This window comes from Ornithorhynchus anatinus, chromosome 1 (assembly GCF_004115215.2).
Source record: "Ornithorhynchus anatinus isolate Pmale09 chromosome 1, mOrnAna1.pri.v4, whole genome shotgun sequence".
NCBI classification, from domain to species: Eukaryota; Metazoa; Chordata; class Mammalia; order Monotremata; family Ornithorhynchidae; genus Ornithorhynchus; species Ornithorhynchus anatinus.
In genome coordinates this window covers 23855952-23977206 of record NC_041728.1, presented here as the reverse complement: position 1 = coordinate 23977206, position 121255 = coordinate 23855952, and the positions used below count along the sequence as shown (strand labels likewise).

The window sequence follows — 121255 nt, the reverse complement described above, 5'->3', positions numbered from 1 at the left end:
CCATTTTACAGATGAGGAAACTGAGGCACAGATAAGTTAAATAATTTGCCCTAAGTTACACACCAGGCAACTGCAAAATAGGCAATTAGAAAACCAAGATTAGAACCTAGATCCTCTGATTCTGAGGCCTGTGCTCTAGAGAAAGAGTGAAAGTGTATATGTTTGTGTGTGTAAGAAGAAGGACCTTATTGTCATTTGTATTTCATGGTTGCTTTGCTGCTTTTTTATGGGAGATCACTGTCGGAGAAGCTTGCAATTCATAAGACAGATCCTGCTGGATGGAAAAATAAACCCTAGCGTGGCTCACTGGAAAGAGCACGGGCTTTGGAGTCAGAGGTCATGGGTTCGAACCCCGGCTCTACCACTTGTCAGCTGTGTGACTTTGGGCAAGTCACTTAACTTCTCGGTGCCTCAGTTACCTCATCTGTAAAATGGGGATTAAGACTGTGAGCCCCACGTGGGACAACCTGATTCCCCTGTGTCTACCCCAGCGCTTAGAACAGTGCTCGGCACATAGTAAGCGCTTAACAAATACCAACATTATTATTACATCTCTGATGTAATGTTTGCTGAATATGAGTGTTGGGGAACCCTGGTGGCCTGGGAGACCTTCAGGATGTACTTGGAAAGCAAGGAAAAGGAGGTCAAAAAGTTCATCAGTGATGGTATATAATTTCTTTCTCTCTGCGAAATTAAATTTTAGTTGCTTAAATGTCTGCTCTCCTCTAGTCTCCCCAGGGACTTAAAATTCATTGTTAAGTGTCTCATTTTTTTAACCATGGCACACCTTTTGGAGTAGGATTAAAGAATAAGGGCCTTTGCTTTTCATTTTTCTTGATTACAATCATTCTCTTCCTTTTAACTTTGAATAGTTCTTAGTTCAAATATTTCCTTCAAGCCAGCTGACTCTGGCTGCTAACCATATCACAGTTCAGAGTGACCAGCTTGGTATGAATTATAACCATTCAAGATTAATCCATCAGTCATATTTATTGAGCACTTACCGGGGGAGTAAAATATAACAGATAAGATCATTTAAGAGGGCTCCCTCAAAAATATCCATATAGACTGTAGCACTTTTTAAAGGGGGTAGTAATGGGCTACTGCGTTCACTGAATGAAAGTAAATATCCTCAAGGTTTTATACTTCCAATTTCCATTTCAGCACTTCTGCATCCCCTAAGCACTTGTGAACTCACAACCTCCTGTAGCACTTAGATACATGTCTTACATACCCTATACCTTAAGCTCAAATTCTTTTCTTTCCACCTCCTTTCCCTCTTCCTCCTCCTCCTCTTCCTCCTCCCCTCTGTAAATTACTTCAGTGTCTGTTGTTTACCTACTCTAGTGTATTCTCCCAAGTGCTTAGAACAGTGCTCTGCACACAGTAGGCATGCAGTAAATTCCCCTGATTAACTCATCAAGCTTAAACAAGTAAATCACTCTGAGGAGTACATGATACAGGTGCATCTTTGTTAAAGTTTGTTTGATTCGTGTACAGGAGTCTCTGGGCACCTTTCTTTGAGCATACTCGACCCAAACTGCTTTAAGGCACATTTGTTTTCTTGGAGGATTTTGCCAAATAGCAGGGCAGCTGGCTCAGTGGAAAGAGCCCGGGCTTGGGAGTCAGAGGTCATGGGTTCAAATCCCAGCTCAGTGGCTTGTCAGCTGTGTGACTTTGGTCACTTAACTACTCTGTGGCTCAGTTACCTCATCTGTAAAATGGGGATTAAGACTGTGAGCCCCATATGGGACAACCTGATCACCTTGTATCCTCCCCAGTGCTTAGAACAGTGCTTGGCACATAGTAGGTGCTTAACAAATGCCATCATTATTATTATTATTAAAAACAGCAGTCCTCTGGGGAATCACTCCTCCAGGAGAGTGGCAAGGAAGAGATGTGACTTTCTCTGAGTTTTTTTGTGTTTTGGGGTTTTTTTTGGTAATTTAAAATTCAAAGTGAATTATTTGGGATTTTCCTGGCTGATGAGTTTCTTTTGAGGTTTGGGGTTGCTATTCCATAATGAAAATATGAATTAAAATGAAATTTAGAAATAAATCACAGAACACCAGTCCCCATCCTCTGAATTCACTGCCACCAGACAGCATGCAGGTCACTGATCCCTGGACAACCATTTCCCAGGATATTTTTGGCTGATTTTACGTATTTCCCACATTTTAATTATTTTAGGAATGCATTGGTGAATCCACCATATCCATTAATCTATATTAATATAATAGTAAGATAATTATATCACTCTCATCCTTTAGCTCCCCATTAATTGTTGTGTTGGTCAAAAAATCCTGACCAATCAAGGTATTTATATTGGTATTTACTGAGCATTTACTGTATGCAGAGCATTGCACTAAGTGCTCAGAAAAGTACAAGACACAGAGTTGCAACCTCCTGCAAGGAGCTTCCGGTTTACAAGGGGAGATAGACATTAAAATAGATTAGGGATAGGAAAAATAGTAGAGTATGAGAATATTTACATAAGTATGTTGAGGCTAGGGTGATTTTAAAAGTGACCAACCTGTTTATCTTATATCTGCCTCAGCGCTTAGTAATAATAATAATGATGATGCGCTTACTATGTGCCAAGCACTGTTCTATGTGCAAGAGTGCTTGGCACACAGTAAGCACTTAACAAATACCACCGTTATTAGTATTATTATCAAAATGGAGGTAATGAAGCTCTTACCTAATGAAGATTTGCATTGCAAGCTCATTCAAATATTCCAACTTTGGAAAATATTAACTAAAAAAGACAGGTTTTTCCAGAAACTGAACACCACCAGTTCATATTTATAAAGCTTTTTCTCCTGCATATTGGAGGGAAAAACGTAAGTCTATATAATGGGAAAGCAACTAAGATAAAACAAATTAAACAAAATTAATGTTAGCAGTAAATGTAAACCAGTTATTTCTAACAAATAATAGTCAATTAGTCAAATTGTCAATTTTTGTATCTCTGTGATCCTAGAAAACAGCCAATTGTAATAAAATGGAAAAAATTCCAAACACAAATCTTGCATGTAAATTTAAATTTTGAAATTGATGTAAATTACATTTATCAGCCACCTTTAAGTCCTTACATATTTATTTATACCCTCACTTGATGTCATACAAATGTACATGTGTATGCTCAACTGTGATTACCCCATTTAATATTTTTTATTTTTCTCCGCATTAAAGTGTAAAATTTTTGTGCACAGGGAATGTGTCTCATGGTTCTGTTGTACTTTGTCAAGAGCATTCAGTAGATATCTTTACTACTTCTACCCACCTTCCTCCTAAAGTTGTGGACTTAATAGCTATTGAGGTTGGACTTGACTTATTTTGTGTAAATTTAAAGTTCTGGAACCGAATATATGTTAAAAGGTACCCACCATAGTACTTAAGTATTTAGTCCTGTCCCCAGCCTTTTTGAACATATATATTTTTATGTTTTTGTACAATCCATTTATTCAGCTATTCCATCTAGATGGATTTGATTTGTCATATCCGTTTCCTGCTCCCACTATTTGTAAATATTTTTTGTCTTGCTTGTCCACTCTATTAGATTGTAAATGCCTTGGGAATGGGAAGCATGTCTTATTTTGTGCTTAGTACAGGGCTTAGCATTCAATAGGAATTCAGTAAATATTACTGATGGATAGATTGTTTAATTGAGGTATGCAAAATACAGAAACCCTATTCCGGGAATCTGGGTGTCCATTATTCCTCCAAGATTATTGAGTTACCATTGTAGCCTAAATACAAATATTTTGATCCCAAACTTCTGTTTATCAGGCTCCAAATTAGAATGAGTAAACCTGACTTTTGAAAATGCATCCAGTGCAAAAGAATGATGGAAATGTTTTATTTTTTAAATACTCTCTAGGTCTATGGAAAAAAAAAAGAAAATTGGGCTATTATTCCAGATCTACAGGGATGGTGCAGGAATATATTCGCCTGCCTGGGTGAATCAGGGAGGCCCAGAGGTGGTGGAGAGCCGTGCTGTTGCAGTCAACCTCGGCACAGTCCAGTGGTGTCCAGTGGTTTTTTTTCTCCCAGTTTGGTCTGGCGCAATTCCACAAAACGGTGAGCTGGGGAAGGGGAAGCCCTGGGATGAGGGATAAATGGGATCAGGGGCCGAGGGATTTGATGTGCTCACTGCCTTTAAAGGGGCAGCATGTGTAAATTGCTTACAATCTAGTATCTCATTACCATCCCATGAGCAGCATGCCCATTGCAGGGCTAGGTGTGGGCCAGGGGTTGGCCTAGCCTAGGAAATGGGGTTCCCTGGCAAGGACCTGAGGTTGAGGGTGTCTCCTCACCTCCCTTTGATCTGTGGCCATGGCTGCAGTCCCGTCTCCATTTTCCCCCTTGGCCGAGGGGTCCCCTGCTCCTTTGCCCCACTGTGGCCATAGGCAAGGTTGTGGTGGCTCCTCCCGCTCAGTGACTGTGGCATCTTTCCTCCCCCGTGGCTGAGGAAGAGGAGGAGGAGGAGGAGGCCTCCCTTTCCCTGTGGGCGAGGTATCTCTCTTACCCCCATGGCTGAGGAGAAGGAGGAGGTCTTTCTCCTCCCTTGTGGGTAAAAGGAGGAGGAGGGGGCATCTCTCTTCCCCCGTGACTGAGGAAGAAGCCTTTCCCCTCCCCTGTGGCTGTTAGAGGAGGAGGAGGAGGTCTCCCTTTCCCTGTGGCTGAAGCATCTCTCTTCTCCCGTGGATGAGGAGGCCTTTCCCCCTCCCTTGTGGCCGAGGAAGAGGAGGAGGAGGCATCTCTCTCTCTTAACCCGTGGCTGAGGAGGAGGAGGGCTTTCCCTTCCCTTGTGGCTAAGAAGAAGGAGGCATCTCTCTCTTCCCCCTTGGCTGAGAAGGAGGAGGCCTTTCTCCTCCCTTGTGGCTGAGGAAGAGGAGGAGGAGGAGGCATCTCTCTTCCCCCGTGGCTGAGAAGGAGGAGGAGTCCTTTCCCCTCCCTTGTGGCTAAGAGGAGGAGGAGGAGGCATCTCTCTTCCCCCGTGGAGGAGGAGGAGGAGGAGTCCTCCTTTTCCCTGTGGCCGAAGTATCTCTCTTTCCCCTTGGAGGGGAGGAGGAGGTCTTTCCCCTCCCTTGTGGCTGAGGAAGAGGAGGAGGCATCTCTCTTCCCCCGCGGCAGAGGAGGAGACCTTCCTTTTCCTGTGGCCGAAGCATCCCTCTTCCCCTGTGGCTGAGAAGGCCTTTCCCCTCTCCTGTGGCGGAGAAGGAGGAGACCTCCCTTTCCCCGTGGCTGGGGAGGGGGAGGAGAGGGAGGCCTTTCTCCTCCCTTGTGGCTGCGGAGGAGGAGACCTCTCTTTCCCTGTGGCCAAAGCATCCTTCTTCCCCCGTGTCTGGGGAGGAGGAGGCCTTTCCCCTCCCTTGTGGCTGAGGAGGAGGAGGCATCTCTCTTCCCCCGTGGCTGAGGAGGAGGAGGAGGAGACCTCCCTTTCCCTGTGGCCGAAGCATCGCTCTTTCCCCGTGGCTGAGGAGGAAGAGGAAGCGGCCTTTCTCCTCTCTTGTGGCAGAGGAGGAGGAGGAGGAGGCATCTCTCTTCCCCCGTGGCGGAGAAGGAGGAGGAGATCTCCCTTTCCCAGTGGCTGAGGAGGAGACCTCCCTTTCCCTGTGGCCGAAGCATCTCTCCTCTCCCGTGGCTGAGGAGGAGGTGGCCTTTGCCCCTCCCTCCCCCTGTGTCAGAAGAGGAGGAGGAGGCGAAGGTATCATCTCCCTTTCCCCGTGTCCAATGCGGAGGCCATCTCTCCTCCCCCGGGGCTGAGGCAGAGGTGTCCTCCCTCCCCCGGTGTCTGCGGAGCAGGAGGCATCATCTGCCTTTGGCGGAGGCCATCTCTGGTCCTCCCCTCGGCCGGTGTGTGAGGACAAGGGGCTCCCCGGCCCCGCGGCGGAGGGAGGAGCGGCCCGAGGGACGGCTTTAAAGGCTGGAGGCGGTGCACAGCGGCTGCGTCAACGGCGAGTGGTGGGGACCGGCCGATCGACCGACCGACCGACCGAGCGAGCCGGCTTGGGGCGCCCCTCGGGCCTCTCCGCCGCGGGGGAGGACGGCAGGGAAGGAGCCGAAAGCCCCGCCGTGCCGCCTCCATTCATCCCCGCCGGCTCCGCCTCCCTCCTGCGGCTCGGAGGGGCCCGGCCGAGGTGAGTGTCCAACCGCCCGGGCCCGCCGCCCGCCCACCAGGCCCAGCCCCCGCCTCGGGCTGGGGAGGCCCGAAGCCTCCCCTCACCTGCAGCCCGGGAAGGCAAGGATTTAAGAAAGGAGGACCCAGGGGGTGCGGGGTGTGTATGTGGTGTTTGTGGGGGGGTGTCGTGTATGTGTGGTGTGTGTGGGGGGTGTGTTTGTGGTGTGTGGGGGGGCCCGCCTCCCCCCCAGGTACGAGGAGCTCCATTTTCGCTCCACCATTTTGTGTGAGGGAATTTCCTCTCCGTGTCGCCCCTGTAGTCTTTCCCCCCCCACCACTGAATTCCTCATCATTCATTCAGTAGTATTTATTGAGCGCGGAGTAGGTGCGGGGCACTGGGCTAAGCGCTTGGACCGGACAATTCGGCAACAGAGACCAGCCCTGCCCATTGACTGGCTCCGGGTGACCCCCATTTTCATTCATTCGTTCGATAGTATTTATTGAGCGCTGACTAGGTGAGGAGCGCTGGGCTAAGCGTTTGGAATGGACAGTTCGGCAACAGGGACCAGCCCTGTCCATTGACGGGCGACCCCCGTTTTCATTCATTAATTCATTGAACAGTATTTATTGAGCCCTTACTATGTGCAGAGCACTGGACTGCGCTTGGAATGGGCAATTTGGCAACAGAGAGAGACCAGCCCTGCCCATTGACGGGCTCCAGGCGACCCCCATTTTCATTCATTTATTCAATAGTATTTATTGAGGTACTACTAGGTGCTGAGCACTGGACTTTGGCAACAGAGAGAGACCATCCCTGCCCAATGACGGGCTCTGGGTGACCCCCATTTTCATTCATTCAATAGTATTTATTGAGTGCTGACTGGGTGCGGAGCACTAGCCTAAGCGCTTGGTCTGGACAATTCGGCAACAGAGACCATCCCTGCCCAACGATGGGCTCCGCGTGACCTCCATTTTCATTAATTAATTCATTCAACAGTATTTATTAAGCCCTTACTATGTGCAGAGCACTGGCCTAAGCGCTTGGAATGGACAATTTGGCAACAGAGAGAGACCATCCCTGCCCATTGACGGGCTCCGGGCGACCCCCATTTTCATTCATTAATTCATTCAACAGTATTTATTGAGTCTTTACTAGGTGCAGAGCACTGGACTAAGTGCTTGGAATGGGCAATTCGGCAACAGAGAGAGACTATCCCTGCCCAACGGGCTCTGGGTGACCCCCATTTTCATTCATTCAATAGTATTTATTGAGCCCTTATGTGCAGAGCACTGGACTAAGCAATTGGAATGGACACTTTGGCAGCAGAGAGAGACCATCCCTGCCCATTGACGGGCTCACAGTCTAATTGGGGGAGACGGACAAAAACAAGACAACATAATCACGATAAATAGAATCAAGGGGATGTACACCTCATTAACAATAAATAGGGTAATAAAAATATATACAAATGAGCACGGTGTTGGGGGGAGGAGCAGAGGGAAAGGGGGCTTAGCTGAGGGGAGGTGAAGAGGGAGCAGAGGGAAAAGAGGAGGCTCAGTCTGGGAAGGCCTCTTGGAGGAGGTGAACTCTCAGTAGGCCTTTGAAGAGGGGAAGAGAGTTAGTTTGGCGGAGGTGAGACCAATCGCCCCCCCAGAGCAGCCGTCTCTACTGCAAACAATAGCCCTCGCCACAGTCGGGGGTGGCCACTTGGAACCCTCCTTCACCTTGGGACACCGGTTGGAGGAACGGGGGTCACCAGGTCCAGGGGCTTAAGTCCACCTCAGCTTCGGGGTGAGAGAGGAATGGAGGGGATCATAATAATAATGGTGGTGTTTGTTAAGCGCTTACTTTGTGCCAAGCACTCTTCCCAGCACTGGAGGAGACACAAAGTCATCAGGTTGTCCCCCGTGGGGCATCCGGTCTTCATCTCCATTTTACAGGTGAGGTCACTGAGGCCCAGAGAAGTGAAGTGACTTGCTCAAAGTCACCCAGCTGATGATGATGGCATTTAAGCACTTACTATGTGCCAAGCACTATTCCAAGCACTGGGGGAGACACGAGATCATCAGATTGTCCCCCATGGGGTTCCAGCCTTCATCCCCATTTTACAGATGAGGTCACTGAGCCCCAGAGAAGTGAATGACTTGCCCAAAGTCACACAGCTGTCAAGTGGCGGAGCCGGGATTAGAACGCACGACCTCTGACTCCCAAGCCTATGCTCTTTCCACTAAGCCGCACTGCTTCTCTACTGTTGTCACCGATCACTTTGTCCCTGTTCCCTACCAGGGCCCAAATTAGCCCCTCTCAACAGCTTTCCGAGGGGGAAGGAGGTGAACTAAAACTTGTGCACCCAGATGAAGAGGTGGGCACCCCGTTCAGTTCAAAAAATGGGGCCGTGGATGGACTGAGCTCCCCAAAGATTTGGGAGCGAGGCCTATGTTCTAGTCTTTTTCCCCCTTCTGAATTTCCCCAGCACCAGAAAGAAGGATGGGAATAGATGGATTTTTTTCTTTTTAATATGGTAGTTAAGGGCTTAACAGCGGTGCCAGACACTACGAAACGCTGGGATAGATACGAACTATTGAGTTTGGATAGAGTCCACTTGGGGCTCACAGCTTTAACCCTCAATTTACAGATGAGGTACCTGAGGCCCAGAGAAGTGAAGTGACTTGCCCAAAGTTCCACAGTAGACCAGTGTCAAAGTCAGGATTAGAACCCAAGTCCTCTGACTTCTAGGACCTGTTTCCCTGGCCTTTTCCCATTCCTACATCCTTTCTCAAGACACGGAGATTGAGTCATTCAAGGGAATAAAACCATAGGGCCCCATGTCAAGGGACCAACTCTCCTTAAGGACAATTTAGATATGCAGTTCAAACTCTGAACTCAGATTCCCAAAGACTCTCGAGTCCAGTGGGATTCTGAAAACTTAGTTACTCTTGTTCATAGTTGACATTCTTAATTTGCTTAACACTCCCACCCCCTCTCAAATTTTCTCAGGCACTGAATGAATTAGACACTTTTGGTAAATTACGTTATCCTTATGTGTTACATATAGAACTTTTTAAGTCTGGAATGAGGAAAGTGTTGCATCCCTGCAGAGTGAGTTTATGGGGAGAGCCTCAACAATGAATCCAAATTAATTTATAAATGTGGTTGACATCATCTGTTATGGTTCCAGCAACTTCAGCTGCTCTGCTTGGGAAGGATATTACAGAATATTCTTTCCTGATAGTCCAAAAACAAAGTTGTGGTTGGGTTCTGTACAGTTGATGGAGCCATTAACAATAAAGAAAAGTTCTACTGTGAAAAGGCCAGAGTCTAATTATAAAGGAAAGTAATTCGGTAGAACTTTTTTTATGGTAACTTTTTAGTGGTCATGTCATAAGGTGTTCATTTTAACTCCTGGTGATGGGGAGTAGCATGGCGTAGTGGGAAGAGCTTGGCCTTGTGAGTCAGGGGTCATGGATTCTAATCCTGACTCCACCACTTGTGTGCTGTGTTACCTTGAGCAAGTTACTTAACTTCTCTGGGCCTCAATTTTGCAGATTAAATATTTCTTCTCCCTCCCCCTTAAGCTGTAAATTCTATGTGGCGCTTGGCACGTAGGAACTGCTTAACACATTATTATTATTATTATTATTATGTTGAGGTGGAGGAAAGAGTCGGAGCTTTGTCACTGTTCTTTCATATAAAGAGGTATAATGAGACTTCTTACCATGGAGTATTTAGTTCTTCAAGTATGACAGCGAAGTTTAATGCTTCTGTGATTCCATATATGGAACATGTAAGATCCTGTCTGTACTTTCCAAAATGTAGTCCCAATGGGAACTTAATAAATGCCAATACTACTGTTCAATAGTGATGATAAAGAGTAAAAATAATCATAAATAGTATTTCCCCCCCACCCCATTAAATACTAAAAATGCAAAAAACATTGACTAGCAGGTTTGCCTGCAGTGGAAAGTGCAGGAATTTTTTTTTTTTTAAATTGCACTTTTTCATCTTGGGGCAGCCCAGGACCCGTCTCGGGAAGCTAGGTTGGTTTCTGGGACCAACCTCATCAATGGTTGAGGTTGGCCCCAGAAACAAACCTTGTGTCACTTGAAGGAGAAGGTCAGGTTCCTTAAACTTGAATTATTTGGAAGAAACCTAGCTTATTAAGGATCATTTGGACTGGGAATGGCCAAAGGCTGTTTTTCCATCCTATTTCAAGAACCTGTGGGTGAGGTGCCGTCTTTTCAGGCATTTCTCCATGATGCCTTTGAAGCCTTGTCCAGTTGTTCCATCTCCTCGCATCCTTTATGTGTGTAGTAGTAAGGGGTTAACTTTAATTGGTGTGAAACCGTATTCTATGAATTATAGTAAGAGAGAGTGTTAGTTTTTTTCTACCTCTGCTAAAAGTGAAGATTGTTTGCCTCAAAGGGACAGGGACTGTGTCTGACCTCATAATCTTGTATCTACCCCAGTGCTTAGTATGTAGTGCAGTGCTTTGTACATAGTAAGTGATATTATTGGGGAAATTATTTCGGGCCCCATTTTTGATCGCCATTAGATTTATACCTCTGTGCTTAAAAAATTCTGATGCTGAACTCTTTAAACTCAGTGTTCATTGTTCCTGGTTTGATGGAAACCTTCGTAGACTTTATCACAGGTTAGAATGTAATTCCCCTAAGTTGGGTGATTTTGAAAAGCAGCAGTTTAATATTGTATTTTGGGCATTAAAAATGGTTTTTAATTCAGTTTGACATTTTGACATTTAGTAATGTTTTAAGTGATTTAAATGCCTTCTATATTTAGAGGAATCTGCATGTACTTAAGCTAGAAAAGTTTGAAATTGGTGCTTTTCTAAAATAGACAATCTCTTTCTAGCCTAGGGAGTTGGTGGATAAACACTTGGATTATGTATTCCTTGTTAATTGAAATGTAAGATTCTTTTTTGTTTCCAAGTTTACCAAATCATGTACAGCAAAATCTAGAGATGTTTTGTGTTTAGGGAATTTTGATAGGGTTAGAAAGCTCACTGTAGAATTCCAAAAAGCCCAAAGGTTTGTCAGGTAGGCTAGCACTCTTTAAGAGACTCAGCCTCACATTGGTTTGGTTAGTGAATGGAAACCTACTCTAGTCTTTAAATTACTCATTGGCAAGGAACATTTCTGCCAACTCTTTCGTATTGTACTCTGCACACAGTAAGTGCTCAATGAATGATGGGAAAGCAAATTAATTTCAAATTGAGTTCCCAAACTGCCAATTAACATCATTTTAATTGAAAGCCTTGGAAACAAGAGTATTTCCAAGAAAGAAAGTCTATAAATTTAGTGCTACCTGGAGGAGATCTTTGCCATTATCCTTAAAGATTCTGAAAATGGACAGAAAAGATTCCTGGTAGATACAGTTCCAGGATGAAGTGATTTCTCCTTTTCAACTTGAATCATATGAGTAGGTTTTTAGATTTTAGGTACCTTCAGAACAAAGATTGTGTCATTTTTTTTTTTTTTTTTTGGTTCCTTCTAGACTGTAAACTCGTTATGGGCAGGGAATGTGTCTGCTAATTCTGTTGTACTCTTCCAAGTCTTTAGTACAGTGTTTTGCTCATAGTAAGCACTTGATAACTACCATTGATTGATGTGATTGTTCCCCAATTTCTAGTTAAGGGCTCTGCCCATAGAACATAGTCTTGTTGATCAACTTTACTTTGAGGATTATTCTTCAGTATTATGTGTTTTCAGGTCTGTATTCTTATAACATTAAGGTTGCATTTTGTGAAAATTCGAGCTGGAGGACTCACTAGTTATGTCACACACATGTGCCTAGTCATTTTCTCCAAAAATGCAGCACACTGATCCCAACCAGGTTTGCCTTGTCGGAAGATGTTTTGCTAATTCCTTAAGCCCATTCTTATCAAAATGCTTGTTGAAAATCCCAATTATGGGAAAACTTAGTGCAGTTCCTGATTTAGCCTAGAACCATCAGTTCAGAGGTTTGAACTGTAGGTAGTAAATTCATGGTATAAATTGGTCTCTGGCTAAATTAAGAAATATATATCAGAATTAATATGGCTTGATTACTGGTCTCTTGGTATTTTATAAGTAGTCACATATTTTTGACTTGCGTGTTTTTGGTTTTCATCTCTGGAAAAAAGATTAGCTAAAGGTTACATCCCTGTGTCAATGATCAGTAGTATTTGAGCACCTACTGTGTGCAGAGTACTTTAATAAGGTTCAGGTGAGTTCAGCGAAGATTACTACTCATGTTCTCTGTCCTCATGAAGCTTACAATGTAATGGAGAGCTATTCTTCAGTGCATGGGGGAAATATTTTACTTCAGAATTGTTTCATACTAACATTTTACTGACCATTAGTCATCTTGAAGGGGTGAACTTTTTTTATGAAATATAACTTGTGTGAAGAGAGAGATACTTTTGGGTTTTAACCCAAAAACCCTGGTATTCTTGACATGAGGTGAAGCCATAAGAAAATGGAGAAAGTTGCCACTGAAGGTGACCATTAGAGAAGCAGCTTGACCTTGTAGAAAGAGGCTTGGGAGTCAGAGAACCTGGGTTCTAGTCCCGACTCTGCCACTTGACATCTCTGTGACCTTGGACAAGTAACAACTTCTCTGTGTCTTAGTTTATCTTGTATCCACCTTAGTGCTTGGCACAGAGTAAATAATAATTATCTACCATAGGGCACCAAACTGAACTTTTAGCAAGACCAGGAAAAAGTTCTAAAGGCAAAATTCCCAAACCTCTGAGAAAAGCTGTAGTTTTTAGGGGAAAGCTGTTGGTGAACTTGGAAGTTGTCAACAATCTACTTAGGCTATAGCAGGGCTGGGAGAAAATTGCTGACATTTGTAGATCTTCTGTAGCCAATTTGATAGAGATCACTACGAACACCTAGATCTGCCAGAGCAAAGAAAAAGGCAATAATTAAGAGACAATAGAGGAAGTTCAGGCAAAGGGAATGAAATTATCAATGAGGTCAAAGTGTATTTGTTAGGATAATGAATTTGTCAGGCCCTAGATGAGAGCAGATCATTAGGAGACAGCAAACTACTTGAGCGGAGAATAAATAGTTGTTTGTGGCAGTCTTTATAGGGAATTAGGAAGTGAAAATGGAATTTCTTGCCACAAGACTGTACAGCCTGAAAATATCAAGAGGTTCAGAAGGAGTTCGGATGAATTCGTGGAAGAGTGATCAATTATAGATTCCTAGAAGAGTAGTTTGGGATGCAAAAGAAAAATATTAGGGGTTTTTGGACATTTCATCCCTGAATATTACGATGTTTAGGAAGGTGACCGTTGTACAGTTCAAAGAAACCTTTAGCCTTAGTGGAGTCGAGATACTAGACTCAGTGGACCATTCACCTGACACAGTCCTTGATTTAAGGTTTTTTGAATTGAGGTTAGATTTCTTAGATTTTTGAATTTATTGATTGAGTCTTGACCTGTGACTCCTCTACCTTAATAATAATAATAATTAATAAAACCAACAAGATGTTTCATGAAATGTAAGAACTGACAGCTTGGAAGGAGGATTGGGTGAACGGGAGTATAAGAAATATACTGGGCTAGAGTGAATATAGTGGGCTAGAGTATATTAGGAGATAAGAAGAGACAGCATGGGAATGAGGTAAGGTTATTTTAATACACACCTATTGATCTTTTTTTAATTAGTGTTGGCGTACCTACAGTTGTGCCGGGCACTATTTTAAGTGCTTGGGAAAGTTCAATAGGATTAGAAGACAATTCCTGGACTAAAGGAGCTTTTATTCTAGTGGGAGAAGTAGACACTAAACAATTTATAGGTAGTAGAGAGAAGAAAAATAGAAATGTAGATGAGTTAATGCTTAAATAGCAGGTTATGTAAGTTGATTTGTTCAGCAGTGGTATAGGAGTTTGTAATTTGGCACAGGAGTGTTAGAGGTAGTAGTTGGGGGATTTCTGTTGTGTATATGTTGATAAAAGGGATGCCCTGAGTTATTTCTTGGTAATTATATCAGGGATTTTTTTTTTTTGGTTTGGCAGTGTTCTCAAATTGAATACACTTGAAATAATTATTTGGTACTTTGTTATAATGTTAAGCAATTATGTGCCAAACACTGTAGTAAGCACTGGAGTAGTTACAAGATAATCAGGTTTGATACAGTCTGTGTCCCACTTAGGACTCATGGTCTAAGGGGCGGGGAGACCAAGCATTTATCCCCATTTTACAGATGAAGTAACCGGAAAACAAGACAAATTAAGTAACTTACCCCAAGTTCACAAAGCAGAAGTTGGCAGAGCCAGGATTAGAACCCAGGTCTCCTGACTCTCAGGATTGTGCTTTTTCCACTACGTTCATGCTACTGATTTTTTTTTTAATGCATAACAGCTGAGTGCATAAAATTGGAAATTTTGTATGTAAAAAAGATTGAACATTGGGTAGCTACAAGGATTAAGAAAGTGAAATATTTCAGTATTGAAGGAAAGATTCTTGTTGAGCCATCTAAAATGCAAGGGCTGGGATTATCTCTGAGGTATTTGATGGTTCTGATTTTGTCTTCCTGTGAGCAGCCTTGGACAGTGTAAGCTGCTTGTACCAGATTACAAATGTATTTGGTGAAGAAATCTAGGTCATGGAGTAGCCACTGATATTTCTAGATCAGAGATTTTTCTACTTCATCAGTTTAAAACTGTATGTGCTAGGAGCAGATGAGTGTACTATAAACAATTAGACACCTTTTCCCACCACTGCCTCATATTTGTATAATCCTAGAAATATTTTTAGATTTAAGAGGTCGATTTCTACAAGAGTGTGTGATCTGCTTAGGGACAGTCAAATAAAGAAGTAGTGTCTGTTTTTGGATTCATTAGTTTTTTGGTGGTTTTTTTTGCAGTAGTAGTAACATTTATTGAGCATCCAGTGGGCGTGGTGCACTGTACTAGGTACTTGGGAAGTACAGAAAAAAAAGTAACATGTTTCTCTCCACTTGAAGTTTATATTCCAGTGGAAGAGATGAGCAAAAATATTTACAGTTAGTAATCAAAATAAATGAGTACAGATGCATATATAAATGCTGAGGAGAGTATTGCTGATGAGCATGAAATTACAGCTCTCCATGAACTTGAAGATTTGTATTACCTGAAAAGTAAATTTTGTTCCCGCCTATGATACTTTTTTAAAAAGGTGTGATAACTTTCTGTTTTACTTATTTGGATCTTTTTTCCTTTTGATTCACTTTATTCCGATCTTTTACTATCCTGGAATTTAAGTCAGTGATTTCAAGTGGAAGTTTGTAATGGAAAATCCTCAATCATTCCTGTTTGGTTTTTTGTTTTATGATTAGTATAATTTTATAGCTACAGTAGTCAAAAGTTTTCCCAGGGGTTTAAAGTATATAAAGTAGATAGCTAGCATCTAAGCCACTTTGCAGTTTTCTTCCCACAACTCCCACACTGCCTCAGATCACCCATCCACCTAAATTTCCCCTCATTAAATTTCATTTCATTCATTCATTGTCATATTTATTGAGCACTTACCGTGTGTGTAGCCAAGCGTTTGGGAAGTACAAATCAGCAGTCAATAGAGACAATCCCTGCCCACATTAGGCTCACAGTCTGGAAGATTTGGTCTTGGGATTTGCGTTTGGTCTCCTTGTGGCTCCACTGTGAGAAGTTTGAGCAGTAGAACTAAATTCTCTGGTGTGCACCTTGTTCTAGTCCAAAGGTTGTGTGGTCTCTTACCTCTGTCTGACTGGAGATGCAGATGGGAGGGAATGGATATATTCTTCCAGAGTGAAAGAGGGGAAAGCTTCTCAGAGCCTGCTCTAAGGGAAAGGTCCCAATAATAATGCAAACATTGACAATAGGGTGAGGCAAGACAGGAGATTTACATGCCTCAAAGTCCTGAAATTAGAAGGGGAAAAATATGTCTTTCTCTAAATTACCAAGTTATGAAGGAACCCACTCTGGCTGGATGTGTTCCATGTCAGCTGGAATCCAGGACTTCCAAACTATACATCCTGTGATGACATTTCTTCTTGGAAGCATTTCATTTCTTGTGATTACCTCTTTTCAATTGTATTGATTGAGCGCTTATTGTGTGCAGAGCACTGTACCTAAATGCGTGGGAGAATACAGTATAACAGAGTTGGTAGACATGATGTTCTCTGCCCAGAAGCAACTTACAATCTAGAGGGGGAGACAGACATTAAATTATTGATGTGTATATACATGAGGGTAGGCGAATAAAGAATACAAATTCAAGTGCAAGGACAGTGCAGAAGGTAGAGGGAACGGGAGAAATTAGGACTTAAGAAAGGCGTCCTGGAGGAGATGTGATTTCAATAAGATTTAGAAGGTTGGGTTAGTGAGGATCTATCATAAAGACTGTGAGCTCGTTGTGGGCACGAATGTGTCTGTTACATTGTACTCCCCCAACTGCTAAGTACAGTGCTTTGCACAAAGTAAGTGCTCAATAAATACGATTGAATAAGTTAAGAATACAAAGGAGGAGTGAGTTCCAGACCAGAGACAGGATGTGGGCAAGGTGTCGGTGCTGAGATAGACAGGATCGAGGTGTGGTGAGTAGGTTGGCATTAGAGGAGTCTGAAGTAGGGAACCAGCAAAGATCTATATATCTCTGTAATGATAGCTTTATATCCCTCACCTGTACTTCAGCCCTTCCATGCCCCGTATATACTTAAGTTCCCCCAACCCTAAAGGCATTTATATTTATATCTTACATAATTAACTTCTTCCCTCCTATGTATAACTTAAGTTTCTGACTCTTTCCCCCTCAGGTAGGTTTTTAAACTCCTTGAGGGCAGGGATTGTATCTTTTTGCTCCCAAGCACTTAGAATTTGTATGCCATGCACTGTATTTTACTAAATGCTATTGATTTATTGATCAAACGAAACTTTCTGATGTCTAGATGCCCTGTGAATTTTTGGTTTAAGAAAAACAACAAAAAACCTGTAAAAAGAGCCAATGAATAATGAAAGGCCAATATTTGAGACTAATATTGATTATGTAGGCCAGTAGAAAATGGAATTGGGAAACTATTATTTGATTTACAGACCTGATCGTTTTAAACAGGATACATGGTAGTAATTTTACAAAGCTGTATCTAACCAAAACTTAATAACAAACACTGCTTATTGAAAAATAACCTTAATAACTATAAAACTTTGACTTTTTACTGGCATTAGACCTGAAGGGACCTGGACAATTGGGCGTTATTAACAGCTCTGGTTGTCCTAAAAATATAATCCAAGCATGAGCTGGGGATTGTATTTTTCAAGTCTTGGTAGTGTAAAGTTTTTTATTATACCTATTTGAAGCAAATCAAGGAGAGTGTTGTCTGCTGTTGGGGAATCAAGCAATGGCATTTATTGAACACTTGCTTTTTTATGGTATTTGTTAAGCACTTGTGTGCCAGGCACCATTCTAAATCTTGGGCACAGTCCATATCCCACATGGGGCTCACAGTCTTAATCCCCATTTTACAGCTGAGGTAACTGAAGCCTAGAGAAGTTGTTACTTGCCCAAGTGGCGGAGCTGGGATGAAAGTCCAGGTCCTTGTGACTCCCAGGATCTATCCATTTGACAACATTTCTTAATGTCTCTCTCCCCTTCAAGACTGTAAACTCATTATGGGCAGGAAACATGTCTGCTAAATCTTTTGTATCGTATCCTCCCAAGTGCTTAGTACATTGCTCTGCACTTAAGTGCTCAATAAATATGATTGGTTGATTCTCTTACTGTATGCAGAGCACTATACTAAATATTTGGGACAGTCCAATACAGTTGGTAGCCATGATCCAGGAGCTTACAGTCTAGTGGGGGAGGCAAGCATTAAGAAAAATTATAGATAGAAACAGTAGAGAAAATAGGGTTAGGCACATAAGCACTGTGGGATGAGTGTAAAAGTGCTTATAGGGTACGGAGTAATGATGGTATTTAAGTAGAGAAGCAGCGTGGCTCAGTGGAAAGAGCATGGGCTTGGGAGTCAGAGGTCATGGGTTCGAATGCCGACTCTGCCACTTGTCAGCTGTGTGACTGTAGGCAAGTCACTTAACTTCTCTGTGCCTCAGTTACCTCATCTGTAAAATGGGGATTAAATGTGAGCCTCACGTGGGACAACCTGATGACCCTATATCTACCCCAGTGCTTAGAACAGTGCTCCGCACATAGTAAGCGCTTAACACATACCAACATTATTATCATTATTATTATTATTATTATTATTATTAAGTGCTTACTGTGTGCTAAGCACTGTTCTAAGCGCTGGGATAGATAGGGTATAGATGACTCAGAGGAGAGGAGTGAAGTTAGAGGTTAGCCAGGGAAGAGTGTGGAGGAGATATTTTAGTGGAGCTTTGAAGATGGGAAGAGTCGTGATACGTCAGCTATGAAGGGGGAGAGAGTTCCAGGCAGAAAGGGTGTGAGCAATGGGTGCACAGTTGAGGCAGAGTAAGGTTGGTATTGGATAAATGAAGTATTTGGGTTGGGTTGTGGTTGTAGAGGAGTAGGATGCAGAGATAGATGGACTATAATTGGCATTTGTTTTGAGGATTGGGGAAATGTGTGCAGAATTTCTTAGAAATTGAAAACTAGAAAAATCTGTGAAGTATGGACTAGAATGGGGAGAAGATTGTTAAAGCTCACAATATGACAGTAGTTTGGATGGAGAGGAAGGGGTGACTGTTGGAGATGTTTTGAAGATAGAAGACAGAAGCAACTGTCCAAAGAGCTATTCTGTCCCTCAACCACACACTGTCTTTTTAACCTCACTCAAATGTGTTGCGTACACACTGGGAATTAGGTAGGAGTGTGAGCGGCTTAGTGCTATTATTACCAGTGCAAAAAAAAAAAAGAGCAAATGTTCTGGTAGTTGGATACCTTCTTATCTAAGAAAGCTTTATTCTAATAAGTGGCCCAAGTTATTGATCTCTTGGTTGCTAATGAACAACATTTTGTAATGTCTTGGATGTCTCAGCAAATATATATTTGCTCTTGTGTCCTTGAATGGGGAAGAGTATAGAAAAGGACTTACTATTGGAATAAGTAACCGAGTACTTTGTTGTACTCTCCCAGGAGCTTAGTACAGTGTTCTGCACACAGTAAACGTGAAGCAGCATGACGTAGTGGATAAAGTACAGGCCTGGGAACTAGAGGACCTGGCTTCTACTCTCGGCTTTGTCACTTGCCTGCTGTGACCTTGGGCAAGTCACTTTACTTGTCTGTGCTTGGTTCCTCAACTGCAAATGGAGATTCAACACCTGTACTCCCTCCTACTTTGACTGTGAACTCCATTTGGGACCTGATTAGTTTTACATCTACCCCAGTACTAAGTAGAGTGCTTGGCACATAAGTACTTAACAAATATTATTATTATTATTGCTAAATGACACTGACTAGAAAAATTTTAAACTAATGCTACTCAACCTCTGTCACATTAATGTTCTTCTAGACTATTAGCTCCTTATGGACAGAGAACATCTCTACCAACTCTGTTGTATTATGCTCTCCCAAGTACTTAGTACAGTCCTTTCCACACAGTCAGTGCTCAAATAAAATTGATTTAATTAAACCAGCTCATTAGAGGTGATTTTAATATTATAATGACCAGTAGAAAAACAATACCAAAAAATTACAGTTGTACGTAGGCACCCTATGAGATCATTTTTCCAGAAAGGAGGATGACATTTGTCATGTATTTTGTGGTACTGAATCCCAGTAGACTGGATTTGCTGCCTTCAGAAGAGGACTTTCACGTCTCTAATCTGCTCAGAGGTTTAGGGGACAGACCTAGAGGGAACACAGCAGGCAGGGGTGAGAGGGTGTGAATGGCACGATCATCAGTCAGTTGCTCTTGCAGGTTCTTAGTCTAGGAGTTTCAGGACTGAGCCTCTCTGCAGTAGAGTTCATCAGATTATATTTACCCTTTGTTGGATGACGCCTTCCTCGGTCAGTATTTTACTCACCCAGATTTAGATAGAAGCCTTTTGGAGCTGTGAGGAAAGTAGCAAACAAGACCTGACCAGTGCCTGCCTGGTGGGACATTGAACATGCCTAATTGAAGGTGTCCTTCCTCAGGGCTTTCTGAGGCTCCATGGCGTTTCCATGACGATAAAACCCTCATACAGCCCCAGGGATGAATGCACAGTTACCTTTGGGAGGTTTGCCATTTTCAGCAGATGTGTTCCCTAAGCTTTTTCCTCTTTGTAATAAAAAAAAACCCAAAAACATTTTGGTTTGTCGTAAATCTGATCCTGTCCACATTAAAGCTACCCCCTAAGCACTTAAGTACTCCCAGCTCCACGTCCATGTCCTTAATATTTAGTTGCTTCCAATAATTGATTTGTAATTTATTTTAATATCTCCCCTGTTAGATCGCAAAACTCTTTGAGGGCCCAAAGCACTCAGTAAGTACTATTGATTGACTTTTATTTATTTTTTAACAGAAGAGGTTAACTGAGGCACAGAGAATAAAATGACATGCAAATGGAGTTGCAACTACTCGGCTTTGAAGGGGAAGGAGAGGGAGGCATTCAGAAGATAAGAACAACCTTTCATTACCACTTAGACAAGAAAAGGCTGTTTTCAATGTCCTGTGTATGCATATAATATTAAAAAATATGCATTAGCATTTGTCAGTGCTATGCTAATTTTCGATATGGTATTACCGGTACTGTAATTGAAAAGGATATTTTTACTATGTTGCTTCTAGGCTTCCTTGATCAAGGGAAGTGCTCAGTTGCACAAGTTACATAGTGCTGTTTCAGGGATGGGTTTTTTGTTTTGAAATGTCTATAAAGTCATCTTTCTCTTCTAACACAAAAGTAAAATAAGGGAGAAAGGGCAGGGGATTGCACTGATATAGAAATTGACTGGACTGAGATACAGTAAGTTAAGGGGCAACAGTGAGAGAAAGAGCTACAGTGGGTAGGTTGGCGTTAGAGGAGCCATGTATATGGACTAGGTTGAAGTGGGACAGGAGTGAGAATAAATTGGGGGAGGAAGCGATGACGATAGAGAAGCAGCGTGGCTCATGGACCTGGGAGGCAGAGGTCATGGGTTTGAATGCCAGCTCTGCCACTCGTCAGCTGTGTGACTGTGGGCAAGTCACTTAACTTCTCTGTGCCTCAGTTACCTCATCTGTAAAATGGGGATTAAGACTGTGAGCCTCATGTGGGACAACCTGATTACCCTGTATACCCCAGCACTTAGAACAGTGCTCTGCACATAGTAAGTGCTTAACAAATGCCAACATTGTTGTTATTATTATCATTGAGGACTGAAATGATTGAGGACCTTGAATCCAATGGTGAGGAGGTTCTGTGTGATACAGAGATGGTTGGGAAACCTTTGGACGTTTGTTGAGTAGGGAAATGTGGACTGAATGTTTTCTGAAAAATGATCCACGCAGCCAAGTGAAGTATAGATTCGAGAGGGGATAACTGGAGGCTGGGAGGTCAATGAGGAGGTGGCTGCACATGTCAAGATGGGGCATGACAGGCTTTTGACCCAGTGTGGTAGCAGTTTGAATGCAGAATCAGACCTTACCTGGATTCTAATCCCCACTCTGCAATGTGTCTGTTGTGTGACCTTTGGCAAGGCAGTTAACTTCTCTGGCCTCAGTTGCCTCATCTGTAAAATGGGGAGTAAGACTGTGAGCCCCATGTGGGATGTGGACAGTGTCCAACTTGATTAACTTGTATCTATCCCACTGCTGAGTATAGTTCCTGGTACATAGTAAGGACTTAACCATTACCACTAAAAAACATAATGGAGAAGGGACAAATTCTGGAGATGTTGTGGAAATAAGCTCATGGCCAGGGAACGTGCCTATCAACTCTGAATTGTACTCTCCCAGGCATTTAGTATAGTGCTCTGCACATAGTAAGTGCTCAATAAATACTATTAATGGTGAAATGGAATCTTCAAAATTTAGTAGCAGACTGAATAAGCAGTTAGGAGAGAGACGAGTAAAGGATAATGGAAGGGTTGTGAGCTTGTAAGATGTAATGGCAGAGACTGGAGGGGAGGAGAGAGCTTGGGAGAGAAGATGAGAAATTCAGTTTGAGTTGACGGTAGGACATCCAGGTAAAGATGTCCTCAAGGTAGGAGGAAATGTGAAATTGCAGAGAAGAGGAGAAATCAGGGTTTGAGGAAGGTAGATTGTAAATCATCCAGACAGAGATGGTATTTGAAGCCATGAGAATATGTGAGTCCTCAGGGGAGTGGGTGTAACTGGAGAATAGGATACCCAGATCTGAACCTTGAGGGACCCCTACAGTTTGGGGGTAGGAGACTGGAGAGGAGCTGGTTAAAGAGATTGAGAAGGAGTGGCCAGAGAGAAAGAAAACCAGGAGAGGACAGTGTCAGTGAAATAAGGTTTGGTAGTATTTCTAGGAGGGACGTGGTATATGGTGTCAAAGCAGCTAAGAGGTCAAGGAGACTTAGCATGGAGTAGAGTCCATTGGATTTGGCAAGGAGGAGGTCATTGGTGATTATCTCCCTCCCTCTCCCTTCTGTGTCACCTATATTTGTATCCGTGCCCTTAAAACACTTGATATTCACCCCAAAGCACTAATGTGAATAGTCACAATTTATTTTGTCTAGCCTCCTCCTCTAGACTGTAAGCTCCTTGTGGACAGAGAACATATCTACCAGCTCTTGTAATGTTGTAATGTTTGCTTAGTATAGTGCTTTCCATATAGGAAGCACTCAAATACCAACCTACTCACTGTTCCTAGATCTTGTCCATTTCCCCAGCAGCCTCTTGCCCATGTCCTGCCTTTGGCCTGGAACACCCTCCCCCTTTGTATCCGACAGACAATTACTCTCCCCACTTTCAAAGCTTTACTGAAGGTGCATCACTTCCAAGAGGCCTTCCCTGACTAAGCCCACATTTCCTTTTCTCCTTTCTGCATCGTCCTGACTTGCTCACTGCCCCAACCGAACCCCACAGCACTTATGTGTATATCTGTAATTTATTTATATTACTGTCTCCCCCTCTAGGCTCTAAATTAGTGGGCAGAGAATGTGTCTGTTATATTGTACTTTCCCAAGCACTTAGTACAGTGCTCTGCATATAGCACTCAGTAAGTACAATTGATAATGGACAGGTTTATAAAAGATAAATACCAGTAAATCCATTAAAGGAGAAGTAAGTTAGCAAAAGAAGAGAGCAGTTCCAGTGGAATGGAGGAGGCAGAAGCTAAATTGCAGGGGATCTAGAAAGGACTAGTTATGGCAGTAATATTTAAGGTCTTACTATGTGTCAAGCACTGTCCTAAGTGCTAGGGTAGATTCCATTTAATGAGTTTGGACAGAGCCCTTGTCCCTGTCTCTGCTTAGGAGGGAGAACAGGTATTGAGTCCGCATTTTTTTTTGTATGAAATTTGTGCTGGCTATGTGCTAGGCGCTGTACTTAGTACTGGGGTAGATGCAAACTAATCAGGATGGACATAATCCATGTCCCACTTGAGGTCACAGTCTTAATCCCTATTTTCCAGATGAGGTAACTGAGGCCCAGAGAAGAGAAGTGACTGGTTCAGGGTCACACTAGCAGAAGAGTGGGAGAGCTGGAATTAGAACTCAGGTCCTCTGACTCCCAGACCAGTGCTCTTATCCACTAGGCCACACGGCTTCTTCAAAAAGCAATAAAGAAATGGCAAACAACTTTGAAAAACAATTATCAAAAGAGACTTCCTTTATAGTTGCTATTGATACCTGGACTGATTACTGGGGCAAGAAAACTGTGGGAAGAAATATATTTATTAATGTGTTGGCTTTTTTAAGGTTCTTTCACACCTTTTGTATCTATAGATTTATAAAGGGTACTTTTTTTCTTTTTAGAGAACATAATTTTCCAGGAAAATTGTTTGAGCAAATGGTTCCTAAAAGTGTGAATCCTATGCAAATAGGTTTTTTTAAAGCTTTTATGCAGAGAGATGAAACTAAGTTGATGTGAAGATTTATTATGAGTAAAGCATTGGCTTCTCTTTAAAATTTTAATTTGGACATTCTTTTCCACTTCACTCTCCATTCTATATGAATGCTTTTGGTGAATTAAATTGCTTAAGGCTACAAAAGGCTTTGTCATTCAGCCAGGATAGAGCTGAGCCAATTGGATGGTTATCTTACAAATAGCACAGAGTCACATAGAACATGACAAGGATCTGACCTGACAGCTTTACAGTCATGCCATCCACAAGGCTAAAATGAAAATGAGGTGAGAGAAGTAATCAGCTTCTTGGGAACTGCTCTGCCTCCTGGTTCCTTCTTTTCCCCAGAGGAATAAAACAAACCATCACTGCCCCACAAAATTACTCCAGAAACCTAACCGATCTGAAATTAAGCAACATCTTTGTGCCGAAAACTTTAATCACATTATTTTAAGCTTATTGTAAAATTGATGGCTTCACCCCCTTCTAACTTTTGACAATTGTTGCTGGACCACTTTATGTAGGTCCAGGAAATGTGCCGGGAATCGGTTTGCCCCACTAGGAGCGGCAATACATGCAGTAACTTTTAGCTCACTGAGTGCTTACTGTGTGCAGAGCATGGTATTGAGTGCCTGGGAGTTTGCAGTACGATAGAGTTGGTATACAAGATCCCTGAGGTGAATGCTTTTACTTTGTAGAATTTTCCAGTGAAAGAGACCAATATAGAGACCCAAGCCACACAGTCTGCTCCTCTAACACCAGCGTACTCTCTATACCTCTGTTTCACCACTTACACTGTGCCCACAGACCTGGAACTCATTTCCCCTTCATATCTGACAGTTCATTACCCTTCCCACCTTCAGAAGCCTCCTAAAAATCACATCTCCTCCAAGGGGCCTTCCCAGGCTTTGTCCTTTTTCCCCCATCTGCCCTCCCTCTGCATCAACTCTGCACTTGGCTGTGTATCTCTTAAGCACTTTGATACTCATCCCAGCACCACAAATAAAGTAAATATTCTTATACTGTACTATTCCCCCTCTCCCTAATCGGCTGTATCAATCAACCAATCATATTTATTGAGAGTTTACCGAGTGCTGAGCACTGTACTGAGTGGGAAGAAATAGTGTAATGGAATTGCTAGAAATTGATGTTCCCTGCCCTCAGTGGTCTCCACACAGAAAATGCTCAGTAAGTATCATTGATAAAGAGAATATTTTTAATAGTAGTAGTGTTAAGCGCTTACTGTGTGCCAAGCACTGTTCTAAGTGCTGGGGTAGATGCAAGATGAATCAGTTTGGACACAGTTTCTGTCCCACATAGGACTCACACTCTTAATCCCCATTTTCCAGATGCAGTAAATGAGGTATTGACAAGTGAAGGGACTTGCCCAAGGTCACACACGTACAAGTGCCCAAAGTCCTTCTGACAGCTAAGGCATAGTGGACACGGAGGGTAGGGTGGATTGGGGAAATGAGGGCTTAATTTTGGAAAGGCCTCTTGGAGATGTGATTTTAGGAGGGTTTCGAAGGTGGAGAAAGTGGTGGACTGTGGGTTGACCGATAGTATGCCCTCTCCTCTCCCCTGGCCACTCTTTTTTTTTTCCTCTTGATTGTCAGAATGCACCAATCTTTTCAGCCCCCCCGAATCAATTCACAATTTAGGACAATGGAAGCAATCTTTCAAAAGGGGCTTGAGGGGCAAAATCCTAAACGGTGACAAAACAAATACAAGAATATTTTTTTAAAGGGCAAAGAAGATCAATTTCAGTACCACAACTAAGATTGGGAACTTACATGGCTTGGACATCTATTTTTTTATTTTAAATTTCTCGATTGCTGACCAAGGGATGATTTGTCACAGGAACTCCCACCTGCATAAAGTTACCTTCTTAGTGGGCTTCACTCGGAAAGGCACAAACCCATGGCTCTCTCGGGGAGAGAGCAGCACAGTAGCATCACCTCAGAGAGCCTAGAAGATCATTCATTGTTCAGCAGACTCATCCTAAGTGTGTTCCTTGATATTTTCACAAATGTATTTGTTGTGCTCAGACTATGTGCACACCTCTACAGTAAAAACGTTTTCAGGAAGTCAAATTTTAAAATATATTTACCAGTAAATCTTTTAAAGGAGAAGAAAATGCAAGGGGAAAGAAATAGCAAGGATATATTCTTGATTTCTAGGGGGAGATTGGGAGAAAACTCTTCTAATTTTTATTTCTATTTTTCCAAGTGAAAGAGTAATGAAGGTAGAAATATGAGAATTTGACATACATTCTAATTAATTTTTCCCCTGTAATCTTTTTTTTAACTGCCTCTTGACATAATGTCAAGAGCTCCTAGCATGAGTGCCGGAGTTTGTGTGGGAGCAAGTGACTCCAGGAATTACAGATCCTTTTGGACTCTGGATGTCTTTCACTCTGTGCCCATGTGCAGATTTGAGTCCTGAGCCCCGAGTGTGTCTGAAGGGTGGGGCGGGGGGCAGGGTAATGGCAATATGCGGCTGCTTTCTGGTTCATGATTCTTTGCCATTTCTACCTTGTTGCCCATGCACCTCCCTCAGCAGTATTCATAGTGAGCACTTCCCAGTTGTCTCATGCCGAAAATGCAACTGGCTTAGGGTTGGATGGCTTGATTGTGCTGCCCAAAGCTCACCAAAATTCAATAGTAGTATTTATTGAGTGCTTACTATGTGCAGAGCACTGTACTGAGCGCTTGGAATGTACAATTTGGCAACAGATAGAGACAATCCCTGCCCATTGATGGGCTTACAGTCTAATCGGGGGAGACAGACAAAAACAATAGCAATAAATAGAATCAAGGGGATGTACATCTCATTAACAAAATAAATAGGGTAATAAAAATATATACGAATGAGCACAGTGCTGAGGGGAGGGGAAGAGAGAAGGGGAGGAGCAGAGGGAAAGGGGGGAAAGGGTGCTTAGCTGAGGGAGGTGAAGAGGGGGCAGAGGGAAAAAGGGAAGCTCAGTCTGGGAAGGCCTCTTGGAGGAGGTGAGCTCTCAGTAGGAGATAGAATGGAGCAATAGAGTATAAAGAGAGATACATCAGTGAGGGGGGTGATGGCAATTTTGAAGGGTGAGGAAAATGATAAATTTAACCAGGGAAGGCCTCCTTTAGGAGATGTGATTTCAGAAGGGCCTTGAAGATAGAGTAGTGGACTGCCCCATGAGAAAGTAGGGGAGTTCCAGGCATCTCTCTGCATCAAACAGAAACTCCTGACCACTGGGGATAAGATACTCGATCAGCTTTCTTCTACTTACTGATCACTCATACTCCGCATCACCCCAGCTCACACACTCTTTCCTCTTAGGCCAACTTACTCGCTGTGCCTCATTTTTGTCTCGCCACTGTCTTGCTCAGGTCCTTCTGCCTGGAACTCCCCTACTTTCTCATGGGGCAGTCCACAGTCAGCTTAGCCTAGTGGAAAGAGCATGGGCCTGGTAGTCAGAGGGTCTGGGTTCTAATCCTAACATACCAATTGCCTGCTGTGTGATCTTGGCCAAGTCACTTGATTTCTCTCTTCCTCAGTTTCATCATCTGTAAAATGGGGAAATTCCTGTTCTCCCTCCCCTTTAGTCCGAGGGTCCCATGTGGTGGTATAGAGACTGCACTGGGGCAGATACAGGGTAATCAGGTTGTCCCACATGAGGCTCACAGTTAATCCCCATTTTACAGATGAGGTAACTGAGGCACAGAGAAGTGAAGTGACTTGCCCACAGTCACCCAGCTGCCGAGTGGCAGATGCGGGATTCGAACCCATGACCTCTGACTCCCAAGCCCGGGCTCCTTCCACCGAACCACGCTGCTTCAAGTGGGTGGACCGGCATGGTGGCAGTTCGGATGATAAGGGGGCAGATTTTGGAGGTATCTTGAAGAAAACACAGAGGATTTGGTAACAGTCTGGATATGAGTGTTGAAAGGTAGAGTGGGGTCAAGAATAGGGTCAAGGTTGTAAGCTTGAGAGGTGGGGAGGATGGTGGTGTTACCATCGGTGATGGGAAAGTTAACTGGAGGAGAGGGTTAGGTAAGGGAAGGTGCTAAGCACCTAACTCTATGCAAACCATTGAATTAAATATGTGAGGCAAATTCAACATAAGAAAAACTCACTTGATGACTCAGTGCATATTACAAATCTCTTAAACTGATATCCAGGTAGGAAACAGAGATTGTGTTTGGTCCTTCAAAAAGAGGATGCAGATTTTATTAAAGAAGGTGTGGTTGAGTAGCAGTACTGAAGTAAGTTATCTTCGTTTAAAATATTGTTCAGAATTTTACAATTTTGGAACACTTTTTGAAGCAATTGAATAAAATGTAGCTGCTTATCCTATCTCTCAGCAAGAACTACGATGTGAGGACAGTGACTAAACAGTTGGCTCTTATATAACTTGTTTTTAAAGAGAGCGTAATTTTGCCACCCATATTTCTTGCAGTGCAATTGACTTGTGCCTAGCCAGCTTCTTTTTATTTTTTTCCCTCCTCTACTAAAAAGGTGATCAGAATTCTCTAATTTTTGGATCATTTATGACATTTAATCCTCATTCATTCAAGGGATGGCATTCCCTGTGGACCTGTTGGATAATTGCAGTCATGAAGAACTGGAAAGTTCTGCTGAAGACTACTTGTCAGATCTCCGGTGTCGTGACCCACACAATCCAGAGTGCTTGTCTCTTCTCAACATTTCCGTAAGGAATGCTAAGCGTTTTTCAACCTCCATATTTAGTTGAATTTATAAAGCAAATTAGCGCATGTTTCAGTCTAATGGATCTTCTTCCATTTTTAAATTTAAAAGCTTATCCTAAAGTATGTCACACTTAAGTTTATTTTCTGCTATAGAGAATGAATCGTATCAGTTATGATTTTCAGTCATATTTTTTGAATTCTAAACTTAGCTGCGTTCAAACTAAAATCTTCTGTTACTTGTATTTTGTGGGTTAATCTAAAGAATCCTTCCAATGACATGAAGCTGGGGTGAGGGAGTGGAGGAACCCCCAACTATCCTAGTATTCTTCTGGGGATCATGCCCCCAGCATCATGGCAGTTAAGCCCTCAATTTCAGCAGTGGAGCGCAGGGGTTGGTTGGAGGTCATTTGTGCTTTGGGTGTTGTGGGTGGGGGTATGGGGGTTGTGTGTGTGTTTTGCAAGCTATCTCTGTCTACAATCTCAGAAGACTTTAAGCCTCCTCAGCCCTCTACTCCCATCTCAGCTCTCAAGTTGGCAATGGTGACCACATGACGAGAGGGAAATGGCGACCCAGACAATAATAATAATAATTGTGATATTTGTCAAGCGCTTGCTATGTGCCAAGCACTGTACTAAGCAGTGGGGTAGATACAAGGTAATGAGGTGCCACAGGATTGAATCCTCATTTTACTCATGAGGTAGCTGAAGCACAGAGAAGTTAAATGAATTGCCTAAGGTCACAGAGCAGGCAAATGGCAGAGCTGGGCTAATAATCCAGTTCCTTTGACTTCCAAGGTTGCTCTCCTTCTGCTAGGCAACACTGCTTCTCAGCTCTCTGCGCCTCAGGACCCAGAGTGGATTACATAGCTAATAGATAGTTATATGAGATATAAGTCCCATCTGATTATTTCGGTCTACAAAAGTTGGACTTTTATCCCTACTTCTTTTCTGTGCCACAAAGTCAATTTATTTCTCTATAACTTTGGCATTATCCTTGATATTTTGTCATCTTCAGTGTGTTGCACATAAACTGTTCCTCATCTTGTCTAGGAATATACCATATGCTGTTTTTGGTTTGGAGTTTTTAAAATAGCATCCCTCCATTTTGCTCTTCCAAAACTTTAGCTTCCCAAAAATCTCTCCTCAGAGGTTAAAAATGGGTAACTGCTTTTTTGTTTGTTTGCTTTTTAAAAATTGGTATTTGAATGCTTACTATGTGCCAGGCATTCTAGGTCCTGGGGTAGTTATAAGGTTAGACTCAGCCCATGTCCCACATGGGACTCACAGTCTTAATCCCCATTTTACAGATGTGGTAGCTGAGGCACAGAGAAGTTAAATGAATTGCTTAAGGTCACACAGCCAAGTGGCAGAGCTGGGATTAGAACCCTGGTCCTTCTGACTCCCAGGGCTGTACTGTATCTACTAGGCTACGCTGTTGCTGTTGAAACAAATGACTTATATTTAGGGTGGGAAATGAACACAAAAATAAATAGAATATTGTAAAGCAAGGAGATGGCAGGTTGGTAATGTACAGATATTTATGGGCATACTAAACAGACTCTGTGTTCCCTCTTCAGGATGCTGTGTATACTATACTATTGTCTATTCTGTTAACTGTTCACTAAATAGTAGTGCATTTTTATTTCAGATTCCTATTAGCCTATCAACTGTAGGCTTCGTACCTCTCTATGGTGGAGACCAGACTCACAAAATTCTTGCTCTTTTTGCCCCAGAGGATTCACTCACAGGTCTCTGTCTTAATTATTCTTTGTAATTAAAGTGTTTTTTAAAAAAAGAAATAACCAGCACTTTTATCACTTGTACTCCTTGCAAATATTGAATTTCCTCCAAACCATAATTTAAAAAAGTCCAATTACTCAGCCACCTGCTGAACTTAGTTCTTTATTATTCCTTTAGCCACATCTCCAATCTGGGTTGCCATTGTTCTAGTCTGAGCTAAATTAAGAGATGGCAGTTTCTCTAGGACAGACTGCAGGTTTAATCTTGTAAAGTATCTGCATCACCCCCTTTCCCTGAAAAAAAAAATACAAGGCTACACTGAATTTTGAACAGTTAGTAGTATTGAATGCTTACTCTGTGCAGAGCACTGTACTAAGCACTTGGGTATGTACAGTAGAATTATTAGACACTGTCCCTGTTCCCAAGGAGTTTACAGTCTACGTATATATTTTAAGCATATGGGCTTTTGTTTTAGAATTTATGAGGGTGTTATAAGGTTGGTAACAAATACTAAACAGGAACATTAAATTTGTATATATATGTGTGTGTGTATATATATGTATATATATATATATATTTTCCCAAGGGATTTGGGGGAAAAAAAAGTAGTAATACTCTTTTTCGCCTGTTTCTATTTAAGCTGTAGCCCTGTACCTTGCAGATCAGTGGTGGGCTATTGATGACATTATAAGAACATCGGTAACCTCCAGAGAGGGGCTTCAGCAGGTAATAAAACTCTAAATTTCTTTAGTTACAATTCTGATTGTACCATTTTTGTCCTGTTGCATGTAATTACTTTTAATAGAGGGCAGCTGAGACAGCAATATGAATAGGTGGCTTGGTCCATCTCATAATGGAGCCTGGAAAGCTAATATCCCTACAGCTATTATTAGGCTTGAAGCTGGGCTGCTATTTTCTGGAATCTTTGCAGATGAAGTTTATTAATGCTTTCAGACATTTATTATGTAGTCTCATAAGAGGTTGAATTTCCCATAGCGTGTTACAGGGAGGAGGGGCAATTAAAGGGAGCAAGTCCGTAATGGTCCTACTCAGTAGTTAGTGTTCCACAGGGTATTGCAGTCTGAGAAGGATCACCTGCAGGATTCTGTCCCGTCTGGCAGAATAATTTTATCCCATCTTAGCGCTTTGCTTCTTTGCCTGCTGAGACGGACTGTAGGATTCCCAGAGGAGGCAGTGTCCAGCTTTCTTTTTACTAGGTGCTCCTGCCTCAACTTTTGGAGGGATGGGAACTCCTGCACTTCTGAGTAGTTGGCTTGGGGCTTGTGGGTTCACCCAACTATCTCCTCTGGGGAGAGCTGGATATCCTCCTTGCTTCTGATTCTTCCCAGAAGGGCTTCCCCAGTTCGTTGGAATGGTATTTGTATTCAAATGGGGCAGGGAACAAAATGTTTGATTGGATTCCTAGCTAATGTTTCTTGTGAAATGATGTTTTTATCTCTCCCTGAAGGTGAACAGTCTTGGCGAGAGAGTGGTTCTATATGTTCTGAATCGAATTATTTATAGAAAACAGGAAATGGACAGAAATGAGATCCCCTTCCTGTGCCATAACAGTACCGATTTTGCCAAGATTCTGTGGAAGAAAGGAGAGGCTGTAGGATTTTATTCTGTTAAACCTACAGGTGAGTAGTTAAAACATCCTTCTCCACCTCCCCCCCCCCCCGCCTTTTTTGCCCCACTTACAGGTCCTAATGTGTAGGATTTATATTCACTGTAATTCTGAAATTACTATACTGGTACTAAGAGGCTTATTCTTTTACCCTATAAGTTAAAGATAAAGGTATTTTATTTAAAAATATATATATATTTTGAGCAATGTTAGGGTTGCTCAGTGTATTTAACAAAATTTGAAGGGTGGGTAAATTTGGCCCTATGGGAATGGATGGGCCATGAGTACTGTAAAAATACACAAATTACCATTGTTAAGTAGCTTGGGGTCCTTTTGCCTCTGCACCCGCATGAATCTTACTTCACGTCTCTTCAGAATAGGAGCAAATTAAGCCAATCAGTGATATTTATTGATCAGCTCTGTAAGCACTTTGGAGGAAGTACCAGAGACAAAACCCATGTTCCCTACCTTCAAAGAACTTAGAGTCCACTGGAGTAGTACTGTTGGGGTAGACAAAAAATTGTATACAGAGCATTAAACAGAAGGAACAAGGACAGATAATTGCTAATTAACTGAATCTGTCTCGCGGCTCAGGGTGGCTCAGGATCGGTTTAAATATATAAGCACTTAAGTATTTGGGATGGTGAATGGGGGAAGTCCTCTTAGAGGTGGGTTTTGCAGGCTGGGAGAGCTATGGCCTGACAGATTTGAAGTGACTGTGCAGGCCAAGGGAGTTGCAGGCTGTAAGAACAGCATTTTATTTATTTGTATTGTTATCTGTCTCCCCCCACCTCTAGACTGTGAGCTCGTTGTAGGCAGGGAATGTCATTGTATATTGTTGTATTATACTTTCTCAAGTGCTTAGTACAGTGCCCTGCACACAATAAGCACTTAATGAATACAATTGAATGAATGAACAGCATAAGAAGCAGTGTGACATAATGGATGGAGCATGGGCCTGGGAGTCAAAAGAATCTTGCGGCTCAGTGGAAAGAACACAGGCTTGGGAGTCAGAGGTCATGGGTTTGAATCCCGGCTCTGCCACTCCTCAGCTGTGTGACTGTGGGCAAGTCACTTAACTTCTCTGTGCCTCAGTTACCTCATCTGTAAAATGGGGATTAAGACTGTGAGCCTCTTATGGGACATTGGCTTGTCCAGCCTGATTAACTTATATGTACCCCAGCTCTTGGTACACTGCCTGGCACATAGTAAGTGCTTAACAAATATATTAAAAAAACAAACAAATGGCGATTGGTGGGGGGATGTGTGTGTGTGTGTGTGTCAGAGTCACAGCCAGCAGGGAAGAGCAAGAGGATTTTGGGAAGAGTGGGGGGAAAAATAGTATCAGATGAAAAGAACACATAAGTAAAATGGGGGGTGGGAGGAGTTGTTGAAGAGCATTAGTCAGAAGATCAAGATTTAACATTTTTTATTTTATTTTAATATTCAGCTTTGCTTGAAATTTTGTGGTATTGTAAATACAAACTTTATTCTACTGGAGGCTCTACTCTTAATTTTTGTAAAAGTCTAATGTTAAATATTTTTCCATTTTGGTCACAGGTTTTGCCCCAAGTAAAGATATGAGTGGTGATAGGGTATTTTTGCTCTTTTCAAGCCTTTAAATGATCAATCAACTTTTTCTTATATTCAGTGACTGCATCATGTCCAAAAGTTGAAGAACTATTACTGCTTTTTTACAGGAAGCAAATGTACCTCATTCCTGACACAAAGCTACCAGCTACCAGTGCTTGATACAATGTTTGTGAGAAAGAAGCATCGTGGAAGAGATTTGGGGCTCCTGATGTTGGAGGATTTTGTGGATTCCTTTACCGACGATATGCTTGGCTTACGATATCCACTGTCATCTTTTATGTGCACTGGTAAATGGATTCTGTTTAAAAAAGTATCAGTGTTAGTGCATGTTTTGGATCACTTCTAATAGAGACACACAAACTGCATAAACTATCTAGAGGAAATTGCCAAAATTGTGGTCCAGGGCTGCAGGGGTAGGGGGTTTGGGGGTGGTGGTGGTGGGGTATGCGTGTGTGAGATCATGCCCCTTCTTCACCTTTCCTGCTCCAGTTTTGAGGTGGTGATAGTATTTATTGACTGCCCACTTGGTGCACGTCCTTGTGGTAGGAATTTAGGAAGTTCAAACTCAAGCAGTGACACCTGACACCCAAAATGATCTTATAGTCTTATGAAGGTGACAAACAGAAATATTTACACGAATCAATCAGTGGGTATTAATTGAGTGTTTATTGTGTGCAGACCACAATAATAATTATAGCAATTGCTAAGTGCTTACTATGTGCCAAACACTGTTCTAAACTCTGGGGTAGATACAAGGTAATCAGGTTGTCCCACAGGGGGCTTCCCAGTCTTCATCCCCATTTTATAGATGAGGGAACTGAGGCATAGAGAAGTTAGATGGCTTGCCCAAGGTCAAGGTCACACACCAGACAAGTGGCAGAGCTAGGATTAGAACCCAAATCCTCTGACTCCCAAGCCTGTGCTCTTTTTCCACTAAGCCATGCTTCTGCTTCTAAGTGCTTGGGAGAATACAACAGAGTTGGTAGTTACAGTCTATGGTGGGGGAGAAATATAAGGCATATACAAAAGTGCTAAGGATGGGTTTAAATTAAGTTCATTGAAAGCACAGTTTGCCTGGGTTTATATGGCTTAGGATACTGGGAAATTGGGGAAGGTCTTTTGATGATGCTGCTACTCTGGGATTTCTGGTGGAGCCCCTACCTCTGTCTCTCCCAGTTGTTTGACAGCAGGTAAGATCATCTGGCTCTGTGAGGCCCTAAATTGTTCACACTATGAAAAATGGAACCTAGATTTTTCCACCTAGAAGTGACAAGATGCATGTGCTCTCCTTCCCTCCCCTCTTTCTTCTCCTCAATGCTGAAATTAATTCAGGTAGTTCTATTCTCATTTCCGCTTGTTCTATTTAATAATACAGGCTTACCTTGGGTTACATTCACCCCAGGTATACAATCTATAGTATTTGATGTCTTACCCCTCACATTCTCCTGACTGGCCCCATCATTCTGGCCGATCATCATAGGTAAGTATATCCATCTTTGGGCTGAGATTAAGCATTCAGCAATGAATGGATCTGGAGGAAGCAGTGCCCACCATTTGAATCAGATTTTCAGAGTATTGAAGAGACCGCCTAAGCAGATAACCAGAGAAATTGCTCAGCTGGAAAGACAGTTACATTTAGAAATGGATGAGGCAGATATTAAGTCAACTGTGTCTCCTTCAAAGGAATCTAACAAGGTTCTCTTTGAACTTCAGCTACCCAGTGTATCATTGTATGATGCCTAAACAGATCTTGGATGAAGGTGTCGTATCCATTTTCAAGAGAGCAAACTACTTTCATATAAATTTGATTGAAGAAAAAGATCCCTAACGGAGATGGTTCAGAGGTTCAGAGGTTCATTCATTGTCATATTTACTGAGCACTTACTACGTGGAGAGCACTGCACTAAGTTGGGAGAGTACAATACAACAATTAGTGGACGTGTTCCCTGTCCTTAACAAGCTTACAGTTTAGAGGAAAATGATGTTTAGTGTAAACTGGATAAATTCTATGCTAAAATAGAAAAAACACCTCCTGTAAAGGCTCACAGTCATAGTACAACTCATTTAATATTTTGCTGTCATGCTTTTTCATTAGAGTATATTACATATAGTGTAATTCCATGTTACTTTTCTAGAGGTTCTAGTTTGGACCTTGACTTGTAACACATGCCTCAGTTGGAAAATGTACCCCAAAGAACAAACCCATTTTCAAGAAACTTAAATATATGATATCTTGCAGAATGCATGCATTAAATTGCTAATTTTATAAATACTTTGTCATTTTCAGCCTTTTAAAAGTGAGACTTGTCAGTAAATGAAGAACAGTAGTCTGTCTAGAAATGAGTTTGCCATGCCTGCACTTGGAAGAACTATTGCTGTCTTTGGACACAGTTAGTAGGCCTTTCTGAAAGGGGTCTGTTCTTGGACAACCTGTCCTCCCAGTGGCTGAGACTATAGAGAGAGAGAGAGCAAGGTTTATGGGGCAGCAGAGGAGGGTTGACTTTACTTTGCCAGTTAACTATACAAGGTAATTCTTTCATATTCTGGTTTTTATTTTTCTCTAACCCATATTTTAACTGCTCTTCAAAGGTATTTTTCAACCTCCTCTAGGGTCCGCATAGATTATTTTGTGTATATAGTCTTTTTCCAGCCTTTTCCTAACCAGTGTTTGCAGTTTCTAGGTTTCATTTTCTAAATTTCTTAAGACTGTTCCGTGAGGACAAAATGCTTTAAAATTAATTGTATGTGATTACTCTTTCAGGGTCCCTCCCAGATACAATTCCTGTCATAGGTCTTGATCACTAGTCAGAGTTAAATCTAGACCACCTTTCCAAGGGCATGTCTTTCAGGATTTTGCATAAAATCTCTGAAAGCAGCTACCTAAGTAAAAATAAAATCAAAAGCAGATTAGTTTTGAGTCTAGTGGACTCTCACACTTCTGAGACAAAAACTGACTTAATAAAGTGAAATCTAGAATTTTTTTTCCCCCCTAAACAGAACATTTTCTCTTTCAGCTTGTAAACAATACTTTGAAAAGTACCCAGGAGATTATGACCTTCTTTGGGAAATTGAAGGGGCTGGGCACTGGTACCAGAGAACTTCAATCACTAATGCATTACAGAGGGAAACACTCAAAATTACAGGTAAGAAAGAATATTTTCAAATTGAGTTCATTGCTTTACCTCTTAAAAAGGAGTGATAATAGGTAGTGTATAGATATATTAAATTTTAGTCTGTAGTCTGTCATGAACAGTTATCAGTGATGAAGGGGTCCATCCATTGGCTGGAATTTTCTAGTCAGCCGCTAGCTGCCGCTTCTCATGCATCCTCATTTCATCACTTTCCTCCTCTTTCTCCTCCTCCTCCTGTTTGGCTCTTATCTTCATGACACACAGGCTTTCCTTGGGTTTTCCTTACAGTTTCCCTCTCTGTTTTACAATGCATTGGTAAGTCTGTTGGGCTATTTCTACATCCCCTCACCGCCACCCCCCCCCCCACCTCCCTCAACTGTTTAGGAGGGGTAGGATGTGGCTTGCCTGATGTCTATGTAAGAACGAAAACCACATCATTATTGGGCGAGACCAAAAGTCTATCTAGCCCAGTCTTCTGTATCCAGTATTGGCATAGAAAACTTGGAGAAACTCTGATGGTTGCTCTTGTTAATGATCGTGCTAATGTTTAGGAATATACCATCTAACATCCATAAAGTTCCCATTTGGATTATTTGTCCATGAACAACTCTAAATCCATCTTGAACCCGCTGATACCTTCTGTCTGCAGTTTTCTGTGAAAACAGTTTTTATGGGCTTGCCCCCTCTCCTGGGTGAAAAGTTTTATTAATGATAATAATGATGGAGTTTTTACAAGCTTATTTAAGCCAAGCTAATCAGGTCAGAAATAGACTACGAACTGCACATGAGACAGGAACTAAGTGGGAGGAAGAACAGATATTTAGTCCCCATTTTACAGAAGAGGAAACTAAGGCACAGGGGAGGTAAGTGACTTGCTCAAGTTTACCCGGTAGGTGAGTGGCAGAGCCGGGATTAGAACCCAGTTACAAACTTCGATGAGTATTCCCTTATCCTAATGCTGTGAAATTTGGCAAACAGTGCTTTGCTAACTCCTCACAGGTCCTTCATGATTTTATAAATATCAATCACGTTCCCACTCAATAAAGCTTTCAGTCCGTTCTCATAAGAAAGCTTTCCTCTTCCTCTGCTTATTTTGTTATCCCTTTGTTGTTCTCCCAGCCTAATTATGTTCCCTTTTTTAAGATGCAGTGACCAGAGCTATACACAGTATTCCAGATCTGAGCATACCATGGTTAGATTATGTAGGAACATTACCCTCTTGGGCCTGCTATCCCTCTCATGATGCTCAATGTTCACTTGCGCTTTTTGGCAGCCATTGCATTTTGGACCAGTAACTTTAAAGGATAGTCAAGAATGACTTGAATCTTTTTCCTCAGTAGTGACCAATAGTTCCAAGCCCATTTATATGTAATTGTAATTTGAATTATCTTTCACTAGTTGGTTGCCTTGTTGTTGATCACACTTTTCAGCCCACTCAATAGCTTTGTGACATCCTTGTTCAGTTTATCCCTGTCTTATGACATTTTGCTCCCTGGAAGAGCTTACTACATCAACTGAGATTTCAGTGGCTCTTACATGGGGACAGAGTCTTCACTGAAACTTGAATCTTTAAGTGCCTTCAAACAAGTCTGGTGGTAGAGACAGAAGGAGCAACAAAGACCTTCCTGGGCTGGAGGGAAGCAAGGTCTATTGAGGCATCCAAGAAGCCTCCCCTAGCAGGATGAACTGAGGGGTAACTTGGACCTTTCACCTCCACCTCTGCACCTCATTCTAATCTACAAACACACATGTAGGTGATAGGAGAGGAAAAAATGAGATGGCAAAGGGAATGTGGCAATTGAAAAGTACTAAAAAACAAAAGGTGGGGATGGAGGAATGCAGAGGATTCAAACTTAAAAAAACAGAACCAGATGTCAGTGTGCCAAAAGAGAAAATAAGGGAGTGAGCCAGAGAGTGGATTAATGGAAGATAACATGGGTTCTGAGGAAGAGAAATGAAGAAAAAGAAAATTCATGGAGAAGAAAAAAATGGGGGAATGTATAAGCAAAGAAAGCAGGAAGGGGTAGGGCAAGAAGCAGTGATCCATAGTAGTCTTAGAATGGAAAATTTAAGGGTTATTCACAGGTTCAGTGAACCCTAACTTTGAGGATGGGTATGGAGGCCATTAGACATTTTAATACTCCTCTCTTGTGTTCTTTGATGTCGCTTTTGGAGACGTATTTATCTGGGTGGATCACAGATCCAACCCAGTATGTCTTTTTGTACTGCAGTCTGGCACAAAACCCAAATATTTATACTAACATCTGCCCCCATTCAGACATGGTTATTGAACTCGGAAATTGAGACCACTAATAATCTGCAGACCTTATAAGGACCTGGGGTGAATTAAGTGCCTTGGGCATCTTCCCCATAAATCTCTCTTATGGATATGAAAACAGGAGGAAGAATCAGTAAGTAGGGTTATGTGGGATTCTAAATATTAGGTCATCAAAAAATGCTCAAGACTTCAGAACTTCCAGAGTAGTACCCCACCTTCTGAATCCTGATATCAAAAATCTAAATAGAAGCCTCAAAGTATCCCAGGAGTTCTGGTGGGTATCCTCCCCTTCCCCCATTACTTCTACTCCGTCACCTTTCATTGTGTCAAGGATCTAGATAAGATGAATGAAAAGTAGGATTCCCTTTCACCCCAGTTTTAGTCTTCGGGAAATAGTATAAAATTCCATCAAACTTCCATCTGGATATAGGGTGGAAAATGAATTTTAGAAATCCTTTTCAGTGATTTGTTCAAGAGTCTAGTGAAAAGAGACTTTTTTCACTATGTTCTGTTTGCAACCTCTTCCCTGGAACACGATAGTGCATTCTACCCAGATAAACACGTCGGATCAAGTTTCCCTAACTGTAAGCCCATCAAACGGCAGGGACTGTCTCTATCTGTTGCCGACTTGTTCATTCCAAGCGCTTAGTACAGTGCTCTGCACATAGTAAGCGCTCAATAAATACTATTGAATGAATGAATTCTACCAGCAATCTGTCCAAAATGCACAGTGAAAAGACTCATTGTGGAAGAAAAACTGAGTGTTTTTGTACAATTTGTACATAAAGAACATATGGTCTTTATATAGGTTTCAATATAAGTTGTGCTTGAGAGCATTGCTGTTTATTTTTGGAAACAGAATAAAGCGGTCTTATAAACAACAAGATATTACCTACTGAGTGGATTTCATTTTCTTTTGAATTCTTCTAAGAGCAGAGGCTTCTCAAAACGAGACTAATGAAGAATGTGTCACTGCAGCTACCCCGGCATATGAACTAGGAAGTGGGGATAACCAGCCTAGTGAAATGCAGCTAACTGTAGGTACCTTTGTGTGTGTCGTGTGTGTGTGGTGTGTATAAAAGTGTAGTTCTCTGATTTAAAAAAATTGATATCTATGTTTTAAACGTCTTAGGAAAATTTAAGGAAATTGTGATCTCATTAAATAAGAACAACGAATGAAACAGCTAAATATTTATGGCTGTTACTTTTTTTTTTGAATTTAAAATAATTTTTGCTGAAGAATTGCAGTTGGGTTCTTAAGTTGAAACTGCTAATACCACTAGAAAAAGAGCATTCTTGAAAATAAAGAATCTAATAAACTCTTCACCAGAGGTGACTGCCTTTCTCTTCTCTTTTTATTTTACTTTAAAAATTAGTGGGGACTAGATTTTTGGTGAAGAAGATAAGTGACACATCAGCCCTCATCATCTTAATTGCTCTGTTCCCTCTTCAAAAAGATTTTGGCCTGTGATTTTTGGGTAGAGAAACCCATTCAAAAACTAAAGTGGAAAGATTTGTGTGAAATCCAATCAATATTCTTAGATCAGCATTTCAGAAGTAACATTTTGAGAAGCTTTCAATTTCATTTTTCAGTCCAAATTTGTTTTTGGAATAAATGACTTACAACCTATGAAAACTTTGCTCAGCGATGCATTAACAATTGCATTATTATGTAACACCAAGATGACATTCCTAATCAAAATTCCTTTTATGGAAGCTCTACAGATGAAAGAGACTATATTAATGAGATCAGGCCAAGAATTATGATTTGAGTATGGTAAAAACTTGAGTCCTGGGCAGTTTCTATGACAGTTATGAGGTGAATGATTTGTCTAACCAATCTTGCATGAATATAGAACAAAGTATACTTGAACCCATTCCTCTAGAGTATTTTGCACTAACTTGAACAGCCAAAAATCTAATTTTCTACATCCAAAATGAATCTCCTTCCTATCCCCCTCTCTTAAAATTGAGAGGATTGCATTCTTGCAATAATGCTGGGCTAAAGAGAAATTATTACTGTGGAACTCTTCCATTCTGATATAGCCACTTTTTATCCAAAGAGACTTGTGTTGTCAGATCAGTCATTCATATTTTTTGAGCATTTACTTTGTACTTACTGGTAGACATGTTCCTTGGACCACACATACACTGAATCACTTAGAAGTGTTTGACACTCTTTCCCTTAATGGAATGTATCTAGGATCATTTACTGTGTTTTATTTGGGTTTGTTTTTGGGGGTGAAGATGGTGTCTATTTAAGATGCTCCAGGACAGCCATTTTTAAACAGATTCCTTTAAAGATGTCAGAAATGATTTAAACTTCTGTCGTGCTTAAAAACGATTCACCATTATTGAACATCTTTTGGTGAGTGGGGGAGGCATTCTTCAAAAAAATTGAGTTGTAATTCCAGCCCCTCTAGCGGGGCTGGGAAAAATCTATCTTTATAAACTAGTCATTTTTCATGGAAAAATTGCACCTCTCTAAATCTGGGAATGCTAGCAGCAGTCAAGAAACAAGCCTTTTTAAAACCTGACTTTGCCTCCGACTGATTTTTGTGACACTCTCAGGTGAATTGTGAAGTAGGACTGAGGATAATAATTTTAACTCATTGGGATACTTTGAGGAATAATCTTTATATAGCAGTTTTAAAATTAGTATATACTATAACCAGAGATTGAAAACACTTCTTAAATGTTTGTCTTTGTGATTTGACAGATATTTTTGTGGTCACAGCTACATTTACATTGACTATGAACAAATATGTAGGGCTCATTTCAACAATTAAAGAAAAAACCTCAGGAGTTTTAAGGGGAATCAATGATTTTGAAAAGGAAAAAAACATTTCTGCAAAATGATGTTAATTCCCAAGAGATCATTTTAGATGTTTGAAGAGACTTGAATATTAATCAGTACATAAAATTTGGATTTTTATCTTGTATTTTAGGTTGATTATCTGAAAGGCAAAGATGCCTTGCTTGCCCATGCAAGCACTTCTAGAGGTAAGAAATTTTGCTGTCAAATTTTGTAATATAATTCCTGAGTGTTTCTCGGCAGCTGGCAGGTATGTTTTTCCAGTCTGGCTTTAGAAGAACAGGGAAATAAGTGCAGTAAGAATGCAGAAATCACGATATGGACATTGTGTCTGCTGCCGTAGCATGCATGTCTCCTGCATTTCTGTGGCTGGTGGATTCGATGTGTTTTAATTTTATTCTTTAACAGTGTCGGATGTAACACCCGTTTCCACACGTACGCGAAGCAGTCACTTAAAGCGACCCAAGATAGGAAAGAAGTTTCAGGATTCAGAACCTAGTACTCCCCAAGATGAGGATGAGAATGTGCCCCAGACTTCATCTGCAGCTTCAGTGAGCAGGTAAGGTACATTTTATAGCATTTGGTGCTTGCTTGTTTGAACAAATGCTTTTCTGCTTAGGCGGTCTGTAATGATAAATCTGGTATTAAAGTGTTGAGTCACGGAGAAGTTAAAAGACTTGTCCAAGGTTCACATTCATTCAATCGTATTTATTAAGCACTTTCTGTGTGCAGAGCACTGTACTGTGTGCTTGGGGAAAGTACAGTACAACAGTAAACAGTGACAATCCCTGCCCACAATGAGTTCACAGTCTAGAGTTGGGGGAGACACATCAATACAAATAAGGAGACATCAATACAAATAAAATTATAGATATATACACAAGTGTTGTGGGGGTGGGGAGGTGGGGAGGAGAAAAGAGCAAAGGGAGGAAGTCAGAGCGATGCAGAAGGAGTGGGAGATGAGGAAAAGTGGGGCTTAGTTTGGGAAGGCCTCTTGAAGGAGATGGCCTTCAATAAAGCTTTGAAGGGGTGGGAGACTAATTGTCGGATTTGAGGGGAGAGGGCATTCCAGGCCAGAGGCAGGATGTGGGCCAGGGGTTGGTGACAAGACAGGTGTGACGAGGCACAGTGAAAAGGTTAGCACCAGAGGAGGGAAGAATGTGGGCTGGATTGTAGAAGGAGAGAAGCGAGGTGAGGTAGGAAGGGACAAGGTGATAGAGTGTTTTGAAGTGAGGAGTTTTTGATATGGAGGTGGATAGGCAATCACTGGAGATTTTTGAGTGGCAGAGGCAGGATTAGAATCCAGGTCCCATGATTTCCAGGCTCGTGTCTTCTACTAGACCATACTGCTTCTGTATCAGATGAATTTTGTTTAAATTGGAGCAGCAGATGTCTTGTGTAGTCATAAAAAGAATTCCTTAGTGGAGGTGGTCAATTCTTTTGGCTGACCATGAATAGCAGAGTCAGTCCGTCAATCATATTTATTGAACGATTACTGTGTAGAGCACGGTACTAATGCTTGGGAGAGTACAGTAAGACATGTTCCCTGCCCATAACAAGCTTACCATTTAGAGGGTGGTAAGTAGGTGATTTGAAAGGCAGAGGTTACTCCTTCCAGGCTCGAGGATGGCTGCAGATACATTCAGTAATCTCCACACACTGCTAATCTAGAAGTCGCAGTGAAGCAGAAGGTTGTTGCTAACTGCATCCTTAGTTAGCCTAAGGAAACTCTGTAGAATTTGGCTTGCAGATTTTATTTGCATTGTGTCTGCTATAAAGGGTGTCTGTGATGGGGAGAACACTGGCTTAGAGAAAGATTAGTTTCAGACTGCCTGGCTGCGTGGTCATTGTGTACTCTGGCTATAACTATGTAGATTGTATCTGCTTTGAGATTCCTGAATGGAAACCCCCTTAAATGTCACTGGGGTTTTTTTGTTGTTGTTTTCCCTTCAGCTGATAAAATAAAAACTGACCTGTGTCAATTTTGCATTGTCAGAAAATCAGTTCTTAATGTAGGTCTTTCCCTCTTTAAGCTTTTTATTCTAAGGATTTTGCTGAATTGTTGATATTTGCATTGCTATCTGATCATGTCACTGTAGACTAGCTATACACATCTATTAATGTGTTCATATCACTTTTTAAATATATTTGTTTCGCTCCATTTTTAATCTTGGGGAGCACGTTAATGCACATTATTTCCTATGGGAAACTATTCTTTAGCGCTTTTTTGCTTAACACTCCCTTTTTATGGATCCAATCTAGAACATATCTTGGAATCTAACAGTATATACTTGTACATAATTCAACACCGTCCAGTTCAGCCAGACACAAAATGTTGTTGCAACTCCCACTCCTTTCTTCCCTTCTTCTGAATCTCCTGTCCTTCTCCCACACCCCAGGAAAGCTAACACATTCATTCGTTCAGTCGCATTATTGAGCAGAGCACTGTACTAAGAACTTGGGAGAGTACAATACAACAATAAAGAAACATTCGCTGCCCAGAATGAGATTACAGTCTCAGCGGGAAGAGTTGGACATTAATATAAATAAGTACATTACAGATATGTACATAAGTGCTGTGGGACAGGGAGGGGAGAAGAACAAAGGGAGCAAGTCAGGGCGATGCATAAGGGTGCGGGAGAAGAGGTCAGGAGGGCTCAGTCAGGGAAGGCTTCTTGGAGGTGATGTGCCTTCAATAAGGCTTTGAAGGAGTGGGGAGAGGGGAAGAAATTGTTAGTTTTGAGGAGGGAGAGCGTTCCAGGCCAGAGTCAGTACATGGGCAAGGGGTGAGTGGCAAGGTACACGAGATCCAGGCATAGGAGAAGGTTAGCATTAGAGGAGTGAAGTATGCGGACTGGGTTGTAGTAGGAAAGTAGTGAGGTGAGGTTAGGAGGGGGCAAAGTGATCGAGTACTTTAAAGCCAATGGTGAGGAGTTTTTGTGTGATGCTGAAATGGATGGGCTATCACTGGAGTCTTTTGAGGAGTGTGGTGACATATCCTGAACGCTATTGTAGAAAAATGATCCGAGCAGCAGAGTGAAGTATGGACTGGAGTGGGGAGAGACAGAAGGCTGGGAGATCAGCAAGGAGGTTGATGTGAGTAATCCAGGCGGGAGAGGATGAGTGTATTAATACGGTATCAGTTTGGACACAAAAGGGCGGATTTTAGTTATGTTTGAAGGTAGAACCAACAGGATTTAGTGATATATTCAGTATGTGGGTGGAATGAGAGAGAGGAGACAAGGAAAACACTTGTGAGACAGGAAGGATGGAGGTGTTGTCTATGGAGATGGGAAAGTCACCAGGGAGGACAGGGTTTGTGACACAGAATGGGAGGCCGACTGCTTCAACAGGCTTTTCGAGGGCTCTTCAGATGTCAAAGGTTCTGGGACTCTTGTCCGAGGGCTGGGTTTCATAGAAGTGCAGCCTTTGTAACTGTGTTTCTTCGGAAGCTGTAGGAGTTAGATCACTTCTGCTGAAGACCTGTTCTTAAAGCAGGCTCAGTCAAGACACAGGTCCTAATGTTTGTTGGATGGAATTGTGTCCCGAGTGACAGGGACCATATCTAATTCCCACCCATGTATTTCCCAGGGCTTACAACAGTGCTCTGCCCACAGTAAGCACTTAGTAAATACCATTTCTACTGTTTCTGTTTCACGTTGTCAGAGCACGTGACAGGATGAGGCTACCTCTGTTTAAATTACTAGTGTTTGAGTTGATTTTAGAGGTGCCTAATTAAAAATGCCCTGAAATTTTGAAATGATACAACTAAATGTCTTTTGGCTCTTACTGAATGAGCAGAAATTACATCCTTTCCTATATAATAGAGGTTAATCACTCTAAGCTCATTGTGGTCAGGAAATGTGTCTGTTGTTCTGTACTCTCCCATGTGCTTAGTACAGTGCTTTGCACGTAGTAAGCACTCAATAAATACCACTGATTGATTAATCAGTAATATTTTACCTCAGTGTACTTAAGGAGCAAAAACTACTACAACTATACAGTACTTCAAAATTTCAGGGGAAAAATGGACCAAGGTTTTTTGAAGATTTTCTTCCTTACCCCGTGGCCACATTTTTCCAAACTAGAGTAGTGAAAGGAGCATGTAAACTTTTTTTGAAAACTTTTTAATAGATTGGAGTCCAACACATATACGTCTGAAAGCTCAGAAGAAGTAATTGAAGAACCTGAAGAAAATGTGATCGAATTTGAGGAAGAAACTGATGATAGAGAACAGTCAGATTTGGAGACACAAGGATTGTGTACATCACTCCCTGAAAAGCAGGATGACAAAGGGGTAAGAGACTGGCACAAATTAGGTGTCTAATTTTTAAGCATTTGCTTTGGATATTTTCCATTGATTATTTTGTAACTAGAAATTAACTTGTGCAGAATTTAAAATTGCTGTGTAAAAATGTAAGGCTTATTTAGAACTGAAACAACATGATATGGTGGGAAGTCCGTTATTTCTTAGAAACAGCATGGTCTAAGTAGAGAGAGCATGAGTCAGAAGGACCTGGGTGCTAATCCTAGCTCTGCCACTTGTCTGCTGTGTGACTTTGGGCATATCACTTAACTTCTCTGTGCCTCAGTTTCCTCATCTGTAAAATGGGGATTAAACTGTGAGCCCCATATGGGATAAGGACTGAGTCCAACTTGATTACCTTTTATCTAATCCAGCACTTAGAATAGTGCCTGGCACAAAGTAAGTGCTCAACAAATGCCATTAAAAAAAAAGGTCAGGCACAGTCCTTATCCCACAAGGAGCTCATAGTCTAAGATGCCCAAAAGATTGGAATTAATGCACTTTTGGGGGGGAAAAAACATTCTGTGAAGTTTTTATTTTTATTTTTTGCTTTTGGCAGGTAAATTTCATAGTTATTCATTCAGCAAACCTTAGACTAAGCCAAAAAAAAAAACCAACCCCAAAATTTCAAAGCAAGCTCTGCTATTTAAAATTGTTTGTCAGAAACACTCATGGACTTCAGTTTCCTATCATACTATTGCAGGATGATTTTTATATTTGGGAACCATAACTGTATTAATTCCCAGTAGCCTTGTTCCCTGTAGTTTAATGTCATTGGAAGGAGAGGCTGTGCATGCAAAACTTGACCTGCATCTAGACTTACTTACTTTTGACTCTCCTTTTGATGACCCCAAGACTTGGGCAGCCCTCTAAGAACAGAAGCCTGCCACCCTCTTTGGTGAACAGTAGTGGGCATGGAGGAAAAATAGGCAGTGTCCCTGGACTAGCAAAATGTTGAAGCACTGGAGAAACTTTGACCCTTTTGTTTCTGAGGAGGTCTTGGTTTTAGAAGTCAGACTTCTAAATAGGAAGCCTGCAAGCTATTTAATTGTCTTAGTTGTTTAGTGTTCTAGCCATCAGAGGATGAAACCGAAGTACGAAGTTGCTACTTGCTGCATATTGTTTTCAGTGGCAAAGCCGAAGAATCACTAATAACCAGGTTTCCTGTGTTGAATTTTCTAATTTCATTGATATTTATGGAGCACCTACAGTAGTAGTTGCTCAGAGCCCATTTTGGTGAAGTGCATTCTATGACATGTTACCAGTCTCCAGAGAGCTTAAACTGTTAATGGGGGAGACAAAAATAATTTATTTATTTATTTTAACAACTTAAGTGGTCAAAATAAATGAGTTCACATATATACATGAGTGCTGAGAATAGATATAAATAAGTTCATAAGTGCTAGAATTAGCTGATTAAATGATGACTCAGAGTCCTGAACGATTAACTGGGCAAGACCTTTTGGAAAAAGTGAAATTTTTTTATAAAAGCTCCAAATGTGGATAAGAGCTATGAACTGTCTAATGTGGGGAGGGAGGAAATTACTAACCAGGAGAGCAACATGAGTGAGGGGAAGGAGGCTGAGTGCAAAGCCCTGTAATAAGCACCTGATAAAGTACAGTAGAAGCTAAAGAGCCACAGTGGCCTGTCATAGCAGATGGCTTCTAAAATTGGATGGCAGTTATCCAGTGTTTTAGAAAAAGTGATTTTCTTAATTTAGAAAAAAAAATTAGTTGACACTTCCTGAATCCTTTTAAAACCATTTGGTTCACTAGTCTTGAGGCTGCACCTTTACTTTTTCTTTTTGGAATACCCTAGGAATCAGAATTAGAGCCTGTGAATGGTGAGCTCACAGAAGACACCATTAAAAGTACATTAGTGACTGAAGAGGAAGCTGCTGGCGATGTCCTGGATGAAGAAACAAAATTGCAGCCTGATCACCCAAATGAAGAATCTGTAACACTGCTTGTTCCAATAATCGTTGAATCTTCAAAATCTCCTGAGGATCTTGCACAAGACAAAGTAAGGGAAATACAAGATCACATTGTCATTGGTTCTTTTTTCAGTAACAATGCTGATGATTCTTCAGACTTGTCTCGATCTAGAAATCCTCCTCAGGTCTCATTCTGGACCTTGTATATAACTTGACTATTGCAAAGATGTGATATTTCCTTTTTTAGAATGCATACAGAATTGTCTTGTTAAAAAAAAAAAAGAGAGACTACTACTTCACCTCCATGGTATACCTGTGTATTTGAATGGCAGTTTATTTTGGGGGAAGGATTGCAGTCAAATTTTGTTTTTTGATATAGGAACGTATTTCATTTTTAAAAACAGCACACTTAGGGATATGGATATGGACTCAAAAGCAACTTGTTAGTATCTATCAATAAAGAACCTAATTTTTCCCAAATGATAATGCAAGGGACGTGCATATTCTTATATCTCTCCAAAAGACATGTGCATGGTATGTACAAGTTCTTCAAGCCAGTATTTAAGGAGAAATTTGGGGTGTTATTACTGTAAACCCATTAAAGTGTGTGCACATGCTCCTGAGACTCTTCACCCTCTAGTATTAGTGTTTGAAAAGTCCTCCTGGATTCAGTAACACTTTGAGTCTTTCTTGTTTTTCAGGGCGTACGCGTGCCTGATGCAGAAATGCTAGTGGAAGAAAACATAGTTGATGAAAAGGAGAGCCCTGAAGAGAAATTTTCAGTGGCCCCAAGAAAGAAAGCACCTTCTGAGGGTGCAGATGTGACTGCTGCTCTCCCAAATGAAGAACCATCTGACAATGGCCTCTCAAACTCTGTGGTCACTGAAGCATCAGAGGAATCTATTTCTGAGAATCTGTCACCAAACACAACTTCCTCACTGGAAGATCAAGGTGAGGAGGTGGTCCCTGACCCCCATGAGGCCCCCGCTGTCCTTTCTCAGAGTTCTCTGATAGTGGTTGAACTTGAAGATGTGCCATTCCAGCAGAATACCGGACAAAAGAACCAGCTAGAAGAGCAGTCGGAAGCATCTTCTGAGCAGCTAGAGCATTTCACGCAGGCAGCGGAGAAAGCTGCAGACAGCAGCTCGGAAGAAATAGAGGTCGAAGTGCCAGTGGTAGATAGGCGGAATTTACGAAGAAAGGCCAAAGGGTACAAAGGACCAGCGAAGAAAAAAGCTAAGCTAGCTTAAAGGGTGGAAAATTGGAGGTATTATATTCTCCTCTTTGTAACAAAGCTATTGTAGTTTTTTTAAAAAATATGGTAATTAATAAACAGTATGGGGCACAGGATACAGATGTTTTCCAACATTTCAGATTGGATTTATGGTGCATTTTTTTTCCTCTTTAGAAGACAGGATTCACTAGGCTTTCTCTTAATTTTTCTGGCTATTTTGCCCACTCTGTGTACTACTTTATTTTCTTTTTTATTTATATAGCTTCACTCCAGATCAAATTTTACATTTTCTTGAGCAGGTGGAGGTAAATGGCCATTGCCTTTTAAGAATTAGTTTAAAAGCAGCTATCAAAGCAACGGAATTTCCAGTTGATTAAAATATCATAAAAATTAGTCATTGAATGCCAAGCAAAGGTGTTGCTGGATCGTATTATTTTAGTAGAGTTAGGTAGCAAACCTTTTATTAAAATTTAAGCATGACTAAATCCAGGAAGTACAAAGTGTCGTTAAATTAAAGAAAATGGCATTATTTGAAGGAAGCATGAAGTCAAAGGTATATAAATGGTGTTGTTTTGGACTATGTAATTGTAGTTAGCTTCATTCTGTGGGTGCACATATATATAGCTAATTCACTTTTGTTTACTGTATTCTGGAACATCATCTGGTGTTAGATAATAATGACAGGACTTTAACCCTGAATTCTGCATTAGTGGTGAATATTTACATAATTTATTAATTCCATGTTTTAGTACTAGCATATACTCTTATGAGGCTAAGTTTTTTATTCATCCATATAAGTCTAGCTGAGTAAAAAGTTTTTTGACGGTTCAGTTGCTGGCATCATTTGCAGACCTAGCTGGAGCCCAGGCCCAGGTGATTGTTAGGTCAAGGCATAATCTAGCTAATCCTATTTCTGGGATCAAATGGCAACTTTCAAGTCCTAGCAGTGGACTGCTGGGTCCCCCGTGCGGTGTCCCTACCATCCAACTGGGGAGCCAGGAAAGGGCAGTTAAAGAAGAGAGCTGGGGAGGCCCAGGATGACCACACTGACTTCTGAAGTGAGTCCCAAATTGGGAGCAGTTGTAAAGTGGCAGTGGAAACTCTGGGCAACTTGGTGTGGGCATGGGTGCCTCAGCTATGTGGCCAGGGGTTGTCTTGCCTTGACTTGCCCATTCTTGGACATACAGGCTGGGAGTTATCAGTCCCTTGCTAGAAGTGGACTAATCTGGCAGTTCTTTGGTGCCATCTACAAATCCTGTTGTCCCTTGTACTTACATCCTTGAATGTGTACTTTTGGTTTCAAATCAGTTGGTTGTTCTGACACAATAGACACCCAGATTAGTAGACTGCTGCTGTGTGAATATTAAATAGCAGTTTGCTCCATGTGAAGAAATCTGAAGGTCACGATTTTACCTCATCACTGTAGGTGCTATGGACTGATGCTAAAGCTTTAGATGGTTTATAATTAATTTAGAGTTGCCTTCAGGTTAATATATTGGGAGTTAATAGATTACCCAGATAAGCATCCAATATTGATAGTTGGCAGTCGATGCAGCAGGCAAACCATTGCGCCCTTTCCCTTCTGTTCCCAGCTTCATTGTCAGAGTTGAGCCAAATCATTTGGGCTCTAATGAAAATGCATAACAATATTTTAATAATGGCCATTTATTTCTATTTGTTAAGCATACTGGGCAGAGATCTAGAACAATCAGGACTGATGCTGATGTATTGCTAGGAAGTAAAAAAGCTTTAGGTATTGTTTCACATTTTGTGAGGTAGAGCAATATATTGCTTCATAATATATTTGATATTGACTTTAGGCTCAACTACAAAAACGTTCACTTGAGTTGCTTAATCTTCCTTTATATTTGCTTTGAAATATATTTTAAAACCTGCTGTGATTTTTATGGCTGTACAGTTTTTAAATATTTACATATTTTCATATTTAACTCAAATCATGCCCTGTTCCTTTATTTTGATTTGCTTGAAAAGGGTGTGGATTATTCCTAGGGGCAGCTCATCCTACATTTACCCTGGAGTTAGTGTGCCTAGTTATTGAGTTTCCAACCCAGACCTTTTTAGGGAAAGCTGCACTAATTTTGAATTGTTCTTATCCATGTACAGTTGTCCATATATGGTAGCTAGTTCTTAGAAGTGCAAACTTGTTTGGTTGTTTTTAACCTGTGAGTATTCAAGTGAACTCTTTCAATTCACACATTTAGAAAAGCTTTTATGTCATGTCAGCTCTGGTTTATAGCTTACTGAGTTTTAAAAGACTTTTTTTTTTGGTTGTATGCGGTAGTTTCACCAGGTTTAAGGGGTCGCATGCAAAAAGCTTAGGTCAAATGAAAATGCTAGCTTTCATATAGAGACTTATACCAAGGAGAATTTGGCTACTTTTATTACTTACAATAATAAATTGCTTTATTAAAGAGTGTGGGGTGAACCTTATTAGATTTTATACAGGATGTTTTCTGCAAGGAGTAAAATGAAAATATACCAGGTCTATGGAAAGACAAATGGTAATTTGAATCCCAGTTCATTCATTGTACAGTTAGCTGGCTCATCAACTGTTCAGTTGTAAAATGATCTTTATGAAAAGGTTTGCTGCTCCAACCTTTAAAAATGCTGCCTTTGGAGAGAAGAATCAGGGGGAAGAATAGGTGTTTTATGTATCGTTTTAAAAGACTGAGGATGTTGAGCAAAATGAGTTTGCTTCATTCTCATGATATTTTTAAAAATTGAAAAGATTACAGAGAAAGTGAAAATTAGAGCTTGTTTGTAAATTTTGCTAACAAGATAGGCCCTATTCGGGACTTCAGAAACAAAAAGAAAAAACTCAACTGGATATCATCTCTACTTTCAAAATACACCCAGTTATATGGAGATTGTGTTTATGCAAAACCCCAAGCCAAGGAACATTTAAAGCTGTGCAACTCAGTTGTCCCAGTGCCACCTGCATATGCATAAACCATTTCTTACACCGTAGCGCACTGTCCAGAAAAGGTTGGTGTTGCCTGGTGGACACACTTCCTAATTTTCTAGCAACTCTGTAGCCAAAATGTGTAGTGAAAGCACACATTATGTTATTTCCATTTACTGAAAGGAATATTAAGATAGGGTTAATGATTACTGGTGATTTCAAAGATCTGTTATCAGCATGAAACTGCCTGACCTCATCTAAAGCGTGCTTGTATAAGAATTTTTAACGTATGGAAAAAATGTTTAAACAAAGGAAGGAGATTATTATTCATTTTGGGACAAGGAGTTGTTTTACAGTGGTACCTATTATGTTTCTGGCAGCTTCAGGCCATACCATTTGAAATGATTAAACTCAGTTATGTTTCATCTGCAACCCAGGCAAAACAGTGCTTGATGTGACTATAGAGTGTTTCTTTCAAATTGTGCAATTCAGCCGAGGATTAATATCTGAGAAATTGAAAGTAAACAATATTATCTTTGCTTTATTTAGTTAAGGAGCAGAGCTTAAAGAGCCTGCAGTTACTGAATTTTGCCAAGGACCCTGAGGTTGTGGTTGGTATTCCTGTGCCCCTTATAAACTGATAGCAGGATTTGATTTGCCTCTTGTGTTTACCTGACCTTCTTGGTCTTGAAAGTGGTCAACTTCTCATTTTCAAGGACCCTAATGTTCCCCAGAAAGAGTTTTTTTCCCCTCACACCAAGTAATTGGATGAAAAATCTCTTCCCTTCTTCAACCTCCTGCAGCAGCCTCTTGTGCTTCATCTCCATACTCATTAACTGTACTTGATTTAGAGTTGCAAAATATGTTATGCATTTGTAAGCAATAATTGACTAGTTCACATTACATTCTATGTGCTCCATCCTAAAGTAAAAGATTTTATCATGTTAAGTCTTCATTTTCAAGGAAATACCTTTCTTCTCATACATGTTGTTAGGTGTTTTATAAATTTGTGGTACCGTTTATAAATCTTATTGAAAACATGTTGCTCTTCTAGATTACTGTCAAACCTTGTTAGTGTACTTTAAAGCTATTTTTCTTTCCCTGTACTGTCTTTAAATTCTTTTTAAATGTTTTGAAAGTAGTGATTAAACCTATATTTTGTGATTGTTTCTTGGTCTGTTTTGAGATTCTGTCCTCTCCTTTAACTAGAAGTTCCTTTTACAGCCTATTTCACAGATAGGCACTGTGACTCCAACCAAAGCAAAGAATTGAGGAATTAACCCATGCATTAAATCCAACTCATCCTCATTCTACAAACGCAAGTAGACCACACCCTATTCTATTTTGTTGAGCATGCTCCCTCCAGATCGAGTTTTATCTCTGAGGATAATTTAGACGAAAGTCTACATTTGACATGAGGCAAGTAATGTACTTTTTTTATTTGGGTATTTGTCTTTTAATTTTATAAATCTGAATGTTCCAGTGTACTTTTTTTAATGGCTGAATAATTTTAATAGGAGACATGTGAATTTTTCTATTTCACTTTTCCTTTCTGTCTAGGTTTATAAATCTAAAGGTACTTTTTTCTTAGGGAAAACTAATGCTTCTCACCACAGAAGGGCATTTTGTGGTTTTCCTGATATCCTCTTGAAACTTAAATTGTGCACAAATATATACTTAAATATCCATTACGCAAGACTGGCTGAACCAGAATTCAGGCATTAACCCCTCTTGTTCACTGACACTGAGGGTCCAAAATCAACTAATGGGTTGAAGCAATTATATCTTTGCTAATCAGGAAAAAATCTTTAGACAGTTAATTCCTTGATTCCCACATTTTTTCCACCTGAATTTTTGCTACTTTCTCTCAAGAGCATTAAAGAAATTCTCAGGCTATAGTGATTCTTTCCAATATGCAATGCTCTCAACCTAGTAAATCAATCAGTGGTATTTGAGTGCTTGCCATTTGCAGAGCACTGTACTAAGCTCTTGGGAAAGTATAATACATAAGAGTTAGCAGACAGGTTCGCTGCCCACAAGCTTGCCTTTATCCTCTCTTAATAATTTAAGCATTTCTTGTGTGCCAAGCACTTTGCCAACCGCTGGAGCACTGTACTAAGCGCTTAAACGTTTGGTTGGTACATAGATGCAAGTGGTTATATGTGAAAACAATCAAAAAAAAAAAACCTGTTTCTTTACTACAATTGACTGGTCTCTACAAAGCTTATACAGAATGATGGTGTCATGGGATTTCAGAAACACCTTTGTTCCTGCTCTACTAAAAGGGCCTTGATCAAACTAATTTAACTTTTAGATACCAAACAATGTAGTTGTAGGTCTTAGTAACAGGAATTAATAGATGGTTCCAGTTCCCAAATACTACGAGTTCCATATGGGACAGGGACTGTGTCCTTCCTGATCATCTTGTATCTACCCCAGTTTTTAGTATAATGTTTGGCAAATAGTAAGCGCTTAACAAATATCACATTCTTATTAATACCACAGCTCCTTTAGGTTTGGTGCTTCTGGCTTTTTTTTTTTTACCTGCAAGACCTGGGGGAATGGCTGGAATCATTTTAGGAGTAGTATTATTCCCCTGTTTCAGAGTTGTAAAAAGTAGCTAAGAAAAGATTGCTTTATTCTTCAGTGTTTTCTCTCTGAAATGGGCTGGAAAATTTAGTGATGGACATAACCATTTCCTAAAGTGATTCCACTTAACTCAGCCTGAATGCTTTTTTGATGCTAATCATTGTGGAAAATGGTGCAAAATAGCCTCTTATTTTAATATGTGATCAGAAAACGTTAAAACAATCAAAATAGAGGAACTTTGGGAAATAAATTTGAGGGGATATACCTTATGACTAAAATTAGAGGGTAGTTTGCAAAAATGCACATAAAGGGAGAATGGATTTAAAATTAACCAGGAACGACATTTGAATGAACATGCAAGTAATTTGGGTAGCTCCCTAATAAAGTTAGGAACTCATCACCACTAACTCTACCTGACCAAAGAGAGTAGATGAAATACACTTTAAGTACTATCTTTCATTAAAACCACCACAAGTTTAAATGGCCTGTAGTAGGAAAATAGAACTGCTTTAATTCCTCACCCCTAACCCTAATCTATATTACCTAAAACTGCTACAAAAACTCACCTCTTATATTCACCGAGGGCTGTATTCTGTTCCATCTCTTTTTATGGTCAAAGATGGAGTTAATGCTGTGCTATAAAACTTTCAATTAATCAGTGGTATCAAGTGTTTACTATATGCATTAAGCACTTGGGAGAGTGCAGTGCATGAGAGTTGGTAGTCATGTTCCTTGCCTTCAGAAATAGCCCAAACTAGGAGGTAGAAATTGTTGACAGTTATGTTCCTAAGTGCTGTGGGGCTGAGGTTGGGGTGAATATCAAGTGCTTATAGGGTACAGATTCAAGTGCTAAGGTGACACAGAAATGAGGGGAGTAGGGAAAATGAGGATTTAGTCAGGCAAGACTTTTTGGAGACTTAAAAGGGGGAGAAAGTGGTGGTCCGTCACATAAGACCAGGGAGTTCCAGGACAAAGGGAAGACATGGGCAAAGGGTTGACAGTGATAGATATGAGATGGGGGCATGCAGAGTGCTTTAAAGCTAATAATAAGGAGTTTGATGTGGAGGGTTTTGAGGAGTGGGATGTCTGCATTTTTTTTCCCTAAAATCTGATCTGGGCATCAGAGTGAATTAGGGACTGGAGTGGGGAAGAGGCAGGGAGGTCAGCAAGGAGACTGATGCAGTAGGCTAGGTGGGATGGATAAGTGCTTAGAGGAGCATTGTAGGTTAGATGGAGAGGAAGGGCAGATCTTAGTGATGCTGTGAAGATCACTGACAAGATTTGATGACACTGAATATGACTTGAGGATAATGCCAGCTATGGGCTTGTGAGACAGGGAGGAGAGTGTTAAGTGACAGGAAAGTCAAGGGGAGGACGGGGTTTGTGTGGGAAGATGAAGGATTTTGTTTTGGACATGTTAAACTAGAGCTATCAGCAGGACATCCAATTAGGGATTCCGGGAAGGCAGGAGGAAATGGGAGCCTGCAGAGAAAGATTTGGGAAGCATCCACATAGAAGCCATGGAAGCGAAGTAATTATCCAAGGGACTGGGTGTAGATGGAGAATAGAGACTCAAATGAGCCTTTAATTGCCTTTAGAAAGGGTGGCCAAGTTTTACTTTACCCCTCAGTTGGAACTGATCCAAAATACAAACTTGTAAATGCAGGTCCCTTTAATTTGTTACTCCAATGGAATAAATAGTACAGTTTTTCAGGGGACTTTCTTGGTGTGTTGTAGATTCTCTGAACTCTGAAGATGACAATACTTCTCTGAAGTTGTATTAAACAAGCAACACAGCATTGATGCAGCCATCATTTTCTGGATTGTTGGTAACCTGAGCATATTTCCCTAAAGAGGAAATTAGAGAAATATTAATTTAAATTTCATAAAATCTGCTTCAAAGTCCCAGTAACAAGCACTTCCTCTTGAATCTACTATGCTAGCTTGAAACCTCTAATTTAAATACGCACTAAAGATATGCAGCTTGTAAATGTGGTAGTGTGTATATACAATAGGTTGGGAAAATCTGAACTGCTTTTGTAATTACATCCAAGTAGTGAAGAGAGAAGAGGGATTCTCCTTTATACCACAGAGAAGTAGGCAGAAAGTGGCTTTAAGTTAAGGATGTGTAACACAGGCTTTTTTGAAATGAAAACGCTGTTACACAGGAACTGTGTAAAGCACTAGCTGCTATTGTTGTTTGTCCTCCACTACGTATGGACTGTGAAAAAACTGGAACTAAAGAGAAAATGTTTTGGGGAAGAAACTTAAATGTCTGTACATTAAATTGCCTGTACATTATGTAGATAAACTGAATTAAATTCGGAATATGAATAATTTATTTTTATAGATACACATCAGGTGTTATTGACAAACCCCACATTAAGGAAATCTAGTTAAAGCTAAGGGCATTGTCAGAGTAGGAAACCGGCGGGACCTAGTTGAAAGAGCTCAGCCTAGGAGTCAGAAGGCCTGGGTTCTAATCCCAGCTCTTCCATTTGCCTACTGTGGACCCTTGGGCAAGTTACTTAACTTCTGTGCCTTCATCCCCTCATCTGTAAAAAGCTGTGGGGAGGTGTAAAATCCCACTCCTTCTAAAGACTGGGCCCCATCTAGGACAGGGCTGATGTCCAATCTGATTATTTTGTATCTGCCCCAGTGCTCAGTATAGTCTGAGGCACATAGTATATAAATACAATAATACAAATAGGGCTTCTTGTTGTATAAGTTAAACATTACTACTATCATCTTTTTAAAATATAACAAACTTTAGGATTTGGGTGTGTACTCCTGGTGATAAGACATTTTATGGGAAGCAACATGTATTTCAAAGTATACATACCCCAGATGACTTTGCCTCCTTGCGTCACAAGGCCCAGTTCACTCACATTGACCTCAATGACGGTACCTTTGGTAATTACACCCAAAGTTGTGAAGAGAGGGGAAGAGGGATTCTTCTTTACACCAAGTATAGGCAGGCAGAAAGTGGCTTTAAGTTCAGGATGTGTAACATGAGCCTTTTTGAAGCGTAAACCCTGTTAAACACGTAAAGATTTCAGAATTGAGTTTTAAGGGACTGTGGAAAGCAGTAGCTTCTAATGCATTATTATTGTTTGCCCTCAAGGACACATGGACTATGGAGAAACCAGAACTAAAAGAAAATGTTTTGGAGATAGATGATGATTCTATTGCAATGATTGAAAAGTTTCCCAAAGGATTTAGCATAAACATTTTACCATTATGAATAAGAATAAAGCCTGCAACATTTGCTAGCCCTCTTCCCCCTACTTCTCCCTTTTATTCTTCTCAAACAGGCTTCACTCTGGTTAGTATAGACCAACCTACTAGCCACAGGCAGCATGCACTTAAAACTGTTAAATTCATCTTAATTCACCTGTCAGTGGAATGGTGGATGGTATGGGGCCTCCTTTGCCCCCACCCCCTTCCCAAACTGCACTAGCCTTTGCACAGTTCTCTCCCAAGATTTTAGGTGAAATTTTGATTAGAAAAAATTAGGAATATCAACTTCTTCACTTTAAATCTTTTGATTTAAAAGTATGCTGAAGTTAATGACCAGTATATCAATCTCCATCACTTCCAACACTGCCTGCTAAAGTTTAGAGGCAATAGTTAAGGGAGGAATTAAATATTGTCTTTTTCAAATTATGACCAGGGGCAACAAGTTAGATGACTTAGAGCAGTTAAATGTAGTCAGGGCTAGCACTAGTGTTAAACAGTTTTAACTTGGTGAACCATACATATGACTTACCATTGGTCTAATGAATCTTTCATATTTAGGTGGTTTTCGAGTAAAACCATCCCCAACAAAGCAGACTTTTGTGACCATTCTCTTCCAAGCCTTCTTCTTTCTCTTTCCTGTACGAATAACCTTTAAGACTTCTGTTTCTCCCTGTGCCCGGACTTTTGGTAACGGGACTTCCCATTTACCCTAAAACACACAGATGGCCAACAGAATAAAGACAGGGTGATCATTTTAGTTGTGTTAACCTGTGCTGAGAAGAAAAAAAAGCTTTACTATTCCTAACAGTCCTGAAAACCGGTGACGGAAAGGGTTGATGGACTCTCTAGCCGTGACCCTCTTCAAAGAAGTTTGGGAAATGCCTCAACCCTCCATTAATTCCAATAAACTGTTCTATTGAGGACATAAGGAGATGGAAGACAATTTATAGTGTATCTTTAAATTCATGAACAGTTCTCTGATCATATGGGAGTTAGATTCTAACAAAATGATGCGTTAAGAAAAGCTTATATTAAGACTTACAAATGCTGCTTCCAAACAATCCCAACAGTGGTCTAGCCAAAATTCACAGTAAAAACATACATTATTGTAGAATTAAGTACACTGAAGCTCCCCTTCAAATGAAGATTGTTTTATGTTCTAACTTCAAGGAAAAAACAACCTTCATGGAACTTATTTTTAATGCCACTAGTTTTAAATACAGGGCCACAAGGTTTTGCCATTACTCAGTATACAAACAGAAGGGATTAAAAATGACATGCTAAATTTTATAATGAAGACATTAATTCCCCAATGTTTTAACCGGGTAATAAATTATACTTGCAATCACTCAGGACAAATCTTTTACTCAAGTCGTGTTTAAAAACAGGAAACAGTAATTGGATTTAGTGCTATTTCTCCCATATTAAGCAGGCTCTTCTGTCCTTTGGCCAAATGCAATCCCATAGAAGTGTTAACTACCATCCTACTTTCCTAATGGCAATTTAGCACCCTAGTAATGATTAAAACTGGTTCAATTGTGTTACTTACAGCCTTCTCTTTCCGTTTCTGTTTAATCATGTTGGAGAGGACTTTAGCTCGGGACTGGCCCTCTCTGTCCAGCAGATACGCAGGAACTGCTCCTTGTGGTGTTTTCTCATCATTCTTTTGTTTGGTGTTTCTCTTCTCATGCATCTTGATTCTACAGAAAAAAACCAAGCATAATTATTCCATGCATGTTAAAGCCACCCCAGACTGTTTTCGTCAAAGGTTGGTGACACTCACGTCTTTTTCATCTGTATCTTCTCAACATGCCGTTGTTTATGGTAGAGCTTGGCCTTCAAACCGATCATTTTCTTTGCCTTCTTGGAGCGTTCATGAGCCTCCCGGCCTTCCTTCTTTCTCTTTTTCTCATGGTAATCCAAGCGATAACCATACCTCTTGCGGTGCAAGTCGATGTAATCATTCTGCGGCTGTGTTTGTGAAAGGGGTAAATTAGCATTTTTCTAAGCACGTGAAGAAAAGGTGACTCCTCCAAAGCAGACTCTCTCACTAGGGGCATAAGCCAAAAAGGGAATCCATCCCCAGCAATCGAGTGAAGAAGGCAACAGTCATCACAAAGTAAAGAAGGCAACAGTCATCACAGAGTGTTCTGATAGGGTGAGTAGTTCTTAGGTTTGTGGGGCCGGGGAGAGCAAGGACATCAGAAACCAGAACCCGAAGAGGGGGTTTTCAAATCTTTCCAAGGCCTTCTCAACCTCGGTTACCTTATAAAATGGGAACTAAATCCTCCTCCCTCGAGTTGAGACTGTGAGCACCAGCTGGGTTAGGAACTGTGTCGTTTGTTTTAATGGTATTTGCTAAGCGCTTATGTGCCCAGGCACTGTTCTAAGCGCTGGGGCACATACAAGATCATCAGGTCGGGCACAGTCCCTGTCCCATGGTGGGGCTCCTGTCCAACCCGTTTGTCTTGTATCTCCCCTAGCACTTTACATAGAGAAGCAGTGTGGCTCTGGAAAGAGCACGGGTTTAGGAGTCGGGGTCATAGGTTCTAATCCTGGATCCACCACCTATCAGTGGTGTGACTTCGGACAAGTCACTTCTCTATGCCTCGTAACCATCTGTAAAATGGGGATTACGATGGTGAGCCTCACGTGAGACAACTTGACCCTGCATCTCCCCTGGCGCTTAGAACAGTGCTTGGCACATAGCGCTTAACAAATGCCAACGTTATTATTATTAATCCCGGCTCCGCCGCCTGTCAGCTGTGTGATTTAGGGCAAGTCACAACTTCTTGGTGCCTTGGTGACCTCATCTGTAAAACGGGGATTAAGACCGTGAGCCTCATGTGGGACAACCTGATGACCCTGTATCTCCCCCAGTGCTTAGAACAGTGCTCAGTACATAGTCAATGCTTAATACCAACATTATTATTATTATACAGTGTCTGGCACACAGCACCTAATACTTTTTTTTTAAAAGCCGTCCCTTCAACTAGATCACTACCCCTTACAAAAGATGGGAAAGGGGTCCTGGGACCTCTGCGTAGACATGTTTAGGAGGAGGGGGACGCCAAGGCAGTTCCCACTTTGGGGAGGAGGACGGCCGTTAGGGGAGGTCAAATCCTTTAAGGAACGCTCCCTGGGCTTTCGGTGGGGCCCACACGGAAAGCCAGGGACCAAACCTCCACTCTGTCCTTCTGCGTGGCTCAGTGGAAAGAGCCTGGGCTTGGGAGACATAAGTCATGGGTTCTAATCCCGGCTCTGCCGCTTGTCAGCTGTGTGACCTTGGGCAAGTCGCATCACTTCTCTGGGCCTCAGTTCCCTCATCTGTAAAAAGGGGATGAAGACTGTGAGCCCCACGTGGGACAACCTGATGACCTTGTAACCTCCCCAGCGCTTAGAACAGTGCTCTGCACATAGTAAGCGCTTTACAAATGCTATCAGTAGTAGTATTTCCCCTTCCTCCCCATTCAGCACCGTGGTAGGAGGCGCCACCCAAGTCTGCCCCGGGGGGCTCGGGTGGAGTAGACTGCCAGCCTGTCATTGGGCAGGGATGGTCTCTCTCTGTTGTCCAACTGTACATTCCAAACGCTTAGTCCAGTGCTTTGCACATAGAAGAGAAGCAGCGAGGCTCAGTGTTAGAGCCTGGGCTAGGGAGTCAGAGGTCATGGGTTCTAATACCTGCTCCGCCGCTTGTCAGCTGTGTGACTTTGGGCGAGTCACTTCACTTCTCTGGGCCTTAGTGACCTCATCTGGAAAAGGGGGATTTAAACTGTGAACCTCACAAGGGACAATCTTTTGACCCTGTATCCCCCCAGTGTTTAGAACAGTGCTGGGTACAGCGTAAGCGTTTAACAAATACCAACATTATTGTCAGCTATATCTCCCCCAACGCTTAGAACAGTGCTTGGCACATGGTAAGTGCTTAAATACCAACATTATTATTCTGGTCAGCTGTGTTACTTTGGTTAAGTCACTTCTCTGGGCCTCAGTGACCTCATCTGGAAAACGGGGATTTAAACTGGGAGCCCCACGGGGGACCACCTGATGACCCTGTATCCCCCCAGCGCTTAGAACAGTGCTCTACACAGAGTAAGCGCTTAATACCAACATTATTATTCTGGTCAGCTGTGTGTCTGGACAAGTTACTTGACTTCTCTGGGCCTCAGTGCCCTCATCTGGAAGATGGGGATGAAGCCTGGGAGCCCCATGGGGGACAACCTGATGACCTTGTATCACCCCCAGCGCTTAGAACAGTGCTTTGCATAGAGTAAGCGCTTAACAAATACCATCATCATTATTATTAAAACTGGGAGCCCCACGTGGGACAACCTGGTTACCTTGTATCTCCCCCAGTGCTTAGAACGGTGCTTTGCACATAGCACTTAACAAACACCACCATTATTCTTAAAACTGGGAGCCCCATGTGGGACAACCTGATGACCCTGCATCCCCCCCGACAGCGCTTAGAACAGTGCTGGGCACCGAGTAAGCGCTTAACAAATACCACCATTATTATTATTCCGGTCAGCTGTGTCACTTTGAGCAAGTCACTTCTCTGGACCTCAGTGACCTCATCTGTCAAATGGGGATTTAAACCGGGAGCCCCACGGGGGGGCAATCTGATGACCCTGCATCCCCCCCAGCGCTTAGAACAGTGCTTGGCACAGAGTAAGCGCTTAACAAACACCACCATTATTATTAAACTGCCCCACAGGAGACCACCTGATGACCCTGTGTCCCCCCAGCGCTTAGAACAGTGCTATGCACATAGGAAGCGCTTAACACCACTATTATTATTAAAACTGAGACCCACGTGGGGACCACCTGATGACCCTGCATCCCCCAGCGCTTAGAACAGTGCTTTGCACATAGTAAGCGCTTAACAAACACCACTATATTATTATTAAAACAGTGAGCCCCACGTGGGCCCACCTGGTGACCCTGTATCCCCCAGCGCTTAGAACAGTGCTGTGCACATAGTAAGCGCTCAACAAATACCAACATTATTATTAAACTGCGAGCCCCACAGGGGACCACCTGATGACCCTGCATCCCCCCCAGCGCTTAGAACAGTGCTTTGCACAGAGTAAGCGCTTAACCAACACCACGATCATCATTAAAACTGGGCCCCACGGGGGACCACCTGATGACCCAGCATCCCCCCCAGCGGTTACAACAGGGCTGGGCACATAGTAAGCGCTTAACAAACACCGCCATTAGTAGTAGTAGTAAGAGGCGCTGAATAAATACGGTTGAAGGAGTGAATGGTCGCCGCCCAGGCCGCAGAGAAATAGAGAGAGCGCGCGGAGCGGGCGGTGTCTTCCCCTCACCATGATGGCGGCGGTTTCCCCTCAACCGCCCGACGCGGCCCAACTGGGGAGAGGAAGGAGCGTCGGTCCGGCGCTCCGACCCGCCCCCGACGCCGCGGCATAAGTCGTTCCGCCGGGCCGCCTCGCCGAGGGGACCGGAAGGCGGCCCGGCCGGCGGCATTTGGCGGTGACACAGCTCCGCCCGACCCCGGGGGGCGGGGGGGACAAAAACGCGCTGCCTCCGCGCCTGCGCAGTTGAGCTCGGATTGCCTCCCTGCAGGCCGGCACCACCCCCCCACCTCCTTTTTTTTATTTTGATACTATTTGATAAGCGCTTACTACGTCCCCAGCACTGTACTCAGCTCCTCCATTCCACCCCCTAGAGAAAAGCAGCGGGAAGAGCCCGGGCCTGACCCGAGTTCCAGTCCTGCCTCCGCCACGTGTCTGCTGGGTGACCTTGGGTGAGTCATTTCACTAATAATAATAGTAATGTTGGTTATTGTTAAGCACTTATGATGTGCAGAGCACTGTTCTAAGCGCTGGGGGAGATCCAGGGTCATCAGGTGGTCCCACGGGAGGCTCCCAGTCTTCATTCGTGGCTCAGTGGAAAGAGCCTGGGCTTGGGAGTCAGAGGTCATGGGTTCGAATCCCGGCTCTGCCACTTGTCAGCTGTGTGACTGTGGGCAAGTCACTTCACTTCTCTGGGCCTCAGTTCCCTCATCTGTAAAATGGGGATTAAGACTGTGAGCCCCACGTGGGACAACCTGATGACCCTGGATCTCCCCCAGCGCTTAGAACAGTGCTCTGCACATAGTAAGCGCTTAACAAATACCAACATTATTATTGACAGATGAGGGAACTGAGGCCCAGAGAAGTGAAGTGACTTGTCCACAGTCACCCAGCTCACAAGTGGCAGAGCGGGGATTCGAACCCATGACCTCTGACTCCCAAGCCCAGGCTCTTTCCAGTAATAATAATGTTGGTGTTTGTTAAGTGCTTACTATGTGCAGAGCACTGTTCTAAGCGTTGGGGGAGATAATAATGTTGGTATTTAAGCGCTTCCTATGTGCAGAACACTGTTCTAAGCGCTGGGGGAGATCATAATAATAATGTTGGTATTTGTTAGGCGCTTCCTATGTGCAGAGCACTGTTCTAAGCGCTGGGGGAGATCATAATGATAATGTTGGTATTTGTTAAGCGCTTCCTATGTGCAGATCACTGTTCTAAGCGCTGGGGGAGATAATGTTGGTTTTTGTTAAGCGCTTCCTTTGTGCAGAGCACTGTTCCAAGCTTTGGGGGAGATAGTAATAATAATGCTGGTATTTGTTAAGCGCTTCCTATGTGCAGAGCACTGTTCTAAGCGCTGGGGGAGATAATGTTGGTATTTAAGCGCTTCCTATGTGCAGAGCACTGTTCTAAGCGCTGGAGGAGATAATGTTGGTATTTAAGTGCTTCCTATGTGCAGAGCACTGTTCTAAGCGCTGGGGGAGATACAGGGTCATCAGGTGGTCCCACTTGAGGCTCACAGATAATCCCCATTTTACAGATAAGGTCACTGAGGCCCAGAGAAGTGAAGTGACTTGCCCAGTCACACAGCTGACAAGTGGCAGAGCTGGGATTCAAACCCATGACCTCTGACTCCCAAGCCTGGGCTCTTTCCACTGAGCCACGCTGCTTCTCATATCCCTCTGGTCCCCCCACACCTGGAAAATGGGGGATAAGATTGCGAGCCCCGTGAGGGGCTGGGGAATAATGATGGTATTTGTTAAGGGCTTCCTATGTGCAAAGCACTGTTCTAAGCGTTGGGGGGATGCAAGGTCATCAGGTTGTCCCACGTGGGGCTCACGGTCTTAATAATAATGGTATTTGTTAAGCTCTTACTCTGTGCAAAGCACTGTTCTAAGCGCTGGGGGGGGGGGGAAACAAGGTCATCAGATTGTCCCATGTGGGGCTCCCAGTCTTCATCCCCAATTTACAGATGAAGGAACTGAGGCCCAGAGCAGTGAAGTGATTTGCCTATAGTCAGCTGTCACCGGGAGGAACCAGGATTAGAACCCATGACCTGACTCCCAAGCCTGGGCTCTTTCCACTGAGCCGCGCTGCTTCTCAACTTGATTTGCTTGCAGCTACTCCAGTGAGAGTATAGTGAGCTCCAGTGGAGTGGAGAGGCTACCCCAGTGGCAGAAGATGGAAAGAGTTGATCATCTTTCTCCTGGGATTGATAATCAATAATAAAGAAACTAGTAGCCAAGAAATAAGCCGAAGAGGAATGTTAGAAAGACTTGTTAAGAAAAGCCTGGAAAAAGTCAGCATAATAATAATCATGCTGGTATTTGTACAGCGCTTACTCAGTGCAAAGCACTGTTCTAAGCGCTGAGGGGGATACAAGGTGATCAGGTTGTCCCACGTGGGGTTGACAGTTTTAATCCCCATTTTACAGATGAGGTAACCGAGGCAGTGAGAAGTGAAGTGACTTCCCCAATGTCACACAGCTGGCAAGCGGTGGAGCCGGAATTAGAACCCATGACCTCTGACTCCCAAGCCCGGGCTCTATCCACTGAGCCACGCTGCTTTTCTAAGTCATGAAATGTGCTGATGTAACAAGTGCCGCAAAAATACAAAATACTCCAGAGCATGGGCTTTGGAGTCAGGGCTCATGAGTTCAAATCCCAGCTCTGCCACTTGTCGGCTGTGTGACTGTGGGCAAGTCACTTAACTTCTCTGTGCCTCAGTTCCCTCATCTGTAAAATGGGGATTAAGACTGTGAGCCCCACGTGGGACAACCTGATTCCCCTATGTCTACCCCAGTGCTTAGAACAGTGCCTCGGCACATAGTAAGCGCTTAACAAATACCAACATTATTATTATTATTACAAAATGTCAACTCTGTGGTGTGTCCAGTGACTGACTGTCTCCCCCTCTCCCCCTTTTAAAGTGTGAGGCCGTTGTTGGGCAGGGATTGTTTCTAACTGTTGCTGAATTGTACATTCCAAGTGCTTAGGACAGTGCTCTACACACAGTAAGTGCTCAATAAATATGAATGAAAGAATGAATAATGACTCCTGCGCTTACTACATTTCCTCTCACATAGCGCTAGCAGTGTGGTTTAGTGGAAAGAGCAGGTTTGGAAGTCAGAGGTCGTGGGTTCTAATTCCGCTCTGCCAACTCATCTGCTGTATGACTTTGGAGAAGTCACTTAACTTCTCTGTGCCTCAGTTCCCTCATCTGTAAAAATGGGGATTAAGATTGTGAACCCTAAGTGGGACAACTTGACTACCTTGTATCGACACCAGAGCTTAGAACAGTGCTTGGCACATAGTAAGTGCTTAACAAATATCTTTTTTTTTTTTTTAACAAATTTCATTTTAAAAAGAGGTATAATCAAGTGTTATACGGAAATGACTAGAAGCAACTAATAATAGTGCAAGTTAAATGGACCAAAAAAATTGATCTTGTGAAGTGGGAATTTTGTGTTCTCTGATATGATATTCCTGAGTTTTGTTTGCAGTTCAAAATTTTGCCATGTTTCAGTATAAATAATAGTAGTAAATACATTTACTAAGCATCCACTATGTAGTCATAGAAAAAATATTATGTTACAAAGTGCCAGTTGTGTTGTACCAATGCATGTTTTCTTTTTTTAAAAGCCCCATCTACTTAGAAAAATAATGGTTAGTTCCTTAGAATGGGATGTAACTGAAAAACAAATATTTTTCTTTCAAGTTTAGAAGTTTAGATTTTAAAAACTTGTTCCTTTGTAGGAGATCATGCACTAGATTTTTCAAAGTGATCATATTTGTTAGTCATGTTTGATCATTTCTTAACCATTTCTCTCTAAATGTGAGTGTGCATTTCTGTTTGCAGGGTACAGCGATAGTGGAAGTACCACAATGTCGGCAATCTTGAAGGAATGTGTAGTAAAAGACCTAAAACTATGCAGTCTGCGTACCAGTGTAAGTTTTTTATTATTTAGCTGAATCTGTACTCAGTATTTGCTTTTAGTAAGCTATAAAGGTTGCCAACCAGAATCATCAATCACAATATTTCTGCTCTGAAGAGTACATCAAACCAATGCACAAGGTGACTGTACAAGTGAGTTTTAGAACATGGGCAAGCAGGGTGCAGTCTGGGCATTTTACATTAAAAAAAAATTTAAATCATGTCACACAAGATGTTGAAAATCTCACTGGTGAGGGATCCTGCAGTGATCTCTGCACATAGTCAACAAATAATTTTGAGACTGGTAATGATATGCAGAATCTGAGCATAACAACTTTGCAATAGCTTGCCATGCCGCAATCAATGTGATGTTTTGCAGATTATTTATATTTAGCAAAAGAGTTGCTTGCCCCCAGTGAACTAGTTCACACTTCAGGAGGTGCATTATTATAAAGAGAAGCAGCGCGGCTCCGTGGAAGGAGCCTAGGCTTGGGAGTCAGAGGTCATGGGTTTGAATCCTGGTTCTGCCACTTGTCAGCTTTGTGACTGTGGGCAAGTCACTTCACTTCTCTGTGCCTCAGTTACCCTCATCTGTAAAATGGGGATTAATTGTGAACCTCCCATGGGACAACCTGATTACCCTGTATCTACCCCAGCACTTAGAACAGTGCTTTGCACAATAGTAAGCGCTTAACAAATACCAACATTATTATTATTATCTTTCAAGCCAGTATAGCAATCTGCCAATCTAAGCACTACTAAGCTCTTGGGAGAGTACAGTACAACAGCATTGGTAGATATGTTCTAGGTCTGGAGAGATAGATTTGGGACTCGTTCACATAACAATGGGAGTGATGAGTTTTCCAAGGGAGTGGGTGTAGATGGAGAATAGAAGGGGACCCAGAAGTGAGCCTTAAAGGACCAACCTCCTATCTCTCCCCACTTCAGTCCATACTTTACCTGGTTGCCAGGATTATCTTGCTACAGAAATGTTCTTGGCATGTCACCCCGTCTTCAAAAATCTCCAGCGGTTGCCTATCAACCTTTGCATGCAGCAAGAACTCCTCACTATTGGCTTCAAAGCTCTCCATCACCTTGCCCCTTCTTACCTCACCTCTCTTCTCTCCTTCTACATCCCATCCGGCACCCTCCGCTCCTCTGGTGCTAACTTTCTCCCTGTGTCTTGTTCTCACCTGTCCCGCTGTCGACCCCTGGCCCACATCCTACCTCTGGCCTGGAACGCCCCTCCCTCCTCAAATCCGCCAAACCACTTTCCCCCTTCAAAGCCCTACTGAAGTCTCACCACCTCCAAGAGGCCTGCCCAGACTGAGCCCCAGTTTTTCTCATCACTCCCTCCCCACCCCATAGCACTTGTGTATATATGTACTTGTCTGTAATTCTATTTATATTAATGCCTGTTCACTTGTTTTGATGTGTATACATCAATAATTCTATTTATATTGATGCCTGTTTCCCTGTTTTGATGTTTGTCTCCCCCCTTCTAGACACTGAGACCGTTGTGGGCGGGGATTGTCTCTCTTTATTGCTGAATTGTACTTTCCAAGTGCTTAGTACAGTGCTCTGCACACAGTAAGCATTTAATAAATGCAACTGAGTGAATCAATCAATGAATGAGATGGAGGAGCCCACAAAGGAGATGGAGAAGGAACAGCCAGAGTGATAGGGGGAAAACCAGGGGGAGGGCAGTATCAACAAAGCCAAGGTTAGATTATTTTTCCACAAGATGTGGCATGGTTTCACAGTGTTTAAATCAGTGCCTCCTAAAGTTTTTTTTGAAGTTGATCCATTTCTGTTTTTTTTTTCCTCGTTTCCTTAGTTCATCGATCACTGGAGAAGAAGGGCAATTATTACCCCAAAACTAGTCCTACAACATTACAGTTCACTACCAGGTACAGATTTTAGTTCTCTCTGGGATTTTTCAACTTCCTCTTTCCTCCTATTCCTGCTGAATTTATTTAATAAAAATCCACTCTAGCACGTTAATCCCTTTCCATGCATATCTGGTTTTCAAAAGAAAAACATTCCTTACAGTGAAGTTGCTAAAATTAGGATTGGTTCATGCAGGTCATTAAATAAGGCTCTGATCTATGAGCTTGTTTCGAATACATCGATTCAGAGAGTAATTAACTTGGGGAAAATTTGGCCTAATCTTACTAGAGGCAAACAGTGAACCTTTTGAAATATCTCCCAGCTTTGATACGATATTGCCCACATGGAATTTATCATAATCAATGAATAAATGGTATTTATTGAGTGATTGCTGAGTGCAGAGCATACTAAGTACTTGGGAGAGTACGATAGAGTTGGTAGAATTTGGGTGAGGGGTTTAGAAGCTGAAAAATTCAAAAAAGGTGCCATCTGGTTGAAATAGTTTAATATGTTTGAATTATTTTAAGCACTAAAATAATACACCATGAAAGTTCTATGAAAGAGTTGGTAGACATGGTCCTTGCCCAAAAGGAGATCACAGTCTGGTGAGGGGGTCAGACATTAAAATAAATTGCAGGTTGGGAAAATGATGTGGGGCTGGGGGTGAGGTGAGTATTCAAGTGCCTAAAGGGTACAGACTCAGGTGTTTAGGTGACGCAGAACGAAGGGCCAATAAGGTGATGGGGAATCAATCAGTGGTATTTGAGTGTTTACTATATGCAGAGCACTGTACTAATAATAATGTTGGTATTTGTTAAGCGCTTACTATGTGCCGAGCACTGTTCTAAGCGCTGGGGTAGACACAGGGGAATCAGGTTGTCCCACGTGGGGCTCACAGTCTTAATCCCCATTTTACAGATGAGGGAACTGAGGCACAGAGAAGTTAAGTGACTTGCCCACAGTCACACAGCCGACAAGTGGCAGAGCTGGGATTCGAACTCATGAGCCCTGACTTCAAAGCCCGTGCTCTTTCCACTGAGCCACGCTGCTTCTCTAAGCACTTGGGAGAAATGAGGAAGTTAGGGAAATCTTCTTGGAGGAGATAAATGATTTTAATAGGGCTTTGAAGGTGGGGGCAGTGGCGGTCTGCTGGTTATGAAGTGGGAGGAACCTTCAGGCTGGAGGGAGAATGTGTGAAGGGAATTGGCGGTGAGACAGAGAAGCAGCGTGGCCTAGTGGAAAAAGTATAGGCCTGGAAGTCACAGGACTCGTGTTCTAATTCAGCTTCACCACTTGTCCACTGCGTGGCTTTGAGCAAGTCACTTAACTTCTCGGTGCTTCAGTTTCCTCTTCTTTAGAATAGAAATTAAATCCTACTCCCTCCTGTTTCGATTGTGGGCTCCGTGTGGATAGGGACTGTGTCCAACTGATGATCTTGACCTCAGCGCTAGGGACATAGTATGTTCTTAGTTTCGATATGAGATCTAGGGCCTGTGAATAGGCTGCTGTTAGAGTGAAGTGTCTGAGGTAGAACTAGGAGAAGACGGTGGCGGAAAAACCAAGGATAGTTAAATAGAAGAGGAATCAGTGGATAAAAGTGACTTGTTCAATAAGTGTGGGTAGGAGTCGAGAAGGGAGGTAGAGCGATAGCTGGAGGATGCAGTGGTGTCGAGGGAGGGGTTTTGTAGAATAGGAGATATATGGGCATGTTTGCAAGCAGAAAGGACATAGTCACTGAAGAGCGAGAAGTTGAAGAATAACGGTCAGGGCAAAAGGGTAAGAATTTGGATGAGGGGCTCAGAAGCTGACAAATTCAAATAAGGAGCTGTCTGGTTGAAATAGTTGTTTAATATGTGTGAGTTGTAAGAACTAAAATAATACACCATGGAAATTCTATAAAATAAAGGTATATTTCCTGCTTAAGTTAAATTTTAAGTTTTTACCTTTCCCTGCTTTGACATTACAGATGATGTCAAATCTCTACGTTCCATCATCAATCCTCCTATATCAAAGTAAGTAATAAGTTGTAGGAACTCTCTTGAATGTAGAGAGCTATCTGAAAACATTTCTTCCCTTTTCATTTTGTGTTCATTTAGAGATCCTTAAATTTCTGCTACTAATAATTATTTTTAGAATCTCACATTATTGCTAATAAAATAAATGTATAAACTACCAATCAGATTATGAAAATTTTAATTTTTCAGTCTTGAGGATACATTTAGTAAAATAAATATGTTCCAGTGATTGCAGTCATCTCACTTCTGTTACCATCTCAAAACACTTAGCTGGAGGTTTGGTAAAAACCTTATTTGAGATATTTTCCATTTTTCTAAAAGTAGTTCTTTGGTACAAATTACAAAAATACTATCCCATTTATAATGTAGAACTCCACCTCACTGGCTTTTCTGTTTAGCATTTTAGTAAACGTTTTCAAATTTAAGTTTTCTTAAAGTTAATTATTACCCTGAATCTCTCTTTTTATACAGAATCCGTAACATTGGCATTATGGCTCATATTGATGCAGGGAAAACCACAACCACGGAAAGAATATTGTACTATTCCGGATATACCAGATCACTGGGAGGTTAGAATGATTCCTGTCTCCCCCTCCTAATTAGCCTTGATGAAATTAAAAACAGCACTGGAAAGTATTTTGATTTGGAAATATACTGGCCACAGCATTTCCGACTGTACTGTTGATTTTATACATTGTTCATCACAATAGAGTCAATATTTTTCAAGCTCCAAGTCATGCAAGAATCTGAAGCAACTCTCATAGCAAAGAAAAAGAGCATTCAGGAATAGAAAATGGCAACTGCATTCATAACTTCAGCATCTTCCTGGCTTTTTATGTTTCAATTGTGTAAAAAATAGGCATTCACAAACAGGAATGTGGAGGAGAGCACTGGTTTTTTTTCACTACTGGAAAGAGAATTGCTAGCTACTAGGTCCTGGAAAGAAGCTATATAAATATTCAGGAATTTTTTGTTTTTATTATTACCCCTGTTGTCAATGACACTGTTTTTGGAAACAGAGATCATGTCTTCAGATCTCGACTTGGTGTGTGGCTATGGGTAAGTCACCAGCTCTATCCTTCAGGGTCCCCATTACAAATGAGAGAAGAATGATCTTACATCACACTTTTTCTGAAGTGCTTTTTCTGCTTTTGGCAGATGAATCATGCTGTTAGTGCTGGGAACTCAATTCTTAGCTTGAATTTTTCTTTATCAATATTTGCCCATCTTGTTATTTTCTGCTGTGAAATAAGATGTCACGAGTATTTAGTGATTACTGCAACTTGCACTTTTAAATGGGGCTGCTTACTCCAATGGAGAAGTTTAGACGTTTACCGGGTTGTGAACCAGATGTTGAACGGCCCCGGCCCACTGGCGAGTCAGTGGGTAGCAAATGCCACTCAGCCTGGCACGCCAAACCTCCTGCATCCGTGATAGATTCACTTGCCTCTGGACAATTTCATCATGAAGATGGATCGACAAAGGATAATTTTGCCCTATAGGACTTGTTTCCAACCTCAACTCAGTAGTGTAAATGCTGCCTGTAAGGGGTTTGGGTTTTTTTGCTTTTTTTTTTTGGTTGTTTTGTTTCTCTTTTGTGGTATATAAGTGTATACTGTGGGCCTGGCACTGTAATAAGTGCTGGGATAGTAATCAGCTTGGACACAGTTCATGTTCTACATGGGGCTCACAGTCTTAATCCCCATTTTTCAGATGAGGTAACTGAGGCACTGAGGTAAGTGACTTACCCAAGATCATACACCAAACGAGTGGCAGGGCCGGAATTAGAACCCAGGTTCTTCCAACTTCTAGGCCTATGCTCTATCCGCTAGGTGACACTGCCTTCTTTTATACCTTCTCTGAAAACATTTCTTCCTTTTTCATTTTGTGTTCATTTAGAGATCTTCAAATTTCTACTACTAGTAATTATTTTCCCCTCAGAGATTGTGAGAGGAGGGGGCTGTGACACCTGTTATCCACCATCAGAGGGATTGGTGGGGATGGAGCCATGGATTTTTTTATCAACTGAAAAGCCATCCTTGGGATTTTCAGCACAGAGGTTCCATAGAGAAAATCTCTGAGCAGCAGCAGTAAAGCTACTGCTTTGACTTTATGGGGGAGGGAAAAAAAAACCCTCCAGGAAGCCATGACCCCATCTCCTGTGCCCTTCAAGTTCACCACTGCGTAGCAAGTGAGAGGCCAGACTGCCACTCATTTAATTTTTATTAAAATTTGGACATTCAGAAGAACTTTGGATGCAGTGAGAATAATAATGGCTTTTTTTAGCTCTCGCTATGTCTTAAGCTTTGGGATAGGTACAAGGTTATGAGGTCCGACACAATCCCTGTTCCACTTGGGACTCACAATCAACCTTATCACAGTTTTACAGATGAGGAAGCTGAGACCCAGAGAGGTGCCCAAAGTCAAACAGCGGGCAAGTGGCACAGCCGGGACTAGAACACGGGCGTCCTGATTCCCCAGTCCCAACCTCTTCCCCTTGGGCTGGACCATTCTGCAAGAGGCTGTCAGGTCTCAAGTTGTTTCTAGGAAGGCAGTTGTTGACAGCCTCCATTTAATCAGTTCATAACTTTCACCAAGAGGATTAAAACATGGTTGTATGATGTCTAGCCATTTGAAGTGAATGACGTTTTCTTCCCGATTAGATGTAGATGAAGGCGACACCGTGACCGATTTCATGGCCCAAGAGCGAGAACGGGGCATCACCATTCAATCAGCCGCTGTCACATTTGACTGGAAGGGATATCGAGTCAACCTTATCGACACACCAGGTTCAGTGCCGTTCTGCTAGCGAAGGGATGTGGGCTGTCAGTGTTGCGGGTTCCAGTATTTGGCCTGTTTATGTGGATTTGTTCCCTAGGTCATGTGGACTTCACACTAGAAGTGGAGCGCTCCCTCAGGGTGCTGGATGGAGCTGTGGCTGTTTTCGATGCGTCAGCTGGGGTAGAGGTAAAAAGCACTGCTAATTTTGTGATGGATATACTAGAGTAATACAGGATTCTCTGGGATTTTTCCACAGACATATTTGTCCCAGCTGGTAGTTTGTAAAAATCAAGGCTTAAGCTGTAATAATAATGGTTATCCGTCAGTCAGTGCAGGGAACTGTACTAAGTGCTTGGGAGAGTGCAAAACAATAATAATAATTGTGGCATTGGTTAAGTGCTCACTCTGTGCCAGGCACTCTACTAAGCGCTGAGGTAGATACAAAGTAATCAGGTTGGACAGTCCCTGTTCCACATGGGGCTCACAGTCTCAATCCCCATTTTACAGATGAGGTGACTGAGGTACACAGGAACTAAGTGACTTGACCGAAGTCACACAGCAGACAAGTGGCAGAAACCAGGAGTAGAACCCAGGTCCTTCTGATTCTCAGGCCCATATTCTGTCCACTAGGCCATTCTGCTTCTCTTTAGCATTGGTAGACGTACTTAGCTTACAGTCTAGTTGTTGAGACAGACAGTAAAATAGATTACAGATAGGGGATGCAGCAGAGTATCAGGATATGTATATAGATAAGTTCTGTGGAGCCGGGGAAGGAGCGAGTTATCAAAGTGCTTAGGGGGAAACAGACCCAAATTTGTTTCCTCAGAATTGGGTGGGGAGATTCGATTAGTCAGGTTGGCTTCTTGGAGGAGATTTGATTGTAGCATGGCTTTGAAGATGAGGAAAGTGGTGGTTTGTTGGATATGAAGTGGGAGGGTGTTCCATGCAGGAGGGAGGATGTAAGCAAGAGATCGATGGCGTGAGAGATGTGATTGAGACTCAGGAAGTAGGTTGAGAGGTACGTGGGCTGGGTTGTAGGCAGAGAAGAACCAAGTTAGATAGGAGTAGGGAGAGCTGATAAAGTACCTTAAAGCCAGGGGAGAGGAGTGTTTTTTGATGAGGAGCTGGATGGGCAACCTTTGTAGATTAAGGAGTGGGTGAATGAAAGGAGAGCTTTTTTTTTAGAAGAATTATCCAGGCAGCAGAGTGAATTCTCAACTCATCTCTTTCAACTCACATATTCAATCTGTCACCAAATTCTGTCAGTTCAAACTTCACAACATCGCTAAAATCCACCCTTTCCGCTACATCCAAACTGCTAACACAGTAATTGAAGCATTTATCCTATCCTGCTACATTATTGCAGCAGCCTCCTTGCTGACCTCCCTGGCTCTTGTCTCTCCACCCCAGTTTGTACTTCACTCTGCTGCCTGGTTCATTTTTCTACAGTATCGTTCAGTCCTTGTAATCCCACTCCTCAAGAACTTCCAGTGGTTGCCCATCTACCTCTGCATCAATCAGAAACTCCCTACTATAGACTTTAAAGCCTTTGGTGAAGTAACTAAACGATAAAGTAAAAGTTGGTATGATTATGCATCTGCAAGGTCCATGGTTCTCTGATCAGATTTCTGGGTTTTCATTAAAAAAGAAAAATAGTATAATCAGGTACCCACAACCAACCCAGGGATTGGACTAAAACTCATAAGTTTTACGTGCACAAACCAAATCTCAAAAAGTTATATCTGAAAATTAGATGGATACTGAAGTTTGTAAATCTCCAGTAGGTATCTTTAGATTGCTTGTTTTCTAAAACTCACTTTCCATTTTACAGGGATATTTTCAGTGAAAATGTTAAAAGCTTCACCTATTTTTCCAAGTGTCTCATTTATTTTACTGCACCTGACCAATTGCAATCCTCAGACCCACAGGAATATGATTATAAAACTAGATGTGATCCTTACTGGGCAGTTCCTGACTTCCCCAGGACGTGATAGAAGGTGGTTGGATCCCTGGAGCATGCTTCCTCAGCTCAGGAAATGTGGTGCCCAAGAGCACTGAGCACTAGAGCTTAACCAGAAGACTGTGAGCTTATTGTGGGCAGGGAACATCTCAACCAACTCTGTTCTATTGTACTCACCCAAGTGCTTAGTACAGGAAGCACTCAGTAAATACCACTGATGATTATTTGGCATTGAGAATGGTGTGTTCTGGGTTAGGGTGTGACAGCCACATTTTATTGTCTCCCTGTGTGATCATCTTTTATCAAATCTATTTACATTTTTTCCCATCTTTCCCTTAGGCCCAGACTCTGACAGTATGGAAGCAAGCTGATAAGCACCACATTCCCCGAATCTGTTTTTTAAACAAAATGGATAAAACTGGAGCAAGGTACAGGAATATGGTTGTCTTATATTTTAAAATGAGAAAGCAAATATCACCAGTCTGAGGGTTGTTAACCAAAAACTTAAAAAGATACTAAAATTGTCCTGCCGAAATAGACCTGAAAGTATTAGAAAACCCAAAGGACACGTAATTTGGACAAGGATGCCAGGAGTGCACTGTAGAAGAGAAGGTGTGAGGTGGGAGAGGTTCTAGTTTATGGGAATTTAGTGGTGTCTGGTAGTAACACAAATGCAGAGATGAGTTGATTTTCTTTAAAATGATCAGTGGCAGCATTTGATATTTGGCAATTTATGGCGATTTTACATAAGAGGCACCCAAGGGAAGTAAACTTTTCTGTACTGGAAACATCCTTAGTCGGTTCCTAACTGAACCGGGATTAGATACCCACTTGGTAGATTAGGTGGAGCCGATTTTTCCTCTCACTAGGCACAGGCCTGCCTCCCTCCTGTTCATCATTGTTGCCCTCAAGCAGTGATAGTGCTTCCCAGGCTCTCCTGACAGTAAGATGCCTTCCCCTTTGTCTAGGCAAACCCCAGGGCCATTTTGTCCTGCTCCTTGGATAGGGGCCCAAGAAGGAAGGGGACATGACTAATAATAATAATAATTGTGTATTTGTTAAACACTTACTATGTGCCAGGTACTGTACCCAGTGCTGGGGTAATTACAAGATAGTTGGGTCCATCACAGTCTTTCCCACATAGGACTCACAATCTTAATCCCCATGTTACAGATGAGGTGTCTGAGATACAGAGAATTTACGTGACTTTCCCAAGGTCACAGAGCAGACACAGCAGAGCTGGGATTAGAACCCAGTTCCTCTGACTTCCAGGCCCTTGCTGGACTTCTCTCTAGCAAGGGTGCACTTTACCTTGAATGGGAGAAAAAATAGGGTCCTATGCTTTAACCGAGACTTAAATTTTTAAAAGCCGTTTCAATAGTCCACAAAAAAATAGTTCAGTTTTACCCCTGGCATCCTCTCCCTCTACAGGCAAATTTTTGGGGCAACTTTTCCCTTTGAATGTAAGGCCAAAAGAGTGGGGGAGCCAGATTTTGGGAGAGGCAGACAGGCTCCAAAGAGTGAATGGGTCTGAAAGACCTGATTTTAAGTGTTGTCAGCCCCACCCGGAAATTCTCAGGACTTGTCAGAACGGGGGTGAGGGAGGCTTCACGTACAGTTGGAATCCGGTGATGGGCAACGGCTTCCTTGGCCTTGGCCCCTGAGGTTTGTGCTGTGGCGTGGGACGTCAAGGGCCTTTCAACGGCTCTGTGCTTTGTGTCACGTGGAAGCAATGTTTTCAGCATTAACTCAGAGAGTGTCTTCTAACTCTGGGATATTGTGCTTATTAGTATTCTGCACACTGTAATTACTCAATAAATATTGTTGATTGATTTGATAGAGTGGATACCCATTTTCTCTGATCATCACTTTATTTCTCCTAGTTTTACCTATGCCATTGAGAGCATCAGAGAGAAGTTAAAGGCAAAGCCTCTGCTCTTACAGGTAAAAGGATTTATTAACCTCAGATGATCAAATTTATAATGCTGTTTTTCTGCTTCTAACTGAGACTTAATGTTTACTTTTTTCTCACTTTTAGCTGCCAATTGGTGAGGCTAAATCTTTCGTAGGACTTGTTGATGTGGTGACCAAGGAAAAAGTGATTTGGAAGCCCACAACTGATTCAGATGATGGAAAGCACTTTAAGCGAGAACTTCTCAGTGAAACAAATGATCCTGAATTGTTGAAGGAGGCCAGTGATGCAAGAAATGCTTTAATCGAACAAGTAAAGTAAATATGCCCAGTGCTTAAAATGACACTGAGTAGTCAGCATAGAAGTCATATAATCCTTAGGCATACCAGTTTGAGATTTAAGTGCCGTTTTCTTTTTCCCCAAGTCAGGTAGTTGTCTTCCTGAAGAAGACCTTTATTTTGTAGCTGAGAAATACATTTGAATTAAAATTCCTGGACTTCACTAGTGAGGAATCTCACCCAACTGCACCTTGAGTTTTAATGGGAATTCCTATTTACCGTTTCCTGAGAGCCAGCAACCTACCAGGATTTATACATGATGTAGAATTGGATACATTCAAGGTTGTCCTTGGCTCCCAAAGTTATCGGAGAAGTTGTGGGAAGCCGGTTCTCAAACGGGCTACTCTGGGCTATGCCTTTTTCAGTCGGAACAGTCAAGTAGCCTCTGTGAGCCAATTTAGGAGGGTTTTAGGTGGAAGTAAGGGAGGTTCTCCTTCTCATACACCCTCTTAAGCATACATGCTGTGATTACACGCTAATAATGGTAATAACAGTTCCCTCTTCTGTAAAATGGGGATTAAGACTGTGAGTCCCATGTGGGACATGGACTATGTCCAAACTGATTAGCTTATATCTACCTCAATGCTTAGACCAATGCCAAGTATATAGTAAGCGCTTAACAGAGCAATAAAGAAATGTGATATTTAAATGCTTAGTGTGTGTCAAACTTTGTTCTAAGCACTGGAGCAGATACAAGGTAATCAGGTTGGATACCATCTCCATCTCACATTGGGCTCACAGTCTACTTGGGGGAACGGTTCTCGAGTCCCCATTTTAGGGAAGAGGAAAAAGGCCTAGAGAAGTGAAGTGACTTGTGTGAGATCATTCAGCAGGCAAGTGGCCTAGCTGGGATCTGAACCCTGGACCTCTGACTCTCTGTGGTCTTTGCACTAGGCCATGCTTTGGACCTAGTCCAGCTCAGTCCTGTATCCAATCACTGTCAAATTCAATTTGTCGGGACTTTTTACACTTCCCAAAAATTTTTTTCCAAATTTTTGAAACGGGACCCAAACTTTTGAAACTTTCTGTGAGGTGGCCTCGGCTAAGGAAATGAGTGAAAATAACATGGGAGCCAGAGGCTTATTCCGTTCCTTTTCATTTTTCTTTTCCGACTTACATTTCCCTAACGTTTGCCATTTTAAGATGTGCTTGTTCCTCAGGGCTACATTGTTGCAAGATGAACTTTTTCTTGCTAAAAAAAAACCTTGGTTCCTGATTGCTTTGGGAAATCTGAAGCAATTTCTTATCATGAAACCTTGACAAACTGGAAACTGAAAATTAACCACTATACTTTTTTAATGGTATTTAAGGGCTTACTGTATGCCAGGCACTCTACTAAGGTCTTGGGTACATACAAGGGTACATTGGAAGCAGCGTGGCTCAGTGGAAAGAGCACAGGCTTGGGAGTCAGAGGCCGTGGGTTCTAATCCTGGCTCCGCCACTTGTCAGCTGTGTGGCGATGGGCAAGTCACTTTACTTCTCTGTGCCTCAGTAACCTCATCTGTAAAATGGGGATTAAGACTGTGAGCCCCACGTGGGACAACCTGATTACTCTGTATCTACCCCAGCACTTAGAACAATGCCCTGCACATAGTAAGCCCTTAACAAATACCAACATTATTATACAGGCTAATCAGGTTGAACACCAACCCTGTCCCACAAAGGGCTCACAGCTTAATCTCCATTTGGCACAGAGGTGTTCAGTAACTTGCCCAAGGTCACACAGCAGACAAGTGGTGGAGCCGAGATAAGAACTCAAGTCCTCTGACTCCCAGCTCCGGGCTTTTCCCCACTACACCACACTACTAGAGAAGCGGCGTGGCTCAGTGGAAAGAGCCCGGGCTTGGGAGTCAGAGGTCATGGGTTCAGACTCCACCACATGTCTGCTGTGTGCCCTTGGGCAAGTCACTTCACTTCTCTGTGCCTCAGTGACCTCATCTGTTAAATGGGGATGAAGACTGGGAGCCCCACGTGGGACAACCCGATCACCTTGTATCCCCCCCCAGCGCTTAGAACAGTGCTTTGTACAAAGTAAGCGCTTAAATTATTACTATTATTATTATTTTATTATTATTCTCTCTGGTATGGTTCAACCTATTGCCACCAGAGGGAGTGTGGGCTCTACCCACAGCTTTCTGCACTACAAGGCCATTCCTCACGGAAATGGTGGTGGTTGGGCAACTTTATCACCAACTGCTGGAATTCCTGCCAGGAATTCCACAGTATCCTGCTCTCCCTCCTCTGCTTATTGCATTTCCCATTTTCTAGTCATCCTTTTTGTTTAAACTAAGTCTTGGTCATTCCAAATCACACTTGTAAAACAAGATTAATGCAATAGCTGCAACTGAAACAGAAGTTAAAAATGGACTTGAGTCCCATTATTACTTTATGTGGGTTTATCTAAACTCCAAAGTGACTGGCAGTTTTCAGTTTTATTGGTGGTTGACTTCATTGCTTCTTGGATTTCTAAAATGGTTTCCTCATGCACCTCAATCAGAGGTATTCATTGAATACTAACTTTGTGCAGAACACTGTACTAAGTGCTTGGAAGAGTTCAGTACGGTAGAGTTGGTAAACCCGATCCCTACTCACAAGAGCTTACAGTCTAGAGTCAATAAGTGTCTACAGTATTCAGCCTTGGTCGTTTCTGTGTGGTAGTAGGTGAAGTTATCATTTATAATTTCTTTTGTAGATTGCAGATTTGGATGATGAATTTGCCGAATTAGTTCTGGGAGAATTTAGTGAAAATTTTGATTTGCTATCAGCGGAAAAGGTAAAATGCTTCAGCCACTACCAGTTATTAATTTTGCTAATTTAATTTAGTCTGTCTTCTCTGGGTCTTTGGGGAGTGGTTCTTTTATTTTGGGCATTGCCAAAAGCAGCTACAGTTGGTTATTTTAGTAATTTAAGAATTTATTGATCCTAAGTTAATGTGTCTTTATAAGCCATTCATTTCCACCAGTGACAATATTTTCCTTGTTGGTTTGTAATTCAGTGAATATTTGTTCAAGTGGAAGTATTATTTTTTGCTTGTGCTTAGTTTAAACTAAGTACTGTGTTCTATTTTAAAAATCAATATTCCAATATATTTTATATTAGATTGAATGCAGTTTAGGTTGAGGTAACATGCTGGCCCTTAGTGCCTACGCAGGATTTCCATTTCTGCCCTTGCACTGCAGAAATCTGTGGGGTACGACCCATGCTCTAATGATGGTTTTAGATAAATAGAACATAGGCGGGTTTCCACAAGTTTTCCCACTGTTAAATCCTTTCAGGAACCTCCAGTGCATGTTTTCTGAAGTCATAATGCGAAAAGGGGGACTAAAGGAGGCCATCTGATCTGTGCAATTTAGAATTTCTGTCAATCAATGGTATTTGCCTAGTGCTTCCGGGGTACTGAGCACTACTAAGTGCTTGGGGGAGTACAGACGGAACAGAGTTAGTAGACATGATCCCTGCCTTCAAGGAATTTACAATCTAGCAGAATTGTCTGCTTCCTACTCAGTAGCTAGATGAGGTCCTGGATTTTCAAGGAAGCATCCAAATTCATAATCTTCACAAAATCTTAAGGCTGATCTCCTGAAAAGTCTCCTCGGACCTTGACACACAGTCAAGTCCAACTGCTTTCATTCGGACCAATGGGACACGCTGACTAATTTGATCCAACAAAGTAGAGGAGAGCTTTTTTTCCCCCCTTCCCCTTGAACAATTATGTGGTTTTCAGATTGATTTGGATGCCATTACCTTCTTGGAGCTTTTTTTAAAGCTGATGGGCCAAACACATAGTATGTGTTTAACAAGCACTTAACAAGTACCGTTATTATTATTAACCCACAAATGCCTTGTACATGTAGATGGAGTAGCCTGAAAGTAGATTCATGTTCTGGTTTCCTACATTTCCTTCAACTGGGAGTCTTGACCATGGGGGGAAGAGCGAATGTTGGAGTGCCCCCAAACCTTCATTGGACCCTTTGCGAAACACTTCACCACACTCAGGGCTGGCATCTCTGCCACACGCCAACATAGGATGAAAAGAACCAAAGGGAAATGCCAACCAGGCACCAAATGGTGGTCTGTTCCTGTTTGTGCAGCTGCAGGCTGCGGTCCGCCGGGTGACATTGGCTCGCACAGCGGTGCCGGTGCTCTGTGGCAGTTCGTTGAGGAACAAAGGAGTGCAGCCTTTGCTGGATGCTGTCACCATGTACCTGCCATCCCCTGACGAGCGGAGCCACGAATTTCTGTAAGTAAAAGTGGGACCGGGCGTCATTTTTGAGGCAACAAATTCACCATTGGAAAAATCATGAATCTAAACCCACAAGAAATGTGTAAACATTTAAAATGATGGCAGAATCATTTGTAAGTGGTCCTATTCTTGTAGCATGGGACTGGAAGCTCCTTGCGGTCAGTGTACATGTCTACTAACTCTGTCGCATTGTACTTTTCCAAGAATTTCAGAGAAGCAGCGTGGCCTTGTAGAATGAGCACAGTCCTCGGAGTCAGAGGACTTGGGTTCTAATCCCGGCTCTGCCACTTGTCTTCTGTGTGCTCTTGGGCAAATCACTTACCTTCTCTGTGCCTCATTTCCCTCATCTGTAAAATGGGGATTGAGACTGTGAGCCCCATGTGGGGCAGAGCCTGAGTCCAGTTTGATTATCTACCTTTAGTGTTTCATACAATGCCTAGCACATAGTAAGTGTTTAACAAAGTACTTAGTACAGTGCTCTGCAGGCAGTATATATACAATAAATACCATTAACGGATTGACTGATGGGACTCAAGCGCTTCAAATTTTCTGTGTAATGAGACCTGTGCCTCAGCATATTTGACATACACCCTTCAGCCCAAGGGGCTCTGGGGAAAATGAATCCTCAGTCTCCAGCCTTCAGTTCCCAATGTGTTAGGAATTAGAGCTGGAGGTTCCTATTCAACGCAAGACCAAGAATTCCCTTCTCCCACGCCCCACAGGAGGTTTGGGGAGTGGACTCCTCAAAGCTGCCCAGAGCCAGGGAAAGGGAATGCCCCATGTCCAGTAATGACTAAGGCAAGGGGACCCCCTATTTCTCTTGGCTCTCCCTGCCCTGAGCCTGTCAGGCATTAAAAGATGTATGGGTCTGGCCCATCAAAAAACCAAAGTTTAAAAACTATTAAGTAACGAAAGACCAACACTCTCTTCTCTAGACTGTAACCCATTGTGGGCAGGGAACATGTCTGCTAATTCTTTTTTATTGTACTCTCCCAAGTGCTCTGCATATAGGAAGCACTAAGTAAATACCATTTCTTGATTAATTTTCATTGTCCAGATAGTGATGTTTCCTTCCTGACCCCCACAGTGTAGATTATAGGTAATAATAACACCTGTTCATTTCATTCACAAGGCAGTACAAAGTGTTACCTGTGACAAAAGTGATGTGTGGAAACATGGCAAGTGGGTATGACTTGTATTTTATTTTCCAGGCAGTGGTATGAGGATGACTTGTGTGCCCTGGCATTTAAAGTTCTCCATGACAAACAGCGTGGTCCACTGGTTTTCCTGCGTATCTACTCAGGCACAATAAAACCCCAGTCAGCCATCCACAACGTAAACAGAAACTGCACGTAAGCAAAAGTATGGGTGATAGAGTTTGTATTTTCATTTTTTTTTTCCCAGGATGTGTGTACATATCAAATGTCTTTTCAGGGAGAGAATAAGTCGCCTCCTTTTACCTTTTGCTGACCAACAAATAGAAATACCTTCTTTGCCTGCTGGAAATATTGCACTAACTGTTGGCTTAAAACAGGTAAGTTAACCGTGTTTTCCTCTAGAAAGAATGACCTCCCAAAATTGGCATTGTAAACCTTTTTATAATTTAACTTTAATTGAAATAATAATAATGGTATTTGTTAATAATGTTGGTATTTGTTAAGCACTTACTATGTGCAGAACACTGTCCTGAGTGCTGGGGTAGATACAGGGTAATCAGGTTGTCCTGCGTGAGGCTCACAGTTAATCCCCATTTTACAGATGAGGTAACTGAGGCACAGAGAAGTTAAGTGACTTGCCCACAATCACACAGCTGACAAGTGGTAGAGCCGGGAGTCGAACCCATGACCTCTGACTCCGAAGCCCAGGCTCTATTCCACTGAGCCATGGTCAGGCACTGTGCTAAGCGCTGAGGTGGATACAAGTAAATTGGGTTAGACAGTCCGTATCCCACGTACAATATTAAAGTGTTGGTAATAATAATTATGGTATTTGTTAAGCGCTTACACTATGTGCTAAACACTGGAGTAGATACAAGGTAATCAGATTGTCCTGTGTGGGGCTCACAGTCTCAATCCCCATTTTACAGATGAGGTAACTGAGGCACAGAGAAGTGAAGTGACTCTCCCAGTGTCTCCCAGCAGACAGTGGCAGAGCTGGCATTAGAATTCATGATCTTCTGATTCCCTGGCCCATGCTTTAGCCACACCACCATGCTTAAGAACTATTTATTTTTGACTTTGGCAACCTCTTGAATTTCTTCTGAAATTGAAGAGGTACCTGAAAAAGTTCACGGGAGGTTCCTAACCACATAAAAACCTTTCAGGAAGTTAAAACCAAGGACTTTTTGGGTTTGAATAAAGCAAATAAATTGCTACTATATTAAAATGAAAACATTATATTTAAAAGTGAAGGTAAAGAGAACAGGTAGCATGACCTGTCTCTTTTTCCTAGTTTAATTTTTTCATTTCCCTGTAATTATTTTAATAGAAAGCACATCTATGAATTAGGATATATGACTTATAGTATAATTATCCTCACCACATCTGGGCCAGTGATGGGGGCAGGGAAAAACCAAAAAAAAATGACCACAAGCTGTTGTAGACTCTTTTTGGCAGATAGATTTGAGCTATTTTTCGATGAGGATAGCCCTTTCTGTTTCAGGGGTAAATTCAATGAAGGGCTGACTGTTACCTCCAATTTAACGAGAATCTCAAGTTTTCTTATTTTCTTAGTAATACAGTCTTAGATATGGAGCATCTTCTGGGTAAGAACTTTTCCAAAAAGAGCCTCTGAGGAGAAATGTGATGTGCTTTACAGACCTAGTACAAACATTTCCAATTCTAGAAGCAAATCTAAGCCTTTCCAAAAAAGTTCTGTTAATAGCTTTGCGGTTTGGTCCAACACTGTCTGGCTCTTGGGGCTGCACCCAGAAGGCACACCCTGGAATTGTTCAGTTGTCGAAACTCTTTGTTGTGGAAGATGATGAGTAGTGTTTGCTGGTAGAGCGATGTGAGGCATTGTGTGTGGTTTACTTTGTAGACTGCCACCGGAGACACCATCGTTTCATCCAAGGCCTCGGCCTTAGCAGCCGTCCGCCGGGCTGGACGAGATCTGAGGAAGAGCCCCAGGCAGAGCGGGGAAGCGGAAAGCCTTCTACTGGCTGGGGTGGAGGTTCCAGATCCCGTCTTCTTTTGTACAGTAGAGCCCCCTTCGATGGCCAAACAACCAGGTTATGTTATTTTGGTGTTGAAAATAGAGGTGGAGCCCCAGATGATGGCATTGGTGATGGCATGTCCAGGCTGTGGGTGTTTTGTGGACGCTAAGGAATCCTCCTGGAATTGTCATCCTTGAGTGGGAAATCTATGTAACTTCAGTTTCTTTGGGAATGAAAATAGGTTTTACATGGTCTGTCTCTTCAGTATTGGAGGCTGTTGAGAACCAACTGGGTGTTTTGTTTTTTTTCTGTTCATTCTTTCTGGTTATATATTATCATCTTTTGAGAGCATCCCTTTCCTCCTTTACTCTTATATTGCCTTTGGGGTTTCCAGCTTCTGTATTAGAAAGATGTGGTGTAATGATTAGCACATACTATGTGCAAAGCACTGGGATAGATCAGAGATGATCAGATTGGACACAGTGGTCACAAGTCACAACTGAAAACCCATGGATATTTTGCCTGTGGTGGCCTTTGCTTCCATTAGCCCTCATACCAGCAGGCCTTTAAGAAGTCTTATTTGGTTTGGGATAGTGACCTGTCTGATTGAAGGGAGCATCCACCTTGATAAGTTTACTTGTGCTGTGCTGTTAATATAAGATGGTTGTAGTTTTGAAGCTTGACTTTTAATTTTTTAAAGCCTTTTTATTTGGATAGTTTTCACTTAGAAGAACATACTTCTTTCTCTACTTTCAGCAGTGGAAGTGGCCAGACTTCAGTTTTAGGAAGGCTGAGAGAGGTTTTTTTGGAGTAATAAAATCCTTCATCACTAGACTTGGCCTCCCTCCTTGACCCGGAATGTCTTGTCGCTGACCTTCAGAACACAGTGCCGCACATTTACAACTTGGCTTGTGTGGTTAGACCTTCGCTGAATCAGTTTTATGATCTGTGCATTTAGTTTATTAGATTGTTAATTTAATGATCAGTAGTAATACTTCCTAGTTGTATTTGTGTTGGCTCCAATCTCCTACATCATGTTTTACGAGCTGTATATCTTGTGCATATGCATTTTCATTGGTTTTTAATATTCTTGTCCCAAGAACTATTAAAGTACAGTATCCGCCCTCACAAAGCCATAGAGTTCGTACACTAATGAGGTACATTAAGATGTGACTTGTGAACTTAGTCTTTTAGCCATGAGGAGACTTGACTCTTTTAGATCTTTCTTCCAAAATAAAGGGACCTCTTTTCTAAGTGAACAAACCTTGATATAACTTTATGTTATGTTCCAGGTATAATGGCTGTTTATATTACCCCAAGCAATCCTTTTTTCCTCCCAGTTACTGTCATTTATTGCCACTTCCCCCACCTTCCTCTGGCCTTGCTGATTGACCCCCTCAGATTCAGACCTTGGCTGTACTTTGGCCACTTTTTCTCCTGGCCGAAGGCCAGCAGTTCCATGTTGGAGGCTTGGTGGTGGGTGAGAGAATTAATGTGATCCAACTCCCTCCCATCCTGACAGAGTCATCGGGCCTGACTGGCTTTCCTTCTGCTGCCTCCTCTTTTCTCTGTCAGGTGTCAGTGCTGGTTTCTTCTGTCAAAGATGATTCCAGTGCCTCTGGGTCCAGAGGTGATTGTGGGGCCCCTGAGTCCTGAGGTGATTCTGAAGCCTCTGGGTCCAGAGGTGATTCCGGCATCCCTGGGTTCCCAGAGGTGATTCTCATGCCCCTGGATCCAGAGGTGACTCCGGCACCCCTGGGTCAGGCATGGCCATATTCCTGGCCAGTTCCCACGGTCATTTGGGATGGCTGGAGGCTTTCACCCCAAATGAGTTGGACATCATGGAGCCTGGGGCATAACTGATGCTTTGTGGCCAGTTCCCCCAGGACTAAGGCAAACATCATTCTATTTCCTGCAACTTCCACAACTGCATTGTATTGGTCCAGTGTCAGTGCTTTGCCCTTCTTTTCCTACTGCCATTGCAAATTGTTATTTGATGAACAAGAACCTTTCTTCACCTATTTTGAGCTGGGTTTTCATAACACAGAAAGAGTGAGAAGGGGCTTGGCCTAGTGGAAAGGGCCACAGGCCTGTGAGTGAGAGGACCTGGGTTCTAATCCTAGTTCTGCCACTTGTATGATCTTGTGCAAGTCACTTAACCTCTCTGGGCCTCAGTTACTTCATCTCTAAAACGGGAATTAAAACTGAGGGCCCCATGTGGAAAATGGACTCTGTCCAACCTGATTAGCTTGTATCTACCCCTGTACTTAGTATAGTGCCTGGCACATAGTAAGCATTTAACAAGTACGATTAAAAAAAACCAAAAAAATCCACATGAATGTAAGAGTCAGAACACTAAAATATAAATGTAACAATATATGCTTATTCATATACAGATTTGGATCATGCATTGAACTGCCTTCAGCGTGAAGATCCTAGCTTAAAAGTGAGACTAGACCCTGATTCTGGACAAGTAAGCAAATTACTTTAACCCCATTCGTAAATAAATATAAATGATGGGTGTTCTATTTCAACTTACTGCTAGACATTGTATTACTCCTATAAATTGGCCATTTCTGATTGTTGAAGTTTTTTTTATTCCAAGTGGTCTCGGTCTTCTCTCTTAGCTATTTTGTCAGTGTATGTAGGTATACTAAGGTACTGATTTATTATATGCAAAAAGTTGGAACTTATCACATATAGATGGACCAACATCTCCCCTACATCTAGAAGGATGTTTTGTTCCTGACCGTGTTTAACTGGTTCATCTTTTAACAGACAATCCTCTGTGGCATGGGAGAGTTGCACATTGAGATTATTATTGACCGCATCAAGCGAGAATATGGACTTGAGACTTATGTCGGACCGCTCCAAATAGCATACAGAGAAACCATCCTAAACTCAGTCCGTGCCTCAGGTAAAATGATAAGTTTTGTTCTCTCGGTTCTTTTTGAGTTTCTCTAGGTTTTGTTTCACTTTAGTAAATTCCCAGATTAACCTCTCCCCTGACCCCAGTTCCTTCCACTCCCACCAGGTCACCCCTTCCACATCCCCTCTCTCAACCCTTGTGTGTATTCAAGTAAGCTTAGGTATGCATGTTTTTATGCTGTTGTATTTTTACCTGAAGGTGTGAGTTTGGTGTGCCTTCCTTTCCAATGCTTAACTCCTTGTGGATAGGGCCTGGCTTTTATTCTTCTATTATTTCTGGCAGTGTCTCAGATGGTACTAGCAGGTGCTTAGTAAGTACAGCATTTGGAAATGAGAGTAAATTCGTGACTTGTTTTTTGAGCCCCATGTGTGACAGGGACCATATCCAACCCAATTTGCTTGTACCCACCCCATTGCTTAGTACAGAGCCTGGCACATAGTAAGCGCTTAACAGATCCATTATTATTAGTAGTATTATTATTACAGATACGTTGGATAGAACCTTGGGAGATAAGAAGCATCTAGTGACTGTGGAGTTGGAGGTGAGGCCTTTGGCAAGTGAAGAGTCTGGATTAATCCCTGTCATTGAGTATGCTAAAATCATCAGTGAAGAGCTTCTTAATGACCTTCAAGAGCCTGTTGAAAGTGGAATTCATAGTGCATGCCTTCAAGGTAAAGCAGCTCACTGTGGGCAGGGAATGAGTCTACTACCTCTATTATATTGTACTCTCCCAAGCTTTTAATAGAGTGCTCTGCACACAATAAAGAACTCAATAAATACGATTAAGTTAGGAAGTCCTGAGTTAAGGATCCCTCTCCCTAGATTCTCTTTGTTTTTCTAAATCTGGCAAATGTAAGGGATAACACTTCTCTTGGCCCTATAATGAAGTCCTGCACTTTAAACTATTGTATCTTTCTTGTCTAGGCCCTTTGCTTGGATTTCCAATTCAGGATGTGGCAGTTACTGTACATTCAGTGACCCTTCACCCTGGTACTTCTTCAACTATGATTTCTGCTTGTGCCTCACGCTGTTTACACAAGGTATGCATGCCCATATACCCACACTCTCTTTTTTCTTTTTCTCCCCTCCTTTTTCTTTCTTTTCCCCCTCCTCCCTTTCTCCCTGCCTCCCTCTCCCTCTCCTCTTCTTTTAAGTAACTTCTTTTAAGTAACTACTTTGCAAAAGTTAGGATTGTTCAAGTTTCCAGTCCCCCCTCTACCCCTGCTCTGGACTAACATAAGGCCAACTCATGAGAGTTTTGTGATGTGCTTGAATTCCACGGGAGAGAATGGTTTTTGCTCTTCGAAGCATAAAATTGGAGGGATTTAGCCATTAAATATGTGGTTATATCTAGAGACTACAAGTTCAAGCTGGACCTAAAGAAATAGTTTACACTGCCTGTCCCACCAAGGTTGTGGGCCTCTGGGACAGTGAGGATAGTAATGTGGTTGACTGAAAGGGGAAAGTTAGGGGGAGGACTGGATTTAGAGAAGCAGCAGGGCCTAGAGGAACTAGCCCAAGCCTGGGAGTCAGAGTACCTGGGTTCTAATCCCGGCTCTGCCACTTACATGTTGGGTGATTTTAGGCAAGTGCTTGAACTTCTCTGTGCCTCAGTTACCTCACCTTTAAAATGGGGTTTAAATTGCTGTTCTACCAATCCCTTAGGCTGTTAGCCCCTTGTAAAGTGAGGGCTGCATCTGAATGGATTATCTTGTATTTACCCCAGTGCTTACTACAGGGCAAGGCATGTAGTAAGTACTTAAATACTACAGTCATTTAGGGGAAAAGTTTTGGGGAGTTGTTTCAGACATGTTGAGTCTAAGATGCCGGCAGGATATCCTTGTCTTGGAGGAAAGAGGAGGTGCAAGTTTGCAGGTGAGACGAGAGCTCAAGACTGGAGAAAGATTTGGGAGTCAAATGCAGAGAGGTAGTAGGGATGAGCTGTCTGAGAGTTAGTATAAAGTGAGAAAAATAGAGGGCTATGAGGAGCTTCCATTACAACAGGGGAGACAAAACATAATATTTACAGCTTGAATAATCACAAGTTGTGGTATTGCACTGACCACCAGACAGATGCCTCTGGTGTAGGCTGACTCTGGCAGATGGCTTGTGAGAGCCACTCATTCCCAAAATGCCATCAATCTCCTTCGAACAGCACCTCCCTTATTTCAGTACTATGTCTCATTAACTGTCCTAAGACCATTTGGTTTTTCAGTCCTTGCTCAGTACAGCTGCATTCTTTTAAGTTATGTGCCCTCACTTTTAGGGTAAAGATAGTTCCCCATCTTAGCTGATTGGCATTCATTATGTTTGAAGCAGTGGATTCACAAGACAGATGGAAGAGCAATCGGCTCAGTCTCCTGAGTCAGTAAACTTTGGAAAAGCTTAAATTCAAAGTCATGGCCACGGACCTGGCGACAAGCATTTCTGTTGGACAAATCAAAGAACTGATTTAAAATATGTGGGCTTCTTCTCACTGGACAGACTTCTGATTCTTTTTAGGGAAGGACAAGGTGACCTTAGGATCCCTTCTACTCCCTGCTCCTGTAGAGGAAAGCTGAAAGAGAGGGCATTTTGTCTGGGTTCTATGGTTGAGAAAGGAGAGCGAGGAGGAGAGCCCTGTGATGCTGAAAGAAGGAGATAGACCTGCTAAACTGTTAGTTGAGGAGCTTCTGGCAGTGAGAAGCAGTGTGGTTTAGTGGACAGAGCACAGACCTGGGAGTAAGAAGGTCCTGGGTTCTAATCCTGGATCTACCACTTGTCCGTTTTGTGACTTTGGGCAAGTACTTCACTTCTCTAGGCCTCAGTTACCTCATTTGTAAAATGGAGATTAAGAATGTGAGCCCCATGTGGGACAGGGACAGTATCCAACCTGATGAACTCATATCTACCCCAATGCTTAGAACAGTCCTTGACACATAAGCACTTAGCAAGTTTTATTAGTAGTAGTAGTATTACTGTCAATATTTTTATTATGTCTCCCACCCTTCTCTGCCTGGGCTTCTCTGGCAGGCGGGTTGGTCTAAGCATCCCTCAGCCACCCATGATCAAATCGCTTCCTGCTCTCTCTATTGTTGGGCACTTCTATACTTCAGCCAAAATGGCAGGCCGTGCCCACCAGGAAGAGGAACAGACTGAAATCCAGCTTTAGGAAGGCGGCAGTGTGACAACTTCCTTGTTGCAGCTAACTTTGCCACGCCTGTGGGATTTGCTTATGGCGGCCATCCTCCCTGGAGAACAGGGGCTGATCTCTCTCTCTCTCTTTCCCTCTCTCCCTCTCTTCCTCCATCCCTCCCTTCCTCCCTTCTTTCCTCCATGGTGACTTGTAGGCACTGAAGAAAGCAGACAAGCAAGTGTTGGAGCCTCTGATGAACCTGGAGGTCACAGTGCCCGGGGATTACCTGAGTTCAGTCCTGGCTGACTTGGCACAGAGGCGAGGCACCGTTCAGGAGATACAGAGTCGGCAGGACAACAAAGTTGTTTCAGGATCTGTGCCCTTAGCAGAAATGAGAGTAAGTGCTCTTGGCTGAAAACTCGTAGCAGGGGTCCGTTTGTCTCTGGTCCTAAGGACCAGAAATACTGAGTCTCGGTGGAGCCGAGGGCTTCCGGGACGGAAACAGTCAGATGGGTTATGGCATCGTGGGCGTCCTCCAGGTGCTGGAATGTTCTATCCAGTCTGGATGCACAAGGGGCCTTCTCACTGGCAAACCAGCATGCCAATTCAGGCAAGATCATTTGCTCTTTAAGGTGGGGGATGGAAGGAGGAGAGGGTCTAGTACCAGTTTGAAACCCAAGGTTATCTAGGGAGATCTGGAGTTCGGATGGTCCCAAGTACTTTGATTGCAAGGATGGGCAAGATGGTCACCTCGGGCTGCTCTGGGTCAAACCAGGCCAGGGTGCAGGGGAGAGAGGGCTACTCATGACCACTTCAGGCTTCATCTCCCAGATCCTTGCTTACTGCAGCTGACAGGTCACCTGAGTTAGTTTCCCCCCTTTTCTTGCCTCGCCTCTTTTTTTTTTTCAGTGACATTGACAGCATTTGGGTCAGTGTATCAAGTGACTAGTGAAACTTCCATTCTATCTCAAGTAGAAGTACTTGTGCACATGCCCCCACCCCCAGGCTGGTGGCTATTGTGGATAAATTACTCAAGTGATCTAGAAAAGTCACTTTATAGGATCAATCTCAACTCCTGCTGGAGTTGATCAGTGTTTTACTCCCTCCTTCACTGTTCTTTCTCACCGAGGCGCAGAGGCTCCATCAAAACTTTTTGCAGAGTTTACTGGGTGTAGAGCAAGCACTTAGTGGGAATGGATAAAACCTAGCAATACATCACAGTAAAGTGGAATCATTTTATCATGAATTCATGTTCATTTTACTTAGGGTTATTCAACTGCACTACGCTCTCTAACATCGGGTTCTGCTACTTTTGCTCTGGAACTGTCTAATTATCAAGCTATGAACCTCCAAGACCAAACTACACTGCTCAATCGGCGGAGTGGATTGTCCTGATCGCTCTAGCCCCTCGGAACGGGTGCATTTCAGAAATCGATTCCTTCTTTATATTCAGTGGAAAACTCATGTCTCTCATCATGAGAATGGAACAGTTGTGACTCTTTTTTCCAAGAAAATGCTCAAAGGTCCAGGTGGAAGACTTTGTAGGTTGCTAGTGGGGATGTCCGTCTTAACTGGTATGAAGAAGTGCTCACTGCAGTGCTCTTTACAGAGCTTAAGTTGCAACAAAGGATCTTAGGTGGGCATTCTCCATTTACAGGTTAATATTGGCTGTGGACTACTTAATATGAGAATGACCATTGTTTGTAATTACAGGCTTGCTGACAGTTTCAACATAAGATTCATGGGTGTGTGTGTGTGTGTGTGTGTTTATAACGTGTACTCCCCTAACTGAATGGGATCCCTTCCCTAAGGCCATGACTTTGGGAGAGTCTTTCGACTGTAAGCTCATTAGGACAGGGAATGTGCCTGCTAATTCTGTTGTATTGTACTCTCCCAAGCATGGAGTATAATGCTCTGTCCATACTCCTTCATTCAGTCATTTATTGAGTGCTTTCTGTGTGTAAAGCACTTTTCGAAGCACCTGGGAGAGTACAATACAACAACAGACACATTCCCTGCCCACAATGAGCTCACAGTCTAGAGGGACAGACATTAATGTATGAAAATAAATATTTATAGACATAAGTGCTTTGGGGATGGGAGGGAGGTTGAATATAAGGAGCAAGTCAGAGTGATGCAGAAGAGAGTGGGAGAGGAAGAGAGGAGGGCTAAGTCATGGAAGGTTTCTTGGAGATGTGACTTTGATAAGGCTTTGAAAGGGGGGAGAGCATTTATCTGTCTGATATGAGGAGGGAGGGCATTCCAGGTCAGAGGTAGGATGTGGGCAAGAGGCTGGCGTTGAGCTAGACGAGCTTGAGGTACAGCAAGAAGGTTAGCATTAGAGGATCAAAGTGTGCAGGCTGGGTTGTAGGAGAGTAGCGAGGTGAGGTAGAAGGGGGAATAGTAAGTGTTATTTGAGTAAGCACTTAATCAATTCCATTAATTGATTTGGACCATTTGGGGTATCTCCCCTGGAACTCTTCCAGGACAGAGTTCTGTGTCACTGCTGGCTACCAGGTACAATTTATGTGCATGAGTTGCATCTGATTTTCCATATTATGGGACAGGTTAGGAAGTATAGGTAAGGGTTACAACGGTAAGTACACCCCCATTAAATGTGATATCAAGGGAAAGGAATGGTGGACATCTCTCTCCTTCGCAAAAGCCACTGGCTGAGTGTAATACGTTGTGCAATTGCATCAGATCAGTTTTGTAATAAGGGCAGGAATGTTCAGAGTCTTAGAAACTAAAGCAACTTCCAACACTTCCCGTATTTGAAGAGCAAAACTTTGTAATAAGAGTGGGAATGGTGAGAGGTTTGCATGGCCTGATTTAGGAAATGAATTTTATAGGTAGGTCATTTGCACTGTAGGCAGTAGATTCCCTAATTCTGCTGACTTGCTCTAGCTAGTGAGGAAGGGAAATATGCATAGAAACCCTAGAGTTTAATTAACTCTTATCCCTGAAGTAATCTGCACTTAGCTACAAGGACAGATATTTTGCATGTAGACATTAAGGTTCAAAAAGCAAATAAAATATGCTAATTTATAGGGCTAGTGAGAGTGACTAGTCTTTTCATCAACCACTTTGACCTAGCCCAAGAAATAGTACGTGATTAGGACTTCCATACTTATTCTCTGCATGAACTTTATTTCAAAGAATGCATAATTAGAAAGCTTTCATTTGTATTGATCAGAGTGCAAATATCATTGTAGCTATCTTGCTCCTTGTTTTCTTGCAAGCAGATCACACGAGTCAGCAGTACTCAGCCAAAGCTGGCTTCGTTTTCACAATAGCCAACATACAGTGGTTCTGCTGCTATTCCACGCCTGAAAAGCAAAAGGAAAGAACTTTTAAAACTAATGTATGGAATATCCAAACTAGAAGCCGCATAAGTGGATGAATTGGTGAACCCTATTTGTCAGATTAAACAGGAAGAGTTTGGTCCTTTAAAAAAAAAAAACCAGATGTTGCAGTGACCTACTAAAGTTTCACTCTGGATAAATAGCTGATTCAGTTGGTTCAGCTTAAATTGAAAAAGCTACTCAGGAAACTCAAATTCAAGAGTCTTCCTTACCTGACCATGCGACAGCGGTGCTGAGTCAGCCTCCCGTAAGCATCATTTTGGTTTCTGACATCTTTGCTACTCCACAGCCTCTCCCCTACCGCACTTGCTCGCGGCCTGCCAAGTAAATCACCAATCATTCAATTGGCCCGAGAGGCAGCAAGCATTGTCCAGTGACTGGTCCGCAGGAGACTACTGTGTCCATCTCTCCTCCTGCCCCACCATATACAGGGAGGGGTGTATATGAAGGGCCCAAGTTTCTACCTTGCCCGAGTATTTTCTGACAGCCTTATGGGAGGAAATTTGAGGCTGGCTTGTATTTGTGTGGGATTTGGGACAGCAGTGCCAACTAGCCTGCTCACATGGACCAAGAACCCTACTCATAATCGAAAAATGAGATAAGGTGCTCCCCCTTGAGGGGGGGCAGCATTTGTGGAGGGGTGGAGAGACCTGCCCAGAACAATTTAGCAACTAAGGCCATGAACCTGGATGGATTATTTCTAGTCTAGTTCATGGCAATGAATGGCATTTTGCTATGCAAATACCCTCCCTCTCCCTTAATTTTGAATCACTATTCATAGGTTTTTAACAGGAAATTTTATAAATGTTGTTGGCATTTAAGTTAAAGGCTAAAAATGAAATTGGCTGTCAAGAAGTCTCATACCAGAGCCTCGGAGTGAGATTAGTTGCATCCACATATTCCCCCCACATGCACGCTTCTCCACCTATTACACGCTTTTTTTGCTCTTCGGTCCCTGGGTAAAAAATAAGAGAACAATGTTCAGTTATAGAAGTGTTGTCCGAGACAGGGAGTTCTGGGAAGTGCTAGAGAAGAACTGTGGGCTTGTGGGACAACTTCCATCTTTCCTGTATTTATGAAATGAGATTGCTACCGGCAACCATGTTTCCCTTATAACATCTCCTTAAACTGCTTATTCAGTTTAATAAGCACAGAACTTTCAGAACTATAGGTGTACCCCAGCTTACAGCCATTCCAAAATACAACCTGTACTTTAATTGCTGATGTTTTCACTTCAGTGAAAGCATTAAAGGAAAGTCTAAATAAGCAAGAGAGGAGGCCCTGCCCTGTTTGCATCCTATTTTCAAAGGCCTTCAGCCACTACTAAGCAGGGAACCAAAGAAATTGCAGAACGGGGGAGGAAACAAGTTAGAAATGGATTATACAGATATTGATAAATTAATTACATCTCGTTCAGAGCAATCTTTTTAGTAACAAATACTTTGTAATATTAATAGCAAATACTATTATTTTTATTTGTCCAAAGAGGACTTCCTCTAACTTCCGCCTCTTGACTGCAAGATGCTGAAACTGGAAATTATAGTCCCTCCACTCCCGGCTAGGATCTTAAGTGTAGATCCAACCCTTCCCTCTCCAGCCACCTCACCTTCCTCAAATACTATCCCTCTGGTCATCTCGCAGCTAAGCTTATTGTATCGGCCTCCTTGTTTCCCTGCTTCCAAACTGTACTACCCTCTGCTGCTATACCTAAGTCATCTGTCTGCAGCATCCACTCTGCAAAATACTGGCTTCCTGTATCCTTCTACATCAAGCAAGCATAGTGACTGTGGTATTAAGCACGTACTATGTGCTAAGCACTGGGGTAGGCACAAGGTAATCAGGTCAGAAACAGCCCCTGTCCATATGGGGCTGCCAAATTACGTGGGAAGGAGAAAACTCAAAATTGGCTTCATGGCTCACCAAGCATCTGCTCTCCCATCTCAGAACTGACTCCAGCTCCATATTTAAAGCGCTTCTGCAATCTCACTTTGAACAAGCATTCCCCAGTTGTATAAGCTCATCAGCCACCTCTAACATTTATGAACCTTGTGGGTGGGGAAATCTGTCACTTTTTTGTTGAGGATGTCCCAAGTATTTAGTACAGTGAACTGCCACTCACAGGGTACTCAAATGCTATTATTCCTACTTCTAAAAAGTCTTGCACCCATTTAAGGAAGCAAGTGAACTTAAAAAAACATTCCTCGTGTTCAAAGGTATGCAGCACTATAATGGAATTTAGCACAGTACATTTTATCAAGTGCTTAGAAAGTATAGACTTTTTCCCTCCCCCAACCCCCCAAGGAATTTGGAAGCAGATTTTCTTCATAAAATGCCTTGAAGCAAGCAAAGTTGGACAAAAAACTTTTACCATAAAGTTGAAAAACCCTAACCACAGTGAATTAAGTCAGGTGTGCAGCGTAATGGAAAGGGCCTGGAACTGGGAATCAGGAGAGGTGATTTCTAACCCCAGTTCTGCCATTAACCAGAGCAGTCCCTGGGCCTCAGTTTCCTCATTTATAAAATTAGGATAAAATACCTATTTCTCAAACTCTTTGAAGGTGAATACCATGTAGAACAAGAAAACATCTGACCCAATCATCTTTCCTTTACTCCTGGTGCTGAAGACTATCAAACAATGGTATTGAGTGCTTACTTTGTGCATATCACAGAGCTGGTAGATGTGATTCCCTAAGAATGTGCTTTAAATTAAGTTGAACTTATTATAGGTTAAGCTAAAAGCTAAATTACATAATATAGCATGAAAAACTTTAGTGCTATTTTTCCAGAGGACCTGGAACCTATCTAAATATAACAGGTAAGCCTATAGGTATGCCTGTATCTGTTCTTGAAGCAACATCTCAAAAATACCTAGCTCTACAGCAAGTTGAGGAGAAGTTATGGCCATATTGTCTCAGGGAATTAATGGGATTTGGCAATTAACTACCCATGTTCTTGCTCACTGAAGCTCACTGGGTCTATAAGTATCACTCAATCAATAGTATTTGACTGCTTACAGTAGTCCAGGCACTATACTAGAAGAGAACAATATAGTATTTTAAGAAATGCAAGAGGCTACATTTTAGACTTTTGCCACATCTAGAATTAAAAGAGGAGTAGAAGTCCACTGTTTTCCATTCAGACTTCTTGGTTTTTGTGAAGTCCACAAGCAGAGGGATTGAGGAAGGGAAGAAAGTAAGTGGTATGGATTGAGTAGACAGCATTCCCCAACTGGGGGTGACCAGAGCACTTATATTTAGCACACAGACAGTAGCGGCTATGGTCCCCATCTAAAATTGACAGATTTATGGTTCCCTTCAGTGTTCATTATCAAGCAACAATGCCAATAAGACCACTGAAGGAATGAGAGTTTATAAACTAAAAATGAGACATGCACATGAGTTAGAAAGCAGAGCCACTTACAGCTGTTTTAACTTACCAGAAAAATTTAGAGGTTCAACACTGTAGTATTTCTTCCAGTCCTGCCCATATGTAATCCAATCCAGGTACCAAGGGGCGGCCAGGATTGTCGTGAACCCAGCTGCTGTGACGTCCTGTAGCTCCTTAGCGTAATTAGACTCTATCCACACTTCAACGATCGTGTCTGATTTAAGCTAGAAAGATTACATACCCATACGTGAGCGTTACAACCATCTACAATAGAGTTGGAATCAAGTCATTCACGCGTGAAGATGAACTGAATTCAGCCATGCTTGGAACTAGGCATCCCCTTTCTCATTCCCAGAATTAGAGAATGTGGCATTAGCGGACAGATAATCTGTGCACAGATAATCTGAGGGAGGAGAGAAACCATTGCAACTTTATCAGTGCCCACGACACATGGGATAAAAAGGCTGGCTTTACCATTGACAGCACTGAGTTGCTTAGGGCCCAAAAAGGAGTCACGCCAAGGGAGCAGCACGACTGCCAACTCAGAGGAGGAGGAGGAGGAGGAGAATATTTTTCCACGGGTTATTTTGGAAAGCTAGAAGTAACTTTTTGGGGGTTTTCCCTGAGAAGGAAAAAAATCTCATCCAGTCATGCCTGTGCCAGTCCTTCTGCCTCACTTGGTAATTCCCAGGGTTGTTGTGGACCCTGCTAAATGAGGAAGGATCTTTCACCCCACAGCCTTCAAGTGCTGCTCTATAAAGTGAATCCCCACATTAGGGTCCCAAACATCTTTGATAAATCGGGGGTTGGGGGGGCGGGGGAGAAAGGAGGTGAGAAGGGGAAGTACTAGCACCTTGGTTTACTCTTGCAGACCATACCTTCACTTTGTTATCAAAAACCTCCTGCCAGACTATGTAGCCTTTCTTTTCAGATGCAACAATGTCCAAGAGCCTGAAGTTAAAAAGATTGAGTCATAAAAGGGATTTGGGATTGTGCTGATTTAAGTGATATACTGAAGCCATACATAAATCAGGAATGATTGGTCATTTCCCTTTCCAACTTAAGATATATTTGTTTTCCCTCTTCAGGGATAAGAAGGGCAGCAACCTTAGTCGAGCTGAGCGTTCATATGGAACAGCTCTGAATATGGCAACCTTGAGCCAGATATTCTGCCCTGGAAGTTGGAGACTGGGCATGGGAAGTTTAAGCTTCCGGGCAGTCAGAAATACAGGCAGGGAGCCAGAAGCCAAGGGTGCACCTTTCTTCCATCATTAAGGTAACTCAGAATGGGTGTAAATCTTCACTTAAATGTTACAAAGTTCTCTCTAATTACCACCAGAGGGATTAAGTCACCAGATCCTTGATCTATAGAAAGCAAAAGGTAGTGTCTTCTGGAAGCATACTTTCTTCCCAATTCCCCAAAATGTCCAATTTTGACAGCAAAACCAGAAGGGAGAAAGAAGAAATATCCAACTCAGTTTTAGTTCAATTAAATGCTACGTAAAAATCTTAACAAATCTGAGATAAACAATCACTTACTTTTGAATATAGTAAGACTCCAATTTATTATAGTTTTCGTCAAAGCCTTTTTCCTTCATGAACTTTGTCACTTCTGGGTTTGATTTCCTAAAGAGAAACAGTAAATTGAGCCTGGTCCCATATTTTAAGAAGCACCATTCTCCTGCATCTACCCCACCACTAGCTTATTTAAGCAGTTTAAACGGTGAAAAGAGATTGCTTGCCTAAAGCCCTTAACACTGAGGAATTTGTAGAGAATGGGAACCGAGAAGATAGTTCACCCTACTTCTCCCCACCCAGTGGTTTTTGTTAAGCACTTAGTATGTGTCAGGCAACCGTACTATGTGCTGGGGTAGATACAAGCAAATCAGGTTGGTCACAGTCCACGCCCCACATAGTGTCTCAGAATTAATCCTCCTTTTTTTTTTACAGATGAGGTAATTGAGGCACAAAGATTTGTATAAGTTCACACAGCAGGCAAGTGGTGGAGCTGAGGTTAAGAACCCAGGTCCTTTCTGACTACCAGGTCCATGCTCTATCCACAAGGCCATGCTGCTTATCTACTCCCCAAATCAGATTTTCAGGAAGATCATGGGAAACAAATTATTCTAAATTTTTTTTTTACCAAAGTTTTCATTGAAATAGTTCTCTTTATAAAATTGGAATCTTTTTTTTCCTTACACTTAGACTTCTGTTTCTTAACATGCCTCCCATCTTTGAGTATCAGAATGCACATTCTTCTTTGGATAACTTTCTGGAATTGGGGTGAAAGGATATGTAGCATTTAATATTAATATTAATGTTCCTCCTAACTTACAACTGCTTCAAGTAGTACAGAAACCCTCCAGTGGTTTATTTTTAAAGATGGTCATACCAACAACTGAAGTCAACTTCATCTCCCCCCAGATGGATGTAGTTGTCTGGAAACACTCTGCTAACTTCTTTGAAGAAGTCAGACATGAAGTTATAGGTGGTGTTTAGAATTGGGTTTACTGGTCCAAAAGAGCCACTCTGCTGAGCTCCATTGTAACAAGGTGTAAGGAGGTCTTTTTGGCCTGTAAGAAAGAATGAAGATATATTGGTGTTCCTGTTCTTTTCATCTGTTTTGGTGTGCTGAGATTGAATAAGTGAAGCCATCCTAAGGAGGGGTTTCATTCTTACTGAGGATTAACGGGGGCAATGGGCCCAGGGGCCACCCTCAGGTGCGGCTTTGACAGGCAGCTGCTGCTGCTTTGGCAGTCTCCTGGCCTTAAGGCTCACTAAGCAGAGATGGGCAGACAGGAGAGAGCTGGGGAGGGGAGAGGAACTTTGAGACCAGAGGGAGGGTCTGGGAGGGCCCAGAAAGGGTGGCAAATGGGTGGCAGAAGCACTGGCCCCCTTCCCAGGTGAAGAGCCAGAATTAGAGCCTGATTAGAAGAAACTGATTAGTTCATGATGTTCACCATCAGATGAATTGCCTCCTCTCTCAAGCCTTCTCCTAAAAACATGGGGAAATCAGAAAATCCCAGAATGCCACAGCCTGGAATGACTTCTAGGGTGGACTGTGTGACTGGCTTCTTACCTTTCCCCCAAGACTCTGTATGTCCTGGAGTGTCAAACTCTGGGATGACTCGAATCCCTCTTAAGCGAGCATACTCAATCACCAGGCGGACGTCGGTCGGAGTGTAGACATGGGAGTGAGAATAAGAGCCCTGTCAGAGCAGGTTTGTAAAGTTAAAAATACACAAAGCGCAAGATGTCAACTTAATGGGTTATGAGCTGTCCAATTTGTTGTAGTTTAGGAATGTGACAGACACTGACCTAGGTGACATCTTTTCAAAGGTTCACATACAGGATTGAAAACAGTTGGCTTTTTTTTTTCCCAAAAAAAAAAAAGCAACAAACATGCAGTCTTCTACAGCTAAAAGAACAAACTTCTTCTATTCCACACCTACCAAAATGATGAAATAGCCATTCTGTGGGCTCTTGACAAGTCATTGGTTCACTGTCTCTTCTAGATAAGCTTCACTGCAGCTTGGTCATTCCCAGTTTGACTGAAATATCTGTCCATTTTCAGAATCTCTGTAATGTTGCTAGTTCACCCTCACTCACTATACAACAAGCAAAGTGAAAGAAAGGATTTGAGTCTCCTATGTTAGAGTTGGCAATTACCTTGTTTTTGTTCATTTCAGTTTCCTGTGTATCAGGCTGCCAGCTTTGGGTTACAAGGTACTCTGGCTGCCCCATCTCACCAGATCATGAAACATTAGCTTAAACAGTGAAATCTTAGACATTCAAGCTAGTTGGCTTCGCAAGCCTGATGCTTCGAATGTGGGCAAAGTTATTCAATAGACCATGCTAAGCAAAGGTTTCAGCAAAAGCACCATCAGAGATAACAGTTCCTTTGAGAACTGACCGTAGGACCCCCGATATATCAAAGGCAGTGGGAAAAGCATGTCACAGTGCTCTTGTATGTGGCTCCAAGGTTAAGGGTTCTGCTGACTTAAGGGCCGGGGGAAACAGTCAGCCTCTAAGCTTAACTGGAGAAGCAGTTTTGCCAAAATTGAAGGGTAGGGGGAAGCAGCAAGGCCTGGTGAAAAGAGCAGGGGCATGGAAGTCAGAAGACCTGGGTTCTGATCCCAGCTATGCCACTTGCCTGCTGTCTGATCTTGGGCAAGTCACTTAATTTCTCTGTGCTTCATTTTCCTCATCTCCCTTCTACTTAAACTGAGAGACCTGTGTGGGACAGGGACTGTTCTGACCTGATTATCTTGTATCTATCCCAGCTCTTAGAACAATGCTTGGCACATAGTAAGCACTTAACTAATATCACTATTATTATAATAGAGGACAGGCATTTTTAAGGGGATTTCTCACCTCTAGAATCCCCTGTCCTTGATAGGTAACCTTTGAGTCATAATGCAAGGCTGCTTTTCAAGCCACCTTAGTCACAGGATGTGAAATTATTCCTTTCATGTGCCACAAAACTATTTTTCATTTTCATGGTTGCTTAAGTGGTCATATTCGTTTTTTTCTATTTTAAAGCAAATGGCAAAATAAATATCTAATGTGGCTTTCAACTCAAAAAATGCAATCTCCAAAATTTTACTTCAAATTAAAATCAATTCTATAGGCAAGACAAAAAAAACCTGTAGCTCCATACTCCCAAGAAAAGCTGCTCTGTGCTGCCATTCGCCACCACTCACCTGGTTGCTTAACTCTGGAAAAGTGACACTCTGATAAGGGAAAGAATGATCATCAACTATGTGCCAGTGTAGAACGTTGAACTTGTTAAAAGCCATGGCATCCTGGAAGAGAGAAGACCATGCTTAGTTTTACACTGATGTCCCTAGCCACAGACTAAAATTGCTCCGAGAGTTGCTTCCTATGCTGAAGGCTATTCTCCCACCCGCCGGGGCCAAGAGAAATTGACACATCCAACAAACTACGCTGTACTCTCCCAAGCACTTAACACAGTGCTCTGCATAAGGTAAGTGCTCAATAAATACCATTGATTGATAGATCCAAGCTAAAAGAATCAATGTGGGCATGTAATGGGCTAGGGAGAGGAAATGATCCCCACTAAGAGAAAGCAGGATGTGAATAAATCAATAGTATTTTCTGAGCGCTTACTATATGCAGAGCATTGTACTAAGTGCTTGGGAGCATACAATACAACAGAATTAGCAGACATGTTCCCTGCTCATAACAAGCTTACAGTCTCATCATGTGAAGCCATGTTGGGAACTTTTTGAAATGCTACATGCTTAAATTCTTGGGTTGATCTTAGACACCTGACTACTAAACCTGATTCCCCTATGTCTACCCCAGCGCTTAGAACAGTGCTCGGCACATAGTAAGCGCTTAACAAATACCAACATTATTACTAAAGAAACAGGGCAGGGTAATACAATAACCTCCTTACCAGATTTGTAAGGATAGCATTCAGTGGCAGATAATGTCTAGATGTATCAAGTAAAATTCCTCTGTGAGAAAACCTTGGAAAGTCAGTAATCTCAGATTTGTTGATGACGAACTATGAATGAGAACAGAGTTCAGAATTAGCATTTGATTTTGCAAGAACTTTGAAAAAAACAAATGAAGATCAAGCTATGCCCCAGCTCCCCTAGACACCCACAGAACTTAGACTAAGTATAGAGGCAGACTGTCACAGCTTCAAACTTTAGAGCAATGTTGGGAAAAAACTGAAACCACAAGACAAATATCAATGTCTGAACATCTTAAAAAGGAAAATCCAATAAGGAACTCATCCTTCCCAAGAGCTATACAGTCACTACTCAACAACACTTTTGGTTAGTGATTATACTCACAGTTCCATAGTCATCTTCGTAGACTAACTGGCTGAAGGTCTCCAAACCTAGGACAATTTAAGTAATTAGCCTGGAAAATACATCGCGAGATTCAGAAAACCTTTTCCATCTGTAAAAATTTGCCCATGACTGGGCAATGCTGTCTTATTACTATTATTATTACAGTATTTGTTAAGTGCTTACTATGGCCAAGCACTGTTCTATGGGCTGGGGTAGATACAAGGTAATCAGGTTGTCCCACATTGGGCTCACAGTTGGGGCTCACAGTTTTAATCCCCATTGTATAGATTAGGTAACTGAGGCACAGAGAAGTTAAGTGGCTTGCTCAAGGTCACACAGCAGATAAGTGGCTGAGCCAGAATTAGGACCTATGTCTTCCTCTGACTCCCTCTGACTCTTTCCACTAATCCATGCTACTTCCCCTGTTGATACTGTCATTTGAAAATTAAGAAAAATATGGCCACCAAATGTTCCAAGAAATTCAGGAATTACTTGAGCTTATGATGAAACATCTTAAAAAAGGCTTAAAGATGCTGGCTACCACTGCTAATAAAGAAAAGCCCAACTTAGAAGTATTACATTCACAGAATTTACTGCTATTAATAAAACACACTTATCAGCAATATTAATTCCAAAGGTCTAGCCTTCCCCTTTTTTGATGGAAAATAACCCCCTCCCTTGTTTTTTTAAAGCAGCACATTAGATCATATGGTCTTCAAGGACAGGGACAGAGTCTTGGTTATATGTTCCCATGAACTCAGAGCAGTGCTCTACTGATCTGGATTGGTTTTCCTGGGGCAAGAGCCAGCAGGATCCAATCACTGATGCTTTGGAACAGTCTGTGAGATGAGACCAGTATTTATCAACTGGCAGGCGGCCCAGTCCTTAAAGCCCACCATCTGCCTATTGCATAAGTAATTTAAAATGGAATGGCTAATTTCCAGAAGAAAACAAAGATGTGCCTTAGAATTGAGCAGGACAAAGTGAGGGAGTGGGGGAGGGAGCTGTAAAGTAAGGAGGAATGGTTTAGCAGAGCAAAGTATGGGCTTTATTTAAAAAATGCCAAAGATCAATGAGGTTTCTGGGGATCCCAACCCATTCTAGCTCTTTTTTTGTCCCCCTGAGGCAAAGCCAAAACCAGGGTGGGCAAGGGCCCCGGATTCTTCGGTCCTGTTCCATGATCTGCCCCAACAGAAGGAAAGCAATGAGACCAGTATTTCAGGGGAGTGGTAACCCATTGGCCCACGTTCCCACAGCTGCTTCCCCCACTTCCTGGGCAATTCCCAAGCTCATCAAATATTCCATCCGGGAGTCAACTTTAAAATGGAAAACCCAGGAGTCCACCCCAAGCCCTCTTTGACCCATTCTCCAGGCCTCTCTTGAAACTCCTGTCATTAATTGCAACTCCCTTCATGAGGTCCCTTGGCTTAGGACTTCTGCAAGTCCCTTCTGGGAGCTCTGGTACTTCGCAGAACTTCTCTAAGGACAAGGTCAAACCAGAGCCCCAGGGGGGCTGGAAAGTTCCTGCCTGAGCCAGTTTGATCAGGCCTGGCTTGACCAGAACATGCATGTCTGAACCAGGCTGAGGGGAAGTAATTCTAGGCCCAAGTGGAAGTGGTCACAGGCTCAGGCCTCATCTTTGAGGGGAGGCAGCTGAGCACAATGGCTGCCTCCTGGGGAAGCTGGGAACCAAAGAGCCAGAAGCCATGGAATAACTGTACATGTGCAGAAACCTTCAGTCATTCCCAGAAGTGCCTCAACCTGACCTCACACCCAAAACCAGCTCATGCCGGGCTCTAGCTTGGGCTAGTTACCCATTACCCTGGGCTTTTCAATGTCTCTCTTCCCTTAGCAGCACTCTGAGGTCAAGTACCTGTCCAGAGTGTGGTGGGTCAAAGCTGTTGATACACAAGTTGGAGCAATTCATGGGAAACTCAGGCTTTATTCCGGATGGGGCCACGGTCTACAGGATCTTGGGAAGGAGGAGAGGATGGAAGACAGAATGAGCTACTGAGTATTTAGGAGAATGCCCCAAATCTACTTTATCAAACTGCAACCAGGTAAGTGGGAGTGTACAGAACCTCTCCTCCAGAAATATAGTTGGCTAAATGGATGCTTGAGGCATGACCTGATCCAACTAGAGAAAACATGGAGTCAAACTTGGCAGGCTGGCTCCCTCAATTCTTTAGAGGCCAAAAACTAGGGTATTTTGCCTCTTAAATGCTCACATCTGTTGATTTAATTAAAACAGTCTTTTTTATATGGACCTTAGATGAGACTATTTTAAGGATCGCATCCAAGGAAATGGAAGTAGGGAACTAAAGTGTCAGAGGAACCCATTTAAAAAAAAAAACTAACAGAAGAATAAGATTTAGCCTTCCGTCAAGTCTCTGAAAATGCCTTCAAAATGCTTTATTTTGATTTTGCTGTTCCTTAGCCTATGAACCGCCAAGCTGAATGCCAGAGTAGACTCAACATTAAGAAAGTTAATCTTCTCTTAACTGGGAGAAATCTTGTTTGCTAAGTACAAAAATGATTAGTAGCAGTTTCAAGATATGTTCTGAGATGCTTACTTACCTCTTAAAGCACCCCAAACCTTATTGGCTTCCAGCTTAGCCACAGGCTCTGTCACAGTTAACTGATCTGTTCAGAAGACATAATGTAGAGCTTGTTAGCTGTTCAATGAAAAAACACACATTGTTTTATCAAATTTTCTTAAAAATTGATACTATCCTTAGACCTGTGTCTACAAAATGCTACTGTCATTAGTCTTTTCTGTTGCCTTACTGTGAGGCTGTCATGTGAATTTGTTTCCTTAGCCTAATGCTAAGGGAAAGGCAGGGAGGAAGTGGGGAATTATACTGGTAAGCTAGAGGGGAGCAGAAAAATCTCTGCATTGGTTACACAAAGATGCCTAGGTCTAATTCCCTCTCATGTATTCTTTCCCAGCACTTAGAACAGTGCTTTACACAGAAAACATGCTTTATAAATACAATTATGACCTTCATTAGTAATTGTTAAGGCTGTTTTTCTTAGCACAAGTGGAGGTGTCTTTTCTTGGCTGGCCTTGGGCTCTGGACGACTTTTTTCCGGAGCTGAATATTGGAGCAGGATCAGCGTTAGCTATGGGCCACAGGAGACTCTCTGGGAGTGACACTCTGAAGGTTCATGTGTCCAGGGGAGGTAAGGCTGATTCTCAACTCCTACCACTAGCTCTTAAAAACCAAATGGACTATGGATAAGGGATGACACAAGGAATAATGGAGAATGAGTGACTGGTGGATATGCTCACCCTTACCATTATCAGTAAGTGGCTCCTAAAAGAAGAGACTAATGCAGCTGCTAATTTTCCTTAAGCCCTGCTCCTATTTTCCTCCCCCAAAAGCCCACAGGGATAGATTATCGCTGCATCTCTGGAAACTCATGAGGGAGCGGCAGAAGGGCTTGCTGCCCATTTCCCTGTCTTGAAAGGTCACAGTAAACAGGACTGCTTGGATTTGTAGAGTCCAGGCCAGATCTGGTGAGACTGAGAGGAGTAGATCTAGTTTTGCTCTCCTCTGCTGGCCCTCAGGGGGCTTTGCTGAGTGTCCCGGTTCCCCTCCAAGCAGCAAGGACCACAGAGCCATCATTCCCAGTATCCTCAGGCTGCATGCACAGCTGCTTCTACACTTTTTATTTTTAATGGTATTTGGTAAATGCTTATTAAACACTGGAGTAGATACAAAATAATCCAGTTACACATACTCCCTGTCCCACATGAAGCGCACAGTCTCAAGACCCATTTTACAGATGAGGTAACAGGCACAGAGAAGTTAAGTGACTCATCCAAGGTCACACAGCAGACAAGTGGAGGAACTGGGATTTGAACCCTGGTCCTCTGACTCCCAGGCCCACACTCTTTCCAGGAGGCCACAATGCTTCTCAAACGTTCTGCACTGGGTGGATTCCCCTGCAACTGGCTTCCTATGCTGGAATCACCAGGGACCTGACTACCAAGCACAATCCACACTTCTCCTAGATGGCTTCTGAGGTGGGGAGAGGGAAAGAAAAGTAAGCGAGTTTTGTTTTGCTAATTTCACAGATATAATGATGGCATTCCTATCCAAAGATGGTACAATATTACCAGCTGGTAGATTAGGTTGCCATTGGAGATTCACTGTTCAAGTAATCATTCCCCACCTATCTTTGCAATAACAAACTGTATGATAGCCCACGGTAATGTAATGTTTACTCGTACACAAATACAACTATTATTATCTTCAGCTCAAGGTAAGAGTGGGATAATTGTTCAGTCATTTGGAATTGAAGATAGTTTACTGAAAGCTCTTTATAGGCCAGAGAAATGACAAGTGGTAAGAACTCTCCGCCTTTGTGTCTAATAAGTTCTTCACAATCACGCTGGATCCAGTTACTTAGCGATTCCACTTCTCATTACCCTCAATTTGTCTTGCCTCTGATGGGAGTGATTTGGGCTTTGGGTCTGTTCTATTATAATCTTCTGAAATCACACTCTAGGTAGATATCATAAAATTACTCTAATTACTTTCAACCTGTTAACATATACTAGCCCAGAGCATATTTTGAAGCTATCATGCTTTTAGAAAGTTAAAAAAACTGCGGTTCTGATTTTGCAAATTTTTTTTTAAATCAAGGGAATAGCATTATGGAAGGCATCTGAAGTGAAAACTGTATGATCATACAGGTGCAAAAACAAGATTGTAATGTCCCCAGGAGTCTCAATTTTGTAATTCTTTGGAAATGAATTATTTTTCAAATCAGAAAATTTCACAATTTCAGATAAGACGTTTAACTGCAGAATGATCAAGACAGTTTATACATCAACTATTATGTCAAACCAGTTCAGCCCCCCTAGAGTTTAAAAAACAATTGAATTCAAAGACTCCTTGTTATCTTAATGACCCCTAGTATCTTCAGCTAAGAGGTCAACACTCCTCACAAATACTAGTTTCCAGAAGAGACAGTTATCAGTATCACTAGAATCCTATTGCTATTGCAAAATATTGCCCAAATTCCTCCCCAAAGATTAAGAAGTTTCAGGAGAAACAACTTGAAAGGAAGGTTGAAAATAGCAGCTGTCAGCTGGGTGCTTGAGAATCCTCAAATATTCCTACAGAAATTGGTCAGTAAAGCTTTATCAGTATTGATTGAAAATAATAATTGATATTTGTTAAGAGCTTACTATGTACTAAGTAAATACTGTACTAAGAAGTGGGATAGAGACAAGATAATCAGGTCAGAGTCCTTCTCCCTGATGGGACTCCCAGTGTAAGGGGGAGAGAGAAAAAGTATTGAATGCCCATTGTATGGATGAGGAATTTGAAGCACAGAAATTAAATGATTTGTCCATGGTCAAACAGCAGGGTATTGGGGGAGTTGGGATTAGAACCCAGGTCCTTGGACTTTCTATTAAGCCACACTGCTTCCCAAGTAAACCATTCCCATAGATCCCATTTAGTGTACAGTATCCTTGCTCCTCATTTGTTCTTTTCCATCTCCATGGCCATTTTCATCAATCCCTTCCAACCTGTCACTTGGACAAACTCTTCTCTACAGTCTGATATTCTCTTTCAAATAGTTCCTTAAAACTTTACCTGAAGTGCCCTAGTTACATTCTTGGAACACATGGCTGGTAAACTGATCACTTATTTCCCCCCAAATTCACTCAGCTCTCCTCAGGCATCTTTGTACAACTGAAGGGAAACCAGTCAGTCAGGGCCTATCAATCTTGTTGGTCCACAGCGTTTTTCATGCTATTTTTCTTGGCAACCACATACTTGGCTCTCCAGTAAGAACTCCCAACAAAGCTGTCACTATTCAAGACATTGTGGGCAGGGAACATTTCTACCAATTCTATTCTACTGTACTCTCCCAAGCATTTGGTAATAATAATAATAATAATGGTATTTGTTAAGCACTTACTATGTGCAAAGCACTGATCTAAGCGCTGGGGGGATACAAGGTGATCAGGTTGTCCCTCATGGGGCTCACAGTCTTCATCCCCATTTTACAGATGAGGTAACTGAGGCCCCGGGAAGTTAAGTGACTCACCCAAAGTCACACAGCTGACAAGTGGCAGAGCTGGGATTAGAACCCATGACCTCTGACTCCCAAGCCCATGCTCTTTCCACTGAGCCACGCTGCTTCTCTACAGTACTTTGGCATATAGTAAGCCCTCAATAAATAGCATTGATTGATTGATACTCACAGGATTCATCGGAAGTACTGGAAGGATAAGCATCACACTCCGAAACTGGTGAGGTAATTGTGACAAGAAGTTGCTGTAACTCGGTTCCAGCAAAAGGTCTTGAAGGACCATGTTGCCACTTGGAATATCCGAAGAGATACTCATAATATCTATGTAAGAAATTAAGTCGAACAATCAGTGTTAAAACAACCTTGCCGATAAAGATCTACTTTAACCTTCAGGATTTTCCACTCACCTCACCCAGGCTCTGTGGTATAACTCTCCCCTCCCTCCCTCTTACCCTCAGCATTAGGCTAAGAAAACAAATTCCCATGCAAACCCAACAGTAAGGCTACAGAAAAGCAGGAGGACAGCAGAGGAATGATAAGAGGGTACAGTACACTACACTAGGCCTTGGGGTTCATGACCAGATAGAAAGTTTACAATCTAACTCATTTATTGTATTTCAAAATACAATAGGAGTGGGTTTAATTTCTCTTTAGGTCTTAGATATACATGTGCTTAAGAGCATGGAGCCATTTAGCACTTGCTTTATAACATTATTAATAATATCTTCATGTAAAATGGAAATACTCAACATAGAATCAGAGAGGTATGTTTTGTGTTTTCCTCTTCAGAACTTTTAGGATATTCCAGGAGCTACCTGCTGTGGGTGCTCAAACCTTTGATGACTCCCTGAATGCACAGCTATAAAAGCTGGAAACACTACCGGTCTAAGATTACAGGCCAAGACTTGAGGTCACTGCTTGCAAAATTCATTGCACCCCGTGATTTTTAATCATCTCGGAACTGACTAGGTTCGGCCATTTTACAACTCACACCAAAGCTGGAACTTTCTTGTCAGAGATCTGTTTTTTTTTCTGAAAGAGTATTTATTTGAAAGAGGAAAAGAGTCTTATTTGACATACCAGGTGCACCAGCCTGGACAGCCAAGTTGTACAACCACCATGCCAAAGCCAACTAAAATGATGGTATTAAGCATTTACTATGTGTCAGGCACTGTATTAAGCACTGAAGGGGGATACAAGCAAATAGAGTTGGACACAGTCTCAGTCCTCATATGGGGCTCACAATCTCAATTTCTCAATCCTCATTTTACAGATGAAGTAACTGAGGCACAAAGAAGTGATTGACTTGCCCAAGGTCTCACAGCAGATGAGCAGAGTGGAGATTAGAACCCGTGACCTTCTGACTCCTAGGCCCATGCTCTATCCATTACGTCATGCTGCTTCTCAAAACTATTTCTAAGGAGTCTGAGTCTAATGCCCCTTAAACAATGAATTTCTACACCTTTCAAACTGCAATATTACATATGTATTATAGCAACTTCCCCATTAGAAAGACTAGCAAATACACCAACCTACTTCCTCAATTTGATTTTTTTCTTAGCCACATGATGCATTTAGCAGAAACCCCCAAAAAGAGAACTTTTTGGCTTATTAAAGAGTATACAGGGATATACTGAGGGTGGAATACATCCACCAAAATTGTAAGAATTAGCAATTACAATTTTATGGAGTCTGGTCCCAGGCAGTCCCTGGGAAATCAATAAGACATGTCAGATCTTTCAAACTCCCTTAGGTCTTCAAAACCCAAAACCAAAACACAACACCCAAAATCTTATTTTAGTCAAATGTTGGATTCTCTGAGATAATTTAGTTCTTCGTTCAACATTTGTACAAACCTATAGCCACTGAAATATGACTACTGCTCTAAGAATTCAATTTATAGCCTTCCAAAATTAACAGTAAAAACATTTCAACCTTTTTGGGCTTCAAATGCTCATGTTAACTTTGCTTATTAATAATGAGGATTATAAAGCAGTTTATCAGTAATTATATGTTAATTTTACATATTCTCATCCAAATTTCTCAAAAGAGCTTTTGAAGTGTTCTACCACAGAGGACCTGGAGCAAAGTGAAGAGCTGCCCAAGTTACACAAATCTCTAAAAGCCAAAACTACAGCTGGAGCACAAGTGACTTGTCCTGAATCACACAGCAGGTAAGTGGCAGAGTCCCAGGCCTGTGCTCTTTCCAGTAGGCTTAAGCTGCTTCTTAGTTTTATAGTCCAGCATGGTTCAGAAATGGCTTCTACTGCCCCAAACTGAAATCGAATACTCTGAACCAATGGTTTAATAGCTAAGTACCAATGGTCCATCACATGTTTTCTGTTGGTGCTGGGGCATGTATGAGGTTGTCCCATGAGCTGCCAAGACCAGAGAGAAAATCACAGTGGATATCTGGGGATTCTTTTTGTTACACAAGTACCCACCCTAAGCAGCCACATACAGGGTTCTCACCACCTACTTCCTCCTACAGGCTGGGAAAATTAAAAAGAAAAAGGGGACGAATGCAGACAGCACCCTGACCTTTTCCATTCCTGCTGGGCAAAAGTTGGGAAGCTGACAGAACAGCCAGGTCCTGAAAACTTGATCTGGGCAATGTCCTAAGCCCTACAGATGGGCCAATGGTGCCTCTCTCTGACCTTTGAATTGGAAGATGGCCCCCACTGGTCGGTTGCACAGCCTGCATTCCCAACTGCTGATTACATAAACTGGCTGAGCACTGTAACAACTCCTCTTTCCTAACAAGAAGTGGGGCCATCATCAGGTTCCTCTGGAAAAGAGGGGGTGCAAAGCTGGAGAAGCAAGAAGAAGAAACACCTGAAATACTTTCAACATTTCCAAATTTAATGAGGAAAAAAGAATGCAAAACATAACCCCACCCATTTGAGTTTTGAAAATCTCGTATTTCTTTCCCCATCTGGGGTGATTTAGGAGTTCCTGCCAGGCTGGGCCCTTAGTCCTATAGTACTTCTCTGGCAAGGGAGCTGAGGCCAAGAGGGCCACTGGCTGCAGTCCGTCCATGATATTTACTAGTGCTGACTCTACTGTAGATAAGCAGTGTGGTCTAATGGAAAGGACAGGCCTGGGAGTCAGAGGACCTGGGCTCTAATCCTGGCTCTGCCACTTGTGTGCTGATTGGCCTAGAGAAACTCACTCAACATCTCCGTACCTCAGTTTCCTCATCTACAAAATGGAGATAAAAGACCTGATCATCCTCTGGAGCCCCATTATATTGTGCCTGATTACCTTGTATCTAGTCCGGTGCCTCAGTTACCTCATCTGTAAAATGGGGATTAAGACTGTGAGCCCCACGTGGGACAACCTGATTCCCGTGTCTACCCCAGCGCTTAGTAGAACAGTGCTCAGCAAATAGTAAGCGCTTAACAAATACCAACATTATTATTATTATTACCCTAGCTATTGGAACAGTGATCGGCCCATAGTAAATGCTTAACAAAATCCACAAGTACTGCACACAGAAATCTGTATGGCACTTAAGTGCTTACTATGTGCCCTAAAAAGGTGGAGGAGAGCTCCCCAAACCCAGGAAGCAACGTGGCATAGTGGATAGAGCTCAGGCAGTCACTTCACTGCTCTGAGCCTCAGTGACCTCACCTATAAAATGGGGCTGGAGACGAGCCCCATGAGGGACAGGGACTGTGTCCAGCCCGATTGGCTTGTATCCACCCCAGCGCTTAGTACAGTGCCCGGCACATGGTAAGCACTTAACAAATACCATTTTTAAGGGACAGATGGGCAAAAATGAGGAAGCACGAGCAAGCCCGGGGATAAAACAGAAAGGAGAACGAGTGTCCTGGTGAAGTGTCAGAATGGAGTGTCCAAATGAGCCAGCCTGACCTGCGGGTGGGAACGGGTGCAAGCAGAGTGGCTTAGTGGAAAGAGCCAGGGCTTGAGAGTCAGAGGTTGTCTGCTGTGTGACCTTGGGCAAGTCACTTCATTTCTCTGAGCCCCATGTGGGACAACATGATTACCCTGGATAATAATAATAATTATGGTATTTGTTAAGTGTCAAGCTTTGTTCTAAGCGCTAGGGTAGATACAGGGTAATTGAACTGAGCTCACACTTTTAATTTCTATTTTAAAGATAAGGTAACAGGCCCAGATAAGTGAAGTGACTTGCCCAAGGTCACAGCAGACAAGGGGCGGAGCCAGGATTAGAACCCACGACCTCTGACTCCAAAGCCCGGGCTCTTCCCATTGAACCACACTGCTGGATGTCCTCCAGCACTCAGAACAGCACTTGGCCCATAGGAAGTGTTTATTAATGATAATAATGTTGGTATTTTTTAAGCACTTACTATGTGCACAGCACTGTTCTAAGTGCTGGGGTAGATACAGGGTAATCAGGCTGTCCCACGTGAGGCTCACAGTCTTAATCCCCATTTTACAGATGAGGTAACTGAGGCACCGAAAAGTCAAGTGACTTGCCCACAGTCACACAGCTTACAAGTGGCAGAGCTGGGATTTGAACCCAAGAACCAGGGTCATTGTTAGTGTAATAATAATAATGATAATAACTATGGTATTTGTTAAGCGCTTACTATGGGCTGAGCACTGTTCTAAGCACTGGGGTATAGATACAAGGTCATCAGGTTGTCCCCCGTGGGGCTCCCAGTCTTCATCCCCATTTTCCTGATAAGGTCCCTGAGGCCCAGAGAAGTCAAGTGCCTTACCCAAAGTCACACAGCTGACAATGAATTGTACATTCCAAGGGCTTAGTCCAGTGCTCTGCACATAGCGCTCAATAAATACTATTGAATGAATGAATGAGAGGTGGCAGATTGTGGATGAGAACCCACGACCTCTGACTCCCAAGCCCAGGCTCTTCCCCCTGAGCCAAGCTGCTGGATCTCCCCCAGTGCTCAGAACAGCGCTTAGCAAGCGCTTAAGAACCAGGGTCATCCTTAGTGTAATGATAATAATGTTGGTATTTAAGCGTTGACTGTGTGCAAACGCTGTTCTAAGCGCTGGGGTGGATACAGCATCATTTGGTTGTCCCCCATGGGGCTCCCAGTCTTCATCCCCATTTTCCAGATGAGGTCCCTGAGTCCCAGAGAAGTCAAGTGACTCGACCAAGGTCACACAGCAGACAAGTGGCAGAGCTGGGATTAGAACCCACGACCTCCGACTCCCAAGCCCGGGCTCGGGCTCTTCCCCCTGAACCACACTGCTGGATAATAATGATGATGGCATTTGTTAAGCGCTTACTTTGTGCAAAGGACTGTTCTAAGTGCTGGGGGGATACAAGGTATTGAGGTTGTCCCCCGTGGGGCTCCCAGTCTTCATCACCATTTTCCAGATGAGGTCCCTGAGGCCCAGAGAGGTCAAGTGACTCGACCCAGGTCACCCAGCGGACAAGTGGCAGAGCCGGGATTGGAACCCACGACCTCTGACTCCCAAGCCCTGGCTCTTCCCCCTGAGCCACACTGCTGGATAATGCTGCGTGGCTCAGTGGAAAGAGCACGGGCTTTGGAGTCAGAGGTCATGAGTTCGAATCCCAGCTCTGCCACTTGTCAGCTATGTGACTGTGGGCAAGTCACTTAACTTCTCTGGGCCTCCGTTACCTCATCTGTAAAACGGGGATTAAGACTGTGAGCCCCACGTGGGACAACCTGATTCCCCTGTATCTACCCCAGTGCTTAGAACAGTGCTCTGCACATAGTAAGCGCTTAAATACCAACATTATTATTATTAATAATAATGATGGCATTTGTTAAGCGCTTATTCTGTGCAAAGCACTGTTCTAAGCGCTGGGGGGATACAAGGTGCTGAGGTTGTCTCCCGTGGGGCTCCCAGTCTTCATCCCCATTTTCCAGATGAGGTCCCTGAGGCCCAGAGAGGTCAAGTGCCTCGACCCAGGTCACCCAGGGGACAAGTGGCAGAGCCAGGATTAGAACCCACGACCTCTGACTCCCAAGCCCGGGCTCTTTCCACTGAGCCACACTGCTGGATGATAATAATAAGAAGAATGATAATGATGGCATTTGTTAAGCGCTTACTCTGTGCAAAGTACTGTTCTACGCGCTGGGGGGATACAAGGTGTTGAGGTTGTCCCCCGTGGGGCTCCCAGTCTTCATCCCCATTTTCCAGATGAGGTCCCTGAGGCCCAGAGAGGTCAAGTGCCTCGACCCAGGTCACCCAGGGGACAAGTGGCAGAGCCAGGATTAGAACCCACGACCTCTGACTCCCAAGCCTGGGCTCTTTCCACTGAGCCACACTGCTGGACGATAATAATAAGAAGAATGATAATGATGGCATTTGTTAAGCGCTTACTCTGTGCAAAGTACTGTTCTACGCGCTGGGGGGATACAAGGTGTTGAGGTTGTCCCCCGTGGGGCTCCCAGTCTTCATCCCCATTTTCCAGATGAGGTCCCTGAGGCCCAGAGAGCTCAAGTGCCTCGACCCAGGTCACCCAGGGGACAAGTGGCAGAGCCGGGATTGGAACCCAAGACTTGTGACTCCCCAGCCCGGGCTCCTTCCCCCGAGCCCCGCTGCTGGGTCTCCCCAGCGCTTGGCGCCCAGAGGGGGAGCATCGGCGTGTCGAGGGTGGGGGCGCGGGGTGTCTCACCGGCGGAAGGCGTCCTGCAGCGGCGAGCAGGCGGGTCCGGCCGAGGAGCCGGGGCCGTGGCTGATGTCGAAGGCGCCGGGGGCGAGGCGCAGCCGCTGCGGGAACAGACGCACCGAGCGCGGCAGCGGCCACAGCGCCGGGCCCGCGGGCCCTCGGAAGGACCGGCAGGACGAGCCCAGCGGCCCCAGCAGCGCGACCAACAGCAGCCCCGCGACTAACACCCGCCGGCCCATCACTGCGCCTGCGCCGCCGCCGCCACCCCGACCCTTTCTAACTCCGCCCGCCAGGGGGCGCCCACGTGACCCCCGAGGGCGGTGCCTCCTGCCACCATCAGCATCATTCATCCATCCATCCATTCATTAGTCTTTATGGAGCGCTGACTCTGTGCACAGCATTCATTCATTCACTAGTCTTTATGGAGCGCTGACTCTGTGCACAGCATTCATTCATTCACTAGTCTTTATGGAGCGCTGACTCTGTGCACAGCATTCATTCATTCACTAGTCTTTATGGAGCTCTGACTCTGTGCACAGCATTCATTCATTCACTAGTCTTTATGGAGAGCTGACTCTGCGCAGAGCATTCATTCATTCACTAGTCTTTATGGAGCGCTGACTCTGCGCAGAGCATTCATTCATTCACTAGTCTTTATGGAGCGCTGACTCTGTGCAGAGCATTCATTCATTCATTCAATAGTCTTTATGGAGCGCTGACTCTGTGCAGAGCATTCATTCATTCATTCAATAGTATTTATGGAGCGCTGACTCTGTGCAGAGCATTCATTCATTCAATAGTCTTTATTGAGTGCTGACTCTATGCAGAGCATTCATTCATTCAATAGTATTTATTGAGCGCTGACTATGTGCAGAGCATTAATTCATTCATTCAATAGTATTTATTGAGCGCTTACTATGTGCAGAGCACTGGACTGAGCGCTTGGAATGAACAGTTCGGTAACAGATAGAGACAGTCCCTGCCCTTTGATGGGCTTACATTCTAATCGGGGGAGACCGACGGACAAAAACAATAGCAATAAATAGAATCAGTAATAATGTCGGTAGGGGTTCAGCGCTTCCTATGTGCAAAGCACTGTTCTAAGCGCTGGGGGAGATACAGGGTCATGAGGTGGTCCCACGTGGGGCTCACGGTCTTCATCCCCATTTTAATAATAATGTTGTTTGTTCAGCGCTTTCTAGGTGCAGAGCACTGTTCTAAGTGCTGGGGGAGATAATAATGTTGGTATTTGTTCAGCACTTCCTATGTGCAGAGCACTGTTCTAAGCACTGGGGGAGATACAGGGTCATCAGTTGGTCCCCCGTGGGGCTCACAGGCTTCATCTCCATTTGACAGATGAGGGAACTGAGGCCCAGAGAATAATAATGATATTAATGCTGGTATTTGTTAAGTACTCACTATGTGCAGAGCACTGTTCTCAGCCCTGGGGGATATACAGGGTCATCAGGTGGTCCGCCGTGGGGCTTACCGTCATCAACCCCATTTGACAGATGAAGGAAGTGAGGCTCAGAGAAGTAAAGTGACTTGTCCAAAGTCACACAGCTGACAAGTGGCAGGGGCGGGATAATAATAATAATAATAATGTTGGTATTTGTTCAGCGCTTCCTATGTGCAGAGCACTGTTCTAAGTGCTGGGGGAGATTCAGGGTCATCAGGTGGTCCCCCGTGGGGCTCTCCATCTTCCTTCCCATTTGACAGATGAAGGAACTGAGGCCCAGAGAAGTGAAGTGACTTGTCCAAAGTCACACAGCTGACAAGTGGCAGGGGTGGGAAAATAATAATAATGATGGTGGTATTTGTTAAGCGCTTACTATGTGTAGAGCATTGTTCTAAGCATTGGGGGAGATACAGGGTCATCAGGTGGTCCCCGTGGGGCTCACAGTCTCAATCCCCATTTTGCAGATGAAGGAATTGAGGCAGAGAGAAGTAAAGTAACTCGCCCAAGGTCACACAGTAGACAACCTCAAACAAACCGTCAAACCTACGGCCTCCCCCCCACCTTTTTTTTTTTAAGTGGTATTTGCTAAGCGCTGGCTAGGTGCCAGGCACTGTCCTAATCGCTGGCACAGATACAGAATCCTCAGGTTGGACACAGTCCATGGGCCCACGTGAGGCTCACAGTCTTAATCCCCATGTTAAGCATGAGAGAATGCAGAGAAAAGATAAGTGCTTGCCCAGGGTCACGCAGCAGACGTGTGGCCGAGCCGGGAGTAGAACCCTACAGACGGGCCAGTGGTGCCTGTAGAGGTATTGTTTTGTTGTCTGTTTCCCCCTTCTAGCCTGTGAGCCCATTGTTGGGCAGGGATCGTCTCTATCTGTTGCCGAATTGTACATTCCAAGTGCTTAATACAGTGCTTCGCACACAGTAAGCACTGAATTCATTCATTCATTCATTCAATAGTATTTATTGAGCGCTTACTATGTGCAGAGCACTGTACTAAGCGCTTGGGATGAACAAGTCGGCAACAGATAGAGACAGTCCCTGCCGTTTGACGGGCTTACAGTCTAATTGGGGGAGACGGACAGACAAGAACAATGGCACTAAACAGCGTCAAGGGGAAGAACATCTCGTAAAAACAATGGCAACTAAATAGAATCAAGGTGATGTACAATTCATTAACAAAATAAATAGGGTAACGAAAATATATACAGTTGAGCGGACAAGTACAGTGCTGTGGGGATGGGAAGGGAGAGGTGGAGGAGCAGAGGGAAAAGGGGAAAATGAGGCTTTAGCTGCGGAGAGGTAAAGGGGGGATGGCAGAGGGAGTAGAGGGGGAAGAGGAGCTCAGTCTGGGAACGCCTCTTGGAGGAGGTGATTTTTAAGTAAGGTTTTGAAGAGGGAAAGAGAATCAGTTTGGCGGAGGTGAGGAGGGAGGGCGTTCCAGGACGGCGGGAGGACGTGACCCAGGAGTCGACGGCGGGATAGGCGAGACCGAGGGACGGCGAGGAGGTGGGCGGCGGAGGAGCGGAGCGTGCGGGGTGGGCGGTAGAAAGAGAGAAGGGAGGAGAGGTAGGAAGGGGCAAGGTGATGGAGAGCCTTGAAGCCTAGAGTGAGGAGTTTTTGTTTGGAGCGGAGGTCGATAGGCAACCACTGGAGTTGTTTAAGAAGGGGAGTGACATGCCCAGATCGTTTCTGCAGGAAGATGAGCCGGGCAGCGGAGTGAAGAATAGACCGGAGCGGGGCGAGAGAGGAGGAATAATAAATATGATTGAATTTGAATAAATATGATTGAATAAATATGACTGAATAAATATGATTGAATGAATGAATGAATGAATGAACTCAGGTCCTCTGACTCCCAGGCCCGTGCTCTGTCCACTAGAGTACTTTGCTTCTCATTCACCTCCCTCACTGCCCCCTTCACACATCCTCCAAAGCTTTGCTGTGTCCTCAGGGTAATAGGCATTTAGGAACACACATATTAAAGAACAAAAACTCCTCACCATTGGCTTTAAAGGTCTCCATCACCTAGCCCTCTCCTACCTCACCTCGCTTCTCTCCTTCTACAACCCAACCCACACACTCCGCTCCTCTAGTGCTCACCTTCTCACTGTGCCCCCATCTCTCCTGCCTCACCGCCGACCCCTGTTCTGGCCTGGAACACACTCCCTCCTCAAATCTGAAAGACAATTGTTCTCCCTCCTTCAAAGCCTTATTGTACTTTCCAAGCACTTCGTACTGTGCTCTGCACACGGTAAGTGCTCAATAAATACGATTGAATGAATGAATGAAGGCACATCTCCTCCAAGAGGCCTTCTGAGACTAAGCCCCACTTTTCCTCATCTCCCACTGCCCTCTGCATCTCCCTGACTTGCTCCCTTTGCTATTCCCCCCTCCTAGCTCCAAAGCACTTATGTACTTATCTGTAATTTTATTTATCCCTTTGCTCTTCCCCCACTTCCCAGTCCCAAAGCACTTAATGTACATATCTGTAATTTTATTTATTTGTATTGATGTCTGTCTCCCCCACTCTAGACTGAGCTCGTTGTGGGCAAGGAATGTCACTGTTGTTGTATTGTACTTTCCCAAGCGCTTAGTACAGTGCTCTGCAGACAGTAAGTGCTCAGTAAATACGATTGATTGAATGAATGAACAAATCAGGCCCGGCTCCTAACTTCCTGCAGCTGAGAGTTGGGAAGGAGGGCTTAGGCGGCCCTTTCCCAGGTGGGCAGGGCTGGATCTCTCAGACCTGCAGTACTGCACTCCCTTACTCCCTCCTGAAAGCAGGATATCTGATCAC

The 121255-nt window shown here is 42.7% G+C and overlaps 4 protein-coding genes across 5 annotated transcripts; 2 read left to right on the top strand and 2 right to left on the bottom strand.

Moving 5' to 3' along the window:
• The first annotated feature begins 5256 nt into the window (after positions 1-5256).
• FAM169A (family with sequence similarity 169 member A) lies at positions 5257-53510 on the top strand. 2 transcript variants are annotated; one of them, XM_029064167.2, is made up of 13 exons: positions 5257-6146; positions 28629-28762; positions 30409-30508; positions 31141-31226; positions 31969-32140; positions 33828-34007; positions 36735-36863; positions 40066-40166; positions 42078-42132; positions 42353-42503; positions 46079-46241; positions 48070-48273; positions 48886-53510. In XM_029064167.2, exons 2-13 carry the CDS (start codon positions 28631-28633, stop codon positions 49432-49434), a joined length of 2022 nt encoding a protein of 673 aa, XP_028920000.1. In that variant the 5' UTR covers positions 5257-6146; positions 28629-28630; the 3' UTR covers positions 49435-53510. The 2 variants fall into 2 exon arrangements, with proteins under 2 accessions (XP_028920000.1, XP_028920010.1); XM_029064177.2 differs by lacking the exons at positions 5257-6146; positions 30409-30508 and having other exon boundaries at positions 28695-28762.
• A 3074-nt stretch (positions 53511-56584) lies between these two features.
• NSA2 (NSA2 ribosome biogenesis factor) lies at positions 56585-63599 on the bottom strand. Its single transcript, XM_029076047.2, has 6 exons — positions 63504-63599; positions 59954-60141; positions 59720-59870; positions 58700-58879; positions 57773-57965; positions 56585-56778 (listed from the first exon to the last, which is right to left on the bottom strand). Exons 1-6 carry the CDS (start codon positions 63504-63506, stop codon positions 56711-56713), a joined length of 783 nt encoding a protein of 260 aa, XP_028931880.1. The 5' UTR covers positions 63507-63599; the 3' UTR covers positions 56585-56710.
• A 150-nt stretch (positions 63600-63749) lies between these two features.
• Positions 63750-93489, top strand: GFM2 (GTP dependent ribosome recycling factor mitochondrial 2). Its single transcript, XM_029072843.2, has 21 exons — positions 63750-63943; positions 67347-67435; positions 69259-69331; positions 71278-71323; positions 71798-71895; positions 73990-74115; positions 74205-74293; positions 76407-76495; positions 77951-78011; positions 78106-78291; positions 81010-81090; positions 82409-82557; positions 83772-83912; positions 83995-84094; positions 85600-85789; positions 88111-88187; positions 88493-88631; positions 89129-89314; positions 89568-89683; positions 91973-92155; positions 93025-93489. Exons 2-21 carry the CDS (start codon positions 67373-67375, stop codon positions 93151-93153), a joined length of 2322 nt encoding a protein of 773 aa, XP_028928676.1. The 5' UTR covers positions 63750-63943; positions 67347-67372; the 3' UTR covers positions 93154-93489.
• A 1391-nt stretch (positions 93490-94880) lies between these two features.
• Positions 94881-117260, bottom strand: HEXB (hexosaminidase subunit beta). Its single transcript, XM_001513425.6, has 14 exons — positions 117000-117260; positions 110565-110713; positions 106916-106981; positions 104339-104385; positions 103933-104043; positions 103214-103315; positions 101590-101719; positions 100903-101083; positions 100050-100136; positions 99389-99461; positions 98560-98734; positions 95988-96078; positions 95336-95440; positions 94881-95087 (listed from the first exon to the last, which is right to left on the bottom strand). The coding sequence occupies exons 1-14, from the start codon at positions 117230-117232 to the stop codon at positions 95024-95026; spliced, it is 1614 nt and encodes a 537-aa protein (XP_001513475.2). The 5' UTR covers positions 117233-117260; the 3' UTR covers positions 94881-95023.
• Between the last annotated feature and the right edge of the window lie 3995 nt (positions 117261-121255).

Bases quoted from the DNA above. Each gene is read 5' to 3' on its own strand.
- FAM169A (XM_029064167.2), top strand. From the start codon at position 28,631: ATGGCATTCCCTGTGGACCTGTTGGATAATTGCAGTCATGAAGAACTG. The intron at 42,504-46,078 runs GTAAGGTACATT...ACTTTTTAATAG, and splicing joins TCTGCAGCTTCAGTGAGCAG to ATTGGAGTCCAACACATATA. The intron at 46,242-48,069 runs GTAAGAGACTGG...GGAATACCCTAG, and splicing joins AAAAGCAGGATGACAAAGGG to GAATCAGAATTAGAGCCTGT.
- HEXB (XM_001513425.6), bottom strand. From the start codon at position 117,232: ATGGGCCGGCGGGTGTTAGTCGCGGGGCTGCTGTTGGTCGCGCTGCTG. The intron at 104,044-104,338 runs GTGAGTATAATC...TCTCATTCATAG, and splicing joins ACGAAGATGACTATGGAACT to TTCGTCATCAACAAATCTGA. The intron at 95,088-95,335 runs GTAAGGAAGACT...TTTGCTTTTCAG, and splicing joins CACCGCTGTCGCATGGTCAG to GCGTGGAATAGCAGCAGAAC.
- NSA2 (XM_029076047.2), bottom strand. The intron at 59,871-59,953 runs GTGAGTGTCACC...TTTTTTCTGTAG, and splicing joins AAGATACAGATGAAAAAGAC to AATCAAGATGCATGAGAAGA. The intron at 57,966-58,699 runs GTAAGTCATATG...CGTGTTTAACAG, and splicing joins AAAGATTCATTAGACCAATG to GGTTTACGCTTCAAAAAGGC.
- GFM2 (XM_029072843.2), top strand. From the start codon at position 67,373: ATGTCGGCAATCTTGAAGGAATGTGTAGTAAAAGACCTAAAACTATGC. The intron at 69,332-71,277 runs GTACAGATTTTA...TTGACATTACAG, and splicing joins ACATTACAGTTCACTACCAG to ATGATGTCAAATCTCTACGT. The intron at 82,558-83,771 runs GTAAGTAAAAGT...TTTATTTTCCAG, and splicing joins GAGCGGAGCCACGAATTTCT to GCAGTGGTATGAGGATGACT.